The following is a 144,179-nucleotide window of genomic DNA, read 5'->3' on the forward strand; positions in this document are numbered from 1 at the left end:
CAACCCCAACCCCGTCACATTTAACTCTCAGCTTTGTTCCACAAACTTCATTCCTGCTGAAGGGCTGATGTCTGAAACGTTGATTCTCCTGCTCCTAGGAGAACGTTGCTGCCTGACCTGCTGTGCATTTCCAGCAACACACTCCCGACAACACAATGATGTTTGTAAATAGAAGGTTTGGGAGAAACTGTTTTGTGTTGCAAGTAATAGTTATCAACAAAGTTAACACGACTGTCCGATGCAGTATAGAGAAACAATGGATGCAGTGCATTTGAGATTTTAGGAATATTTTTCATAAAGTCCCAAGCCTAGAGTGCAAAGTCAAACCGAGTGGTAATGTGACTAATACATGAACATGGTTTTAGAATGGGCGAGCTGACAGGAAGCAGTGTATCGGGATAAAGATATCATTTTATTAGTATCAGAAGCATCAGGGGATACTACAGACAGTGGTACTTCGGCCACAGCTATTGCCAGTACATCTCAAACATTTGATTGAGAGGAGCAAATGCAATATTTCCAAGTCTGCTGATGGCACTAATCGATGTTGGATGGTAGTGGGTGAGGAGGATGTAATAATGCTCCAAGGTGATTGAGACAAGTGAGTGACTGGGCAAATACGTGGCAGATGAAGAGTATTAAGTGTCGATCTGATGTTGTGGTCTTTGGTGGGAAAAATAGAATGGCAAAATACCATTTGAAAAGGCATTGGTGAAAGAATGTTGTTCGAATAAGGTGAATTATGATCAGTTTCCTGTTTCCTGCTGCAAACCCCTCCGAGGACCATGCAGGACAGTGAGTTCTGAAGCCAGAAGTCAATACTGGGAATGGCATTGGCACGCTGACCAGTGTATATAGATCCACATGGGTAGCTGTAGCACAGAAAAGGATCTGGATCTCTTTTCACTACAGTCAGCGAAAGCAACATTGCAGGAACAGAAAGCAGTTAAGAGAAATGTTGTGTTGCACTTCATTTCCAGGGGATTTGTGTCCAGCCGTGGTGGTAGCTCACTGCAACTGTACAGGGGCTTGATGATACCTCCTCTTGAACATTGTGGAGGATAGTGTGAAGTTTTGGACTACTTAACTAACAAACGACACCAGACATTGAGGGAGAGCAGCGAAGTAGAGCCGGACTGATCTCTGGGATGAAAGGATTGTGTAGGAGAAGAGTATGGGACGAATGAGCCTGTATTCCTTGGGGTTTAGGAAAATGAGTGGAGATCTCAGTGACATATATAATTCTTTCATAGGGTGAGACCGCTTGGAAGCAGGGATGATAATTCCCCTGGCTTGGACGTCTAAAACAAATGCCCAAAGGATTAGGTATAGACAGGTCACTCTGCATTGAGATGACAATAAATGTCTGCGCTCAGAGACTGGTTAACCTGAGGGACTCTCTCGCACATATGGCTGTGGAAGTCAAGGCACTGAATATAAATGAGGATTTCTATACACGAGAGGGAGAGAACAGGTGTATGTTGTGGAGATAGAGCATCAGCTATTATTTTTGGATTATGGTAGAAAACTCAATGAACCAAAGGGATTAATCAAATGTCTAATTTTATAGTTTTATACTAGTTAATAATATTAAGGAATATGCACATTGTGTGGGTAAAGTGTATTGATGGGATATTCTCAAATGAACTAGAATGGGTGGAGGCTCAATGTGTTGGATGGCCTACTCCTTTCCCGATGCTTCTGTGCAGTCTGTGGGAAATCTCGGTAAATGTTGTCACAAGCAGCCACGTGTTCGCAAGGAGGGCTCTGAAGGTCGAAAGGACTGTGTATTCGGATGTTTTTTTTTCTAATTCTGAGCCTGGTGATGGGTGTTCTATCCGGTGTATCCTTGAAGACCTAAGAGCAATGTGATACAATTGATGTTCTTGCTTGGCCCTTTCAGAGACTATTGAAGAGTTCAGCATATGGCTGTGTGTCTGACGTCATGTTTAGGCCAGACCAGGAAAGCAAGCGAGATTTGCGTCCTGAAAGTACATTGGGGAATAAAGTGGTGCTTCCAGTCGACGCTGAATTCAGGGTCACTGTTACTGACACTAGACTTTAGATCTCAGTATTTTAATAATTGTTTTTAACTTCCATCAGCTGTCAGAGGATTAGCCTGACCTGGATTAGTAATCCAATGACATTTCCACAACAGCACCATCTCAACATGGGAACCTATCAGAAACCACACTGAGCAGGTTATTTCTGAGCTGCTTGACAGCTCTGTCAAAAAGAACTCCCACCAATGTTATTGTCTTGATGGGACTGAAGCGGTGGTATTGGTCAAATTGTAATTACCCTCCTCTTAGGGGATGGCACACTGCTAAATAATTTTCCACGTTGTTAGGGAGCTGTGAGAGTTGGAGCTGGAATGAAACAGTTTCCCCAGAGACAACATGCAACAGAAGTTTTCAGTCCTATTCCAGGAATGGTGTCACGGCCCATTGTCTTTGTTATACCTATTATGTTCAGCTGTTTCTTCACGTCAGGTGCAGTGAATCAAATTGGTTGAAGACAGAAATCTGTGATTCTGTAGGTATCATGGCGAGGGTGAGGTGGATCATCGACTGAACACTTCTGGCTGATGATAGTTCAAATACTGCATGCTTTGCTTTTATCCTGATGCGCAGGGCTATTCCATTCCTAATAATAGGATATTTTGGAGGCATCTCCTCCAGTAAGCTGTTTATTTTTCCCTCACCATTTACGAATGGATGGGGCAGGACTGAAGAGTTTCGATCTGATCTGTTGGTCTTGAAAGCATTTCACCTTCTCTTTCAGATGTTAGTTCTGCTGGTTGGAATGTAACCAGTCCAGTTCAGTAACATTAACAGATTGTGATCAGGTTTCAGTCCACACGTTTCTAACTTGCATGTGCAACACACTCATCGCTGAATCATAGTTCGGCTCGTTGGTAATGGTAGACTGAGGGAGTATACCGGGCAAAAGGCTTCAGGTCGTGGTTCAATATCATTTTGCTGCTGCTGCTGCTGTGGCTTGCGGTACTACATCAATGTTAAGAGTGTTATTATCAAAGTAAGAGGAGCACGATCTTTGAAGTGGATATTTGTCCTAGAAATGAGCTGAGAACAGCAAAGCATTGGTGTAGAAAGAGATTTATAATGTCATAGGGTCTTAGATTCACACAATATGCAAAGAGACCCTTCTGCCCAACGTGGCCATGCTCACCAGGTTTCTTAACGTGAACTAATCCTATTTGTCTGCATCTGGCATATAGCCTTCCAAACCTTTCCTACTCATGTATCCATTGAATTGTATTTTAAATGTTGTAATTGTATTTCCCTGTACTGCCTTCTCTGGCAGCTTATTGCATATACATAGCAGTCTGTGCGAAACAACTAACTCTTCGATCTGTTTTACGTCTCTCCCCTCTTCCCTTAAACGTGTACTTTTGATTTTGGACACCTCTTCTCTGGGGAAAAGACCTTGGCTATTCACCCTATCCATGTCCATCATTACAATAACACTTTGCAAGTTCACCACTCAGCCTGCCATGCAAAAGGGAAAAAATTCCCAGACTATGAAAGGCACTGATCTCGGGATTACTACCGGTACCACATGCTAGCCAGCATACAAATGAAAGAATAGGCAGGATGAACTCGTGGCTTGGGGGATGGTGTAGGAGGTTCAGGTTTGTTGGACATTTGAACTGGTTCTGGGGAAAGTTGGATGGTCTCCACCTGAACCAGACTGGAACTAACGTCCTTAGGGGAGCTTTGCTACTGCTGTTGGGCAGGATTTTAACTAATGTGACAGGGGGCTGGAAACCAGAATTGCAGAGAAGAAGACAACAAGGTGGAAACTGGAGACGATAAGAATCATGAAGTTAACATTAATAAGGGGAAGCGTAGGCAGAGAGCAGATGAACGCAAAGAAATGGTGGCCTCAAGTGCATATACTTTCATGTGAGGAGTATAGTGGGGAAGGCAGATGAATGTAGGGCTTGGGTTGGCGCCTGGAATTATGTCGTTATTACAGTCACAGAGACTTGGTTGAAAGAAGGGCCTGATTATCTACAAAATGTTCCAGAATATAAACGCTTCAGACAGGGCAGGGAGAGACGTAAAAAGGGTGGGGAGGAGTTGCATTGCTGGTCAGGGATGATATCACGATTCTGCAAAAGGTGGGAATTATGGTGGGCTTTAACAGTGAAGCATTATGGGTGGAACTGAGAAATAAGAAGGGTGCAGTTACATTGTTGGGGCTGTATTACAGGCCTCCCAACAGTGAGTGTGAGGTAGAAGGACAAATAGGTGAACAGATTATGGTAAGGTGTCGAGCCAACAGTGTCATGGTGGTAAGACATTTTAATTTTCCCAAAATTGACTGGCAGACAATTAGTGTCTGAGGTCTGGATAGGATAGAATTTATAAGAAGCGGCTAGGAGAGTTTTCTGGAGCAGTATGTTAATAGTCAAACGGGGGAAGAGGCCATATTGGACCTGGTGTTGGGGAATGATCCAGGCGAAGCGGTAGAAGTAGCGTTGGAGGATATTTTGGGAACAGTGACCACAATTATGGAGGTTTTAGTATACTCAAAGCCAAAGATAAAGATTAGAGTGGTCTTAAGGGAAGAGTACTAAACTGGGCCAAGGCCAATTGTATCAAAATTAGGCAGGAGCTGGGAAATGCGGATTGGGACCAGCTATTTGAAGGGAAGTCCACATTTCATATGTGGAAGGCTTTCAAAGATAGTGCAAAGATAGTGCAGGATAGGCATGCTCCTGTTCCTTGGATGCTGCCTGACCTGCTGCGCTTTTCCAGCAACACATTTTCATACCCTGTTGAAAGCAAAGGATAGGAAAGGCAAGATTCGTGAACCGTGGATGACAGGAGTAATGGAACGAGTAGCCAAGAGGAATAGGGAAGTGTACATAACGTCCAGGTAGCTAAGAATAGAACGGGCCCTGATGGAATATCGGGAGAGTAGGACCATTCTTAAACGAGGAATTAAGCGGACTAATAAGATTGAAGAATTCATTGGCGCCTACGCCTCCTGGGAATACTCGGATTTTTACCCAATCGTGGGGTCCCGGACGAGCCCCCAAGTTTACAGTCGTGGAAATTAAATTGACCCGAATCAAATTCTAGCAAGAGCAAAGAGAATGCTTTGTTGTAACTTCTGCAGGGGGCTCAATACATTTGGCAATTGCCGTATGTGAGGGGCTGCACAACTTTCACATATTCTTTTTGTACTATTCTTTTTGTACTACATTTCGTTCATCCTTCTCGAGGACAGGAACTGGGAACATTCGGCTGTTGATATGAAGTTTATGTTTTCCCTGACTATTGCGGATTCTGACAGTTTTGCAAGACTTGTAAGGGCAAATAGTTCCAGCAAAATTTGGTTGTCTACTTAAAATTTTAGCAAAGTGTTAGATTTAGCAAAGTAATCTCTTTCGGATTACACAGCAAATGTTAATTTTGTTAATTATCTATTATACATGCTTCCTGTGTTTGCAAGTAACAGCGCTCCCACCCCCATAAACTAGGCTTGTCCCCCCATCAGACAATGTTGTGTTCAGTTGAGGTGATTGTGCGCTTCCCTATGCAGCCAGAAATGTAGTAATGTCCTCAGGAGCTCAAATCAAATCCTGTTCATGGGTTCAGTTTTGTGTGGCGGTGTGGCCGAGACATGTAAGGTGCTGTTTGTAAGCTTCACTGTGAAAGTCGCTGAGGGCTTGAATCCCATCACTGCCATTTGTACTAATTGCGTGTTATGCTGAATCTTGGTGTGAGTGAGAAACGTTTAAATTGAATATGTCAAAAATGTAATCTGTTTCTTGCAAAGTGATCTATGATGAGGGACAACGCAGAGCCTTCAGGAAGTCAGCGGCCACACTGTGATTCTGTAAAGTGGGAGTTGTTACATTCACCTCCCGTGGGAAAAGACCCAAGATAGAAACAAGTGTGTGATGCTCCTTTATTATGTAGGCAAGCTCTAACACCGACAGAATGTAGCTCAGTCGTTAGCACTGCTGCCTCTCAGCGCTAAAGACCCGTGTTCAATTCCCGCCTCAGTTAACTCTCTATGCGGGGTTTGCACATTCTCCCCGTGTCTGTCAAAGGTTTCCATTGATATTCCAGCTTTGACGCACAGTCCCAAAATTTGAAGACTAAGTGGCTTTGCTATGCTAAATTAACCAGGATGTCCGAGAATGTGCAGGTTCGATACACTAATCATGGAAAGTGCAGGGTTTTAGGGAATGTTTGAACGAGAGCAGTGTTTCAGATTGGGATGTGTTGGTCTCCTGAGGTTCAATGCGGAGTCCATGAGTCAAATAACCAGCTTCCACACTATAGAGATTCTATGATTAAAATCTTCACCGTGGAAATAAGTTAAGGGAACAATCTCTTGGTTAATTCAAATATCCTTTACTCAGTGTGGAGTTTAAATCTGTACACGCTACTCCAGGTATGATCACACTAAGATACTGTACAGCAGCAGCAACATTTTACCTGCCTGCTGTAAGGTTCCCACCAAGGTTAGAGCGGTGTCAGTTGTCTGGGGAAATGCACAGCATTGTTGAAATAATTTGCTCTTCTCTACTTCACGAGCATAACGGGAGAATTGGTGAAAATGTCAGATGACACTTGTGAAGAACGTGTGGGATGCGGCGAGATAATATCAATGTTCAAACATGCCTTGGCCAAACATTTCGCTGAATCGGCTATTAATTTTCCTCGATCCCACGTCGCTCAGATTCCACAGAATCTGCTAAAGTGGAGTTTAGAAACAGCAAGGATAATCAAATATTGATGGGAGGTATTTATCAATGTTAATGTTGTGACATAAATGGTGCATATGTTACAAAATAGGAAAATAGAAATACAAGATTTTGGGTACAGCAGTAATTATGGAGAAATTAAAATCGCATCTAAACAATGTGAATCAAAGTTAATGTTAATGCTGGGAAAATTGGTTTCATGAGTGTGTACGAGCTGCTTTCCTTGAACAATATGTTGAACAGTGAACTCGAGATCAGGCTGTTTAGAAGTTGTTGTGTGATCAGAAGACCTATTTGAAAACCATGCAGAAAATGAGCCTTTGGAAATAACCATCTTAATATATTAAATTTTAAATGACGTTTGAATACAAACTTTTTTAAAATTAAAATGTGTGTATCTGACTGGAGTCATGAATGCAAGAGCAGCAAGGTGGCAATTTTAAAAGTGCGTCATAAAGATACACTGGAAGACAGGCTCTTTCTGTTGATTAGATTCCCTACAGTGTGGAAACAGGCTCTTCGGCCCAACAAGTCCACACCAACCCACCCAGCCCCATTCCTCTACACCTAACACTATGGACAATTTAGAATGACCAATTCACTTAACCTTCACACATTTAGACAGTGGGAGGAAACCGGAGCACCTGGAGGAAACTCACGCAGACACGGGGTGAATGTGCAAACTCCACACAGACAGTTGCCCGAGGCGGGAATTGTACCCGGGTTCCTGGTGCTGTGAGGCAGCAGTGATTACCACTGAGCTACCGTGCCGCCCTTTATTTATCGAAACACTATCAGTTGCACAGTATACATATATCCTCAAGGCGCATATGGCAAAAGGATAAGGTGACTCAACCATGATTAACAGACAAAGTTAAAAATTGTATTATATCAAGGAAAGTCGATCAGAAAAATGGAAGACGGTATGGATTCATTGGAACAAAGGAGGAGTAAGAAATTGATAAGGGCATTACAAAGACATCAAGAATGCAAAATAAAAAAGAAACGTAAGGACTAATGAAAAGCTTCTGACAATATTTGAAAGGAAATTTTAAATCCACTTGAAATGTTAAGCAGTGGGGAACAAATATGGATCGGATAATTTATTGCTGATAAAAGAGAAATTGCAGGGAAACGAACTCGTTATATTGTGTCTGGCTTCGTGGAGGAATACATAACATCTCCCAGAAATACAAAGTGACCCTGAGACTTGTGTAACTAAAGACTAAAATCGTTCATATGAGTAACGAGGCGTGTTTGAAAACATAGCCGGGTTAGTGATTGATAAGTCTGACAGAACAAATGTACTTCATAATGAAATTTCAGAGAGAGAGCCAATGCACAGATTGATTGCATTGGGTAACACATTACTTCTCCTGTGCAATTTGGAAGATTATAAATGCATTCCACGATCCAAAAAGGGAAGAAGAGGACAAGTGGAGAAGTATAGACCAAGTAACTTGTCATGCACAGGAGGGAATCTGTTTAAATCTGTTATAACAAATGTGGTATTGGTCATTTAGAAAGTAATAGCAAACTTCAAGAGAATGCATATATGAAAGGGAAGTTGCAATTTTCAGACATTTTTTCTTGAAGATATCGCTTGCAGATATATACAATGGAGACCAACAGATATGATATAATTGTATATTCAGGAGGATTTCTTTTAAAGAAATGCCACAGCATGCTATTAGAACGAAAATGAAGAAATGTGTATTGGAGAAACATGTGGAAACATGAAGATAGATTTTCGGTTTACCTTTATTTAATGGGAATCAGAATGTAGATAACGAACAGTCATCCAGACTGGAAGCATTAATTTGCTCTCTCTCCGTTGGTGCTGTCTGAACAGCTGTGGTCTTCTGCATTTCTTGTTTTCAGTACTGATTCCAGCATCTACAGTAATTTACTTTTATTAAAGGTAAATGTGTCTTCCCTCGCTTACACCGAGTGTTGCTGAGACTGTGCCTTTAATACTGCATAACGTTGCGGTGTCCTGATCTAGGGAAAAATATACTGGCAACATATACTGAAAGGACATTCTCCAGATTAATCCCACAGATGGCAAGATTGTCTGGCGAGGGAACTCGGCCTGTGTTACCGAGAGTTTCAACGATTGAAAAGCAATCTTAATGAAAACGAGAAAGTTCACACAGAAAGGGCTGAATAAAACAGGGACTTGGAGAATTGGTAGCAGGCAAGATTGGGGAGAGTCCTAAGATTTTCCACAAGGACATCAAGCAGAATAATATTACAAGCGAACAGTGAGAACCCATTAGAAACCATCTGTGTGTGAAGGAGGAGGCATGGACAGAATTTTAGAAGATGGAGTGGGAAGCTATTTAGCAAATTCATATAAGATGTGAATTGATTGATGGTTGATTGATGGTTTTAGCTGGTCTAAAAATTGGATAAAAATGATCCGGATGCGTTTTATCCCAGGCTGCTGTTGGAGATAAGGAAGAAAAGACCTGACCAATTTTTTTATGTATATATAGAATCTGGTGACAGGAGAGAGAGGCTAGAGGATGGATGTGGTTACACCGTACTGGAAGGGTGGTGCAGAAAGACCAGGGCACAGTAGATCAGTGAGTATCAGATCACTTTCAGGGAAGCTATTGGAGAATAAAAAGAATGATAAAATGGATCTCCATTTGAGAGGCAATATTTCATCAAGGACAGTCACCATGGCTTTATCAGAGGGAAGTCATGCCTAATGATTTTTATTGGAATTTTTCAAGTTGTTCTTTTAATGGTTTTCTCACCAAATCCATTGTCAAAGCCCCACATGGGAAACTAATAAAGTTATTATAATCTTATTGTATCAAGGTTAACTAGCAAGTTATATCCAAAACTATCTCAGAGGAAGGAGAAGGAGGGTGGTGGCAGAAGGCTGTTTGTGTGACTGGGATCGTGTAACACAAGGATCAGTGCTGTGTCACTTCCTATTTGGGGTACTCTAAAATATTGGAGTTGTGGATGTTGAGGGTGGTGAGGGAATGTGGTTAATAAGTGTTTGACGGTGAGGAGGAAGGTCTTATGTAACAGGAACATGTAGATGGAATGGCCAGATCAATGACAAATGCAATGTAACACTGATAAATACGAGGTGATTCACCTCAGAAGTAAAAACGCAGACAGGGGAGTACTCAATGAAGGGCAGCAAACCAGGAAGTCCAGAGGGGGCTTCTGCACTGATCCCTGAGTGTGAGAACACTTTTTTGGGGGTGGACATATCGTGGTGTGTGACAGGAATTGGGCCTTGGGCCTCAGGTATTCCCAGTATACCTCAAACGTAGGGTTGTCGGACCCAAGTGCAATATTTCCAAGCCTGCTGACAGCACTAAACGGTGTCTGACTGTGAGTGGGTAAGAAGGATATCAAAATGCTTCAAGGTGACTGAGACAATGGCGTGAATGGACAAGTACATGGCAGATGAAGACCAATATGTGTAAATGTGATGTTATGTACTTTGGTGGGAACAATAGGACAGTAGCCTGCTATTTGAAAAGGGATAGGTTAAAAATATTGTTTTTTATGGAACTTATGCAGATTTTCTTGTTTTCATCTGCACAGACCCTCGGGGTTCATCCACAGCTGTGAGTTCTGGCGTCAGAGATCAGTACTGGGAATGGCATTGACACAGTGACTAGTGTACATATACCCACTAAGTGGTTAGCTGTAATATTGGAAATAATCTGGATCTTCTTGTACACTCGTCACTGAAAGCAACTTTTAGGTAGTAAATGGTGTATTGACCATCATTTCAAGGGAATTTGAAAAGAGGAGTAAGGGTGTCTTACTGCAGCTGCAATTTGGTGAGAACCCTTGTCTAACATTGTGCAACATTATGTGCAGTTTTGATTTCTGTCCCTAATAACGAACAAAACTGACCTTCAGGGAGTGCAGTGAAGGATCTCTGGGAAATCAGGCTTGTTGTGGGAACATACTTTGTGTGAACTGAGCCTGTATTCCAAGGGGTTTAGGAAAATGAGTGGAGATCTGAGTAAATAATATGGACCTGTGACGGTGAGACAGATTCGAAACAAGGATGATAATTCCCCTGGCTGGGATGTCTGAAATAAGAGGCCACATTATGAGGTACAGCCAGGACACTCTGCATTGAGACGAGAATAAATATCTGCACCCAGAGACTGTTGAACTTGGGGAATTCTGTCCCACTCAAGCCTGTGAGATCAAACGCACTGAATATGCATAGACACTAAATAGGAAGAGATAGCGCAGGACCATGGTTTGAAGACAAAGGATCAGACATCATTACATTGAATGGGGGTACAAAACGATGGATCGAAGGGACTGCTGAAGTTAATGTTTAATATTTTTCCATTGGTTGATAACATTGAGGGATGCATACATTTTGGGGGAGAAGTGCATGAGGGAGATGTTCAAGAACTGGAATGGGGGATGCTTAACGTGTTGAATGGCTTACTCGTTTCCCGATGATTCTGTGCAGTCTATGGGAAAGCTCTGTAAATGTTTGTTACAAGCTGTCAGATGTTAGGAAGAAGGCCTCGACAGAGTCGGTAGGACCGTACTTCCCCTTCCTTTTTCCGATAGGGAGGCTGTATCCGGGGGTAAAAGCAAAAACTCCAAAAGTACAAAACTCGATGACGGAGCAGTGCTCCAACAGCAAGTGCTTCCAATTAAAACTGTTGGACTATAAGCTGGTGTTTTGTGATTTTTAACTTTGTGCACCCCAGTCCAATACCGGCATCTCCAAATCATGAATTCCATCTGGGTCTATCCTTTCGACCTCGGAGCAAGTTGATACAATTGATCACCTTGCTTGGCCATTTCTGTGCTGTCAACCACGATCTGCAATGTTTTCTTCTGGGGATAATCCCTCAATCTGCCATTAATACCGAGGCGATCTATGGTTCGGTGATAAGTGTGGGTGAACATTCCGGACAGAACCATGTGTACCTAAACCTGATGGCAAACCTTTAACCTACGCACTTACTGCTTACATTCCAAACAGTTGGACTGACATCTGACAGAGCGGGCACAATAATCCCAAGACCAACAGACCAACAGTCAACAGACAGCTGTCAAGAAGAACTTCCACGAATTTCACTGTCGTGATGAGTCTGAGGGTATGGTACATGTTCTTATTGAATTATTGCCCTCTTGGAGAATAGGACATAGTTGAGTAATTTTCCACATTGCCAGGGAGAAAGCAGATTTGGAGCTGGAATGAAACAGCTTCCCCAGTGACATTGCAGGAATGATGTCAGGGCCCATTGACTTTGTCAGGTTACTGTGTTCTGTCGTTTCTTCACGTCACGTGCAGAAAATCGAATTGATTTAAGACTGGCATTTGTGATGCTGTGGGCATCATGCGAGGGTTAGGTAGATCAATGATTAAACACTTCTGGCTGGGGATGCTGCAGATACTACATCCTTGTCTTTTACACTGAGCTACAGAGCTGTTCCATTATTTTGGATGGGGATATTTGTGAGCCATCTCCTCCAATGAGTTGTTTAACTGTCCATCACCACTTATGACTGAATGTGGTCGGACTGTTGGTCTGTTGGTCTTGGGATTATTGTGCCCGCTCTGTCAGATGTCAGTCCAACTGTTTGGAATGTAAGCAGTAAGTGCATAGGTTAAAGGTTTGCCATCAGGTTGAGGTACACATGGTTCTGTCCGGAATGTTCACCCACACTTATCACCGAACCATAGATCGCCTCGGTATTAATGGCAGATTGAGGGATTATCCCCAGAAGAAAACATTGCAGATCGTGGTTGAATATAAGTATGCTTCTGCTGCTGCTGAGGTCTGTAGCACAACATCAGCATCAGGAATTCTCTCTATCATGTTTCTTAAATGGAACTTGTTCCATTTTTTCTGCTTTTGGCACATACTCGGCCAAATTTTTCCTGTACATGTACCCATCCAATTGCCTTTTAAATGTTGTAATTGTACTCAACAATACCAGTTCCTCTGATAGCTGCCTACATATACATACAACCCTCTGTGAGAAACAGCTGCCCCTTAGATCCCTTTTAAATATCTTCCCTCTCACCTTAAACCTATCCTCTCTGGTTTCAGATACACTTACTGTGGGGAAAAGGCCTTGGCCGTGCATCCTATCTGTGCCCCTTATGATTTTATAAACCTCTGTAGGGTAACCTCACATCCTACGGAAAGGGAACAAAATCACAGACTTGCCATATATCTCAAAACCTCCATCTCCGCCACATCATTTAAAATATTTTTCTCCTTTCCAGTTTATAACATCCTTCCCATTGAAGGGCGACAAGAATTGTACTCAGTACACCAAATGTGTCCTAACCATTCTCTTGCATAGTCACAACATGATGTCCCAATTCCTATACTCAATGATGTGTCAGTTGAAGGTAAGCATGTATAATAAACTCTTCCCTACCCTGTCTACCTGCGACTCCACTTTCAAAGAACGATGTGCCGGCAACCTGGGTTTCTCTGTTGGAATACACTGCCCAGGGCCCAACCGTTAACTGTGTAAATCCTGCGTTGGTTTGTCGAACAAAATGCAACATTGTTGTCGCTCTGTTCGCCGAGCTGGGAATTTGTTTTGCAGACGTTTCGCCCCCTGTCGATGGGCTTCCTCAGTGCTTGGGTACCTCCTGTGAAGCGCTTCTGTGATGTTTCCTCGGGACTTAAAGTGATTTGTCTCTGCCGCTTCCGGTTGTCGGTTCTAGCTGTCCGCTGCAGTGGCCGGTATATTGGATCCAGGTCAATGTGTTCGTTGATAGAATCTGTGGATGAGTGCCATGCCTCTCGGAATTCCCTGGCTGTTCTCTGTTTGGCTTGTCCTATAATAGTAGTTTTATCGGACTACTTTTATAGGACAAGCCAAACAGAGAACAGCCAGGGAATTCCTTGAGGCATGGCACTCATCCACAGATTCTATCAACAAACACATCGACCTGGATCCAATATACCAGCCACTGCAGCGGACAGCTAGAACTGACAACTGGAAGCGGCAGGGACAAATCACTTTAAGTGCCAAGGAAACAACACAGAAGCGCTTCACAGGAGGTGCCCAAGCACTGAGGAAGCCCATTGACAGGGGACGAAATGTCTGCAAAACAAATTCCCAGCTCGGCGAAAAGTACCACAACAACGAGCACCCGAGCTACAAATCTTCTCACAAACTTTGAAAATGCAAAGTTTTCACATTTAACAGAAAGAAGCTCCATCTGCCATTCCTCAGGCCATTGGCCCAGTAGATCAAGATTAGGTTACCTATGGTGTGGAAACAGGACCTTCTGCCCAACAAGTCCACACCGAACCTCCGAAGTTAACCCAACCCAATCCATTTCCCTCTGATTAATGCTCCTAACTTATGGGCAATTTGGCATGGCTAATTCATCTGACCTGCACATCTTTGGATTGTGGGTGGAAACCAGAGCACCCGTAAGAAAGCCAGGCAGACACGGGGAGAATGCGTGAAATCCACACAGAAAGTTGCCCGAGGCTGGCATCGAACCTGCGATTTTGGTGCATTGAGGCAACAATACGAACCACTGAACCATTGTTCTTTTCCGGAAGCTTTTTCACTAGCCACTATAACAAATAATTTTGGGGGGTTTCATCGTCAAAATTACGTTCCAAGGTTCCTACATTCCCATCCAAATCATTTACAAAAACAATGAAAAGAAGCATCCTGCTCCTTGTGACCACACCACTGGTCACCCGCGAGCAGTAGAAACAACAAATCTCTCCCAGCACCTTCTGCTTCCGACTGTTAAGACATTGCTGTATCAAATTGGCTAGCTCTCCCAAATGTTGGGGCTTGCTAAGGTCCACTTAGACAATGTATGCTGATTGCCCTTCATCTATCTTCTTGGTCACCTATGTAAGTTATGTTTGAGACCACAAAAAGCCATGCTGACTATCTCTAATCAGTCCTTGTTTTTCCCAATGCATGTAAATCCTGTCTCTAAGAAGCTCCTATACACATTTAGCCACATCTGACGTCAGAGTCACTGGTCTGCAGTTCCTGGCAGCCTTTTTAAAAATAATGTTGCCACATTAGATGCCTTCAAGTACTCACCCGTGGCTATCAATGATACAAATAAAAAAAAATTGAAAGGACTGCAGATTCTGTAAATCAGTAAGAAAGACAGAAGGTTATGGGAAAGTTCAACAGGTCTGGCAACATCTGTGCAGAGAAGTCGGAATTAACGATCCAGTAACCCTTCACCAGAATTCGAAGGAATGATACAAACATCTCAGCCCGTGTGAGCACAGTTCCCTCCCCAGCTTCCTGCAGTGATTCCGGGATACATTTCATCATGTCCCGGGTTTTTAACCTATGGTTATGCATTTTAAGACCGTCAGCTCTTCCGCTACTGTAATGTGGTCTCGTTTCAAAGATCACTTATTTTTATTTTTGTGACTTTCCTCTCTTCCGCATTTTCCTTTCGAGTAAATACCGACATGAAGTTTTTGCGTGGGACCTCACCCTTCGAGCAGAAACAGGCGATAAGGCAGCAGAGTGGGGGAGGTCGAGTCCCCCCCTGATGTAAAGTGTGAATTCAGCATGGCCAGACGCTTATGGACTCTGTTGTTGAACAATGTACTGATTTTCTGTGTTTTTCCACTACTGCAGGAAATGCCGTAATGTTTTACACTTAATTTTATATTCTTTATTTTTCTGATTTCTACCAAGATTTTGTATCTTGGAGGAGGGAGGGGGGGGGGTGTGGGAGGGAGGGGGGAGGGACAGGAAGCTTTGTATCTAAGATTGTGTCACATGTGGCGACTTGTAAACTTTTCACTGTCCTCACGAGAGTGCATGTGACAATAGACCTAATAAACCTCATTCATCTTCTCTCCTGTGGAGCCAAACATTAGATGGCTGATTGATTTTTATGGGGCCCTAATGTCTCTCCAGTTTCTCTTTTGTCGAATCTCTTTCAAATCTCCTTCACCTCATCAGCCAAAGCTACCTCATGCACCCATTCTGCCCTCCTGATTTCCCTGGTAAGTGTTCTCCTATACTCCATATAAGCAAGGGATTCCTTTGATAGCATGTGCCTGTACCTGACGTAAGCCTTCTTTTTCCCTTGTCCAAAGCCTCAATATCCCCTGACATGTCCTGCGCCCTACTCCTGTTCGCATTTCCCTTCACACTGACGGGAACATGTCATTCCTGAAGTCTCACTATCTCACTTTTGAATGACTCCCACTTCCCTGAAATCCTTTCACCTTCAACAGCTTCCTCCAATCATCTTTTGAAATTTTTTGTCCAATTCCTTCACAATTACTCTTGCACAAATTGTAACATAATCTTGTGGAGGAGGTATATCCTTTTTCAGGACTATTATCAAACTAATAGAATTATGTTCACCGGTCCAAAATGCCCTCATTCTCACGCGTGGAGATAAAGGTGCGGCCATGTTCAGATCAGCCATGGAATGTCAAGGCACGCATGAAGGGCTAAATATCTCCATGTGTCTACGCGAATACGGTGTGTGTGTGTGTGTGAGTGTGTGTGTGTGCACGCGTGCGTGCTTCAGCATCTCTGAGCATTTGGGTCTCTGTTCTTTGGGAGTAAATCCATTGAAATGGGAACCAAAATGTCCCCCCCTCCCCTCACTCTCTCGCTGTCTGTCTCTCCCTCTTGTGTTTAAAATAAAGTCATAAAATTCTCTCCGGAAGCCCCATGTCACTGCACAAGCAGCAGGTGTGTTTGGAAGGAGCATCAAAGACAGTGACTCTCTCACATTTGAATTGAATTGGCTTCATTGTCACGTGCAGTTTAATGATTGCAGTGGAATGTTTGCAATGACTTCACTTACGCGCCATTATAGGTACAAGAAATCTAGATGTAGATTCTTAGGTATTTGGTACAAACTTGAAAGAATAATAAAGGAAAGTCCAGCAGAAGAATAAAAATGAAAGAAAGAACTGACTCGAATTACAATCCAGTCTGTGCCAGCAACAAGTATCCAGACAGCACTGGGCCCAGTCTCCAGACTGCACCAGGCCCAGTATCCAGACTGCAACATGTCTAGTCTCCAGGCTGCACCGGGCTGACACTCATAGAACATAGAAAGTTACAGCAGAGAAAAGGCCCTTCGGCACTCAATGCCACCAAACGGTGAAAATAATCTGATTCACGTTTAACCTACACCGTTCCATTATTATCGATATGTCTATCTGTGGCCCATTTAAATGCGCTTAATGTCGGCGACTCTACTACTGTTTCATGCAGGTCATTCCTGGCCCCTATTGCACTCTGAGTGAAGAAACTACACCTGATATCAATCCTATGTCTATCACCCCTCAATTTAAAGCTTTGCCTCCTCGTGTTTGCCTTCACCATCTGAGGGTAAAAGGCTCTCACTGTCCATTCTATCCAACCTTCTGATGATCTTGTACGTCTCGGTGAAGTCACCTCTAAACATTCTTCTCTCCAACAGATACAGTGTAAGTCCTCATTCACCCTTTCCTCGTAAGACCTTCCTTCCATGACAGGCAACATTCTCATAAATCTCATCTGGAACCTGCCCAAAGCTTCCACATCGTTCATATAATGCACTGAACAGAACTGCAGGCAATAATCCAGGCGCGGCCTTACCAGTGTCTTGCTCAGTTGATCCTTGCCCTGTTGGCTCCGAAACTCAGTTCCCCCTACAAATAAACGTCAACACAACATATGCCTTCTTAACGACCCTATAAACCTGAGTGGCAACTTTCAGGTATGTATGCACCTGGACAACGAGATCTCTCTGTTCATCTAAAATTCCAAGACTTTTACCATTAGCTCAATAATCTGCATTATTGTCATTTCTTCCGAATTGAACTACCTCAAACTTGCCTGCATTAAACTCCAATTGCCACTTCTCAGTCTAGTGCTGCATCTTATGTATTCATCAGAACGATCCACGACTTTGCCTCCCATCGTGTCGCCCTCAAATGTACTAACCAATCCATCCTCGTCCACATCCAGATCATTTATAAAATGACAAGCCGCAGTGGTCCCAAAACAGGTCCTTGTAGCACATCACGAGTAACTCACCTCCCGGATGAGTATTTTCCACGAACCACCACCCTCTGTCTTCTTTCGGATAGCCAATATCTGATCTAAACCGCTGAATCACCTTGAATCCTAAAACTCCGTATTTTGTGCAATACTCTATCGTGTGGAATCTTATCAAATGTTTTACTGAAGTCCTTGTACACCACATCAACCACTTTACCTTCACCCACCTGTTTTCTCACCTTATCGAAGAACCCAAAGGTTGGTGAGGCACGATCTACGTTTCACAAAACTATGTTGACTATCTCTAATCAAATTATTCCTTTTCAGATAATTACAAATCTTATCTCTCACAAAATTTTCCCACGTCTTACTCACAACTGATATAAGGCGCACTGCCCTTTAGTTACCAGGGTTGTCCCGATACCCCTTCTTAAGCAAGAGAAAAACTTTTGATATCCTCCAGTCTTCTGGCACTACTCCTGTCGACAATGATGACAGATATTTTTAAGTCAAAGACTCTGTAATGCCTCCCTGGCTTTCCAGAGAACCCGAGAATAAATCCAGCTGGCCCAGGGTTAATACCTATATTCAGATCTTCCAAAATTGTGAACACCACCCCTTTGTCAACATTCCCATCTAATCTTGTAGCCTGTATCTCCGTATTCTGAATGACATTGCCATTTTCCAATGAGAATACTGACGAAAAATGATAACGAAGTGCTTCCCCATGTCCTCAGATTCAACTAACACTTCCCACTACTATCTTCCATTGGACCAAATATCACTAGCAACATTATACAATATCTAGTCTCGAGACTGTAGATCACACCAGGTTCAGTCGGCAGACCGCACCAGGCTCAGTCTCAAGGCCGTACGGGGCCCAGGCTCCAGACTATACCAGGGCCAGTGTCCAAAGCACACTGTGTCCAAGTGACAAGGCCGCAGCAGACCCAGTCTCTGGGACACACTGGGCCAGACTGCAGATCATTCCGGGACCAGTCTCCAAACTGCATCGGGCCGAATGTCCATGCGACACCGGGCCAATTCGCCAGGCCACACTTGGCCCAGTCTATAGACTGCACCAGAAACAGTCTCCAAACTGTCTGGGGCCCAGTATCCAAACCGCTCTTGGACATGTCTCCAAGCAGAACTGTTCTTTAACCCTTGAAGCCTTGATTCCCCTCACGATCCTCTGATCTGGGACTCACTCCCTCCTTTCCCAAAGGAGTCACGTTAAAAATATAATAGTTTGGCAACAAAATACTCTCCAGAATATAGAATAAATAAGAAAGAATCAAAGTGTCGGCGGAGCATAGGTGTTCAAACTGGAACATTCTGAACCCTGCCACCATCTTTACGACATTCCACGCTGTTTCCTTCTTCAAAGAATACCTTTGAAGACTCAGAGCAGTTTTCTACCATTCCTTGCAACGTTGTCCTTGAGATAATAACAGAAAGAGACAGACATGCCCTTTGGTGGTCCATATGCTGTCATTGGGGTTGTTTCACGACTTTACAATCTATTCTCACTATACTTTTGAAGTGTATTTCCAAAAAAAATTTAAAGTTGGAGAAAGTGAACTAAAATTAAACTCAACCTCTCCTAAATTACTTCACTCAGGGTGACCTCAATGCAATTTAACAGCTGTGGTCTGCATAATTCCCCGTGTTGTACAGATATCGAGTCCACGTGTGTCGGTAAATGCACTGCTATGGTCTGCATAGATTCTGGTGCTGAACAGATAAATTGTACAGGTCTATAGATCAATTTACTGCGGTGGTCTGCGTATCTCCCCATGCTGGATAGATATCTTTTTTAGGTTTATAGATCACTGCAGTGTTGCGGTCTCCCTAGCTCCCAGTGCTAGACAGAGACCAATCAGAAAGTGAGGACTCAGATGCTTGAAAACAGAGTCGTGAGTGTGCTTCTGGGAATGTACAGCAGACCAGTCAATAACCAAGGAGAAGGAGAATCAAAGTTTCTGGCATAATCCCTTCATCAGGAATCTGATCAGGCCTTATGCCCGAAACTCTGATTCTCTTGCTCTTTGCATGCTGCCTGGCCTGATGTGCGTTCCCAGCAGCACACCGTGGACAGATATCTATTCTGGGTTTATAGGTCAATGCACTGCTGCGTTCTGCATAGGTCCGCGTTCTGGACTGATTTTCATTTCGGCTTCGTAGATCAATGCACTGCTGCGGTCTGCATAGTTCCCGGTGCTGGCAAGACATCTAATCAGGATTTGTAGATTTGTGCTCTGCATAGCTCGGTGTACTAGACTGATATTTAGACTGTGTTTAAAAATCAATGCACTGCTGTGTTTTTCATAGCTCCCAGTGATGAACATACATCTAGTCCGAGCTTAAAGATCGAAGCAATTCTGTGGTCTGCTCAACTCCCTGTGCTGGACAGATGTCTAGTTTAGAGTAATGCACTGCTGTGGTCTGCACAGTTTTCTGCACTCGGCAGATTGCTGGGCTGGACTGAGCAGATCTTGGTCGACACAGTATTGTGTGCTGGTGAGATAAATCCTCTGATTTAATGCTTCTCTGTTATGGATTGAAAATGTATTGGACCTATCAATTTCAGCTGATCTGTAATGCCTTTAATTCTCATTTTGTGATAGGACCCTCCGTCTCTCACTCCATTAATGTTGCAGCGTGATTATGTACAGGACATCATTTTGGTGAATACCCACTGTCCTGGCAGTAACCACAGCTTCTTCATTCAGAAGCAGTCAGCTATTCCTATTGTCTTCAGGTATCTACGTAGCCAGAAATGATAGCCATCAGAATAAAGGCCATCCCCTTGGAACACGGCTTAAAACACAGTACCTCTCACTACTCCACACCGCCAACCAACCACTACAAAATATTCTGTGTGTAAGGAGAGCTGTGGGGCCACTGGGAACATTAGGGAGCAGACCATCAGAGAGATGGAGCAACACTTCCCATGTCTGAAAAGGTCAGACTGAATGCAGCAGGACACACTGTGTCTATAAGTCCTGTTATCCCTCTACATTTATTTAACATACAGCCTGTTATTCTTGCTGATAAATATCATAGTTTTCATATACCCATGTTACATTCCATCTGCCAAGCCGCTGTCCATTGCTTATCCAATTAGAGATTCTCTACCTCTTCTTGATAAATTAATTTTCTGACGATCTAAGTTAGAATACATCTGTTGCATTTCTCTAAAACCTTGCAAATCGTTGAGATCCCAGTACTGGTCACCGTGTCACTGCAGTCGTTAATTTGTGTTGAACTGATAAAGACACATTTATCCCTAACTTATACCTTCTCCCGGCTCAATAACCAGTCCTCCCATATTCCTGTGTGGCTGTTTTGAAAGGATGAATGTTCCCTGCAATTTCCAATGGACCAGGAATGAGATATTAAAAGATCAGCTTCAAAAGCTGAAAAGCTCGAATAGCTGAATAGCCTCATTCTGTTCCTGTTTAAAACACTTGATGGGCTGAATAGCCTGCTTCAGCATAGGTGTAGTTATGAATATTACTGAACATTTTGGAACCATGGCTGAACAGTCCACTTCTGATTTTATGATGGAGGGAACGCCATTGATGCTGCAGCTGCTGATAGCCCATGATGCCTCATGGAGGACCAGTTTCCATTTACTTGGTCCTTTCGAAGTATGTCCTACTTCACAGGAGGGAATGCCACATAACAGTATGGGCAGGACCTTCAATATGAGGCGGCTGAGGCATTCCCCCCTCCAGAACTGTGTGCTGGCTGCTCCAACAGATACTGTTAAGGACTGACCCATCCGGAAAAAGGAGTTTGGTGAGAATGTTTCCTTCTTATTGGTTCCCCCATCACTTGCCCCTGTCTGGTTTTTGTGTATCTGATCAGTCAGTGGTGGACCTGTGGAGACACAATTGGTGATGGCCATGAAGTCCCAGACCCAGAGTATGTTCTATGTCCTTCTCACCCGTAGTGCTTCCTTTGATTTGTTTTCAAAGTCAAGGGGAACTGAGTTACCACAGAGAGGTTGGGTGGAGGGGGGCAGGATATATCCATCCTCAGGCGATTTCCTTGACCATCTTTGACCTGTTAGCATGAGATTTCCCGGGTCCTGAAATCAATATTGGTGAATTGCAGGGTAACCCCTTCCTTAAGTGTACTCCAGGGAACCCCCATTACTTTTGGGTCTGTCCTGCCGATGGGTAAAGATATACCCAGGGATGGCGACAGTGCTTCATGAAACATTAACCATCAGGCCTGAATCTTTGAGTAAGATGGTGTCAGACTGATTTCTAACTGGGAATGTAATGCTCGAAAAACAGCATCCGAGGAGAAGGGGAATCAACTTTTCGAACATCAGCCTTTCCTCAGGAATGAGCCTTCTGGGCTGGGTGGCTGAGAAACAAATGGAAAGGGGTTGGCCTGAGGGCAAGGTAGCTGAGAATGTGATAGACAGGTGGAGGGGGGGGGGGTAGAAAGTGATAGGTCAGAGAGGAGAGCGGACCAGAAAAAGGGAAATATGAAGGAAAGGTCAAGGATGTGGTGGGGAGGTGGAGCCTTCGGATTGTGATAACGTAGGGGGAGAGGAAATGCGGAAAATAATGAAATCTACATTGACCCTGTTCAGTTGCAATGTCCCACGGCGGAATATGAGGCGTCTTCCTCAAGGTTTCGGCTGGTTATTGTTTGTAGATGAAGAGGCCAGGTCCTGCATGTCATTGACGGAGTGGGAGGCGGAGTTGAAGTGTTCAACATGGGGCGGTGGTGGTGATTGCTGCGGGTGCCCCAGAGATGTAGTCTGAAATGATCTGCAAGATGGCATTCAGTATCCCCGATATAAAGGTGACCAAATTGGGTGCAAAGGATATTGTAGGTAACATTGGCATAGGTACAGATAAATTTCTGTCAGATGCGAAAGGATCCTTTGTGACTGTAGATGGATATGAGGTAGGAGGTTTGGGCACATATTTTGCAGGTCTTGTGATGGCCGGGAAAGTGTTGGGTGTGGGATGAGGGATGGTGGAGGGTGTCAATCTGATGAGGAAGTTGCGAAGGGAATGGCCTCTGATCAGGGTAAGGAGGGAACTATATTCCAAGTTGTGGGGTCCGTTTGTAGGTGGCATAAATGGCAAAGTATGATTCGATGTATGCAGAAGTTGGTGGGGTGGAAGATGAAGGGTTTCTGTCCTTGTTGCGTTGGGAGCACTGGGGTTGGATGGCGCATGTACAGGAAGTGGACGAGATGCGCTGGACGGCATTATCAAACATGTGAGAAGGTAAATTGTAATCTGTGAAGAAGGCGGCTGGGTTTTGTATGCGGTGTAATTGGTCCTCCGAGGAGCAGGTAGGACGGAGATCAAGCAATTGTGAATAAGGAATCGCGTTTGTACAAGAGGCAGGGTAGAAGGAGGTGTAGTATCTACGTAGGTCACTGCGATTGTAGGAAATGTCCATTGTTAATTGGTCGCCAGAAATGGAGATGACGAGGTGTCAGAAGGGATTAGGTGCCCAAAATGGTCCAGGTGAAATTGAGGTTGACTAGATTATATTTGTGAAGGTGATGAGCTGTTCAACCTCCTCGTGTGAGCACAAGATAACTCCAATACAGTCGCCAATGTAGTGGAGGAAAATATGGGGAATGGTGCCAAAGCAGCTGTGGAAGATTTCCCTGAATATTCTGTACCCAATATTTTATAACGGACAGTCCCTGAATATTCTATCCCGGAGACTATTTGTGAATGGTCGGACGTTAATGAATTGCACAAATGGTCAGATGCCAAGGGAAAGGATCCCTTTCCAGGGAAAAAGAGATTGCTCCGAAGTCCCTCAGGCAGTGAAAGTGTTGAGTACGTTTTCCCTGCGTTTACATTCCTTTACGACACAGGATCGACCACAACTTAGACTAAAAACCAGAAATTTCGAAACTCCGTTTCTCTTCAAGGAACTGGGAATGAATCCTTCGGAACAGCAAATTTTTCACCCTCCGTATTAGGATCTGGAAAGAAGTGACCTGTGCATGCTCTCGAGTGATCAAGTGTGTGGGAATGTTTCAGGAACCATCTGTCCTTATGGACGTGTCTCTGTGTGTTTGGGGAGGGAGGGTTTCTTGTGGCTTGTGACATTTTTGTCAGTAATTCAGAATTTCCCATTTGTTATTGCAGCTCCAATTCTTTCAGTAATAAATCCCTATGTACAGTGACACATTCGATAATCTCACTGGGTCCTCAGTTAGATGAGGAAATTTGCGTCCAGTCTGATGGATAATCTGCTTGTTTTCCTTCCTCACAGTGAACGCACTGACAATCTACGTCCTGCGTGAGAAAGATTGTGGATTGTCTCCATGTGTGAGACGTTACCTGGTGGCCATGGCAGCGGTCATTACTTTCGAACTGATACTGAGAAGGATTCCCGTTGTTTATGAAGAGTTGTTTTATTTTTACACGTCCATCCCCATGTGTAATATCCACGCCGTCCTGGTTTATGCATCCATTGACTGTTCTGTCTGGTTCACCGTCACTTTCACCTTTGATCGGTTTGTGGCCATTTGTTGCCAGAAGCTGAAAAGTAAATATTGCGGTGAGAAAACGGCGGCTGTGGTTCTGGGAGCAGTGACTGTGCTGAGCTGTTTAAAGAACATTTCCTGGTATTTTATGCTCACAACTCAGTATGTGATGATAAACCGCCACTGGGTTTGTTATGCAAAAGATGGTGTTCAGTCCTCCTATGTCTGGGTCACAATCCAGTCCATCCATTACACTATAACCCCGGCTCTCCCATTTCTCCTGATTCTGCTGCTCAATGGTCTCACCGCCACACACATTATCGTGACCAGCAGAGCCCGCAGGAGACTCCTAGCTGCCAACAATGGGGATGCTCAGTCCGACCCAGAAATGAAAAATCGAATTAAATCTATAATTTTACTGTTTTTGATCTCAGCTAATTTCATCCTGCTGTGGTCAATATTTATGCTGTATTCTATGTGGGCCCGGTTTCAGGACATTGGGAATACCCCTATATATCTCCATCCTTATCTGCGGGAATTGGGCTTCATGCTGCAGCTCCTCAGTTGCTGCACAAACACCGCGATTTATGCAGTGACACAGAATAAGTTCAGAAAGCTTCTGAAGAATGCGCTGAAATATCCATTTACCTAAATTCATCACTCAACCCTATTCAGTCGTTAATCAGTCCATCCAGGATTTCCTCACATCAGTTCAGAATTTCAGAGATGAAGTAGTCTGTCTCGATGTTAACAGACTGAGGGTAGCTATTGTCTGTCCAACATTACCCCAAAGTGGCGTTACAGGGACAAATGAGAATGTTTCTCACAACGTAGGGGCCAATGAGCAACAGCAACATCTCACTGACTGTACTCCACCACTTCCATTTGTAAACAACAAATAATGTTCATTAAATAGCGCCAAGCAGCAGAGTGAATGGTATTGTTGTTTGCTTTTGCTTTGAAGAAGCTGGGCTGGAGAGAGACAGACTCAGCCCAAGTTCTGGTCCACAGGAAGGGGAGGGAATGGGCCTGAACTCAGCAGGTGCGTTTAAGTCACTCTGTCTTTGCTTTCACCTCTGCGTCTCCCCACTTGGACCTGGACGTCTGCACAATTCATCTCTCTGCCTTTTTCCCCTCTCCATCCATATCTCCCTCCCATGCTTACACTGTTCCTCTGTGTCTCTCACTCCATCTTCCATTTACAATCTATTTCACTTTACCTCCATTCCCCACTCTCCTGAGCTCTCTGCGTTCTGCACTCATTATCTCCCAAACTCCCACTCTCCAATTCTCTTTTCCTCAAATCCTCTCTTTACATTCCGTTGCTGGGGGGAAAGGAAGAGAGGTGTGGATATTCAGGCCGATGCTGGGGCAGGAAAGATGAATGAGGCGTGACAGGCTGTTGCTCACTTAATACCTGGAGCTTGGGACAAACGTCTTTGCTCGGTGAATGTGAGAGCATTAGTCGTAAGAAGGAGGTAATAATGGGGGAGGCATAATCGGCTGTGGCAGGGGCAAAAGGGTGGGTATTGAAGAATAGGCTGCTTTACAGGAGGAGACTGTGTGGAACACATTGTTGATGCTCACTGATCTGAGTGGGAATGTGATCAAAGGCCAGTTCGAGAGAATGAACTAGGGACGGGTACATGACCAATGCTTAGCGTAGGGAGTGAGCGTAATGGAGAGGGAGAATCCAGGCGGATGAGCGTGACGGTGTGGACTGCGCAGTCGTGTAGGTGTGTGGGTGCTGGAGTGTACAAGGAGTGAACATGATGGTAGGAGACTGTGCGGGGAGAGTGAGTGGGACCGTGGGGTAGTGTGAGGGAGACTGAGTGTGATGGTGGCGAAGTATTCTGGGGAGTGAACATGAGTGTGTGGGCGTTTGTAGGGGAGAGAGCGTGATGAGGTATGAGTGTGTGGGGAGGGAGAGTGATGGCCGGGGAGTGTGTGGGGAAGTGAGATTGACGATGATGGTTCATGATGGTGGGGAAATGTGCATACGAGTAAGGGCTATGGTGTTGACGTGGGAAAGGTAGAGCGTGTCACAGTGGAGTAGAGTGTAGGGGAAGTAAATGTGATGATGAGGGAGTGTGTGGGGGAGTGAGTGTGATGGTGGGGAGTGTGCAGCATGGTCGGCGTTATGGTGATGAAGTGAACGAGAATTGAGCATTAGTTGGGGAACTGCGCGGGGGAGTGAGCATTGTAATGTGGGCATGTGGGAGGAGAGAGCATAATGTTGAGGGGTGAGGGTGGGTGAGTGCGGGGAGTGAGCATGACGGTGACAGAGTTTGCGGGGAAGTTAGCTTGACAGTGGGAGAGTGTGCAGGAGTGTGAACATAATGGTTTGGGCGTGTGCGGGGAAGAGAGGGTGACAGTGAAGAAGAGTGTAGAGGGAGCGAGTGTGATGGTGAGGGAGTGTGCAGTGAAGTGGCGATGATGGTGCAGTCGTATGCAGGGGAGTGAGTGTGACGATGATGGAGTATTTGTGGAATGAGTGTGATGGAAGCAAGTTTGCTGGCGAGATGGTATGACAGTGGGAGAGAGATCTGAGGAATGAGTGTGTCAGCGGGGTTGTGCATGGAAGAGTGAGCGGGACAGTGGGAAGGAGTGCAGGGGAATGTGTGTGATGGTAGGACAGTGTGCGGGGTATTGAGCATTACGTTGTGGCGGTGTGTAGGGAAGTGAGCATTCGATGGGGGCGTATGCTTGGTCATGAGTGTGATATTGGGAGCGTATGCAGGGGAGTAAATGTGACCATGGCGAATTGTGTAGGGGAGTGAATGTGACTGTGGAGAGCATTCAGGGGAGTGCTCATGATGGTGGAGAGTGTGTGAGTGAGTGAGGGTAATGGTGGGCATATGTGTGGGGAGTAGGCTTGTTGGTGGGGCAGTGTGTTGTGGAGCGAGCATGATAATGGGGGAGTGTATGGGGGTGTGAACATGATGGTGGAGAGATTTGGGGCTGTGAGTTAGATGGTGGGCAAACATGTGGGGAATAATTGCAATGGTAGTGGAGTGTGTGAGGGTGTGAGTTTGACAGTGTAGGAGCTTGTGGGAGAGCAAGCCTGATGATGTGGGTGTGCAGGTGGAGTGAAAGTGACCTTGGCATATTTGTGCATTTGAGCGAGCCTGTCCATCGGGGAAGAGTGTAGCAGAGTAAGTGTGACAGTGGGGGAGTGAATGGGTCCATGCATGACATTGGCAGAGAGTGGGAGGGACTGAGCGGAATTTTGGGTCAATATGTAAGAGAGTGAGTGTGATGGTCGGGGAGTGTGCGGGTGAGTGAGTATGATGGTGGGTGCATGTGTAGAGGAGTGAAAGTGAAGGTGGAGAAGTGTGTGCGAGGAGAACATTACAGTGAGGGAGAGGAAAGAGGAATGAGCGTGATGGGTTTTGGAATGTGCAGTGAAGAGACAGTGATGGTGGGGTAGAGTACGTGAGAGTGAGTGTACAGTGCGGGAGCGTGTCGAAGTGAGTGTGAAAGTGGGGACGTGTGCAAGGCATTGAAGGTGATTGTGGGTGATTGTGAGCATAACAGTGGGCAAATATGTGGGGTGGTGAATGAGAATGTGCAGTAACATTGGAGTGAGTGTAATGTTGGAGTGATTGCGGGAGTATATGTGACCATGGGACAGAGCGCAGGGAGTGAACATGATGATATTGGAGTAAGCAGGGGAGTGAGTATGATGTTGATGGAGACTCCTACTGAGTGAGTGCGACATCGCAGGAGTGTGAGGCAGTGAGTGTGACCATGGGGGAGTGTGTCGGGGAGTAAGCATGATAGTGCAGGAGTGTGCGGGGGAGTAGTGTGACGGTGGGAGCATATGCTAGTGAGTAAGTGTGACATTGGGGGTGTGCATGGCGAGTGAGCGTGATGATGGAATAGTGTTTGGGAAGGGAGTGTGACAGTGGCAGAATGCATTGGGGAATGAGTGAAATGTTGGTGGAGTTTGTGGGGAGTCGGCATGATGATGGGAAAGTGCGTATGATGGAGAGGAATATATGGGTGAGACTGACGGTGGGGGAGTGCGCGGGGGAGTGGGCATAACAGTCGGGAAGCAAGAGGGCCTGAGTATGATTGTGGGAGATTGTGTGACGGATTAATTCTGACAGTGTTGGTGTGGGCGGAGTACTGAGCGTGATGGTGAGGGAGTGTGCAGCAAGTAGGCATGACGGTTGAGGAGTGTGTCAGGGTGGGAAGTGTGTGAGGAGTGAACATGAACGTGAGTGAATGTTTAGGGTAGTGACAGTGGGAGAGTGTGCAACTGCGGGAGTCTCATGGTGGGAGTATACATGGGGAGAGAGAGTGACGTTGGAGAAGTGTGTGGGGGCGTAAGTGTGATGATGCTAAAGTTTGCAGGTGAGTGAGTATGACGGTGGGGGAGAGTGCAGGAAAGGGAATGTGATGGTGGTGGAATGTTCGGGGAATGATCGTAACGCAGAGTAGTGTGCAGGTCAGTGAGTGTGATGGTGGGGAAGTGTACATGGTCATGAACGTTCTGTAGTCGTGTGTGTGGGAGGGGAGTGAGCGTAACGGTGGGGCAGTGTGCAGGGGAGTGTGTCTGATTGGGGAGTGAGCATGACCGTGGGGAAGGATCTTGGACACTGATTATGGGGACCATGCAGAGGAGTAGGTGTGATGGTAGGGGTGTGCAGGGAGGTGAGAGTGACTGGGTAGTGTCTGATGGGGAGTGAGCATGATAGTGGCAGTGTGCACGGAGACGTGAGTGTGATGGTGGCATGTGCGCGGTGGAATGAAAGCAACACTGGGGCAGTGTGCTGGGAGTATGAAAATAACAGTGAGAGAGCGTGCAAGGGTGTGAGCATGACATTGTGGTGTATGTGGGGGGAGTGAGAGGGACTGTGGGGGAGTGTGTGGTGAAGTGAGCAGGATGTTTGGACATGAAGTGCGGGAGTGAGCTGAACGGAAGTAGACTGTGCGGGTGACTGAGTGTGATGTTGGGTGAGCGTGTGGGGAAGTGTGCATGATGGTGGGGAGTGTGCAGACAAGAATGTATGAGGGTGGATGTGTGTGTGCAGGAGTCAGTGGGATGATGCGTGAGTCTGTAGTGGTGTGAGTGCAATCGTGGAGGAGTATGCCGGGGAATGGATGCAAAGGAAGTGGTGCATGGGGGGAGGGAGTGTGATGGTAGGAGAGTGCGTGGGGGCGTTTGTGTAATGGCGCAAAAGTGGGAGTGACTGTGACGGTGGGTGAGTATGGTGTTAATGGAGTGTGACATTGAGGCGGTGTGTGGGAGAGTGAACTTCATTGTGTGGGAGTGTGTGCGAGAGTGAGCGTGAGGGTGGGAGAGTGTGCACGGTTCAGGAGTGTGGGGGTAAATGAAAATGACATTGCGTGAGATTGCAGAAGAGTGAGTGTGAAGCTGGGGGATTTTGTGCGAGAATGAGCACGTTGCTGTGGGTGTGTGTGGCGCGGTGAGCATAATGTTAGGGGCGTGTGTGTGTGTGGGTGCAATGGTAGGGGCGTGTGGGCAAGTGCGCGCTACGGTGGGGTTGTAAGAGTGTGAGGGTGAGGGAGAGTGTGGTGGAATGAGCATGACTGTGGGTCAGTATGCAGGGTAGTAAGCGTGACAGTGTGGAAAGTGTGGGTGAGTGAGTTTGATAGTGGGTGAGTGTGTAATACAGTGAGTGTGACATGGATGAGATTGTGGGGAAGTTAGCTTGATGTTGGGGCGAATGAGGCAGTTGCTCGGGGAGTGTGCAGCAGAGCGATGGTGATGGAGGCGGACTGTGCATTGGAGTGAGCATTGTGTTGGGGAGTGTGCGGTGAAGTAAGTGATGGTCGACGAATGTGCAAACATATGACCATAACGCTGGAGGTGTGTGCAGGGAAGTGAGCATGACGATGGGGGAGTGTACAGGGAGTAATCGTGATGGTTGGGGTGTGTGCTAGAAAGAGAGTATGATGGCAGGGCAACACTTGCATGAGTGAGAGAAAAGGCTGGGGAGCAAACAGAGAAGTGATCTTGATGGTGAGGAATTGTGCAGGTGAGTGACTACGACTCTGGGTGCATGTACAGGAAAGTGAGTGTTATGGTGGAGCAGTGTGCAGGGAAATGAGTAGGAATGTAGGAGAGCGTGTCAGGGGATGACTTTAGTGCTAAGTAAGTGTGCAGGAGAGCGAGCGTGAGCTTGGGGAAGTGTGACGGTGAGTGAGCTTTACAGTGGGGGTATGTGCACGGGAGTGAGCGGCACATTGGTTGAAGCATGAGATTGAGGGTGACATTCGGAGATCATTTGGGGTACTGGTGAGGGAGCACAGTAGTGAGTGTAATAGTGGGGGATTGAGTGAGGAAATGAGTGTGATGGTGCAGGGGCATGAGGGCAGTTGGGTCAGGGTTCTTATAACTGAGTGAGTTTGAGGGGTTCATGGTGACAGTGACGCAGCGAGTGTGAGTTGGCCAGGGTGACAACGTGAGTCTGAGTTGGCAGGATGACTTTGAGGGTTTGACTGGGAGGGAGCCAGGATGGCGGGGCGGACTGTGTGTGATTGGGTTTGTGTGACAGAGTGAATGTGTGTGGTCAGGGTGATGGTGACGAAGTGAGTGTGAGGTAATCAAGGATACAGTGATGGAGTGAATGTGAAATTGTCGGGTGACAGTGAGGGATGGAGTATGAAGTGGTCAGGATGAGGGGAATGGAGTGAGTGTTCGGTGTCAGGGTGACGGAGGGAGTCTGATGGGGACAGGCTGAGTGTGACAGACTGAGTGTAAGGAGGTCAGGATGAAACTGATAGAGTGCATGTGAGTGGGTCAGGTTGGCAGTTACAGAATGTGTGTTCGTCTGACGGGGTCAGGGTGATGGAGACAGAGTGAGAGTCAGCGAGTGAGGGTGAAAGTGACTGAGTAAGTGTAATCTGTTTAGATGACGATGACAGAGTGAGAGAGAGGCGTTCGGGGTAATGGTAACAGAGTGAGACTGAGGGGTTCAGGGTGACAGTGATGGAGTGTGACTGAGGTCGTCAGCGTCATGGTGATGGAGTGAGTGTGATGGCGTGAGGGCAATGGTGATGGAGTGAGTGTGAGGTGGTCAGGGTGATGGTGATGGAGAGATTGAGGGTGACAATTTTACTGTGATGGAATGAGACTGAAGGGTTCAAAGTGACCGTGATGGACTGAGTGTGAGGGACTCGGGCTGATGGTTACAGAGTGAGTGTAAGTGGGTCAGGGTGACAGTGATAGAGTGAGAACGAGGGGGTCAGTATGATAGTAATAGAGTGAGTGTGAGTGGCTCAGGTTACACTGATGGAGTGAGCGTGAGCGGGTTAGGGTGACAGTAATGTAGTGAGTGTGAGTGGCTCAGGTTACAGTGATGGAGTGAGTATAAGGAGAAATTTGTGCTGGAACGGACTCAGTGTGATTGGGTCAAGGTCACAGTGACAGAGAGGGTATCAGTGTGTGCGTGCACCAGTGAAAGACTGAGTGTAAGGTGGTAAGTATGACGGGGGAGGAGTAATAGTTAGTGGGTCAAGGCAACGGAGTGAGTGTGAGGGGGTCAGGGTTGCAGTGATGATGCGAATGTGATCAGAACAGGGTGAGGGCCGTGGAGTGAGAGTGAGGTAGGTAAGAGTGATAGTGACAGAGTGTGTATGAGTGGGTCAGGGTGATGTTGACAGGGTAAGTGTGAGAGGGTCAGACTGACAACAACAGAGAAAGTGGGAGGCGGTCACGATGACAGAGTGTGAGGGGGTCAGGGTGACAGAGAGAATGTGATGGGTGATAGTGACGGTTATGGAGTGAGTATGTGAACATTAGGGTAAAAAATTGAATATCAGGGTTTCGGGGTGATGGTGAAAGAATGAATGTTGGTGAGTCAGGGAGACAAAGGTCGAGTGAGTGCGAGAGAGTCAGTGTCTCAGTGACGAAATAAGTGTGAGGGTCAGTCTGATGGTGATGGAGTGGGTGTGTGGAGATTAGGGTGACAGAGAAGGAGTTATTGTGACAAGGTCTAGGTGACTATGATGGTTTTAGTGTGAGTGTGTCAGGGTGACGGAGTGAGTATGAGGGGGTCATGGAGAAGGTGATGGAGTAGATTGAAGGTGCCAGGGTGACACTGATGGATTGAGTGTGAGAGGGTCTTGGTGACAGTGACGGAGTGAGTGTGAGGGGATCCCAGTGACGAAGGCGGAGTGGTTATGAGGAAATCGTGTTGATGCAGTGAATATGATGTGGCAAGGATGACAAAGATGGAGTAGGTGTGATATGGCCAGGGTGACGTCAATGGAGTGAGTCTGACGGGTCATGGTAATAGTTCCAGAGTGAGTGTGGGAGAGGGGAGTCAGGGTGACATTGACCAAGTGCCTGTGAGTGGGTCTGAGTGACAGTGACAGAGTGACCCTGAGGTGGCCAGGGTGACATTGACGGAGTGAGTGTGAGTGGTCAGGGTGATAGTTTCGGAGTGAGTTTGAGGGTGTTAGGGTGACAATGATGGAGTGAGCATGAGGTGGATTGGTTGATAGTGATGGAATGAGTGTGTCAGTTTCAAGGTGACTTTGGTGGAGTAAGTGTGAAGTGGTCAGAGTTACAGAGATGGAGTGAGAGTGTGTGAGTAGCCAGGGAAACATCGATACTGTGAGTGTGAGGGTCAGGGTGGTAGTTCCAGAGTGAGTGTGATGGGTTCACGGGGATGGTGAAGGAGGGTTCTGATAAGGTCAGGTTGATAGAGATGGAGTGAATGCGAGAGATACACTGTTATGGCGAAGATGTGATTCTGAGGGGGTCAGGGTGACGGTGAGGAAAAGAGTGTGAGCGGGTTAGGGTGACTGTGCGAGTATGACAGTGGGCAGGGTAGGGATAATGAAGTGATCAGCGGGGGGGACAGGGTGCCAGTGAGGGCGTCAAGGTGACTGACGAAGTGTGAGGGAGCCAGGGAAGAAGTGATGGAGGATATGTGATCATGTCAGGGTGAGGGTGACGGAGTGCGTGTGAGGCGGGTCAGTGTGATGATGAGCTAGTGACTGTGAAGTAGTCAACGTGACAGCGACAGAATCAATGTAAATGGTCAGGGTTACAGTAACAGGGTAGTGTGGAAGGGGATCAGGGTGACAGTGATGGAGGGAGTGTGAGCGGTTCAGGGTAACGGTGACTAATTGGGAGGAAGTGGGTCAAGGTTACCTGTGACAAATTGAGTGTGAGGGGGTCGGGGTGACAATGGCGGACTGAGTCTAATGGAGTTAGTGTGACTTGACAAGGTGAGCGTCAGAGAGTTGAGGGTGACAGTGACTGAGTGAGTGTGGAGGTATAGTGTGATGGACATTGTGTTAGTGCGAGGGGTCAGGGTGACAGTGAGGGAATGAGTGTGATGGGGACACAGTGACAGTGACTGAGTGTTTATGAGGGGGTCAGGTTGCCTGTGACTGCGTGAGTTTGAGGGGATCATAGTGACAGTGACTGTGAGTGTGAGGGGGCCTGGGTGACAATGACAGGGTGTTTATGAGGGTGGTCAGTGTGATGGAGTGAGTGAGAAGGCTGCGGGTGACAGTGACAGAGGAAGTGTGAGGCATATAGGGGGATCCTTGGGGATTGAGTGTGAGGGAGTCAGCGTGACACTGACGGAATGATTTTGAGGGTTCAGGGTGATAGGGAGGGTGCATCTGTGTGACCGAGTCAGAATAATGGCGTGAGAGTGAACGATTCAGACTGTTGGTGATGGAGTGAGTGTGATGGGTTCAAGATGACTGTGATTGCGGGAGTCTGATGGGGTCACGGTGACGGGGACAGAGTGAGTCAGCAAGTGAGTGTGACAGAAACAGAGTAAGTCTGACGGTGACCAATGAGAAATGGGCGTTCATGGTGACGGTAACTGAGTGAGTGTAAGGGGGTCAGGATGTCGGTGATGGAGTGAGGGTGAACGGGTGTCCGGCTGGTGGTGAAGAAGTGAGTGCGAGGGTGTCAGAATGACGATGACAGATTGAGTGTGAGGGTGTTAGTGTGACAGTGACAGAGTGAGTGTAAGGGGATCAGTGTGTTGGTGATGGAGTATGTGTGTAAGGTGTTAGTGTGACAGTGATGGAGCCAGTTTGAGGGTACCAACGTTACTGTGATGAAGTGAGATTGACGGCGTCAGTATGAAACTGATGGAATGAGAGTGAGGGCTTCAGTGTGATGGTGACAAAATGTGCGTTAGAGGGTCAGGGTGATAACATGGAGTGAATGTAAGGGGTTTCAGGGTGATGGAGGGAGTGTGAATTCATGAGGGTGACGGAAAGAATGTGAGGGGGTACGGGTGACAATGACAGAGTGAGTGTGAGGGGGTCAGGGTGATGGTGTCAGAGTGTGTGTGAGTGGGTCAGGATGACAGTGGTATAGTGAGTGTGAGGGGATCAGGGTGACAGAATGTAATGGCTGTGAGGCTGCGAAGCGGAACAATTACAGAGAGAGTGTGAGATGTTCAGGGTGACAGTGACTGACTATGTGCGAGGGGGTAAGACGATTGCTGAAAGACTGATTGTGATGGAGTCAGGATGACGGTGATTGACTGAGTGAGGGGGGCCAGGGTGGCAGGGAGGACTGAATATGATTGGGTCTGGGTGTCAAAGTGAATGTAATGAGGTCAGGCTGACAATGACGGAGTGAGTGTGCAGGGGTCATGGTGACAGAGGCGGAGAAGTGTGAGGTGGCCCGCGGGGAGAGTAAGTTTGAGATGGTCAGGATGGCACATTGAGGATTTGAGTGTGACAGGGTCAGGGTGGCGGGATGCACTGAGTGTAATTGGGTCTGGGTGATAATGATGGAGTGAGTGTTAGGGGGTCAGGATGAAGGAGTGAGTGCGAGGAGGTCAGGGTGACAGTGAAGGAGTGTGTGTTTGAGGGGGTCAGGGTGACAGTGAGTGAGCGAATATGAGGGGGTGATGTTGATTGAGTCCAAGTGAGTGTGAGGTATCAGGCTGATGGTGATGGAATGCGTGTGAGGGGATCAGGGAAACGGTGACAGGGTGAATGTGAGGAGTATACGCTGATTGTGACTCAGTGACTGTGAGGGGTCAGAGTGCCTATGACTGTGACTACAGGGTTACTTTGAGGGACTGAATGTGATGGGCTCAGCATAACAGAGACAGAGTGAGTGTGAGAGTGTTAGGGTAACGGTGAGGGAGAGAGTCTGATGGGATCAGTGTGGCGGTACCAATGTTCAGTTTCGGAGTGAGGATGACAGTGACAGAGCGATGGTAGGGGGATTAGATTGAAGGTGATGGAGTTAGTGCGAGTGGGTCAGGGTGACAGTACCTGAGTGTGTGTGAGGAGGACAGGATGACAGTGATTGAGTGAGTGTGAAGGGGTCAAGGTGCCTGTGACTGAGTTTGAGAGCATCAGGGTGACCGTGACAAAGTGAAGGTGAGTGTGTTCTAGGTTAAGGTGATGGAGTGAATGTAAGAAGGTAAGGATAACAGTGATGGATGAGTGTGAGGAGGTCAGGTTGAGAGGGATGGAATGAGTGTGAGAGTGTCAAGGTGACCCTGATGTAGTGTGTGTGAGATGATCAGGGTGAAAGTGTTGGAGTGAGTGTGAGGGGATCAGGGTGATAGTGATAGAGTGAGTGAGTGGGGCTCAGGATGAAGTAGTTATTGCGAGGAGCTCAAGGTGACAGCGAAGGAGTGTGTGTGAGAGGGTCAGGGTGACAGTGAATGAGTGAATGCGAGGGGGTGAGGTTGATTGTGTCCCAGTGAGTGTGACGTATCAGGGTGACAGTGATGGAATGAGTGTGAGGGGTTCAAGGAAACGGTGACAGGGTGAATGTGAGGAGTATACGTTGATTGTGACTCAGTGACTGTGAGGGGTCAGAGTGCCCATGACTGTGACTACAGAGTTACTTTGAGGGACTGAATGTGATGGGCTCAGCATAACAGAGACAGAGTGAGTGTGAGAGTGTTAGGGTAACGGTGAGGGAGTGATTGTCATAGGATCAGTGTGACGGTACCAATGTGAGTTCCTGAGTGAGTGTGACAGTGAAAGAGCGAGGGTCGGGGGATTAGCTAGAAGGTGATGGAATTAGTGCGAGTGGGTCAGGGTGACAGTACCTGAGTGTGTGCGAGGAGGACAGGATGACAGTGATTGAGTGAATGTGAAGGGGTCAAGGTGCCTGTGACTGAGCTTGAGAGCATCAGGGTGACCGTGACAAAGTGAATGTGAGTGTGTTCTAGGTTAAGGTGATGGAATGAATGTGAGAAGGTAAGGATGACAGTAACGGATGAGTGTGGGGAGGTCAGGGTGAGGGAGATGGGGTGAGTGTGAGAGTGTCACGGTGACCCTGATAGAATGTGTGTGAGATGATCACGGTGACAGTGACGGAGTGAGTGTGTGGGGCTCAGGATGAAGCAGTGATTGCGAGGAGGTCAGGGTGACAGTGAAGGAGTGTGTGTGTGAGGGGGTCAGGGTGACAGCGAGTGAGTGAATATGAGGGGGTGAGGTTGATTGTGTTCGAGTGAGTGTGAGGTATCAGGCTGATGGTGATGGAATGAGTGTGAGGGGATCAGGGAAACGGTGACAGGGTGAATGTGAGGGGGACACGGTGATTATGACTCAGTGAGTATGAGGGGTCTGGGTGCCTATCATTGTGACAACAGGTTTACTTTGACGGACTGAGTGTTATTGGGCTCAGCGTGACAGAGACAGAGTGAGTGTGAGGGTGTCAGGGTGACAATGAGGGAGTGGGTCTGATGGAATTAGGTTGATGGTACCAATGTGAGTTTCGGAGTGAGGGTGACAGTGACAGAGCAAGGGTAGGGGGAATAGCATGATAATGATGGTGTTATTGGGAGTGGGTCAGTGAGGCATTACTGAGTGTGTGTGAGGAGGACAGGATGACAGTGACTGAGTGCGTATGAAGGGGTCAAGGTGCCTGTGACTGAGTTTGAGAGCGTCAGGGTGACAGTGAAGGAGATATTCTGAGGGTTTCAGGGTAATACTAACGGAGTGAGTGTGAGGGTGTCATAGGTTATGGTGATTGAGTAAATGTGAGAAGGTAAGGTTGACAGTGACAGATGAGTGTGAGGGAATCAGGGTGATGGTGATGGAGTAAGTGTGAGAGGCTGAGGTAACAGTGATGTTGTGAGTTAAGGAGAAAAGCGCGATGGAACCTACTCAGTGTGACTGGGTCAGGGTGACAGTAAGAGAGTGCATGTCACGGTTTGCATGGGCCAGTGACATTCTGAGTATAAGGTGGTAATTGTGATGGCGGTTGAGTGATTATTAGTCAGTCAGGGCAACAGAGTGAGCATAGTTAGCAGTGATGGAGTGAATGTGATCAGATCAGGGTGAGGTGATGGCCTGAGTGTAAGGGTGTTAGGCTGATGGTAACGGTGACAGATTGCGTGTCAGAGTGTGACAGTGACGGAGAAAGAATAAGGGGGTCTGAGTGTCTGCGATGTAGGGAGTGTGAGGGGGAGTGTGAGGGTGTCAGGTGACATTGAAGGTATGAGTGTGTTGCATTCATTGTGACGGTGATGGGGTGAGTGCGAGTGGGTCATTGTGACGGTCGCAGAGTGAATGTGAGGGTGCCAATGCTACTGTGATGGAGTGAGTGTGAGGGTATCATAGATTACAGTGATGGAGTGAATGGACGGAGGTAAGGCTAACAGTGACGGGTGAGTGTGGGGAGATCATGGTGAGGGGTTTGCAGTGAGTGTGAGGGGATCCAGATGACCCTGATGGAGTGAATGTGCGGGTGTCAGTATGACTGTGTGAGTGCCTCCGCGTGACAAGGACAGAGAGACTGTGAGTGCCTCAGCGTGACGGGGATGGAGTGAGTGTATGTTTCCATCAGGCTGACATTCATACATTGTGTGTGAGCGTTTCAGGGTGATGGTGACTGAGTGTGTGTGACCTGTCAGGGAAACAATGGCGGAGTGAGTATTAGGGGGACGGTGTGATAGTGACTGGGTGAATGTGAGGGTGTCTGGGTGTCAGTAACTAAGTGAATGCGAGAGTGCCAGGGTGACAATGACGGAGTGAGTGTGAGTGCATCAGGGTGACAGTAACAGAGTGAGTGTGATGGTGCCAGGGTGCCAGTGACTGAGTGAATGTGTCAGTGGCAGGGTGACAATCATGCTGAGTGCGAGGGTGCCAGGCTGACAGAGACGGAGTGAGTGTAAGAGGGTCAGAGCAATAATAACGGCATGAGTGTGAGGGCATCAAGGTGACAGTGATGTAGTGAGTGTGAGAAGTTCAGGGAGACAGTGCCAGAGTGAGTGTGAGGGTGTCAGGGTGACCGTGACGAAGTGTGTGTGACGGTATTGGAACAATGTTAATGAGATGATGGTGATGCACTGAGTGTGAGGTGGTCAGGGTGACAGCGAAGGAGTGAGTGTGAGGTGGTCAGGGTGGAGTGAGCGTGACGGGGTCACGTTGATGGTGACCGAATGAATTAGAGGGGTTCCGGGTGGTGGTGATGGAGTGTGTGCGAATGGGTCAGGGATATGGTGATGGAGTGAATGCGAGTGGGTCAGCGTGATGGTGATGGTGTGGGTCTGATGGGTTCAGGGTGACCCTGATGGAGTGAGTGCAATGGGACCAATGCGACAGTGTGAGAGATGGTGGCGATGGTGATGGAGTGAGTGTGAGGTGGGCAGCGTAACAGAGCCAGAGTGAGTGTGTCGGCATCAGTGTGGCAAAGATGAAGTGAGTGTGAGGGGGTGACGGTGACAGGGACAAAGACAGTGTGAGGGTCTCAGGGTGACAGGGACAGGCAGATTGTGAGGGGCACAGGGTGAACGTGACAGAGTTACTGTGAGCGCCTCAGCATGGCAGGGACAGAATGTGCGTTTGTGCGCCAGGTAAACAGTGACAGAATAAGTGCGACGGTGTCAGCGTGACGGGGACATGGAGAATGCGAGGGGTTCAGAGTGATGGTGAATACTTCAGCATATCAGGATCAGAGTGCATGTATGTTTGTCAGGTTGGAACTGATGCAGTGACTGCGAGGGTTTTAAGGTGATGGTGACTTAGTGATTGTGACCCTTTCCAAGGAACAGTGACGGAGTGAGCGTCAGGGGGTCATGGAAACAATGGCGGAGTGAGTGTGAGTGGGTCAGGGAAAGGGTGACTGAGTGAGCGTAAGGGTTTCAGGGAGACAATTACGGAGTGAGTATGAGGGGTTCAGGGAAACGGTGACGGAATGAGTGTGAGGGGATCCAGGTGTCAGTGACTGACTGTGGGGTATGCAGGTGTCAGTGACTGAGTGAATGTGAGCATGTCAGGGTGACTGACAGAGTGAGTGTTGGGGTGTCAGTGTGACAGTGATGGAGTGAGTGTGAGGGAGTAAGGCTGATGGTGACGGAGTGAGTGTGAGAAGGTCATAGTGATGATGATGGAGTCAATGTCAGGGTGTGAGTGTGACAATGATGTTGTGAATGTGAATGGCTCAGGGTGACAGTGACAGAGTGACTGTGAGGAGGTCAGGGAGGGAGTGAGTGTGACGGGGTCAGTTTGATGGTATCAGGGTTATTGTGATGGAGTCAGTGTGAGCGGGTCAGTGTGATGGTGTGAGAGTGAGTGTGTGGGAGACAGTGCGACAGTGACGGATAAGTGCGAGGCAACAAGGAGATGGTGACAGAAAAAGTGTGAGGGGTGATTGGTATGGTGATGGGGGAGTGTGACGGTGATAGGACGACTGTCATTGCAGGGAGTGTGTCAGGGTCTGAGTGCAGCAGAGAGTGGCAGTAGCTGGGAGGAAGTGAAGTCAGAGCACAGAGGCTATTTGGGAAGTTGAGCGACTGTTATTTAAGTAGGTGTGTTATAAGTCCCAGGTCCTATGGTGACATGGTGGTTCGCACTGTTGCCTCCCAGCGCCAGAGACCCGGGTTAAGTTCCCGCCTTGGGCGACTGCCCATGTGGAGTTTGCACATTCTCCCCATGTTTGCGTAGGTGTCCTTGACTGCGAAGCTGGTTCAGTGGGCTGTGTGCATGATGTTGGAGGTCAAGTACTCTGGTGTATCTGGCTCATATAACTGTGGAAAGAGTGTACACGTTCAGCTTCTGACACAGCATATTGAAACACTGATAAAGAACTCGATGACCTCATGCTCATCCAAGTGAACGAGATCTTTCTGGACATTACCTTCAGCGTGGTGATTACACCGAGCATACCAGAAGGGAAAAGACGGTGAGGAAGGCAGAGAGGAGACAAGTGCTAGAGGCCCTAGTCAAAACATCTGTTAGGAACAGGTTGAATCTTTTGGAAACAGGAGAGACAGATGACACTGCCAGTCCGCGAGGCGGTCAGGTCTGCCAATCAAAAGTTGGCGTAGGAGGCAGACCCGAGGAGTCAGACATCAAAGAGAGCCGTGGTAATAGGGGACTCCATAGTGAGAGGAACTGAACGGGGTTTCTGTGGCAACAGGCGGGATTTCAGGATAGTGTGTTGCCTTCCTGGTGCAGGATAAAGGATGTCGCAGACAGAGTGTTCAAGGGCGAAGGTGATGGTACATGTCGGCACAAATGATGTCAGGAAGAGGAGGAGGGACATTCTACAGCGGGAATTCGGACAACTCAGAAGAAAGCTGAAAAGCCGCACGTCTCGTGTGGTTATCTCTGGTTTGCTTCCAGTTCCTCGGGTTGGAGAGGACAGGAACAGGGATATAATTGATTTGAATGTGTGGCTGGGGAACTGGTTCAGGAAGCAAGGATTTAAATTCTTGGATCACTGGGGTATGTTTTGCGGTAAGGATAAATTATACAAGAGAGACGGCTTACGGCTTAATAGATGGGAGACCAGCATTCTGCCAGGCAGGTTTGTCACTGCAGTACAGTTGTGTTTAAACTAAATAGCGTGGGCGGGGGGACAAACTGGAAGTTTAAGAAGGAAATTGAAGGGAAAGTTAGAACAAGAGAAGTCAAGAAAGACAACGGAATCAATGGAGCAGAAAACTCACAAAGGGATCATGCCGTAAGGTTAAGTGAAATAGGGATTGATAGGAAGGGTGAGGGCAGTAACAAATTAAAAACATTATATTTGAATGCACAAAACATTAGAAATAAGATGGATGAGCTTGCGGCTCATTTGGAAATTGGCAATTACGATGTTTTGGGGATAATGGAGACGGGGCTTCAAGTGGACAGGGACTGGGAAATGAATATTCAAGGCTATACGTGCTATCGTAAGGACAGACTGACGGGGAAAGGAGGTGGGGTGGCCCTGTTGGTCAGGAATGGTATTCAGTCCCTTGCGAAGGAGGACATTGTTGGCAGAGGATGTGGAGTCAGTATGGAGAGAGCTGAGAAATTCTTAGGGTAGAAAGACCCTCGTGGGAGTTATCTACAGGTCCCCAAACAGTAGTCTGGATGTAGAGTGTAAGTTGAATAAGGAGCTGAAATTGGCCTGTCGCAAAGATATTACTACAAAAATATGTCGCAAAGATATGGTGGATTTCAACATGCAGGTATACTGGGAGAATCAGGATGGTACTGGAACACAAGAAATGGAGCTTGAGGAGTGCCTCAGAGATGGATTCTTAGGACAGTTGGTGCTGCAGCCTAACAGGGAGAAGGCAATTCTGGATCTGGTGTTGTGCAATGAACCGGATTGGATCAGGGACGTCAAAGTGAAGGAGCCATTAGGAGGTAGTGACCATTCAAAGTTTGGGAGAAGATTTGTAGCTCGGGTGCTCGTTGTTGTGGTTCTGTTTGCCGAGCTGGGAATTTGTCTTGCAAACGTTTCGTCCTCTGTCTAGGTGACATCCTCAGTGCTTAGGAGCCTCCTGTGAAGTGCTTCTGTGATGTTTACTCCAGCATTTATAGTGGCCTGTCTCTGCCACTTCTGGTTGTCAGTTCCAGCTGTCCTCTGTAGTGGCCGGTATATTGGGTCCAGGTCGATGTGTTTGTTGATAGAGTCTGTGGATGAGTGCCATGCCTCTAGGAATTCCCTGGCTGTTCTCTGTTTGGCTTTCCCTATAATGTAGTGTTGTCCCAGTCGAATTCATGTTGCTTGTCATCTGTGTGTGTGGCTACTAAGGATAGCTGGTCGAGTCGTTTCGTGGCTAGATGGTGTTCGTGTATACAGATCGTTAGCTGTCTTCCTGTTTGTCCGATGTAGTGTTTTGTGCAGTCCTTGCATGGGATTTTGTACACTACATTGGTTTTGCTCATGCTGGGTATCGGGTCCTTCGTTCTGGTGAGTTGTGAATGTGGAACCTGAAAGGGTTCAGAAGAAATGACCAAAGATGTTGCCAGGGTTGGAGGGTTTGTGCTTCAGGGAAAAGCCTGAATAGGCTGGGGCTGTTTTCACTTGAACATGGGAGGCTGAGGAGTTAACCGATAAAAGGGGTTTAAAATCATGGTGGGCATCGACAGGGTCAATAGACAAGGTCATTTCCCCAGGCGAGGGAAACTTTTCAAAGGGGTCTAAAGGACAATGGTCTCCCGCAGAGTGGATGGAATAAGCTGCCAGAGGAAATAGTGAAGTCTGATAGAAATACATTTAAAAGGCATATGGATGGGTGGATGAGTAGGAAGGGTTCAGAGGGATATTGGCAAAATTGTGGCAAATGTGACTGGAAACGTCATCCAGGAGTTGGTCCGAAGGGCCTGTTTCCGTGCTGTACATCTCTATGACTCAATGTCTTGAAATGAGTCCACATTATAGAAAAGGAGGTGCTGGAGGTTTTAAAACACAAAGGTAGATAAATCCCCAGGACCTGATCAAATGGATCTCAGGACATTGTGGGAAGCTGGTGAAGAAATTGTAGGGCCCCTAGGAGAGATATTTGTACCATAGAGAGCTATGTGTGATAGGCAGGTAGACTGGAGGGTGGCATTGTGGAGCGTGAAGATGGTTTTCTGAGATTACAAAGGGATCCTGATGAAATGTGTGAATGGCTGAAAAACTGTAGATGAGGTTCAATCTGAATAAATGCGAGGTAATGCATTTGGAACAACAAACACGGGCAGGGATTATACAATTAATGGCAAGACCTTCAGTGGTGTTGTAGAACAGAGGGAACTCATGGTTCAGCTACATAATTCTTTGAAGTTTGCAACATGGAAAGACAGGATAGTTTAAACAAAGGTGCTTGCCTCACTTGCTTTCATTGCTCAGTCCTTTGGATATAGGAGTTGGGAAGTCGCATTGAGATTATACAGGCCATTGGTGAGTCCTCTTCTGGAATACTGTGTCCAGTTCTGGTCGCCCAGTTATAGGAAGGATATTATTCAGCTGGAAAGGGTTGGGAGGAGATTTACTGGGATGTGGCTGGGTACGAAAGGCTTCAGTATAAAGAAAGGCTGAATAGGTTGGTATTTTTCACTGAAACCTGAATGTTGACAGATGACCTCATAGAAGTTTATAAAATCATGAGGGGGATAGATAGAGTTAATGGGAGTTGTCTTTTCCCATGGACAGGGTAGTTTCAAGACAAGGCACTACATTTTTAAGTTTAGAGGAGAGACATAAAAAAAAGACATGAGGCACATTGTTACACAGAGGGTGGGTTGTGTGTGGAATGACCTTCCCAAGGAAGGGGTGAACATGAGGACAATTACAATGTTCAAAAGACATTCGGATTCGTACAGGAATAGGAAAGGTTTGAAGGGATATGATCCAGGAACAGGCAGGTGGGATGAGATCCGTTTTAGAGAATGGTTAGGTTTAACCAAGCAGTGCGGTATGACTCTCTGACTATGATTATAATGTTGTGTCATTAATTAAGAAAGGCTGCAAGAGAAAGCCAGGGAACTACAGACTGATGAGCGAGACATCAGGGTGGGTCAGTTGTTGGAGGTCATTCTGAGAGGTAGGCCGTCCATGCATTTGGAAAGATAAGGCCTGATTACGGACAGCCAGCATGGCTTTGTGCGTGGGAAAACATGTCCCACAAACTGGACTGGAGTTTGCTCAAGATGTGACCAAAAAGATAGACGAAGGCAGAGCAACAGACGTTGTTTCTGGCTTCCGCAAACCCTTGTTCAGGGTATAGCATGATACATTGGTTAGTAAGGGTAGATCACAAGGGATCAGGGAGAGCTAGCCAACTGGATACAAAATGAGGTGTCAGTGGGAGACAGAGGGTGGTGGGAGAGGGTTGTTGTTCAGACTGGGGCCTCTGACCAGCAGTGTGCTTTAAGGATTGGTGCTGGGACCACTGTTGTGCGCCATTTACATAAACAATATGAGTGCAAAGATAGCAGTCCCTGTTAGTATGTTTATGGATACCAAGATTAGTGGAGGAGTGGGCAGGGAATATAATTATCGAAGGGGATGGTAATCAACTGGGCCAGTGGGCCAAGGAATGAAAGATGGAATTTAGTTCAGGTGTTGGATTTAGTTCAGACAAACCAGGGAGGACTAACACAGTTAATGGTCGGGCCTTGGGCAGTGTTGTAGAAAAGAGAGAGACCAAGGGGTGCAGCTACATTGTTCCTTGGACTGGCATCACAGGGCGACAGGGTGTTGAAAGCGGCAACTGGCACACTTGTCTTCATTGGTCAGAGCATTGAGTACATGAGTTGGAGATATTGGTAACACTATCGTCAATATTTCTCCTGGGCAGAGGAGGCCACGGGGTGACCTTATAAAGGTTTATGAAACCATGTAGGGTCTAAGTAAGGTGAATATCCAAGGGTAGGTGAGTCCATAGCAGGAGGCATAAACATGAGGTGTGAGAGCAAGGATTTAAAGAGGGAGCTGGGGGGCAACATTATCCACAGAGGATGGTGCATAGACGGAATGGACTGCCAGAGAAAATGGTAAAAACAAGTACAATTACAACATGGAAAAGACTCTCGTGGAGGTACATGGAGAGGAGAAGATTTGAAGGGGTATGAGCCAAACACAGGCAAACGCAAATCATTCCATTTAGGGAACCTCGGCTGAATGGTCATGCAGCACAGAAACAGACCCCATATCTCCAGTTATTGGAGGAGGAGACTATCAAGACAAGGCATGTTGTAGAGACTGAAGCAAGTTACAACGATACGGATGGTCATCTGGACTAGAGGTTTCAAATATGTGAAATAATTGGTGAGAGGGGAGGGGATGACAGAGATAGGAACTGTTATAGGAGTTAGAATGATTGAATACACTGGTCCTCAATATAAGCCATAGATACAGTGTTGGAGAGGGAATAGGGAACAGAAAGATCCCAGGCAGCATTACCACACTCTCGGGGGAGGCCTGCTTTCCCCTCAGTTGTTCTGATGCTCCCTAAGAAAGCACAGGCCTGGACTGATACCTGGGAACTCCCGATGCTGTCTCATTACAACAAAACTTGCAGCAGGCGTGGTGATTGAGCCTGGGGTGGGTCTGTACTGTGCTCCCCCTCCAGCATTTTCTCTATGTCATGTCTTGTTAGCTGATGTTTGGATCCCCCTTATTACTTTCTGCTCTGTGCACTGGAATGATCTTACCTGGCAGCAGGATTTATTGAAGACTCCCGAACTCCCTGACTTTGTCTTTCTGGCTGACCAACCATCGTCCCAACCAGTGGTTGGCAAGTCTATTGAGTCAGGAACTCCATGAGTGCCTGTAGAGGACACAGAAATAGGCAGAATGGGAAATTAGACTAATGCTTTGAGGGCTACACTTAGAATGGCACTGAGCCCCACAGAGATCTGGAAAATCCCAGTCTCCATTCCTGACCTGTGCTGCCTCATCTCTCTGGAGTGGAGAACTCTGTTGGCTCATGATTTGGAGTAGCTTCAAAAGTGAGAGACGCTGACAGAGGCAGCAATTAGACCCACACAGTGAGGGATACCACATGGACAGGTACTGAGTCACATCACCAGAGTGCTGGGTCAAACAATTGTGCAGGAAGAAAGGGTTTTGATTCATGTTGTACTGGGATATACAAACTGTGAGCAGGCGAAGTGATGGCCTAGTGGCATTAATGTGTGACAATTTATGCAGAAACTTAGCAAGTGTTCTCTGGACACAAATTCAAATCCCACCATTGCAAATGATTGAATGTGAAGTAAATGCTTCAAAAACGATGTAATTAAAAACCTGTAAGTGAGTATTAAACAATTGCTGATGTTAAGAAAAATCTAGCGGATGCATTCCTGCCTTTAGTGAAGTAATCTAAGATGGGACTGGGATATCACAGGTATTACAGAAACAACAGCTGAGGGAGGGACAGGACAGGCAGCTCAATGTTCCAGGGGACAGATGCTGCAGGAAGGACAGAAGGGGAGCTGAGAGAGGAGGAGAGCTGCTGGTTCTGATTGGGTGAAACATCCCAGCAGGACTGAGAGAGGATATTCCTGCAGGATCGCCCAGTGAAGCTGTGTTCGTGGAATTAATCAATAACAATGGGGCTTCCCTTTCCTCTGATTGTTCTACAGACCCCGACAGCCCCGCCCTCCTGAACCTTGACCTTCTGAAGATGGCGGCCCTCAGGCCCGCGCTCCCTCTTCCCTCAAACAAATGGCGGCCGTGACTCTGGGCCCCTTCCCTGATCAGAGACCGCCATCTCCTTACCCGGGCCTGGAGGGTCTTTTTCAGGATTTTTTTTAACCTTTATCCGGGACTTGTGAATTCTCTCCTCTCCTTTCTCCCAGCGAGGCTCCCGCACACCGGCTCTGAGCACCGCTCTCTGAAATCAATCGCAGCCGCTGCCGGAGAAAGCAGCTCCATGTCTCTCTCTCTCCTGACCAATGTGACACTGCGCATGCTCTGCATAGAAACCAAACCGCGCGTGCGCCAAATGCTATCAGTGAGTTCATAGAGAATATCCATATCTGCACAGACTGATGGGTAAAATATTAGTCATTAACATTTGCTTTGTCGAGTTACAGTCATAGAGATGTCTAGCATCCAAATAGATTGTCCGGTCCAAATCATCCATAATGGCCAAGTATGTAAATTACTAATCGTTCTGGGAGGTTGGAAAGAAGTTTCTTACTCGAGTTATGCAAATCTATTTGAAATATGTACGTTATCAGATTTACATTTCAACTACAGGATTTCTTAAAATCTCACATTGATTTATGAGAGAGGTTTAATGCTCCACTATGTAGTGAGAATGATCAATCCTGCAAAATTGTTTGCTCTCTGACCAATCTTGAAGCGTTCACTCCCCGAGAATACTTTGGCCCCGCTCCTCACTCACTCTGGTTGGAGGACCGGCCGCTACTCGATCCTCCTGTTCCGCCCCTTCCTCCCAATTGCAGAGTTGATTCAGGCGAGACTTCGCAGGCAAGGGACAAAGGAAGTTCGAGTCGATGTTTTGTGACGCGGTGAAAATATCCTGAATCTTGGACCAAGAGGCTTGGGTTCAATTCACAGCTTGTGCAGGTGTGTGTAACAACAACTTTTAGCAGGTTATTTAGGAAAAACAAGGGAAGTCAGGAACAGAGAGAAAACAATAGAAAATGCATGCAACGTGGTGGGGCTCTCAATGCTCAGATGATTTGACTCTTTACGAAGCGTTTCAGGGTCCCAGTACAGACTGTTGCACTCCTCTTAGTGCACAGCCAGATACCACGATTGTGGGGGCAAAATGTTGTGGTGGGATATAGAGGTGCTTTTCTGGAAGGCGCTCGGTTTTTGTGGTGAAAAAAGTTGAGAAGGAGTGGGGTTTTGTATGGAGCTACCTGTCCCCCTCCTGTTGCAGCATCTTATTATTGCCCTGACTCTACCTAGGACATGGAGAAAGTGAGGACTGCAGATGCTGGAGATCAGAGCTGAAAAATGAGTTGCTGGAAAAGCTCAGCAGGTCAGGCAGCATTCGCTACCTCGTACATGTTTGGTTGAGATCAGTGACACTTCGTAAGCTCACAATACAAGATCCATCACTCTGTTTAAGACAGTAAAAATCTCTTGTAGCACAATAGCCAGAGAACAACACAGCGCAGAACAGGCCCTTCAGTCCTTGATGTTGCGCCAACCTATGAACTATTCTCAGCTCATCCCCCTACACTATCCTGAAACCACCCATGTGCATGTCTAAAGGACTGTTTAAATCTCATTAACGTGGCTGAGTTAACTACATTAGTAGGTAGTGGATTCCACGCCCTAACCAGTCTCTGAGTAAAGAACCTGCCTCTGACATCTGTCTTAAATCTATCACCCCTCAATTTGTAGTTATGCCCCCTCATACACACTGATGTCATCATCCTAGGAAAAAGACTTTCACTGTCTACCCTATTTAAGCCTCTGATCATCTTTTATGTCTCTATCAAATCCTCTCTTAGCCGCCTTCTTGCCAATGAGAACACGTTCAAATTGCTCAATCTTTCCTCATAAGACCTTCCCTCCAGACCACACAATATCCTGGTAAATCTCCTCTGCACCTCTTCCAATGCTTCCACATCCTTCCCGAAATATGGGCACCAGAACTGCACATAATATTCCAAATATGGCCGCACCAGTTTTTTGTATAGTTGCAGCATGATATTGTGGTTCCAGAACTCAATCCATCTACGAATGAAACCTAACACACTGTATGACACCTTAACAGTACTGTACACCTGGGTGGCAACTTTCAGGCATCTATGTACGTGGACTCCAACATCCCTCTGCACATCTACATTACCAAGAATGTTTCCATTGACCCAGTACTCTGCCTTCCTGTTATTCTTCACAAAGTGCATCGCCTAACATTTAGCTGCATTGAACTCCATTTGCCACCCTTCAGCCCAATTCTGCAGTTTATCCAAGTCCACCTGCAACCTGTAATATTCTTCCACACTGTCCACTACTCCACTGACTTTCGTGTCATCTGCAAATTTACCAATCCATCCTCCTATGCCTGCATCTAAGACTTTTATAACAAATTACAAACAGCAGTGGTCCCAAAACAGACCCTTGTGGCACACCACTAATAACTGCACTGGAGGCTGATTATTTTCCATCATCCACCACTTGCTGCCTTCTTTCAGAAAGCCAGTTTCTAATCCAAACTGCTAAATCACACTCAATTCCATGTCGCTGCATTTTATCTAAGAGCCTACCATTTGGAACCTTATCAAAGGCATTCCTGAAGTCCATGTATACCACGTCAACTGCCCTACCCTCATCTATATGCTTGGTCACCATCTCGAAAATACTCAATGAAGTTTGTGAGACACGACCTGCCCTTGACGAAACCATATTGATGATCTGAAATCATATTGTTTGCCAGATGATTACAAATAGTGTCTCTTATAATCCTTTCCAAAACCTTTCCTACAACAGAAGTAAGGCTCACTGGTATATAATTACCTGGGTCATCTCTACTGCCCCTCTTGATCAAGGGCATAACATTTGCAATCATCCAGTCCCCTGGTACTGAACTTGTAGGCAATGACGACTCAATATCAAAGCCGAAGTATTTGCTATCTTCTCCCTAGCTTCCCAGAAAATCCACGGATAAATCCCATCCAGCCCAGGGGAATTGTCTACTTTCAATCCTTCTAAAATTGATAACACCTGTTCGTAACTAACCTCGATCCTTTCTCGTCTAACATCTTCTACCTCATTATTGTCTGCAATATTCTCATTTTCCTGAGTGAAAACCAATGAGAAATATTCGTTTAGCACCTCTCCAATTTCCACAGTGTCCACACTCAACTTCCCACTTCTGTCTTTGATTGGCCCGATTCCTACCCTATCGTTTATTCCTCACATACCTATAGAAAGCTTTAGGGTTCTCCTTTATTCTACTCGCTAAAGACTGCTTGTGTCCTCTCTTTGCTCTTCTTAACTCTCTTTAAATCCTTCCTAGCTGATCTGTAAGTCTCCATCGCCTCATCTGTACCATTTGCCTCATCAACACATAAGCCTCCTACTTCTTCTTAAGAAGAGATGCAATTTCTGTGCTAAACCACAGTTCCCTTACCTTATCACTTCCTCCTGCCTGACAGGGACATACCTATCAAGGACATGCAATATCTGTTCCTTAAACCAGCTCCACATTTCCATTGTCTGCATCCACTGCATTTCACTGCCCCATTCTATGCATCCTAATTCTTACAGAATCGCATTATAATTGCCACTGCCCCATTGATCAGTCTTCACCTGTGGCATGTATCTATCCCTTTTCATTGCTAAACTAAACATAACTGAATTATGATCACTCTCTCCAAAGTGCACACCTACACCTAAATCAAACACCTAGTCCGGTTCATGACCAAGCACCAGATCCAATGTGGCCTCCCCTCTTGTCGGCCCTTCGACATACTGTGTCAGGAAACCCTCCTGTACACATTGGACAAAAACTGATCCATCCGATATACTAGAGTTATAGCATTTTCAGTCAATGTTTGGGAAGTTAAAGTCCCCCATAATGACCACAATGTTACTTTCACTCCTACCCAGAGTAATTTTGCTAATCCTCTCTTCCCCCTCCCTGGAACTCTGCAGCAGCCTACAAAAAAATCCAAGCAATGTGACCTCCCCTCTCCTGTTTCTAACCTCAGCCCACACTACTTCAGTACAGAAGTCCTCATCAAAAGTTCCCTCAGCCACCGTTATACTATTCTTGACTAATATGACATCCATGGGCCCATTGCGGTGCTTCAAACGCCATGAAGCAGCCATACTGTCTATGACAGACAGACTCAGTCCAGAACCTCCTCTGTCCTTAAGACCTTATGCACTGCCTGTGCTCCTCGTTTTCCGCTTTGCACGTTCCCTTTCCAACCCACCCCACCTGCATCTCTCCACAATTGGAGCTGCCAAGGACAGAAGTCTGTGGAATACCCTCCCTAACCTTCTCTATCCTCCGTTAATTGTATTTTAAAATCATTCTCTTTATTCAATGTTTTGATCATCCATGAAGCACCTTAGGAGATTTGCTATTGTGAAAGATTCCATACAATGCAAGTAGTTGTTTTTATTGCCATACATTAGGAGAAACAGGAATGATGCTTTCAAAATGTTAACAAGAAAGTCACTGATAGGCGCAGTGTGTAGGCCAAATAATAACGTCACGTTGGGATGGGCAATACACAAAGAAATAACTAAAGCCTGTAAAAATGGCATGTCTATTACCATGGGTGATTTGAATCTACATGTAGATTGGTCAAACCAGCTCAGTCAGGGTAGCCGTGAGGAGTTCATTAAGTGTATCCATGATAGTTTTTTTGAACAGTATGAAACGGAACTGACAAGGAGCAAGCTATCCAAGATCTGGCCCCTGTGCAATGAGACAGGAATAATTAATGACCTCAGAGTTAGGGATCCTCTTGGAAGAAGTGATCACTGTAAGGTTGAAGTTAGAACACATATGGAGAGTGTAAAGATAAAATCTAATACCTTGGTCCTGTGCTTGAACATGGGGAACTAAAATAGAATGAGGGAGAACCTGGATAAAGTAGACTGGAAACAAAGATTTTATGGTGGGACAGTTGATGAGCAGTGAAAGATTTTCAAAGACATTTTAGGAAGTGTTCAGCAAAGGCATATTCCAGTGAAAAGGAAGGACTGTAAGAAAAGGCGGTGGACAAAAGATAGGGAATTCTACACCAGTTTGTTTATTCTCTGTAGTTGGAAAGATGCTTTGGTCTATTATCAAGGAAGAAATAGCAGGGAATCTCGATAGAAATTGTCCCATTGTGCAGACAGAGCATGGATTCATGAAGGGCAGGTCATGCTTGACAAATCGTTTGGAATTCTAAGAAGACATTTGGAATTCTAAGAAGACCAACGTGGACAATGGGGACCCAGAGAATGCGGCATGTCTGGATTTCCAAAAGGCCTTCAACAAGGTGCCACGCAAGTGGCTGTTGCATTATATAAGGGTGCATGGGATAGAGTATTAGCATGGATAGAAGATTGGTTGACTAACAGGAAGCAAAGAGTGGGGATAAATAAGCCTTAATCTGGCTGGCAATCAGTAACTAGTAGCGTGCCTCTAGGATCAGTGTTGGGACTGCAATTATTTAGAATTGATACAGATGATGTGGAGTTGGGGACCACATGTAGGGTGTCAAAGTTTGCATATGAGACTAAGATGAGTAGCAGAACAAAGTGTGTGGAGGACTGGGAAACTTTGCAGAGGAACAGAGATACATTGAGTGAGTGGGCAATGGTTTGGCAAGTGGAATATTATGTTCATAAATGTAAAGTCATACTCTTTGGTTGGAGTAATATTAGTAAAAAGATTATTACTTGAATTTTAAAAAAATGCATTATTTGCTATGCAGAGGCACCTGAACATCCTTCTGTAGGAGGGTTGGTCACCAGGTACAACAATCAATTCAGAAGTCAAATGGAATATTGTCCTTCATTGCTGAAGAGATTGTGTTTAAAAGCAGAGGTGGGCTATAGTGGGTGCTGGTGATCCCACACCTGGAGTACTGCATGTAGTTTTTTATCTCCTTTCTTGCTCAAGGGTGTACTGGCACTAGAGGGGGTGCAGAGGAGGTTAACTATGTTGACTCCGGAGGTGAGGGGTTTGGTTTAACAGAGACTGAGTAGATTGGGATTATATTCATTGGAATTCAGAAGAATGGAAAGATATAAAATAATGAATGGAATGGATAAAAAAGAAGTAGAGAGGATGTTTCCACTGGCTAGAAACGAAGCTAGGACAAGAGGGCATCGCCTCAAGATTAGAGGCAGCAAATTTAGGACTGAATTGAGAAGGAACTTCTTGACCTCTATGGAATGCATTGCCCAGGGAAATAGTTGATGCTAGTTCAGTAAACGTTTTTAAAGCTAAGTTAGTTTTTTTTAAAAAAGAAATAATTAATTAAGGAATACGGTAAGAACGTGGGTAAATGGTTCTGCGTCCACAAAATGATCAGCCATGATCTTATTGAATGGTAGAGCAGGCTCGAAGGGCAGGACGGCCTTCTCATTTTCCAAGATCTTTTGTTCTTATATTTTGCATGCCTCCATCACTCGTGACTTGGAGGGGCTGGTGTTGGATTAGGATGGACAAAATTAAAATTCACAGAACACCAGGTTATAGTCCAACAGGTTTATTTGGAAGCCCTACTTTGCTGGTCCTTCATCAGGTGGGTGTGTGATTTTTAACTTTGTCCCTCACTCTTGTGACTGAGAAACAGCAACAAAAGCCACGAAGCAGTGCGCAAGCTCCAGCCAACAGTTGGTATTGTGGACAATGAAGAAGGTTATCTCAGAATACAATGGGATATTGATCAGATGGGCCAATGGGCTGAGGACAGGCAGATAGGATTTAATTTAGATAGATTAGGTAGGGATATCTGGTTGTCATAGACAGGTTGGACAGAAGAAGTGATTGATGTCAGCGGCGGACCAATGGAAAGGCAGGGGCGGAGCTGGAGGACCTGGCGGGGCAGTTGGTCCTCCGGCCAATCAGTGAATGAGGGCGGGACTAGACTTTCTTGGGGCGCGGATGTTCGGAGTGTGCGCGCGGAGATCTGTCGGTAAGGAAAGAAATAAACAGCAGGAAGCGGGAGGGAAATGGTGTTGGTATGGTCTGAGAGGTTTTGCAATCATTTAGTACACATCGGAAAATACAAATCTGAAACTTTTGCAGCAAACGGGAAAATGCCTCGTTGAGTAATCGGCCCGAGTGAGCGCCGCCATCTTTATTCGGGGCAATGATTCACTGGACACGTGGGCGGCCGCCAGCTTTGTAGGGGGCAAAGTTCAGAGGGATGTATGTGCAGCCTTCCCTGGTAAAAAGAGTCATAGTGCAGGATTTACACAGAGCACATTCAAACCCAGAGAAATGGACTTTTTTCTGGATTTGTTTCGTCATTCATTTAAATGATTTGGATGTGAATAGAGGCCGTATAGTTAGTAAGTTTGCAGGTGACGACAAAATTGGAGGTATTGTGGACAATGAAGGAGGTTATCTCAGAGGACAGTGGGATATTGATCAGATGGGCCAATGGGCTGAGGAGTGGCAAATAGGATTTAATTTAGATAGATTAAGCTAGGATATCTGGTTGGCATAGGTTGGACCGAAGAAGCCTGTTTCTGTGCTAGACATCTTTGACTGTGGGATCATAAAAGTGAGTTCTGCTCTGGTTCACCTCTGGGTTCTCTGATGTCCACTTGTTCATTATCTAGCTTCCTCAGTCTCTCATGGGTGTATTTTTGCTCTGTATAGTATTTTACTATTACTTTCACAGCTGTTTTGTAAATGATTTGAAAAATATAGAGCTGGAAAAACACAGCAGGCCAGGCAGCACCCGAGGAGCAGGAGAATGAATGTTTTGGGCATAAACCCTTCTTCAGGAATGTAAATGAATTGTCCACTGCTGCCCGGCTCGTGACCATAAGCTGTTCCATTATCAGGTTATTTTTTCCACAATATCTTTGACAGTCAAAAATTCTTTTGTCCAATAAGCGAGTGCGTTTTCCTTCCATTTCTGACAGTCAAATTGTGCATCATTTTCATTCCCTGTAATTCATATTGCACTCCCTGAAACATCAACTGTGTATTTCTCCGTCCAAGAAACCAGTGATCAATGCCAAAGCCTTGTTGCCTGTGGAGAGGGTGATGTTTGACTTCCTTGTACTGCTGCAGTTTGTATGGTGAAGGTGGTTGGGTAAGTGACATTACAGATTATTCACTCAGCGATATTGAAGAGTAGAAGATATCTGTGCAAATCATCATGGTTTTAATTTCACAAAAATATTATTGAGAACTTTTGACATAAGGCTACAGATGGAGAATATTGTGTCCAGTGACCACAACCATTGCCAAATAAGCAGTTTTTCAAGAATGCCTTAAAGGAAGAAAGTAGATCTTAGTGGGGATTCCAGACCATGTTCCCTTGCAGTCTATAGAAACAGTCACACAGGTGAACTCAAAATTAAACACATGATTGAGAGTCTGAACTAAAATGAGTTATTGAGATATGAAAGGGTGTGTGGTGCTGGGAGATAGGAATAATTACAGCCAGGAATTAATTCAAAGGTGCGAAAGTAAATTGTTGTCGCTTATAAATGGGAGTCTTTTGATTGATCGGCAAGTTTTGGTACAAGTGAGCACTTCGGCAGTAGAGTTTTTAATATTCTTGAGATTATCGGGAAGGTGAATGTGGGATGCTGGTTTAGATAATGAAATCTAGAGTTAACAAAAGGAATGAATGAGAGTTTCAGCAAATGAGCTGAGACGGTGGCGAGGTCAGGTGATATCACTGATGTCGAAATAGTGGACTTGGAGGGGGTCTGGCCTGTCATCCTCACCTCATTCAGCTGTTTGTCCGTTTGTGAATCAAGTCTGTAACATGCTCAGGAACTGAGTGGCCCTGGCAGAACCCAAACTGGGCATCGCTGAGCAGGTTATTGCTGAGCAGTTGCTTGACAGCACTGTTGATGACACCTTCCATCACTTCACTGCTGAGCGAGTGTGGACTGATGGAGGGGAATTGGCTGAGTTGGATCTGCCCTGTGTTTTTGTGTTGGAACATCCCTGAGCAATGTTCCACAAAGTCAGTAGGTGCCAGTGCTGGAGCAGTACTTGCCTTGGTGGGCAGCAGGTGCAGGAGCACAGCCAACAGTATTATTGCCAGAATATTGGCAGGGTCCATTACCTTTACACTACTTCTCCATTTCTTGATCTGATTTGAAATGAGTTTTAAACCATTTCGATCCATATCTGTGATGTCAGGGACCAATGGAGAAGGCTCATCCACTTGGCACTGCTGGCTGAAAATCGCTGCTAATGCTGTCCTCTTATCTGTGGAATGGATGTGTGAGACCCCTCCATCAGGAAGGGTGGGGATATCTGTGATGCTTCCTCCAGTGAGTTGTTTAATTGTCCATCACTCTTCTTGACTTGGTGTGGCAGAACTGCAGAGCTCAGATCTAATCTATTGGCTATGGGATCACTTAGTTCTATTTGGTGTTGCTTGTACTGTTTGGCATGCAGGTTTGGTATCTGCACCAGGTTGGCACCTCATTTTTAGGTAGGCCTGGTACTGGTCCTGGCATGCCCTCCTGCATTCACCATTGAACCAGCGTTGATTCCCCTGGCTTGATGTTAATGGTTGAGTGGGGGATATCAGGCGATGAGATTTCAGACTGGGCTGGAGTACAGTTATGCTGCTGTTGTTGGCCCACAGTGAGACAGAAGTTGCAGGGTCAAGAGGGCTGATTGTGTGGTTGTATTTTCCAGTGCATTGGTAGATGTAATGTGGTCCATCCAATTTCATTCCTTTGTTGAGACTGTGCAGTGATTAATACAATGAGTGATTTGATGGCCTTCTGTCGGGTTTCTTTCCCTCAAGGGCATTGTCAATGGCAGAAAAACATCCCCAATGGTTCCATGGCAAACAGTAGATTCTTCATTCCAGTTATTTTTTTCTTGACTTCAGAGCCACCCTCTACCGATTTGGGATTCAAACCTGAACTTCAGTTGTATATTTTAATATTCTTGATAAATGATAAATATGACAGGTTTGTTCACTTATTTTTAGAATCACTATCACAGGTTTTGTTTATTGTTTTGGAGATAAAAACACTGTCCATTATCCTGTCTCCTACATCCTCCCCTCCAACAACAAGAGTGAGGAGCACATGGAGTTTCTCTGTCCATAAAATTGAGACAATCCAATCAGCTGCCTCTGCTTCTTTCCTCCCTCTCCACTAGCCCACCGAGCCAAACTGCCTCACAAGGGTGCTCCTCATTTTAGTCCTTAACTTGCATTTCCTAGAGTCTCTTGTCAAACCTTATCTGAGGTCATCTTGACCATTTACCCTAGTGTAGCTAAATGATGGACATTCCAAGTCTCTGTCTCATCCTCCCGCTTGTCACCGCTCTCTCCCCCCCCCACCCCCCCACCCATCCACCCCCATTGCAATTCACAGATATTGTTCCATGATCTGTCTGTCTGTTTTTTCTGGTTATGTCCTTCTTTCCCATTCGGCTAAAACCTAATATTTGACCTCACCATCATTGGAAAATCCTGCTCCATCTCCACTCTCCCTTTCCTTTCTGAGTTCATTGTATTTGGTGTCCCTCCAGGATCTATCCTTGGCCCGTCCTGTTTCTCACCTACATACTGCCAGGAGGTATCATCGCCCAAAAGCACCGTGTTAGGTTTCACATGTACACTGGCAATGCCCAGCTCTCCCTCCCCATCATCCCTCTCCATTACTCCACTATTACTCAGTTATCAAATTGCTCACCACGCTTCAATTAGCTGCAATTCACTCCAATGAAACACTGTAATTGTTAAACCCATTGCCTTCAGTTGCTATTCCAAATTCATTTCCCTTACTGCTGTGTCCCTCCCTCTCACTGGGAAGTGTCTGAGGCAGAACTACATTCTTCACAATCTTGCTTTCATATCTGACCCCAAGGTGACCTTCTGATCAGACATTTACACAATCACAAATACCAGGAATTCCAATCTCTAAAACGTTGCTTGTCTCCTTCTCGCGCCAGCTCCATTGCTACTGAAACCCTAACCTGTGTCGGTGTTGCCTTTAACTTGACAAATCTGAAACAGAATCCTTGATTCCGCGACTGATCCAGAATCTGGTTCAAGATTCACCCGTAATGGGACACATCGTCTCCGTATTTACCCTGTCAAACCTTGACAGAATCCTGTATGTTTCAAAGAGATCACCTCTCATTCTTCCAAAGTCCAGTGAGTAGATTCCCAATTTATTCAGCCTTTGCTTACCGGATAATCCCTTCAAAACGGGGATCATCCCAATGGATCTTCTCTGAAATGCTCGATTTGGATAACTAAAGTGACCAAATCTGTTCACGTTACTCCAGATGTGGTCTCACTTGCCATTTGTTTAGTTTCCCTAAGGTATATACTCCAAACTTTTATATTGCAAACTCTTTGAAATAAGGGACAGCATTCCATTCCCTTTCCTGATTCTATGTTGTAACTGTGTGCTAGCTTTGTGTGTTTCCTGCTCATTTTCCCCCAGTCCCTTTGTGGTGCACCTTTCTATAGTTTATCCCAAGTTATACTCCATTTGCCAACTTGTTGCCCACGTTTCCTGTGAATATCTCTCTGTAAACTGTTTATAATCCTTTTGGAACTTTCCTGTTATGCCTTTTCTAGGAGATTTAGATTAGATTAGATTAGATTATTTACAGTGTGGAAACAGGCCCTTCGGCCCAACAAGTCCACACCGCTCCGCCGAAGCGCACCCCAGCCATACCCCTACATCTACCCCTTACCTAACACTACGGGTAATTTCGCATGGCCAATTCACCTGACCTGCACATCTTTGGACTGTGGGAGGAAACTGGAGCACCCGGAGGAAACCCACGCAGACACGGGGAGAACATGCAAACTCCACACAGTTAGTCGCCTGAGTCGGGAATTGAACCCGGATCTCTGGCGCTGTGAGGCAGCAGTGCTAACCACTGTGCCACCGTGCCATCCACTCATTATTCGAACCATGTACTGGGAGCACTGGGCAGTGGGAAGCAGTTGCTATCTTTCAGGGATACTCTGTTTCATGACTGGGAGGAGCTTGCTGCCCATTGGTCAGAATGGAGACATCTTGCCCATCAAGGTGCATGAGCCTTTCACACCCCATGTCTTATTGTGGAGGCACAGCGGCATCACGAAAGGAAAGAAAAGGAAGCAAATCCTGCTCTCCATATCTCACTGAATCTTGGGATATTCTGTCCCATGTTCAGTCACATGAAGTCCCAATGTGGAAACTCACAGAAACCCACATAGATTTGCCCTTGAAGTGCCTGCTAACCTCCACCAGGGGTAATGTGTACAGTCGTCCTGGGCCAGGAGGAGGGGATTGTATGATTTTCAAACTTGAACTGACAGTGACGGATTTTATAAACTTGTATTACAGGCAGATATTCAGATGGTAATCTCAGTCATTGTAACGCCAAACTCTGACAGAATTACTCCATTCGTCAGGACATGGATATTCATATTGTGTGAGAGTATTGTGTTCCAGATCAATACCATTTGCTGAATAAAAGTTCTCCTTTGAATCAAACCATCCTTTCAATAGATCTTCCCAAATCTTCAACCTGTGTTCTGTAATCCTTGTATATAGAGCTGATGGGTCTAAGGTTTATTATTACAACGTGTAACTTTTGTAAACCGCTTTGTCACAGCTTCCCAAATTTCCTTTGCTACAAGGAGAACAATCTCAGTTTTTCCAAACCGCTGATTCCCCAATGTCTGTTTGCTCTCTATAAGGTACACATCAGGGTTGTGTTGGAACATTCTCCACTTGCCTGCATCAATGCACCCCCCCCCGCCCCCCCCCCAACAATATTAAAGAAAGTGAACATCCTCCAGGATAAAGCACTGTACCTGAGTAGTTTCCCATCCACCACCTTCAGCATTCCCTCGAGGCACAGTGGCATCACTGTGTAAAAGATCAAGTCAGCATTGTCCTACCTGACCATAGGACTGCTCTCTCATTAGAGAGAGATGTCTGGTAGTGGTTAACATGAATATTACCACAGCGCAGGCAAGGGGAGAGGTTGAAAAGGAGAGTCCATTAAGTGTGGATGATTATTCTTGATGTGTATTAGCAACACACATGTCACGTGAACAATTAATGTTAAAAATGCCCCACAAATTCTGCAACTAAAATCCCCCATTCCGTGAACCATCCTGGTAAATCTCCTGTGCCCCTCTCAGGGACCCTGCCATCCTTCACAATGTGTGGGCGATCTGTGGTTCGCACAGACCCAGCTCCTCTGAACCCTGTGGGTGATAGCATAGAGCAACAGTTGCATTAAACTCACTGTCTGGAAGAGAGCGAGAGACAGAAATCCGGATGGCATTTAAAATCTATTTAGGAACACACTTGCAAGGCCAAGGCTGACAGTATGGGCTCTGTGCTGGAAAATGGGATTAAAATAATTAGCTGGGAGATTTCTTTCCAGCGTAAACCCAATGGACCACAAAACCGTTTTCCGTCATGTAGACCACAAACGCGTAATATAGGAATATGACAAGCCACAATAGAAACCAGGTCAGAGAAGGTGATATGAGAGTAGATGATACGTGATTGATTAATGTTTTTTGGAGGAAAATGTGACAGAGGTTAAGCGGGACATTGTGGAGCTCTGGGTGCAGGAATCTGAAATAAAAATGGGTTATCTTGAAGGCTGGAATTAAAGAAAGGCACATCACAGAGATTTGAGAGGATGGACAAGATTAAAGATAGAGAGGATGTTGAGACTGGAGGAGATTAGAGGTTGGAGGATGTTGCAGAGATTTTGAGATGTCTTTGATGCAGAGATAGTGATAGTTCTGAGGCTAGAGAGGAATTATAGAGATAAGGATGGTTGTTAGCTTTCCCAACAATACCTCTTTACTGATAATGATTGTTTCTCTGTCCTCATCTGCCATTGCCTCCATTGGCCTGCGACAATGAGAGTACGCAGATAGTATGTTCCCGTTAAGGCCAAGGCTGGGAGGCGTCGAGATTGCTGCATGACCTGCGAAATTGAGGCTCTGGTCAAGAAAATGAAGGAAGGATATGGCAGGTACAGACCACTGTGTTTGAGTGAGTCCCTGGGGGACTATAAGGGCAGAAGGAGTATACTCGCGGAAAACCAGGAGGCAAAAAAAGGACATGAGATAGCTTTGGGAAATAGGTTTAAGGAGAATCCAAAGAGATTCTACAAATACACTAAAGACAAAAGAATAACTAGGCAGAGAATAGCGACCCTCAAAGATCAACAAGACTGTCTAGGGAACAGCAGGAGGTGGGAGAGATTCTGTAAGTATTTCATGTCAGTTTTTACTGAAAGGGGATATGGAAGTTAGAGAAGTTGGAGAAATAAATAGTGATAACTTGGCAAGTGTACATATTACAGAGGAGGTGGTACTGGATGTCTTAAAATGCATAAAGGTGGATAAATCCCTGAATCTGATCAGGTGTATCCCAGAACTTTGTGGGTAAATAGGGAAGCTTTTGCTGGGCCCCTCGCTGCGATATTTGTATCATCAATTGCCACAGGTGAAGTGCTGGAAGATGGGTGCCATTATTTGAGAAAGGTGGTAAGGAAAAGCCAGGGAACTGTAGACCGGTGAGCCTGAAGTCAGTGGCAGAGAAGTTGTTGGAAGGGATTCTCCGGGACAGGATTTACATGTCATTGGAAAGGCAAGAAATTATTAGGGAGAGTCAGTATAGCTTTGTGCATTGAAATCATTAACCTGGACTGGAGAAAGACACAAGGTTTCACATAACACACTGGTTAGCAGGTTCAATACCATAGAATTCTGGCAGAACTAGCTGTTTGGATACGGAATTGGCTGGAAGGTCAAAGAGTCATAGAGGGACAGCACAGAAACAGAGACCCGTCGGTCCAACCAGTACATGCTGATCAGATATCCCAATGCAATCTAGTCCCACCTGTCAGCACCCGGCCCATATCCTTCCTATTCATAGACACATGGAGATGCCTTTTAAATGTTGCAATCTTAATGGCCTCCACCACTTCCTCTGGCAGCTCATTCCATAAACGTACCACCCTCTGTGTGAAAACATTGTCTCTCAAGTCTCTTTAAAGTCTTTCCCCTCATACCATAAACCTATATCCTCTCGTGCTGGGATCCCCCACGCCAGGGAAAAGACGTTGTCTATTTATCCTATCCATGCACCTCATGTTTTTATATACATAGATAAGATCACCTCTCAGCCTCCGACGCTGCAGGGAAAACTGCCCAGTCTATTCAACCTCTATACAACCCCCAGCCTAGCTCAAATCCTCCAACCCTGGCAACGTTCTTGTAAATCTTTTCTGAACCCTTTCAAGTTTCACAACATCCTTCCAATAGGAGGGAGACCAGATTTGTACGCAACGTTCCAAAAGTGGCCTAACCAATGTCCTGTACAGCTGTAACATGATCTCATAACTCCTGTACTCAATACATTGTCCGATAAAGGCAAGCATACCAAATGCTGCCTTCACTATCCTATCTACCTGCACTCCAAGGTCTCTTTGTTCATAACCTTCCTCAGGACCTTACCATTAAGTGTATAAATCCTGCTAAGATTTGTTTTCCCAAAATACCACTCCTCAGCCATTCACCCATCTGACCGAGATCCCATTGTACTCTGAGGTAATCTTTTTCACTGTCCATTACACCTCCAGTTTTGGTGTCATCTCACTAACTATACCTCCTATGTTCACATCTAAGTCATTGATATAAATGACGAAAGGTGATCCTTGTAACACTCCACTAGTCACAGGCCTCCAGTCTGAAAAGCGACCCTCCATCACCACCCTCTGTTTTCTGCCTTTGAGCCAGTTCTGTATCCAAATGGTTAGATCTCCCTGTATGCCATGAGCTCTAACCTTGCTGAGCAGTCAGTGTCATAGTGGAGGGTGCTTTTTGGACTAGAAGCCTGTGATGAGCAATATGTTGTCAGGCTGGGTGCTGGGTCCACTGCTTTTTGCCATTGATATAAATGATTTCTATGTGAATATAGGAGCTATGGTTAGTAGGTTTACAATAGACACCAAAATTGGAGGTGCAATGGATAACAAAATGATGTACCTCAAAGTACAATGAGACTCCGATCAAATGGGCTGAGGAGTGGCAGATGAAGTTGAATTTAGATATATGTGAGTTTCTGCATTTTGGAAAAGCAAATCAGGGCAGGACGTCTCCACTTAATGGGAGTGTTGCTGAACAAAGAGATCTTGGAGTGCAGGTTCATAATTCCTTGAAAGTGGAATCATAGATAGAAAGGGTAGTGAAGAAAGTGTTTGGTGTACTTGCCTTTATTGGTCAGTGCATTGAGTACAGGTGTTGTGACGTCATTTTGCGGCTGTACAGGACATTCATTCAGCCACGTCTGGAATTCTGCTTTCAGTCCTGGTCTCCCTGCTATTGGAATGATATTGTGAAAATTGAAAGGATTCAGAAAAGAGGCAAAGATGTTGCCAGGGTTGAGGGATTGAGCTACAGGGAGAGGCTGAATAGACTGAGGCTGTTTTCACTGGAGAATCGGATGCTGAGAGGTGACCATAGAGGTTGATAAAATCGTTAGGGGCATGGATAGGGTAAACAGCCAGGGTCTTATTCCTGTTTAGGTGAGTCCAAAACAAGAAAGCACAGGCATGCGGGAAAAGATTGAAAAGGGATATTAGGGGCAAAGTTTCAAGCTGAACGTAGTATGTGTATGGAATGAGCTGCCAGAGAAAGTGTGGAGGCTGGTACAGTTACAACATTTAAAAGGCATCTCACTGGATATGTGATTGGGAAAGGTTTAGAAGGCTATGGGCCAAGGGCTGGATTATGGGACGAGATTAATTTAGGATATCTGGTCGGCATGGACAAGTTGAACTGAAGGGTCTGTTTCTGTGCTGTACATCTCTATGGCACTAATAAATTAAAATTAAGATAGGTTTCTCTTTTATGGAGACTTAGCAGAAGGTCAGATAATTCTCCTTGGAGCTGAGAAGGTTAAGCAGTGATTTCGACCAGGAGTTGATTTGTTTCCAGAGTATTTCATTTACAGAGAGACAGAGTGAGAAATTTTTAACATCACAATTTTTAGTAACTATTTTCAGGTAACTGGCAAATAATGCAAAGAAAAATGTGAAGATTATTTTACTCAGTAAGTTCTGAGCATCTGGAACACTTTGACCGACAGCTGGATGCAGATTCAGTAGTTATTGTCAAAACAAATTTGAAATTTAACATTTTTAAGGAAGGATTTGGAGGGCTATGTCCAAATGGGAGGTGAGTTGGGACTGACTGGCACCATCTCCAGAGGGAGAGAGTACAGCCCCAATGGGCTGAATAGCCTCCAGTCCCTGTGCTCTGTCATACTGACCCATTCACTGTGAATGATGAAGCTCATCACAGGGCAGAGCCGTAGAGATGTACAGCATGAAAATAAACCCTTTGGTTAAACTGGTCCACGCTGACCAGACATCCCAACCTAATCTAGACCCATTTGCCAACACTTGGCCCATATCACTCTACACCCTTCCTATTGATATACCCATCCAGATGGGATAATTGTATATATTGGTATATAATGGTATAATGGTATAATTGTACCAACATCCTCCACTTCCCGACAGAAGATTCCATACACGCACCAGTGTCAGTGGGGAAAAAAATTGCTCCTCAGATCCATTTTAAATTCTTCCCCTCTCATTCTGGACTCCCCGACCCCAGGGAAATGACCTTGTCTATTTATCCTACCCAGGCCCCTCATGGTTTTATAAACCTCTATGAGGTCATCCCTCAGCCTCTGATGCACCTGGGAGGATCCCACCACTCAGGTCACAATGGGCCCTGGCTGATTGACACAGCTTCAGACCAATAGGAGAGTTAGCATGATCCTCCAGCCAATGGGAGTGAATGAGGGGTGGGTCCAGCAGGCCAACACATGACCATCAGCTTTGCAGGCGCAGTGTCACTGTGAGGGGGGACTGAATGTGAAGGAGTGGGAGAGAGAGCAAATACTGGGAGAGAGATGGAGTTAGTGTGGACTGGGAAGGTTGATAAACACTGTTTCAGTCTGCTGGACCTGAATTAGATACTCCGGGTAAATTAGAACCAAAAGAACTTCGGATGCTGTAAATCTCACACAACAACCAGAAGGTGCTGGAAAAGCTCAGCAGATCAGGCAGCATCTGTGAAAAGAAATCAGTTCGTATTTTCGATCCAGTGACGCTTCCTCAGGAACTGATGTTACTGAGAAAAAAAAGTCTGTTTTAATGCAGAAGGTAGGGGTTAAGGAGTAAATGATAGGTGGGGATAGAGTCCAAAGAGAGAGATAAGAGCAGTTGGACACAGGAGTGGATAATGATCTGACGGGGGGGAGGGTGAAGAGCTGTTTATGGGGACTGTTAGTGGCTAACCATAGGTAATGTGTAATGGTAGACTACGGAATAACAAGGCCTGGTATGTGGGGTAGGGGGCAAAGACACTAGGACGTGGGAGAGTTCAGGACCTAAAATTATTGAATTTGATGTTGAAGCCAGAGGGTTGCAGGGTCCCCGAGTGGGAGATGAGGTGTTGTTCTTCCAGTTTGTGTTAAAGTGTGGCGCTGGAAAAGCACAGCAGGTCAGGCAGCATCCAAGGAGCAGGAGAATTGATGTATTGGGCATGTCAGCACTTCATCAGAAATGTGGGTGGTAGAATACGGCTGAGAGATAAATAGGGAGGGGTGTTTGGGGTTGGGGGAAGGGAGCTAGGGAGGCAATAGGTGGTTGTAGATGGAATGTCGTGGTGAGAGGGTGGAATGGATAATTGGAAAGGAAGATGGGCAGGTGGGACTGTTCAAGAGGCCAGTGCCGAGTTGGAGGGTTGAATCTGAGATAGGTTGGGGGAGGGGAGATGAGGAAACCTTGATGCTGTGTGGTTGAAAGTTCCCAAGGTGGAAGGTGAGGTGTTCTTCCTCCAGGTGTCGGGTGGCTCGGATTTGGGATGGGGTTCTTGCATGTCCTTGGCAGCGTGGTGGCGGAGGGGGTGGGGGGTAGCTGAAGTGGTCGGCCACAGGGCGGTGGGGTTGGTTGGTGCATGTGTCCCAGAAATGTTCCCTGAAATATTCCACAATTTGGCGTCCTGAGAGCAAGGGACACAATAGGTGAGGTGTTTGGGTGGGCAGGGAAATCTCTGCTGGATGTAGGAGGATCCAATGGTGCCTTGGATGGAGGTGAGGGGAAGGTGTGGGCACAGGTTTTCCACCTCTTGCAGTGGCAAGCGAAGGTGCTTGGAGTGGAGGGTGGGTTGGTGGGGACCGTGGATCTAACGTGGAAGTCACAGAAGGTATGGTCTCTGTGGAATGCTGAAAGGGGTGGGGAGGGAAATATATCTCAGGTGGTTGGATCTGATGGTGGAAAGAGCAGAGGATGATGGGTTGTATCTGGGTGGAAGGTGAGGATGGTGGGATTCCATCTTTGTTGCATTTGGAGGGATGGGGTTCAAAGGCAGTGGTGTGGGAAGTGGAGGAGATACACTGGAGGGCATTGTTGACCACATGTGAGGGGAAATTGCAGTCTTTGAAATAGGAAGCCATTTGGGTATGTTCTGAAGTGTTCTTCCAGCTTGCATCAAGCTTCACTGGAACACTGCAGTAAGCGTGAGACAGAGATGTTGGACAGGGAACAGTCTTGTGTGTTAAAGAGCAGGCAACTGGAAGCTCAGGGTCTTTTTTGCAGGCACAATGTAGATCATCAGCCACCATTTCCACCACCGCCACTGAGATTCTAGAAGGTTCCTGTCTCCTCCATTAACAGCTTTCCACCTTCCCACTCCTTTATCTTTCCAAATGTTCCTGTGTCCCTTTGGGCTCTGTCCCCACCTATTATTTACTCTTTAACCCCTATCTCCTGTAGTCCAAAGATCTGTAGGTTCGGTGAATTGGCCCAGCTAAGGTTCCCGTAGTGTTCAGGGATGTGCATTAGTTCGGGGGAAATGGAGAGTAATAGAATAGGAGAATGGGTCTGGGTGGGATAAACTTCGGAGGGTGGGTGTGGAATTGTTGGGCCAAAGGGCCTGTTTCGTGAAGGGATTCTAATTTTCCCAGCTGTCATCGGTTCTGAGGAAGGGTCACTGGACCCGCGATAACCCATGGTGTGTGCAGGAGGCGGAAAGGGGAGAGTGGCAGCAGAAACCAGATGAAATGTATCAGTGTAGACTGGGAGGGTTTAGTTACACTCTGGGCAGGTAGTTAGTCTGAATTAGAAACTCTTGGTCCCATGTTTGCAGCAAAGGGGAAGATGGATTGGGCTTCAGGCAGTGAGAGGTCCTGGGTTATGGCCACCATCTTTATTTGGGGCAAGGTACAGCAAGGAGCATGAACGTGTCCTCTTCCTGGGTGGGGGCGGGGTGATTTGAAGAGGAGCATTTACACATCAAACACATACCGAGAGAAGTGTTTACCTTCACTATTCATCTTGCACTGACTGTGAGCTTTGTTTTGTGAATTCATTTTATAGGATATTAATTGAGAATAATTGAGACAGGGATCTCAATAAACAAGTTTCTACAGTCAGCGGAGTCATCAGGATCTGAATATCATTGGCATTTAACTGTGGAACAAGAAAGGTTTGTCTGTTCCGTCTGTGGGAAAATATCTTCAATATTTTTGTCTAGCCAAAAGCAGAAAGATGTTCAAGTCCACGGTTGGATCACCTTTGGGGTATGTGTTCAAATCTTGGCCCTGTAGCTGTGGAAGGAGGTATTGGCCTGAGAGGGAGCACAGATTTATCCAAATTACACCTCGTCTTTTTGCAGGAACTGTCAGATTTAGTCTCAATCATCCACTTTATAATGTTAATCTGTAAACTCCCTACTTCCAATTCTCTGCAAATTTTTCGTGGACTCAAATTCCAGCACCATTTCAGGTGGAACGTTCCAGATTCTGACAACTGTCTGTTCATTCAGAAACTGTTGAAGTCCATTTTGACTCTGGGGTTACAAAGGGCTGAATTGAAAGATGCAATGCTGGTCCTGAGCTCCCATTGAGGTGCATTGGAACAGTACAGTGTAGGTGTGAGCAGACAATGAAAATGACAGGGCTGCACTGTGAGGGCTGCTTGGCTCAATGAGAGTGTTTTGGAGTTGGGTGTAAATAGTGAGGTGAGACAGGGAGAAGGTGAAGCTGAAACTCCGTTTTAGTTCAGGCCTTTCAGAAATTCACAGTCCCAATGGGAATAGCCAATTTGTCAGTGATACCTGTGGAGTATTGAAGTTTTTAAAGTATGACATATCAGCTTAAGTAAAGATCTTTTTTGTTATTGTAATGGACATGTTTGAAGTGAAGGAAGGTTACTCACTCATTTAAATTCTCTTAATGGGAGTGACTAGATGAATGTAGAGAGACGTTGTGACAGGAGCCCTCAGACCCGTGGTGTGCTCCTCTTGCACAATGTGGGAAATAAGGGCCGCTTCCAGTGTCCCTGACGGCTATTTGTGCAGCAAGGGTTCCCATCTGCAGCTACTGGGAAACTGCTTTTCAGAGCTGGAGCTGGGAGTGGACTCACTGTGGAGTATCTGCAATACTGAGAATGTTATGGACAGCACGTTTAGTGAGTTAGTCACACTGCAGGTGAGGGTTACACAGGCAGAAAGGGAATGGGTGAACATCAGATCTAGTAAAAGGCTCAGGAAGTGAGTACAGGAGTCCCCCATTGTTATCCCCTTTTCATACAGATACTGTCTACCACTTGGGATTCTGTAAGGGCGGGAATGGGTGGGGTGGCTTCTCGGGAAATCAGCCTCAGCCATGTTCATGACACCACAGAGAGCTCTGCTGATCAGAACAAGAGGAATGAGAGTGGCAGGGCTATAGTGACAGGGGATTCAATAATCAGGGGTACAGCCTGGCACTTCTGTGCCCACAGACATGAATCCAGGATGGTATGTAATCTCCCTGGTGCCAAGATCCATGATATCATGGAGTGGCTGCAGGACATTCTGGAGCTGGAGGGTAAACAGGCCGTGGTCGTGCAACACACAGATACCAAGGACATCGCTAAACAGAGGGATGAGGGCGTGAAAGCTGGACACAGGGAGAGCTGAGAGGCATTAAAATGTAGCTCCTGAAATGTAATAATGTCAGACTTCCTCCCAGTGCCATGTGCTCATGAGAGCAGGAATGAGAAGGTAGATCAGCTGGATGTGTGGCTGGGGAAATGGTGTACCAGAGAAGGGTTTTGATTCTTCAGGCACTGGGACTGTTTCTGGGTTAGGTGGGACCTATACCAGCCTGACCGGTTACCCCGGGCAGAGCTGAGACAAATCTGGTGGGGGCTTTTGCCAGTTCTGTTGGTGAGTTTGTAACTAGTCTGGCAGGGGGATGGGAACGAAGGTGTAGGCTTATATGGGTCAGATTCAGGACAGAGAATGGGAGGTAGAATATTAGTGGTGTAGTTAGCGGCTCAGAAAGCCAAAGGTAAGGAGGATTAAACGAAGATTGAGTCCCTGTTCAGCCATCAGTCCTGACATCCCAGGAATGTGAGTCAACAAAATCTGGAGCTGTTTACATGTCTATGACTCTGTGCTTCAGGAAAATGGTGGAAACCTGCAATAAAAACAAAAAGCGCTGGAGATCCTCAGCGGGTCGGGCAGCATCTGAAATGGTGACAGATGCAGGAAACATTGCAGCCTTAAAGAAGTGTTTAGATGATCACACCAGGCACTACAATATCGGTTCCACGCTGAGTACCAGAACGTGGGACTAGAATAAATAGGTGCTTGATGACCAGCATGAATACGATGGGGCTGGAAAGGTGAAGTTTCGGGTCAGGGCTATTTATCAAGACTGACAAAGGGTCCTGACCCAAAACGTCAACCTTCCTGCTCCTCTGATGCTGCCTGACCTGCTGCACCTCCCCAGGTCCACATTGTACAGACTCTGACTTCCGGCATCTGCAGTCCTTAACGATCTTCACATCCCAGGACTCATCTGGTGATCCTCCTTTACACTCTCTCAATAACCAGGAGAGCCTTCCTTGGAAAAGGGGAACAAAGGTGTAAACAGTACTCCAGGTGTGGTCTCACCAAGGCCCTTCCAGAAATGATCCCTATCCCCATCTTATCCATAATGGTCATCAAGCACACATGCCTGGTGTGATCATCTAAACACTTCTTCAACGCTGCAATGTTTCCTGCATCTGTCACCATTTCAGATACTGCCAGACCTGCTGAGGATCTCCAGCACTTTCTGTTTTCTCTGTTATAGCATATTGAGAAATTCAAATTGAACTTCATGTTACTGGATCCGTGCTGATCTGAATATCATTGACCTTTTCATCTGGATGGAAAGGTGGTGCATTCTGTCCGTGGACGAATATTTCAAATGTCCGAGTGACTGGAAAAAAGTACTGAGACAGTGAAGTCCATGTTAGTGTGGGGACTGTGGAGAGAGATTTCATTGGTTTTTAAAAGTCTAAACAATCATGGCACATTTCCCAGGAACAGTCAAGCCACAGATTGATTTTGTATGAGGACAATTAACCATGAAACCAGAAAGACAAAAGGATTCCTGCATCATGGAAAAAGTTATGATAATGGGATTGTTGTAATGGAGTGAATTATCGATCATTGATTGTAATCCATTGGTGTTTTCACATCGGTTCCAGCGCCGTGGGGAAACACTGGAAATTTGATGAGTGCAGTGTAGGTTTCAGTTATTCAACAGGAAAGGTGAAGAAGAAATTTACAAGGATGATGCCAGGTCTCAGGGGTCTGAGGTACAGGGAGAGGTTGGACAAGTGAGGACGATTTTGTTTAGAGCAGAGGAAACTGCGGGGGAATATTTTGTAGAAGTGTATAAGACCATGAGAGGCATGGGTAAGGTGAATGCACTCGGTCTTTTTCGCAGGGACTCAAGGATTGGAAGGCATCAGGTTAAAGTTAGAGGAGAAAGAATAGATGGGAACCTGAGGGGCAACTGTTCTCCACAAATGTGGTATGTATATGGAATGAGCTGCCAGTGGAAGTGGTTGAGGTGGGTATATTAACAACAAGTAAAAGACATTTGGACAAATACATGGATAGGAAAGTTTCAGAAGCAGATGGGCCAAGTGCAGGAAAATGGGGTTAGTGTGGATGGACATTCTGATTGGCTTGGGCCAGTTTGGGCCAAAGGGCCTGTCTCTGCTGCAGGACGCGATAACTCTAAGTGCATTTGCTATTTCTCCCCCTAACTCTGTTGGTATCCTGGGATGTATTCCATCGGGGCAAGGAGACTTGTTTACCTTTAGCTCCATTAGCTTGCCCAGCTCTAACATTTCGTGATAATGTTTGTTTCTTGGTCCTCACCTTCCTCCATCTCCTTATCAATTACTGGCATGTTCTTCGTGTCTGGATTAGTGGTGCTGGAAGAGCACAGCAGTTCAGGCAGCATCCAAGTAGCTTCAAAATCGACGTTTCGGGCAAAAGCCCTTCATCAGGATGTTCTTTGTGTCCTCCACTGTGAAGACTGCTGTTTACTCATATTCCTGAACTCTGCTGGATAGGAATAACTAGGCACAGAACTCTGAGAGGTCTTCTTTGAGTCTTTATTGATGAGACACGGCAGCTCCCTGGATGGTGTACATGCAAAACGCCTTCAGACAGCATCAGGTAACTCCCCGCCTGTCCGATGTATGGCTCCCCTTCTTATACCTTTTGTGGTTTGTGACTTTGAATACAGACTGTCTCGCAATATTATCTCCATGGCAACGGCAGTTCAAAAGTCTAGTTCAGTTCAGCACTTTGTGGTTAAACCACACACCCCTCCCCCCGCCCACCCCCGTGGCTCCCTCAAGTACCTGACAGGCACTTCAGTTTCAGTGGGGCTGTCTGTCAGGATTCTGATGTGCAGGAGCCGGGGTTGGGGTGGGGTGGACAAAGTTAAAAACCACACATCACCAGGTTATAATCCAACAGGATTATTTGGAAGTACAAGCTTTTGGAGTGTGCTGTGATTTTTAACTTGATCAGGATTATCTCTATGGTAACAGTTAGGTGCTTCAACAATTACAGAGGCCATATGTTCCCCACACAATAGGTTTCCCTCTAGCAGTGTAAACTGCTATTCTGTCCCTGGGGATAGTTACTCATCACTTTTTATCCCCAATTCCATCATGCTTTCTGTTGATCTTTGAAGTTTTTCCAATCTCCGAATTTCTCCTTGGTCTTTGCCAATTTGTATGCCTTCTACTTCAATTTGATAGACTCCCTTATTTCCTTAGACATGGCAGATTACTCCTTTTCCTACAGTCCTTCCTTTTCCCTGATATATACTTTTGCTGAGAAATTTGAAAAGTTACTTTGATATTCCTCCACTGTCTGTCAACTGTCCCACAGTAAAGTCTTTACTTGCAATCTGCATTAGCCAACTCCTGCCTCATCCTATTGTAGTCTCCTTTGTTTAAGCACAGTATCTTGGGATTGGATTTAATCTTCCTGCTTTCCATCTGTGCTCTAAATTCAACCAGACTTATGACGAGTCTTTTTATCAGATTACGAGGGGAGGCAATGTTTCCTGGGTGTTTTGGATTTCATTGTCAGTGACCTTGGCTTTGTAATAAAGTACAGGATAGATATTCACAACAGAGTATTCTGGACGGTGTGAATGTACTACAGTCTAAAACCATAAATCACTGTCACCCCTCAGTTTAAAATTGCAAAATCATTATCTCCTACACCCTTCCTCACTACCTAAGTTTGGAACGCTAATCCACCTGACTATCCTGCTGTTTCTGCAAATCTCCTTTGGTGAAGTTGGTGATTTTTGGATTCATCTTTCTGGTTATTACTGTAAGAAGATAAGCCCTGGGCACAGGAGAGGCAATGCAGCCCTTCGAACCAGCTCCACCATTTAATACGGTGATGATTGAGCTCACCTCAGTCTCAGCTGGATTTTCCCACCTGCTCTCTCTCACCCTTCAACTCATTGCAAATTAAAAATCTGTATCTCTTCATTAAATTTGCTCATGTCTTGGCATCCACCGCATTTTGAAATTCCACAGATTCACAACACATTGAGATAGGTACATTCTTCATGAGAATAGAATAGAGTCCCTATCGTGCAGAAACAGGGTATTCATCCATCGATTCCACACCAACTCTATGATGAGCATCCCATTCAGACCCACCCATTCCCTGTAACCCTCCATTTCCCATGGCTAATTGCCTAACCAGCACATGCATGGACCCTGTGAGCAATTTGCCATGACCAATTCACCCAACCTGCACGTCTTTGGACTGTGGGAGGAAACTGGAGCACCGAACAAAACCATGCAGACATGGGGAGAATGTGTAAATTCCACATAGTTGTCGAATGTTGGAATCAAACCCGGGTCCCTGACACTGTGAGGCAGCAGTGCTAGCCACTGAGCCACCTCTGCTTAAAATCTGCTGCCCATTATTAACCTCCCCACCCCGCAATTGGCCGACTGTATATTCCTTACGTCAGAAGTCCGGGTGTCTAAGCGGATGTCTCAGTAAATCCCAGTGACAGCCCACATGTCCTGTGTATCTGAATAGATATCCTATACACAACACCCTCCAGCCCACACTTTCTTTCACTTTCCAGGGACAGGTCTCCAGAGGCTTCATGGGGACTACAACTCCCACAGTCCCTGAGGCAGGGACCACACGTGTGTGGGGAAACACACCACTGAACATGTACAGAATGTGGGCGGGTTTTGGAGCATGTTTTTTAGGGTAACTAGCGGAAAGCATTTCACACTGTGATTGGCAGGAGAAGGGACGCATCTGCCTATAGTATTGATCAGTTGGGGGGGCGGGGGGGGGGTCGAAGTGTCACTACGCCTAGATGGGACCAAGTTCCATTTGCAACTTGTCATAACACTGGGAATTGACCAATGGGAAACAAGGAAGAATCTGACCCATTCTCCCAGACTGAAGGTTCCTGTTCTGTCCAGGATCTGCCACCTCCCTTTCTGTTTCCTTTTGTTTCATTCTGCTGTTACATTATTGACTTGCAGCAACTGAAGGGAAAGGAAGTGAACCCAGAAAAGGTGCAGAGTCTAACCAGGCACGGGAAGTGGTGGAATAGACCTGTTTATCAGTAATGCTATGAGAATGGGGAGGGTGTACATTAGGGAGTAGCAGAGTCAGAATGGTTGGAGAGAGTAAGTGGGCTGGAGGGTTACAGCTTTGGAGGAAGAAAGGGGAACAGGGTATTCCAGAGAAACTAGAATTGTCTGTTCTGAATTTCTAATCTGTACATATTCCTTTATACAGGGTGCTAGATGGTGAAGATTTGCAGACTGAACTCTCAAAATCACATGCAGATAGTGATTAAGTTAAACAACATTTGATGAACCAAAGATGGAGAATCACTCGGCTAAAATCCTGCAACACTCTCCCTCCCAGCATTGTCGGTCTCTCTGCGTCAAATGGACTGTGAATGGTACAAGACAGCAGCTCACTACCATCTTCTGAAGGGTAACTAGAGATGGGGTATAAATGCTGGCTGAGCTAGTGATGCCCATATCCTGGAAACGGTTTCTATCTCTCGTTACTGAAACCCAATTGATGTTACTGCAGGATGATGAGGGAGGCAGCACCATCACATTACCCCTGTCTACACCCACACAGTTACACAGCAACGTCACTGGAACAAAAGGCAGTGAAACCAAAGGAGGACTTAGATATAGTTCTTCAAGGTAAAGTCACGAAAGGGGATTGGAACACTGCAGGAACTGGAGACTGAGCTGGATGGTCAGCTGTTTCCCATTGAATGGTGGAGCAGGATTGAAAGGCTGAATGGTCTCCTGCTGCTATCTCCCAGGTATGTATATAGCTATGGAGCCCGGGTCGGAAGAAGTAGGCAGGGATTCTCCAGGAGATTGCACTTTCACAACAGTTTTCAGTGAGGGATGGTTTGATGGATTTTATTTAACATTTATCTTTAACACAAGGTTTGTAAATTTTGGCTTTAAAATGTGGTAAAAGCTTTTTGCACCACAAATAAAATTAAAGAAAATAAATTGAACTGTCTGAATATAACAGTTTTAAAGCTTTCAACCTTTGTAAAACAAAATCCTGTCTATTCCAAGACCGCCATCACTTTCCAACTACTCAAACTCCAGGGAAATATTCCCTCCTTGTCTGAACCTTTGGTTTGATTTAATAGCTTTTCAGTTCTCGTTCTGTTCGCTGTGAAGCGTTCTTTTTCCCCATTTTTCTGACCCAGAAATGTGAGCACAGCAACGTTCCCACCATCAAAATCATCATTATGCCATTTTGCGTTTAGTTAACATATAATCACCAGCAGTGCAAAAGTGAGGACTGCAGATGCTGGAAACCAGAGCCTAGATTAGAGGGGTGCTGGAAAAGGCCTCTCGCCAAAACGTTGATTTTCCAGACCCTCTGATCCTGCCTGACCTGCTGTGCTTTTCCAGTACCACTCTAATCTTGACATATCACCAGCAGTAAACCAATTGAATATTTCCAAACAAACCATTGCAAGTGACAGAGTGAGAAGGACTAAATCAAAGTTGAGTTGTGGGGAGGGGGTCTGCGGTGGAGATAAAGTACTGTATCCCCTACGGTGCCCACCTCTACCTAAAGGCATCGAGAGCGTTGATCCATACTAGATGCTCCTTCTCCAAGGATACCCTGCTGTGTAGCCTTTATCCTCAATCAGAGAATAAAATCCCTACAGTGTGGAAGGAGAGCATTGGCCCATCAAACCCCACCGACCATCTGAAGGGACATCACGCCCAGAACACTCTATCACTGTAACACTGCATTTCCCATGGCTGATCCACCTAGTCTGCACAATCCTGGATACTGTGGATAAGTTAGCAGGACTGATCCACCTAACCTGCACATCTTTGGACTATGGGAGGAAACCAGAGCACCTGGAGGGGACCCACACTATCCTGGGGAGAATGTGGGAACTTCACACAGGCCGTTGACCAAGGCTGGACTCCAACCTTGTGCCTGATGCTGTGAAGCAGCTGTGCTAGTCACAATTTAAATCAAAGCAGATGATCCCTGCTCATTGTCACAGTGCTGTTTGTGGAGACTTACTGCCCAGAGAGACATCCTGAGGTTCAGAAAGTGGCAATGTAAGTTCAGTCAACTCCAGCCCAATTAATGTGGTTAACAACCACAACAATTCTCCAACAATGTCATCATGTACAAGGTGCAGTCCTGTCTCTGATGAACAGTAACTACAGAATCTGAGTCCTATAGTGATGTGTGAACTCTGCCCCACACGGAGCAGGGGGATGACCACTTCCCTGTGTGCACTCACTGGTCTCTCAATTGTGTTGAGGATGCAGCAAATCCCTTGTCACACAGAGGGGTGAACAGCTCCTACCCAGAGTGAACCTGCTGGAGTCTCGGAGGCAGGATGAATCACTGAATCCCTTCTCCCACACTAAGCACCTAAATGGCCTCTCCCCTGTGTGGGCTCCTTGAGGTCTCAGCAAGAGGGATGAATCACTGAATCCCTTCTCCCACACTGACCATTTGAATGTCCTCTCCCCCTGTGTGGGCTCACTGGGGACTCCGCAGGTGCTGCAATTGAGTGAATCTCCCTCCACACTGGGAACAAGTGAATGATCTTTTCCCCAGAGTGAGCTCGCTGGTGTTTCAGCAGGTCAGAGGACTGAGTGATTCCTTGCCCACACACTGAGCAGGTGAATGGCCTCTCCCCGGTGGGAATGCACTAATGTCTCCGCTGGTGAGAGATTTGAATGAATCCATTCTCACACATGGAGCAGGTGAAGGGTCTAAATCCACTGTGCCATCTCTGGTGCCTCAGGAGATTGTAAGATCGAGTAAATCCCTTCCCATACGTGGGGCAGGTGAACGGCCACTCTGCAGTGTGACTGTGTCGGTGACTGTCCCGCTGGGAGGGGTAAGTGAATTCCTAATTCTGACTGAGTATGTCCTCCTGTTTTCTCAGTTATTATTGACAATCTCATTCCCCTTGCAGCAGAACCTATTCCAGTGTTACAGAAACAGCAGAATGGTCAGCTGCAACTGGTCCCCTGACTGATCACTGGACACGAATGGTTCACTCTCCACAGATGCTGCCAGACCTACTGAATTTTTCCAGCAATTTCTGATTTTGTTTCTGATGTCCCAGCATTTGCAGATGTTTAGTTTTCCAATACTCATCTTGTCTGTTGCAGAGGAGTTTATTGATGAAATTAGAGAGGTTTGAAAGTTGTACGTTAGGTCACACATCAGCTATGATCATCATGAATGGCAGAGCAGAGTTGAGGGGCTGAAAGGCCTCCTCCTGTTCCAATGAAAGTTATCCATCTGCAGCTTGTGGTAACATTTCCCCTCACTGCTCACTTCACCTCCATGTCGAACACACTGTTACTGACTGAACAAACCTCCTGTGTTTGAACTAAACCTGCTCATGTTCAATGGCTCCCTCTACTGCCACCCGGGTTTAACTCTCATCATGGAATGCTGTCTTGTATTACTGTGGGAATGCCCACAAGGACTAATCCCTGGAGTCTGTATCCCCTGGGATCCACAATCACCATTTATTTCCTTCTTCCTCTTTCATTCTGACATTGAACTCTCGGTTTCAATCCATTCTCCTGTCATGCTCTTCAATGTGCCCGTGTGGGTGGACTAGAGGCAACTGGGATTTAATGAAGGGAAGTGGGGATTAGGCGGAAACACGAGGAGAGCTGACAGCAAAGACAGTTCTCATTGTAACGGCAGAGTTTCTCCGTTACCCAGTGAGTGGCGAGACATCTGAGTTTGTAGGGGAAGACATTCAATCAGGGATTTGGTAAGACACACAGATATTGACCTGTCCATCTGATTGTTAACTCAGATAGATAGAAAGAAAGATGCACATTTGGATAGCACCTTTGATTATCTAGTGCAATGAAACATGCTTCCAACCCAATGATTTCAACCACAAATCTCTGACAACACAGACTCAAAGCTTTCTACTTGTACCAGGCTGTTTCTGAGCCACCTCTTTTCTTGAGAAAAGCGTTTTGAGCTATTCAGCCTTTCCTGGTGATTATAACCGCTATGTTCCTGTAAGATTTGTGACGGAACCTTTACTTTCCTGTTCCTTGTGAGTAATGAAAGGAGCAGAAACAGCTCCTGACGTGTGAGGGGTTTTGTTTGGAGTATTTATATTTACAAATCCATTCCCACCCTCACATACAGTGTGAAATTGATGTAAAACTGAAGGAAATGAGTGAGTGAGCACCCACAGAATCATATGTGTGAGTTGAATGAATCTGGCATTAGGAAAATGGGACAACACTCGTTAGAATCACAGAATCCAGTGGGTGAGAAAGAGTCTATTCAGCCCATCATGTCTGCAATGACCTGCTCACCCACCCTACCCCCATAACCCCAGATTAACCATGGCTAGCCCAACCCACATAAATTGCACACTGCAGCCATGTTAGCATGGCCAATCCAGTAACGTTACACATCTGTGGGAGGGTCACAAATTACATCCAAATACTCGGAATTGTGGATGAAGTTTCACAAATACTTGACTCTGACACAAATGCTCTGCTTTTCAAAATAAAATCAGGGGGAAACTGCAACCAGAAAGATTTCTGATTATCTCAGGAGGAAGAGAATTCCAAACTCGTACCATTGACCCAGGGGGCGCAGTGATAGTTACAGAGGTCTGGGACCCATCAGAAATGTAACAGGTTGTGAGCAAGGTGGGGGTGAGACAAGGACATAAAGACAGTCTGTCACACTGGGGAAGGCAGGGGAGATTAAATAGCAGAAATGGTCGCCCCCCAAGGTCACAGGGGATAGAATTAGGACTGGGAAAGAAACAAGGAAACAAGGTGTGCAGCTGTCAAAGAAATATGTTAAAAACAGATTATAAAAGCATAGAGGGCAGAGTACAGTCTGAAATTGTTGCTCTCAATGGTGAGTACAAAAAGCTGTAAAGCCTGGGGAGTTTACAGCCAACACATACTCAGGATTGGCCAAGTGGCCTCCAACTGTGCTGTAACTTTCTGATAATTTTTTTTCTGACATTTGTAGTTAAAGTCTGATGATGCTAGTAACTTTTAAAATTGGACTGGAGTTTAATATTCTGGAGGAGTGTCAAATAAATCACATTGACCATATTCTGCAGATCTTAGTCCATTACCCTGCATGCTCCAGCATTTCAGTTACATCCATGACCCCTGCCGGTGGGACAGGACGTACAGGGATAGTGACGATGGTGTCTAGGACATTGTAAGCTATGATTCTGTGCGTATGATTGTGTCAGCTTGTTGCTTCACTAGTCTGCGTTCCAGCTCACCCAATAAGATGTTAGCAGGGTGAGACACTACAGTTGGAGCTCCTCTTCTCGCCAGTTCCTTTCATTTCTCCTTTTTAAAAATTCCTTTCTCTCTCACTGTCCACTTTTCAGACTCTGACAGAAGTGTCTCAACATTGAATCATGACAATTTTTTTTAAAAGAACATGTCTCTACAAGAAAACCAATGGAGGAATATATATTATTCTTGCATCAACTGCATTTTTAAACAAAAGCAATCCTGTTCAATAAACACTGTCTCATATTTTCCTTCAATTCTATCAAGCAAGCTATTATATTTGATCCCTCAGTTTACCGATCTTAATAAATATCCAATCAATTTCAGAACAACATTCTGACAAAGTATTGAACCAATTTATCTGTTTAGGCTTTAGCATTAGTTATTAAGTCATTATCATTACAATAATTGCATAATAATTGGTCTGGGTAACAAGTATACTGAGGTTCACAATTTAATTTATTGACTGTTTGAAAAATGGTACAGTATATCCTTTTTTCAGGATTCTAACAGTAATTATTAAAGAATTTGCATGACAATAATTATTATATGTTTTAGTTTATCTTGCTAACAACTACAGTGAAGTTTATATTTGAATTTAATCCAATCTTCCCTAGTACCTATACAGAAATATAATAAATCATTTTATTTCCAATCAACACACTTACAAAAGAATTCATTATTTCTGATGCAACACGCACTGTTAAAAATATGACTTTTGCTCATTTGAATGATCTGTGTAATCCCAGACTTATAAATTTAGAAAAACCTAATTACTTTTCCGTGCAACAGTTCCTGTTCATTTTTGCAGATAGCACAGTCAAATAGCAAGATGAAATTTATCATTATTTGTAAGTATGCTAATACAATTTTGCAAATCTATATGCTGCTAATATAGAAATGTTCATTTCCATCCATAGAATATAGAACAGTACAGCACAGTATGGGCCCTTTGGCCACGATGTTGTTCCGACCTTTTATCCTACTCTAACATCATACTAACCAACCTGCCCTTCATTTACTATCATTCATGTGCCTATCCAAGAATTGCTTAGATGTCCCTGATGGATCTGAATCTACTACCATCACTGGCAGTGTATTCCACGCACCCACCACTATCTATAAAGAAACTATCTCTGACATCTCCCCACAACTTCCCCCATTCACCTTAAAATTATGCCATTTTGTGGGGAAAAGTTTTTCATTATCCATTCTATCTATGCCTCTCATCATCTTACACAAAGCTATCAAATAAACTCTCATCCTCTTTCACTGCAATGACCAAAGCCCCAGCTCCCTCAACCTTTCTTCATAAGACATGCCTTCCAGTCCAGGCAACATCTTGATAAATCTCATCTACACCTTCTCTAAAGCATCCGCATCCAATGTGTAATGAGGTGATCAGAACCGAACACAATATTCCAAGAGTAGTCTCACCAGGGATCCATAGAGTTGCAACATAACCTCGTGGCTCTTAAACTCAATCTCCCTGTTAATGAAAGCCAACACACCATGCACCATTTTAAAAACCCTATCATCTTGGATGTCAGGTATGAGGGATCTATGGACGTGGACCCCACGATCCCACTGTTCCTCCATATTGTAAAGAATCCTGCATTTAATCTGAAAATATGCATTCAAATTTGAAATTCCAAAATGAATAACTTCACATTTTCCCAGGTTGAACTCCATCTGCCACTTCTCAGCCCAGCTCTGCATCCTGTCAATGTCCTCTAGCAACCGACAAAAGCCCTCCACACTATCCACAACTCCACCAACCCTCGTGTCATTGGCAAACCTCCTAACTCACCCTTCCACTTCATCATCCAAGTCATTTGTAAAAATCACAAAGAGCAGAGGTCCCAGAACTAATTCCTTCAGAACACCATTGGTCACCGTGCTCCAAGCTGAAAACTATCTATGTAATCTCACCCTGTCTTCTATGGACCAGCAAATATATTATCTTACCAGGCAGGTTTCCCTCTATCCCATGCCTCATTACTTTCTAAATGAGCCTACCATGGGGAACCTTATCAAACACCTTGCTAAAATCCTTATACACCACATCCACTACTCTGTCCTCACCAATGTGCTTGTCCCATCCTCAAATAATTCAATAAGGCTTGTGAGGCATAACCTGCCACTCACAAAGCCATGCTGACCATCTCTAATCAATCTATACTTTTCCAAATAATCATCAATCCTGTCTCTCAGAATCGTCTCCAATAATTTGCCCACAACTGATGTAAGACTGACTCATCGATGATTCCCAGGATTATCTCAATTGCCTTTCTTGAATAAGCGAATAACTTTTGCCACCCTCCAATCATCTGGTATGACTCCAGTGGACAGTGAGGATGCAAAGATCATTGCCAAAACACAGTAATCTCTTGCCTCCCTTCCCATAACAACCTAAGTTATATCCTTTCTGAACCAAGGACTTATCTATCCCCATGACTTTTCAATATTTTCAGCACATTCTCAGAGTTAACATCAACCTGTTCGACCATATCAGCCTGTTTCATGCTGTCCTCACAAAAACAACGTCCCACTCACTCGTGAATACTGAAGCAAAGTACTCATTAAAGACCTCCCCTACCCCCTCTGACTCCTGGCACAAGTTTGCTTCACTATAAGGGGTATAAATGTGGAATTATGTCTCAGCACTGAATTAATGTAAAGATATTGCAGTGTACAGTCACTCGATTACTTTGAATATTGAACTGTATTTTAACTGAGAAAACACAGTTGAATTGATTTGATTATATTTCACTTCATGCTAACGTTTATTGTATTTCGAACCACAATAACAGTTTCCTTTTTACCTATATGAAACTTACTTAAAATTCATCGCACATTTATGTACAGAAAATAGAATCTGCTTGTTCCTTCCTTTTTCAATGACTGTTCACTTTGAAATTGTGAAAGTTGTACATTGTTAAAAGGAAGGGAAATTGTCTTCAGCTGAATATTCACATTGAATGACTGATGCATTTTTAAATCAAAGTACAATGATCACTCGGTTTTGTCAATTTGTCTTTCAAAGAATTGTCATGAGATTCCTGTTTATTTAAGACTCTCATTCATTTATTCTATTGTTATTGTAAAATATTGTTTAATTTCCAGTCCATTACACACAGAAATGACATAATTAATTCCCATTCAAATCATTGCAATAAACAGCTGATTAATTTTCATTTGAGAAACCACATTAAACATAATAGTCCTGCCGTCCTGAGTGCGAACATTATGAAAGGAGCTTGTGGAGCTGTGGCAGTGTCTCTATTACTAGACCCGAGGGAAGGTTTCAAATTACACCTTCAATAGAAATATATTAAGAGCTGCTCTGAATGTTGATTGTCTCAGTACCTAACCACAGACTGAGTTGCTTTTCAATCCAACATTAGATCTGCTTTTATCTATTATATCAATAATCACAAAATCTGATACTTATCTGAGTCAGGTTACCAAGCAATATGTGTTGGAAAATTCGCTTTAGCCACTTAGCTTTTATATCTGTCTCTGTTTTCTCTAACTGAAAGAAATCTGAAGAGGATTTTCACTTTTACGAAAAAAGGGGAGATGTTTCCCACATGAATTAATGCTTCTTCGATTTACGCCTTTTCAACTTATGAAAAGTTTCATAATCATGCTTTACTTTCGGATAGTGGGGATACCTTTACCTAATTTTGTCGTTATAAGTTCCTGGAGAATATTTGAAAATGTTGCAGAATTAAAGATTACGATGTCTAAGTAATGAGATTGATCTTTTTTGTTGCAAAGGGGCAAGTCCAAACAATTGAAACACATTTAACATTATTATATCATACTATAAATTTGAAATAAAGTTGATATCTTCTTCAGTAAACTAACAAATGCTACCACCTATTACTTGTCAGTCAGCTGATTACATACTTTGTAACTAAATGTTGTGATTCATCTAAATATTACTCTGTTCTTTGATCAAAGTGAACTTGTAATTGTTGTTCAGTTTATGAATTGTCAGAAACTTGATTTTATTTTTCAATTCACCTGTTCATTTTGACCGTAAGATTGAAATGCTTTGGAAATATTGGAGTTTGTTCATTTAAAAATAAGGTTTGCATATCTCTCACATATCTCATTTCTATATTATGATTCAAGAATGTTGTCTGGTGGAATTCTAGTAAATATCAAACATTTGTTCACTTCAAATAAGGTCTTTAACACCCAGTTATCAATCTGTTGTTAATGTTTCAGCTGTTACATTGACATTGATTAGGTACTCATTCAGAGAGATCAACTGACAATTATAAACTATTTGCAGGATTATTGAATTGAAAGAGAGATACAGACGGGCAAACATTTTTTGGAAGGAATTGCTTTTTCATTTGAATGTGTAGACTGTTCAAGAATTCTATATCGCCTTCCTATGGTTTTCTTGTCGAGAATGCAAATTTAAAGTTCATGTGAATTTTAATGTGTTCTGTAATTTGAGATTTGTGCCAGATTTAAGAAGAAAAAGAGAAGCAATTAACATGAAAGCTTTAGTGAATAGAAAGCCAAGTAAAATAAATTGACAGAGGCAACTTTTAGTATAATCTCTGAACATTCAGTCAAATATTTCTAATGTCAAGAGTGTGGCACTGGAAAAGCACAGCAGGTCAGGCAGCATTCGAGGAGAAGCAGAATCAAAGTTTTGGGCATAAGCCCTTCATCAGGAACTTTTTCTGATGACGGCCTAATGTCCGGAAGGTCGATACTCCTGCTCTTTGGATGTGCCTGCCCTTTTCTATTACCACATTCTTGGCTCTGATCTTCAGCTTCAGATTTCCTCACTTTCTCCAAATATGTTTAATGAACGTGAACTGAAAAGGTTAGAATCAGGAGTTGAGCAAAACCAAATTAACACATTTTTTGCAATATTTATAGTGAAAACCTATTTGAGAACATGCAACAAATCAGATCGAATAACATCTCTTGCTGTTAGAACCCTTGGCCATTCATAATAAAAAAAAAACCATGCTTTGAACAACCAGTATGGTGTATAACTACTGAACTGAAATACCAGAGGGACAACGATTGCATTTATTGGAAGAAATGTTAACTAGATCCTTACTGTGATAGTGGGGATTGATCTCAGGAACAATAAGATATTTACTGTGATTATTCCACTGAACAGTAATTAGATGGTCATGAAGATCTTTGTTTGGCTTTATGTGCAGTGTTTTGTTTAAACATTGATTTCAGTAACATTGAGATATTTTACAAGATTGACAATTGACTGTTAAAGATAAGTTTTAAATGCAACATTTTTTAAAAATTGTCAGTTTTGTTTAGCGAAACACAATTCAAATTATATGGAATCCCTACTGTGTGGAATCAGGCCATTTGACCCAACAAGTCTGCACTGACGTTCCAAAGAATAATCCACTCAGCACCATTCTGCTCTCAGATTACTGGACAATTACCCCTGACTAATGCACATAACCGACACATCCCTGAACAGATCGTGCAGCTTTGCATGGCCAATTTACCTAATCTGCACATTTTTTGAATTGTGGGAGAAAACCAGAACATGCAAACTCCGCACAAACATGTGGCCGAGGATGGAATCAAACCCAAGTGCATAACTCTGTAAGACACAAGTGCTATCCACTGATCCTCTGTTCTCAATGCCCAGGCCCCATGCAAATAAGTGAGAAACGTGCAAAACAAAAAGTAAAAATCCCTAACAATAATTAGAAAATTAATATGATCAAAGGACACAACAATATTCAGGTGAATTGCATTGTTTAATAACAAATTTGGGAATGAGCTAACTAAGAATAATGGGAAGTGACATTTGTTTCTTTCACTGATGAAGAAATTGATTTGCTTTTCATCTTTGCAACACTGCAGAATAACGATTTATGTGCCTGAAATGTTTGAATTAAGCTCTTTCCAATAACAAAATCAGTACAATCTCATCGACTTCTTCATCCTTAAAACTCAAACATTCTTAATTACTTTCCAGGAATTTAGAACCAGCAGGATTAGTTAATTTGGTTTCTTTGGAACTCAAAGAGAATAAACAGCAGATTCTTTGAATTAGTCATTCAATGCGATTATTCATCTGAAGACAACATCCCTTCTTTGCAAAAATGCTCAATTTCGAAAAATTCAAAATGCATTGTCATTGTTTAATGAGACAATACAGAGCTGTTAATTCTTTTTCATTGGACTTAACAAAACACAGGAATTTTACATGATTTTGTTGCAGGAAAAATACTTAAATCTTATTGTGATTAGAAATACAATAAATGTTCGCATCGAAGTGAAATATATTTAAATGAATTCAACTATGTTTCCGCGGGTAAAATAAGAATTAATATTAACAATGATTGAGAGATTGTACACGACAATCTATTTAATTATTCATGTAAAGAGCCATAATTCCACATTTATGGCAAATACTGGATTGAATAATTATTAAGTATGAGCAACAACTGAATATAAAATGTGATCAATGAATTTAGGAATAATGAGAAATCTCGTTTTGCTATGTGACTGAGGAATATGTGCAAACAAACAGGAATTATTGCAGTGAAAAGTAATTGCAGGTCTGTGAATTTAATGTCTGTGATTATGGAGATCATTCAAATCAGCAAACATTAGACATTCACAATTAATGTTGGATGGGAAGTCCTTGGATCCATTGTGGGATACTTGACGTGAAAATAAAGCTTCATATTGCAGTGTTGGTACTCAGAAACAATTGGTTAAATTAAAATGTGAATCTCACTTGTTCAAAAGATTTTCTTAAATAATTGTGTAATTATTATCATGGCAATGACTTGATAATTAATGTTGTACTATGAGCAATGAAAATGATTCAATATTTCAAAAACACTTTGCTGTGATGTTGATTGGATATTTATTAAAATTGGTAAATTGTGGAATAAAATATGAATTGAAGAACAAATGAGCCAATCAGTGATTATAGAACATTTTTTTCTTTCCTTATTAAAAAATGCAGGTAACACAAGAAATATGAATTTCTATCACTTGGTTTCCTCATAGAGACACGTTATTTCAACTTAGATGATTAATTTTATGATCAGAGTACAGACATTTGTGTCAGAATTTGAAAGAAATTTGATAGATAATGAAAGTGAGCATGAAAGTGAACAAACGATGCAGTCAATGACATTTGGTACATAAAAGAATTATAATAATTGTCATTATTGTACAATGACGAATAATGTTGGAATAGAAAAGACAAAAAGAATCATCATGTTCAAAGCAGTTCTTTTCTTACAATTAACTGAAACCAATAATCATTTTGCAGAACACGTGATTTGAAAAAAAAGTCATTTAATGCGTTATATAAACTGAAGACTACTTCCATTTTGCAAAAATGGAGACTTTCACAAATTCAAAATTTAGGTTTGCTGAATTATACAACAAAAATGGTTGTAATTTGAAATATCGTTTGCACACAAATTTAAAATAAGTAAACTTAAAGAATATTAGAATGACAAAACGTTTGTTGTTTGCATGATTGTATTACAGTCAATATCCGTGATAAAGTAGGAGCATTGTTTTAAGCAACATAAATCATCTTTAACTACTACTGAACTGAAATAGAAGATATCAATTGCACTTGTTGCATGGATTAGTAAATAAATGCTTACTGTTTCTGGATTAGTGGTGCTGGAGGAGCACAGCAGTTCAGGCAGCATCAAAAGAGCTTCGAAATCGATGTTTCGGACAAAAGCCAAAAAAATCAGTAAACATCGATGAAACATCGGGCTTTTGCCTGAAACATCGATTTCAAAGCTCTTTGGATGCTACCTGAACTGCTGTGCTCTTCCAGCACCACTAATCCAGAATCTGGTTTCCAGCATCTGCAGTCATTGTTTTACCTCGATGTTGACTGTTGTCATTGGTTTCAGGAGCAATAAGGTACTTACTCAGGTTATTCAACTGAACAATAATCAGATAGTGATGAAAGTCTTTGTGTTGCTTTATGTGTATTGTTTAGTGTGAACATTGGGTTCGCTAAAATTGAGATATTTGCATGAATTAGGAACAGAGCGATAATTGGGTGCGAATGATCTGATTTAAAATCAGGCAGTTTTTCATATTTACGAGGATTGTTGAGTGAAACATTCTTAAACCATCATGCAATCAATGGGATAAGTGAGAGATATGCAAATCCAACTTTCAAATGAACACACCCTGATATTTTCACACCATTTCAATGTCACATTCAATACAAATAGGTGACTGGAAAGCTAAAAACAAATCTCACACAATTCATAAACTGACCAGTAATTAAAAATTGATAAATAATAGCAAGTGACATTTGTTTAGTTTACTGAAGAAGTAATTGATCTTTTCTCATATTTATAGCACTGGAACATAAAATTCTATGTGCTATTTTAACTAAGATCTACAGAACAAGAGAAAATTAAAGACTATCATACTTCGTATATTTCAGTTTTATGACTGCAACATTCTCAAATATTTTCCAAGGAATATTGATTGAGTGGAATTAGATACGTCTTGCTATTTGTGACCAGAAGAAAGTATATAGCAGTTACTGTTATTATTGGAATGGACGATGATACCTTCAAATAATCTACTGATATTGTGATTGGATATACAGTAAGTGTCAGCATCGAAGTAAATTCTAATCAAATCAATTCAAAAATATTTTCAAGTTAAAAGTAAATACAATATTCACAATGACTGAGTGATTGTACATTGCAATGTCCTTGCAGTATTTATTGTATGGAAGAATAATTCCATATTTATATCCCTTACTGGATTGCACAATTATTGTATATAATATATATTAGCAACAAAGGGATTTTAAAAATCATATTCATTAAATTGAGAATAATGAGATATCGCATCTTGATATTAGACTGAGTAATATGTAGAAATGAAGAGTAATATTGCAGGGAAAAGGAATTGTAGCTCTCTGAATTTCAACGACTGAGATCATTATTATCATTCAAATGAGCAAAAATCAGATACTTACAAAGAATTTTGCAAGGGATATTATTGGTCGTTTTGTATTTGCAATGGCCTGAACAAATTGGTATTCATATAGTTGCATTGACAATGAGAAATAATGAATGAAATTTTGAAAACACTGCATTTTTACAATGTCTAAGTTAAATTGCTGTGTAATTATTGTAATTCATAATTGCTTTTGGAATCCTGACAGATAAGTTGACTTAATATTTTGAAAGCACTTTGTTCTGATGTTGATTGGATATTCATTAAGATTAAGAAACTGAAAATTAAAGCATAAAACTTAGCTGTATGATCCGAAAAGAATCATTCAGCTACAATTGTTAAAATTGATTTTGTTCAAAAATGCAGGCAACGTAAGAGTTACATGCTTTCTTCCTGCAGTTTTCTTGAAGAGTCATGTCAATTTTATTAATGTAACTTTTATCACAATAAATGCTTCGACATTTATTTCAGAATTAGGAGGAAACGAAATAGGCCATGGAAGTGACTATTACTGTGAACAAAAGGTCAATGACATTTCGTCCGGAAAGGAATTCTCATCATTGGGTGAGCATTTGTCATTGACGACTAACATGATAGGAAAAGGAAAATTGTCCACATCTCCAAGCAATGTTTTTCTTAAAATGAAATAAAAATGAAAAATCATTTTGGAGGACACATGATTGGAAAAAAAAGGAAACAATCATTTAATGTGACATTTGAGCTGAATACTAGTTCCCGTTTCCCCATTGTAGTCTTTACCATAATTTAAAATTTAGTGTAAGTACAACTAAAGAGCAAATGGATATTCCCCCATTGTTTTCTTGTCTACTAAAAAAAATGCAAATGTAAAGCAATTTTATCATGAAAATAACATTGCTCAAAATGTAATCAGTTCACACACGATAAATGTTTGTATTGAATTGAAATGTCATCACAGCTGCAGAAGTGTTTTTTCCCTGACAGGGAATGAAGACTCAGGAGGCAGGCTGAGCTCAGACATGTGGAAGATGTTTACTCATGCAACAATCAGTTAATGAAGGGATCGTCCCCGAGGCCAATCTCGGAAGGGAGATCCATGACACACTGTAACATGTACAGTAAAAAGCTGCATTTTTATGCACATATATTGTGACAGCCCTCTCCTCCTCATCCAGACACTCAAACCAAACACATAATCTCAGATGGGCATCCTAATAGACAGTCCCAGAGTCTTATCATCTCATGTTGTTTAACAGGTAATATAATCTCCAGGCCTTGGGATCTTTCCACGCATCTCATTCATTCAGATTCCAAAGTTATTGCAGCACTCCCTCGGGCCTCTGAGGATGCCTTATCTGGTGTGACATTTTGAATTCTACTATTTATTATATTTTACTTTACCAAAGTCAATTACTCCTCATATTGTTCACTGCCCTAATTATTTATGTACAAAGAAATACAAACGACAGTTAGTTTTAACTTACTTGCTTTAAGATTAGTAATATGACTTGTGTTATAAAATTCGTTATATTGTGTAAAATTAAACAGCTACTCTTACTGTCAGGACTTTATAATTAATAGGCAGTGAACATCATATCTTGAAGCTAATTCCTAAAACTAGCTAACTGCACATCTAAGTCTGAATACTTTTCTCTAATGCTTTTTAACAGACATTGGTTACATGTACCTAACTTATGTTGCAAATTACCCCTATGATTCTCAAGAATCTGCAATTAGAACCTTTGTTTAATGTTCTGAGTAACTTTAAAATAATAACTATTTCTGACAAACAAACTCTTCTGTTGTCGTGATAGCTGCTTAGTGAGTTAACTGGGCTGCACCCTGCAGCTGCTGGTTATTCATTTACTGGGACAACTATCCTTTCATTTATGAAGATCAGGATTGGTCATTTGTCTGTATGCTATCTGGAATTCTGTCGTCCTGGTGTTGGAGTAGGTCCATTGGTAGTGTTTTTTTTAAATTAAAGGCTGGAAGAGACTGTTAATCTTGTTTATCACACCTCTGACACCTTGTGTTTTTGTTTGAAGGTAGGCTGCCTCTTTTTGATTGTCAGGCATTTTGTATGAGCCAATATGGACCATTCTGTTCTCGATGGGGACAGGCCGCACCCACAACAGAAAATCAACAAAGACTCAAGTATTATAATAAAAATCACCATTCGCTACCAATGGTATCTAGAAAGTGCAATACGTTTACATCACTGAGCCTTAATTTCACACTTAAAGCTGGATATAATGGATTTGATCAATTATTAAATATTAGATATAAGCAACAATTAGTCTTAAAAATTATTTCATAGAAAACTTAAAAATGATTAGAAATCTCATACAGCTGCCAGTAATGTGTAAAAATGAACAGTATTTATTGGAGTGCAAAACAATCAGATGTCTGTTAATATGTAAGACGGAATATTAATCCAATGATTTCTGTGAACATTCAAAGGAGAAAAAACAGATATTATCTGTGAGTGTTGAATGGGGAATCATTAGTTAGTTTGTGGCTGTGCTGACCTGGAATAAGAGAACTATTATTCTTTGTAATATTGGCACTAAGACATAATGGGTTAAATTAAAATGGGAATTTGATGATGTTTGTTATGAAACCTAAACTGAATTGCTGTGTGATTTTTGGAGAGACAATAAATTATTAATTAATTTTAGAATTCTGGCAAGTTAAATGAATCAATATTTCCAAATGCGTTTGCTCTGATGTTGATTAATAATTTATTAAGATCAATCAAGTGAGAATTATAATGCTGGCATGATGGTTTGAAAACACATTAGACATTCAGTGAACATTGGTCAGAACTGGTTTGTCATTCAAAATTCTCAGATCTTCAAGAATTCTACAATTGGTGTCTCTGCTTTCCTTCTGGAGAAATATAATACATAATACGAACAAGTTATGTATTATATTTAATTCATGCAATTTTTCGTATCATCAATATTTAGACATTTGATTCAGAATTACAAAGAAAATAAGACAATAAGGAACTTTTTCACAGAAACACACAGTCAACAGCTTTTGTCAAGGTATTTGTTTCAATATTGTCTCTGAACAAACAGGTGAATAATTTAATGGGGATCTGTTCACAATGTAATGAACCACAATTGTATTTTTTTATCAGAACTATTGGATTGGAAACCTTTCCGAAAACTTGCCTGTCGTCAGGACTTATAGACAATAGACAATAGGTGTAGGAGTAGGCCATTCAGCCCTTTGGGCCTGCACCACCGTTCAATATGATCATGGCTGATCATTCCTAATCAATATCCTCTTCCTGCTTTATCTCCATAACCCTTGATTCCACTATCTTTGAGAGCTCTATCCAACTCTTTCTTAAATCAATCCAGAGCCTGGGCCTCCACTGCCCTCTGGGGCAGAGCATTCCACACAGCCACCACTCTCTGGGTGAAGAAGCTTCTCCTCATCTCTGTCCTAAATGGTCTACCCTGTATTTTTAAGCTGAGTCCTCTGGTTCAGCACTCACCCATCAGCGGAAACATGTTTCCTGCTGCCAGAGTGTCCAATCCTTTCATAATCCTATATGTCTCAATCAGATCCCCTCTCAGTCTTCTAAACTCAAGTGTGTACAAGCCCAGTCACTTCAGTCTTTCAGTGTAAAGTAATCCCGCCATTCCAAGAATTGACCTCGTGAACCTACGCTGCACTCCCTCAATAGCCAGAATGTCTTTCCTCAAATTTGGAGACCAGAACTGCACACAGTACTCCAGGTGTGGTCTCACCAGGGCCCTGTCCAGCTGCAGAAGCACCTCTTTGCTTCTATACTCAATTCCTCTTGTTATGAAGGCCAGCATGCTATTAGCCTTCTTCGCTACCTGCTGTACCTGCATGCTTGCCTTCATTGACTGGTGTACAAGAACACCAAGATCTCTCTGTACTGCCCCTTTACCGAAATGGATTCCATTGAGGTAGTAATCTGCCTTCCTGTTCTTGCCACCAAAGCGGATAACCAAACATTTATCCACATTAAACTGCATCTGCCATACAACTGCCCACTCACTTAATTTGTCCAGGTCTCTAACATCCTCATCACATTTCACATTGCCACCCAGCTTTGTATCAACAGCAAATTTGCTAATGTTATTGCTGATACCATCTTCTATATCATTAACATATATTGTAAAAAGCTGCCGTCCCAGCACGGATCCCTGAGGTACCCCACTGGTCACTGCCTGCCATTCCGAAATGGAGCCGTTTATCACTACCCTGTGTTTCCTATCAGCCAACCAATTTTCAATCCAATCTAGTACTTTGCCCCCAATACCATGCGCCCTAATTTTACTCACTAACCTCCTGTGTGGGATTTTATCAAAAGCTTTCTGAAAGTACAGGTACACTACATCTACTGGATCTCCCTCGTCCATCTTCAGAGTTACTTCTTCAAAAAATTCAAGAAGATTCGTCAAGCATGATTTCCCCTTCATAAATCCATGCTGACTCTGTCCGATCGTGTTACAACTATCCAGATGTGCCGTAATTTCATCCTTTATAATAGACTCCAGCATCTTTCCCACCACTGAGGTCAGACTAACTGGTCTATAATTACCTGCTTTCTCTCTCCCACCTTTCTAAAAAAGTGGTATAACATTAGCCACCCTCCAATCCTCAGGAACCGACCCTGAATCTATCGAACTCTGGAAAATAATCACCAATTCGTCCACGATTTCCCGAGCCACCTCCTTCAGTACCCTTTCCCGAGCCACCTCCTTCAGTACCCTTCATCTCAATACATGTTAAGATTAGCATCTTCAGCCATAAGTCATAAACTGTCATCATTGGTCTGGGAAAGATATAGTGTGTAAATTATAATAAGGTGTCTCGTACATATGTTTGGATCTGATGAGAGCATGATGATTGCTGTGATAATTGATCCTGAGAACAATAAGGTACTTACAAAGAGGTTTTCACCGAACAGTAATTAGGTGGCTTTGAAGACCATTACGAGTACTTCGATTTCAATAATGTTAAGCTGATTTCCATGATTTGGGAAATGTTTCATAACATTTTACCAGACTTCTGGGTTCACTCTTAGAAACGCATTTTATAAAAGAGAGTTTGTTTTTGAGCCTGTTGGATTTGATTTATTGGTGTGAATATAAAAGGCAGAATAGATAAGGGTGTGGGGGTGATTGTACGGTAGATATGGTTTATTTGAATTTTCAGAAGCCTTTGTGCAAGCTTCAATACGGGATAAAGAATAACTTGGTAAAGAGTAGGGTCACTTAGAGATCAATAAGGTCACCAAAGTGTGGAACCAGAGGAGATGGGTGAGATTTTAAACAAATAAAATGTCTTGTCAGTATTTACTCTGGAGAAAGACATGGAAGCTCGGGAACTTTGGGAAATAAGTTGCGATATATTAGAAAGAATCCTCAACAGAGAAGAGAAACTGCTGAAATATGAAGGTCGATCAACTCTCAGTAGCTCATTAGGTCGATCCAAGGTTATTATGGGAAGCAAGGGAAGCGATTGCAGTATCCCTCGCAGAGATATTTGTATTATCAACACACACAGTGAGGTATCGGAAGGCTGGAGGGCGGCTTATGTTGTTACAACAATTAAGGGCTGAAGGGAAAGCCAGGAAATTACAGCCCCGTGAGCCCAGTGATTGGGAATTTGTTGGAGGAGATTCTGAGAGAAAGGAGCTACATATATTTGGAAAGGCAAAGGCTGATTAGAGATAGTCAGCATGGCTTTGTGAGTGGAAAGCCATGCTTCAGAAACCGGGTTGACTCTCCGAGGAGGTGGCAAGGAGATAGATGAGGGCAGAACACTCAACGTTGTCCACATGGACTTCAGCAAAGCATTTGACAAGGTTCCAAGGGATGTGGAACATCTAGTCAAGAGAAAGAACGACGCTTACATAAGATTGAGGACGCAAGGATCGTTAGACCTCTATAGGGTTATATGGGGGCTCCACGATGGCTCAGTGGTTAGCACGGCTGCCTTATAGCACCAGGGAACCGATTTCGATGTCAGTCCCGGACACCTCTCTGTGTGGAGTTTACACGTTCTCCCCATGTCTGCGTGGGGTTCCTCCAGGTGCTCCCGTTTCCACCCCCGTCCAAAGATGTGCAGATTAGGTGAATCAGCCATGCTAAATTACCCACAGTGTTCAGGGATGTGTAGGATTGACACGTTAGTCAGGGTAAATAGAGAGTAATATTTGGGGGAATAGTATTGGGAGGAATGCTTTTCAGAGTGTCCGTATGGACTGTCTGAAGAACATCCTGCCAAAATCTATTCCCCCAGCTATGTAGTTGTTGGGCCAAATGACCTGTTTCCACACTCTGGGGACTCACTGAATATAGCCAGGAAGGAACTGAAGAATGGACTTCAGACAGCTAGAATGGGACATGAAAAAACTTTGTTGGGAAGGATTAAGGAAAGCCATAAGGCACTCTCCACTTATGGGACGAACAAGAGGATGGTCAGAGTGAGGGTAGGGCCGATCTGGGATAGTGGAGGGAACTTATGCCTGGAGTCACAGGAGGTAGTGGAAGTCCTTAATGCATACTGTGCTTCAGTATTCACTACTGAGAGGGACCTTTTTATTTGTGAGCACAGCCTGAAAAGGATTGATTTATGTGAACAGGTTGATGTTAAGAAGGAGGATGTGCGGAGAATTGTGTAAAACATAAAGATAGATAAGTCTATTGGACCAAACGGGATATGCCCAAAGTTACTTCATGAAGAGAAGGAACGGACTGCTGCGCCTTTGGCGATGACCTTTGCACCCGCATTGTCCACCGGGGTCGTACCAGATGATTGGAGGGTAGCAAATGTTACTCCCTTGTTCAAGAAAGGGAATAGGGATAATACTGGGAATTACAGACCTCACTTTCTTATGTCTGTGGTGTGCAGATAATTGGAGAGGACTCTGAGAGAGCGGATTTATGACTCTGTAGAAAACCATAGTTTGATTAGAGATAGTCAGAATGGCTTTGTAAGGGACAGGTCATGCCTCACAAAATTTATTGAATCCTTCGAGAATGAGACAAAATACCTTTATGTCTCATTCAAAAAGTACAGAGGCATGGGATACAGGGAAACCTGTCTGTCTGGATACAGAATTCCTGGCTCATAGAAGACAGAGGGTGATGATAGATGGGAAGAATTCAACATGGAGCTTGGTGACCAGTGGTGTTCTGCAGGGATCGGTTGCAGGACCTTTGCTCTTGGTGAGTTTTTTTATAAACGACTTGGATGTGGTTGTGGAAGAATGGGTTAGTAATTTTGCCAATACATGGAGATTGCTGGAGTGGTGGATAGAGTGGAGGTCGGTTATAGGTTGCAGCAGGATACTGACAGGATGTGGAGATGGGCTGAGAAGTGGCAGATGGAGTTCAATCTGGAAAAGTATGAAATGATTCATTTTGGAAGGTCAAACATGAATGCAGAATACAGGGTTAATGACAGAATAATTGGTAGTGTTGTGGAACAGAGATCGTGGGTTCCACGTCCATCGATACGACAACGTTGCCACCCAAGCTGATAGGTTTGTTGAGAAGGAATATGTTGTGTTGGCTTTCAATTGCTGGGGGATTGGGTTTTGAAGCCGTGAGGTTATGCTGTGTGGAACAGAGAGATCTTGGGTTCCACGTCCATCTATCGCTCAAAGTTGCCACCAAAGCTGAGAGAGTTGTTAACAAGGAATATGTTGTGTTGGCTTTTACTTGCAGGGGGATTCGGTTTTCAAGCCGTGACTTTATGCTGCAGCTCTATAGAGCCATGGTTAGAACCCACTTGGGATATTGTGTTCAGTTCTAGTCCCCTCATTACAGGAAGGCAGTGGAAGCTTTAGGGGGTAAATTGGAGATTTACCAGAATTCTGCCTCTGCTGGAGAGCATGTCTTATGAAGAAAGGTTAAGGGAGGTAAGGCTGTTCTAATTGGAGTGAAGAAGGGTGAGGGGCGACTTGGTAACGCTGAACAAGATGATGTGAGGCATAGAGTGAATAGTGAGATACTTCGTTATAATATGGCATAAGTGGCTATTATGAGTGTGCATAAATAATTTTTAGGTGATTTTCTGGATGGTTAACGAGATTTCAGCGATAGGTTCTTTGCACAGAGAGAGGTGGGTAGGTGAAATGCACTGCCAGCGGTGGTAGGAGAGTCAGATACATGAGGGACATTTAATAGACTCTTGGATAGACACATGGATGGCAGTAAAATGAATGGTATGTTGGATAGTTTGATCTTACAGTCGGATAAAAGATTGGCATTGCATCATGGCTGTGGGGTCTTGTGTTCTACGTTCCGTATGGTGAACTGGGTTATAAGATCAGATCAGAGTAAAAGGATAAGACATTCAGGAGGAGCTAGTCAACTGGATACAAACTTGGCATGATGGTCGGAGATAGAGGGTGATGGGAGACATGTTGTTTTTCTGACTGGGTGCATGTGACCAGCGGTGTTGTGGGTGCACAGTTGTTTGTCATTTGGATAAACGGTTTGGATGGGAATATTGGTTTCCTGGTATGTCTGTTTTTTTTGGGTGACACTGAAATTGGTGGTAAAGTGGACAGTGCAGAAGGTTATCTATGATACAACAGGATGAACAGTACTGCTGGGATAATGGGCTGAAGAATAGCAGTTGGAGTTTAATTAGATAAATGTGAAGTGTTCCATTTTGGTGAAACAACCCAGGGCGGGACTTATACAGTTAATGTTCGGGCCCTGGGTAGTGTTTTCAATCAGTGACCCAGGGATGCAGGTACACAGTTCTTTGAAAGTGGTGTCACAGGTAGACAGGCTTTGAAGCAGGCATTTGGGATGGTTATCTTCATTGGGCAGAGCAATGAGAGTAGGAGTTGGGATGTTATGTTGTGTCTGCACAAGGCATTGGTGCGTCCACCATGAAACCATTGTTGATCAGTCGGAAGAACTGATCTGGTTCGCTTACCTCCTTTTGGGAAGAATATCAAATATTCTAACCAGGTCTGGCTAATATGTGAAGACAGACCCACAGCAATATGGCTGACTCTGAGCTGCCCTCTGAGTAATTAGCAGTGGGGACAAAGAATGCTGGTCCAGGCAGTGACACCCACATCCCTTGAATGAATAAATAAAAATACATATATCCCTCCCTCCCTCTGCAAACTCCTCCAACGGCATCAATCCATAATGGCTTTGTAAGCCCGTTCAGGTCCTGACCACTCTCTGCAACATTCTCATCACCTCTAGTACCTTCACGTCTCCCTGTTCCTTTTGTGACATTAAACTCTGATAGTGATTCCCCTTCCCACTGCCCTCCCCCTGCTAGCAGACACTTTGCAATCCCTTTAAAATGTACACCTAAAACACTCTCTCACATCAGGATTTTAAGTAATTTTTGGTGATCTTCTCAGCCTGATAATGTAATATAATCCATTTCTTCCCGAGTGAGGGACGGGTGAGAATTCCTTGCTGAGGTTTTGTCTGTTTCAATGGAGTATACTTTTGTTGAGTGAATTACACTGTTCCTTCAAATGTTTTCCACTGTTCATTTACAGACACATATTTCAGTTTGTTTAGCCTGTTTACTTTGGTCAGTTCTCCTCTCACACTCATGTAATTGGCTATTTTCGTTTCTGGTTGTAACTTGCTCTTTCAGTGATTCACTTTAAAGCTTTATATTTAGTTAAACTGCACTTTACCAAATTTCCCAGAGGATCTCTCCAGGTGACATTACTCTTTCACTAAAGTTCATCACACAACGATCGCTCTAAGATAATTCCATCCCTCGCCAGTTGCACATTGTGTTATTCAAAGAAACACTGAAAAAGATCTTTCAGAACTTCTCTTCCAATATCACTGTTGTCAGTGTGACTCTCCCAGATTATGCGAATGTTGATGTTTCCCAAAATTAACAATACCTTTGTTTAAAAATGCCAATGAATTCCTGCTTAATGCAGTGATGAGCAATGAAATGCTGTTGGGTGGCTAAAACTATTCTGCTGCTTGTGTCCTTGGCAAGTAGTAGCCAGATTTTACATTCAGACTGACTCTACTTCATGATCTGAGGTCAAGTGCTTTCTCTGTAAGGCTTTTCTTTTCCATTATTGTTACCCATTTTGCCTGAGTTTTGGCAAGGTTGCAAATCATTGAATATTTATATCCCACCTTTTTTCACCCTGTAACCATGTCTCCCTGGTGTCTAAATCTCTTTTATCTCTGTGTCATAAGTCTATCTACCTTATTGATGAGACGTTGTCCATTCCAAAAAAACATAATTTATTCTTTTCCACAATTTCCTATCACAACCCTATTCGCTGATCGGCAGTTTTAATTAGAAACCATTCCTGTTCCTTTCTGCTGGTCTTCAGCCACATTCCAATGCTGTTCCAATGCTTCACCTTTTCTCTTTGGAAAGCTCCTTTGACCTGAACCCAATCCCTGCATCCTCTCTGTCAGTTTTAAGCTATGTCCATAAACCTACCGACAGGATTGGACAGGACATTGGTCCCAGCAGTTTTCCAGTGGGATCATCCTAATGGATTATATTTTGAATCAGGTATGGGATGTGGGTGTCTTTGGCTAACCAGCCTTTCTTGCCCAGCCCTAGCTGCCATTGAGCTGAGTAACTTGCTCGGCCATTTTAGAGGGTAACTGAGAGGCAAACACTTCAATAGACAATAAGTGCAGGAGTAGGCCATTCTGCCCTTCGAGCCTGCACTACCAATCGTTATGATCATGGCTGATCATCCTCAATCAGTTTCCTGTTCCTGCCATATCTCCATAACCCTTGATTCCTCTATCCTTGACAGCTCCATCCAACACTTTCTTAAACGAATCCAGAGACTGGGCCTCCATTGCCTTCTGGGGTAGAACATTCCACACACCCACCACTCTCTGGATTTCTCCTCATTTCTATCCTAAATGACGTACCCCTTATTTTTAAGCTGCGTCCTCTGGTTCGCTGTGGGGATGTCGTGCAGACCACGTGAGTATGGGCAAGTATCCTTATCGAAAGGACATGTGTTTGGGTATTTTGTACATCAGCAGTGGTCTCATAATTATTTATGGATTGATATTCAATATTTTTTAAAAAAGATTGCAAATTCCTCCATTTCTGATGGTGGGGTTCAAACCTGTCTCCCCTGAACATTACCTAGGTTTGGGATACATGTTCGAGCAATAGTACCATTAGGGCATCATTTCACCTGCTCACTGGTTGCTCATCCCTGACCACTGAAACAGTGCATCATGAAACCAAACCCATTTTCCCAACATGATTGTGTGATCCTGGCACCTTCCAGCACTCTGGTGATATCACTCAGTATCTCTCCATGTGGTATCCCTCACTGTGTGGGTCTAATTGCTGCCTCTGTCAGAACCCCTCGCTCTTATAGTTTCTCCAGATCCTGAGCTAACAAAAATCTCCACTCCAGAGAGACGAGGCAGCACAGGCCAGGGAAGAAGTTTGGGATTTTCCAGATATCTGTGGGACTGATTGCAATTCTCCCTGTGTAACCGTCACTGCATGAGTTTAATTTCCGTTGCTGTCTATTTCTCTGTCTCCTGCAGGTACGCAGGACGTTCCTGACTTAATAAACCGACCAAGTGCTGGGTGTCTCGTCCATCACCACATTGAAGATGGTTGGTCAGCCAGAGAGACAAAGGGAAGGGAGATCTGGAGCCTTCATTAATTCCTACAGTGATTTAAGATCACTCACAGTGCGCAGATCAGAGAGCAATGAGAGTGCTCCAAATATCGGAGAAGAAGACATGATACAGATATAGTGCTGGAGGGGGAGCACGGTGCAGACACACCCCTGGCTCAATCACAACGTCTACTTTAACTTGCGTTGTACTGAGACAGCATCGGGAGTTCAGAGTTATCAATCCAGGCCTGTGATGTAGTCGTGAGCATCAGTACAACAGAGGTTAAAGCAGGCCTCTGACGAGAGGTTGGGAATGCTGCCTGTGATCTTTCTGTTCATTGTTCTCCCTTCAACACTGTACTAATCCTCATTACTCTGCAACACTGTACCTATGGCATTGCTTGTGCACCAGTGTCTTCAATAAATTTTAACACCTATGACAGTTCCTGTCGCTGTAACCTCCTCCCTGCCCGATACTCCCTCCACATATTTGAATCGTACTGCTTTCCCGATTACCATCCGTATTGCTGTATACACACAGCACAGCATGGAAGCATGGAAACAGAACCTGTGTTCCAACCATTAATGCTGCCCATGTTTCCTATACTGAACGAGTCTCATTTACCTGTGTTTGACCCTTACCTCTTCAAACCTTCTCCTCTACATGTACCTGTCCATCTAACTGCCCAAATGTCTGCTCCATGTTGTAATTGTTCTTGTTTTGCCCATGTACACCTGGCAGTCCGTTCTGTCTGTGCACCATCTTCTGTGGATAATGTTGCCCCTCAGCTCCCTCTTTAAACCTTTGCTGTCTCACCTCTCGTTTATGCCTCTCGTTTTGGACTCCCATACCCTTGGCCATTCACCATTCTGGCGCCTTGCATGGTTTTGTAAAACTTTATAAAGTCACCTGTAGCCTCCTCTGCCCAAGACAAATATTTAGGACAATGTTAAAAATATCTCCAACTTATTTAACAAAGCGCTGGCCAGTGAGGGCCAGTGTGTCAAATGCCACTTTCACCACCCTGTCCACCTGTAATACCACTTCCAAGGAACAATGTAACTGCACTCCTTGCGCTCTCTCTCTCTCTCTCTCTCTCTCTCTCTCTCTCTCTCTCTCTGTTCAACAAAACTGCCCAGGGCCCTCCCATTAACTGTGATAGTCCTCCATGGTTTGTCTTAACAAAATCCAACACCATACTTCAACTCCATCTTTATTCCTTGGTTCACTGGCCCAGTTGGTCAAGATCCCCTTTAATAACCGTGTTAACTGCCCACTACAAAATTAATTTGATAATCTACAAACTTAATAACAATGACTCCTACATTCTCGACCAAATCGTTTATGTAGATGATGCACATCAGTAGACTCAGCACCGATCCTTATAGCACACCACTGGTCACAGGCTTCCATTCTGAACAACAACCCTCTGTCTCCTACTGTCAAGCCAATTTTGTATCCAGTTGGTTAGCTCTAATCTTATGACCAGTATACCATGCTAAATCCTGCCAAAGGCCATGATGATGGTAGTGTAGGCAATGTATGGTCACCACTTCAACAAAAGCCATCAAGTTAGTAAGACCTGACTTTGTACGCACAAAACCATGCTGACTATCTTTCAGCAATCCTTGCTTTTCCAAATGAATGTGACTCCTGTCTGGCAGAATCATTTTCACAATTTACCCACCACTGGTATCTCGAAGAATGTGGTTTTATTCTATTAATTAAGAAAGGCTGTGATGGAAAGCGAGGGAACTAATTGGTCTTTAGTTCCCTCGCTTTCCATCACAGCCTTTCTTAATTAATAGAATAAAACCACATTCTTGTGATAGTTGTACAGCATGGAAACCTTCTTTTGGTATCAAACTAAAATATTCCCAGCTGCCTGTTGCTGGCCCATATTCCTCTAATTCTACCCTATTCCCGGAGTTATCCAAATGTCATTGAAACGTTGTAATTGTACCCACATTCACCCCTTCCTCAGGACGTTCATTCCACAATCAAACCACCCTCTGTATAACAATTTGCCCTGCATGTCTTCTTTCTGAACATCTCTCTCCACTAACCTGAGGAAAATGCAACTGTAATTTACTCTATCCATATCCCTCATTATTTTTCATAAACCTCAATCAGGTCACCTCTCAACTTCCAGGCTCCAGTGACAAAGGACTAACCAGCCATTTTTCAGAACTCAAACCTTCCATATCTAGCAACGTACAGGTAAATCTCTTCTGAACTCCAAGCAGCTTAATAATATCCTCCCTATAACTGGGCGACCAGAACTGGACAGAGTATTGCAGAACAGGCCTAACCAGTGTCTGTACAATCTCAACATGACGTCTCAAATCCTCCACTCAATGGACTGAGCAATAGTCAGGCATGCAAAGCACTTTCTTATGCATCCTGTGATGCAAGCTTCAAGAATTATGTACCTGAACCCGGAGGTCCCTCTGCTCTAAAACACTAACCGAAGCCCTAACATTAATTGTAAAACCTCTACCCCATTGTTCGTTTTGCCAAATGCATTACCTCTCATTTATTCAGATTGAGTTCCATCTACATTTTTTCAGCCCGTTCCCCCATTTAACAAAGTTTACTTTGTAATCTTAGCAAATCTCCTTCACTGTCCACGATGCCACCTTCCATGACCGTCAATGGTACGAACATCATTGCTAGGGGTTCCACAATTTCTTCCTCAGCATCCCATAGTGTGCTGGCGCTTAACCAGGGTCCTGGAGCTCTCCATACCTGTGTGTTTTAAAACCTCCAGCACCTTCTGGTTATAGGAGACTCTCTAGTTAGAGGGACGGACAGGCGGTTCTGAGGACATGGGCGAGACTCTCGGATGGTTTGTTGCCTCCCGGGTGCCAGGGTCCGAGACGTCTCGGACCGTGTCTTCAGAATCCTTAAGGGGGAGGGTGTGCAGCCAGAAGTAGTGGTAAACATTGGCACCAATGACATAGGTAGGAAGAGGGGTGGGGAGGTCATTCAAGAGCTCAAGGAGTTAGGCTGGAAGCTAAAAGCTAGGACAGACAGAGTCGTCATCTCTGTGTTGTTGCCTGTGCCACGTGACAGTGAGGCAAGGAAGAGGGAGAGAGTGCAGTTGAACACGTGGCTGCAAGGATGGTGTAGGAGAGAGGGCTTCAGGTATTTGGACAATTGGACTGCATTCTGGGGAAGGTGGGACCTGTACAAACAGGACGGGTTGCACCTAAACCACAAGGGCACCAATATCCTGGGGGGTAGGTTTGCTAGCACTCTTCGGAGGGGTTTAAACTAATTTGGCGGGGGATGGGATCCGGACTTGTAGCCCAGCAAGTAATCTAGCTGTGTGTCAGGATGTCCAAGACTGTAGAGAGGCTGTGGAGAAGGTAGCACTGACAGGGATTACTTGCAGACACAGAGATGGGCTCAAGTGCATATACTTCAACGCAAGGAGTATCAGAAATAAGGTGGGTGAACTTAAGGCGTGGATTGGTACCTGGGACTACGATGTTGTGGCCATCACGGAAACGTGGATAGATGAGGGACAGGAATGGCTGTTGGAGGTTCCTGGTTACAGATGTTTCAGTAAGATTAGGGAGGGTGGTAAAAAAGGAGGGGGGTGGGCATTGCTAATTAGAAATGGTATAACGGCTGCAGAAAGGAAGTTTGAGGGGGATCTGCCTTTGGAGGGAGTATGGGCTGAAGTCAGAAATAGGAAAGGTGCAGTCACCTTGTTGGGTGTTTACTATAGGCCCCCCATTAGCAGCAGAGATGTGGAGAAACAGATTGGGAAACAGATTTTGGAAAGGTGCAGAAGCCACAGGGTCGTAGTCATGGGCGACTTCAACTTCCCAAATATTGATTGGAAGCTCTTTAGATCAAGTAGATTGGATGGGGCGGTGTTTGTGCAGTGTGTCCAGGAAGCTTTTCTAACGCAGTATGTAGATTGTCCAACCAGAGGGGAGGCCATATTGGATTTGGTACTCGGTAATCAACCAGAACAAGTGATGGGCTTGTTAGTGGGTGAACATTTTGGTGATGGTGACCACAATTCTGTGACTTTCACCTTGGTCATGGAGAGAGATAGGTGCGCACAACAAGGTAGATTTTACAATTGGGGGAAGGGAAATTACGATGCTGTAAGACAGGATTTGAGGAGCATAAGTTGGGAGCATAGGCTGTCAGGGAAGGATGTGGTGGAAATGTGGAACTTTTTCAAGGAGCAGATACGACATGTCCTTGATACGTATGTACCTATCAGGCAGGAAAGAAATGGTCGTGTGAGGGAGCCTTGGTTGACGAGGGAGGTTGACTGTCTAGTAAAGAGGAAGAAGGAGGCTTACATAAGGTTGAGGAAACAGGGTTCAGACAGAGCAGTGGAGGGATACAGGATAGCCAGAAGGGACCTGAAGAAAGGGATTAGGAGAGCTAAGAGAGGGCTTGAAAATCCTTGGTGGATAGGATCAAGGATAACCCCAAGGCATTTTATGCGTATGTGAGAAACTTGAGAATGACGAGAACGAGGGTACGTCCGATCAAGGACAGTATTGGGAGATTGTGTATTGAGTCGGAAGAGATAGGAGAGGTCTTGAACAAGTACTTCTCTTCAGTATTTACGAACAAGAGGGACCGTATTGTTGAAGAGGAGAGTGTGAAACGGACTGGTAAGCTAGAAGAGATACTTGTTAGGAAGGAAGATGTGTTGGACATTTTGAACAACTTGAGGATAGACAAGTCCCCCTGGCCTGAATTGCAGTACCGTTGGCAATGATCTTCTCGTCTTCACTGTCAACGGGGGTGGTACTAGGGGACTGGAGAGTAGCGAATGTTGTGCCCCTGTTCAAAAAAGGGAATAGGGATAACCCCAGGAATTACAGGCCAGTTAGTCTTACTTCTGTGGTAGGCAAAGCAATGGAAAGGGTACTGAGGGAGAGGATTTATGAGTATCTGGAAAGACACTGCTTGATTAGGGACAGCCAGCACGGATTTGTCAAGGGTAGGTCTTGCCTTACAAGTCTTATTGAATTCTTCGAGGAGGTGACCAAGCATGTGGTTGAGGGTAGAGCAGTGGATGTAGTGTACATGAATTTTAGTAAGGCATTTGATAAGATTCCCCATGGTAGGCTTATGCGGAAAGTCAGGAGGCATGGGATAGAGGGAAATTTGGCCAATTGTATAGAAAACTGGCGAACCGGTCGAAGTCAGAGAGTGGTGGTAGATGGTAAATATTCAGCCTGGAGCCCAGTTACAAGTGGAGTTCCGCAGGGATCAGTTTTGGGTCCTCTGCTGTTTGTAATTTTTATTAATGACTTAGATGAGGGAGTCGAAGGGTGGGTCAGTAAATTTACAGATGATACGAAGATAGGTGGAGTTGTGGACAGTGAGGAGGGCATTTGTCGTTTGCAAAGGGACTTAGATATGATGCAGAGCTGGGCTGAGGAGTGGCAGATGGAGTTCAACCCTGCCAAGTGTGAGGTTGTCCATTTTGGAAGAACAAATAAGAATGCGGAATACAGGGTTAATGGTAGGGTTCTTAGTCAGGTGGAGGAACAGAGGGATCTTGGGGTCTATGTTCATCGATCTTTGAAAGTTGCCACTCAGGTGGATAGAGTTTGTAAGAAGGCCTATGGTGTATTATCGTTCATTAGCAGAGAGACTGAATTCAAGAGTCGTGAAGTGATGTTGCAGCTGTACAGGACTTTGGTTAGGCCACAGTTGGAGTACTGTGTGCAGTTCTGGTCGCCTCACTTGAAAGATGTGGAAGCTTTGGAGAGGGTGCAGAGAAGATTTACCAGGATGTTGCCTGGAATGGAGAATAGGTCGTACAAGGATAGGTTGAGAGTTCTTGGCCTTTTCTCCTTGGAACGGCGAAGGATGAGGGGTGACTTGATAGAGGTTTATCAGATGATCAGGGGAATAGATAGAATAGACAGTCAGAAACTTTTTCCCCGGGTACAACAGAGTGTTACAAGGGGACATAATTTAAGGTGAAGGGTGGAAGGTATAGGGAAGATGTCAGGGGTGGGTTCTTTACCCAGAGAGTGGTGGGGGCATGGAATGCGCTGCCCGTGGGAGTGGTAGAGTCAGAATCATTGGCGACCTTTAAGCGACATTTGGTAGGTACATAGATGGGTGCTTAATCTAGGACAGAGGTTCGGCACAACATTGTGGGCCGAAGGGCCTGTTCTGTGCTGTATTGTTCTATGTTGTATGTTCTATGTTCTATCTCTTCTGCAATATGCACTTTTTTTCAAGTCATAGAGACGTACATCTTAGAAACAGACCCTTCCGTCCAACTAATCCACGCTGACCAGAAGATCAAAATAAAACCACCCCACTTACCATCATTTGGCTCATGTACCTCTAAACCCTTACTATTCATATACCCATCCAGACACCTTTTAAATGTTGTCATAGTATCAATCTCTGTCACTTTCTCTCTCTTAGCTCATTCCATGCACATATCACCATGTGCATGAAAAAGCTATCCCTTCTGTCCCTCTAACCTTAATCCTATGCCATCTCGTTTTGGAGTCCCCAATCCCTGGGAACGAACTTGAATGTTACCCAATCCATAACCCTCATGTTTATATAAACCTCTGTAAGGTCACCCCTCAGTCTCCGATGCTCCACGGAAAATAACCCCAGCGTATTCAGCAACAAACCTGGCAAAATCTTGTAAATCTTTTCTGAGCACTGTCAAGTTTCACAACATCCTTCTTATAGCAGGGAACTGGAATTGCAGAGTACGCCAATTGTGGCCTAACGTATTACCCTTGTTCCCTGAGTTCCCCAGTCTTTGCCCATAGTAAGGTCTGGAGTGAAAACATTGTTTAGGGTCTTAGCCATATCTTCCAGTTCCACACATCAATGGCCTCAGTGATCTTTAACGGACCCTGTTTTGTCTCGAGTTACTCGTTTACTCCTAATATATTTATACAATCAGTTTTGGATTCTCCTGATCCTTCTCTGCAAAGGCTATTTTAGTACTCATTGCGCATTCCTGATTTCCATCCAAAGTGTATTCCAACAGCCCCTGTGCTCCTCAGGGATTCCCTTGATCCAGCTGGCTATACCTGACATGTGCCCCCTTTTCTCTGACCAGACCCTCAATAGACAGCCAGTGTTTCCGAATGCTGTCAGCATTGAACTGCACACAAACAGGAATATGTTGGCGCTGAACATTTAACTTGTCCCTCTTGCAAAATATTCTCATTTGCCAGACTTCCCTTTCTCTGCAAATAGACTCCCCAGTCACTTGTTAAAAGTTCGTGGCTGATAGGATCAAGATTGGTTTTGCCTCATTTTATAACTTGAACTTGTGGACCAGGCCTGTCCTTTTCCATAGCTGTTTTCAAACTAATAGAACTGTAATCACATTGGCGAAATGATTTCCCACAAACACCTCCGTCCCTTTCCCGACCTTGTTTCCCAAGGGAAGGTCAGGTTTTACCCTTTTTTCTTTTCAGTCCATTTACATATTGATTGGAAGTTTCTGGAATGCAATTACCAAATTCCTCCCTTGCAAGTGCTGAACACTAGCAGTCCCAGACTCGGTTTTGAAATTTTGAGAACCCCAATCATAATAGCCCTATTATTATGATTGATATTTCAGATCTCCTGACATATTTGTTCCTCAGTCTGACACTGTTTATTCAGGATCAGTAGGACAATGGTATCAAAGTGATGACCCATACTTATTTCTCAGTTCCGATAACACAGCTTCACTGGGCGATCGCGCAGGAATATCCTCTCTAAGTACTGCTGTGATGATTCATGCAATCAAAGCCATCACCACACGCCCTCCCTTGCCTCCCCTGCGATGCTTCCTGTAGCATCTCCACATTGAAGCAATGAGCTGCCATCGCTGCCCCTCCCTCAGTAGTGTTTCTGTAATAACTATCATATCCTAGTCCCATGTTCCAATCCATGCCCTAAGTTCACCTTCCTTAGCTGTCAGGCTCCTTTCATTGAAATAAATGCAATTTAATGATCAGTTTTTCCCCATTCCCTGTTACGTTCTTGCCTGCCTTGTCTGTTGTAATTCCTCTCTTTAACTTGTGTTCCAGCCTCGATCTTCTTTCTGCCTTACGACTGTTTAATGTCCAACAACCTGCCAGACTAATTTGTATTCTCTCAAGCAGCTCTTGCAATTCTCTCCACCAGGATATTACCCCACCCCCCCACCCCCACTCCCCAGCGCCCTGTTCAGTTGTCTTTCCCACCCTGTCAACGTGTGCTGACACCTGCAAGGATCTATGCACTTATCCACCAATGTCCCTGTGTTCCTTGGTACTCCGCAAGGACCGACCATTCATTACATCTGTCCTTTGCTTATCATACCTCCCACAGGGTATGACCTCACTTCTATCACCAATAATCATTGTTCAGATTATCATCTGATTGATATTAGACTGTAGCTGGAGACCATCCTCCTCAATGTGAACAACACCCTCACCTTTCATGTCATCTGCAAACCGACTAATGATATCTTCTGCTTTCACTTCAGAGTTATTATTCCCCAGAATAACCAGCAATGGTTCCTGCCCAGATCCCTGCGGTACACCCGCTGGTGAAAGAATTTCAAACACGAAAAGGTCTATCCACCAATTTTGTTTCCAATTTGCCAAGTTGAATTGAATCCCTGGGGCTGTTTCCTTTTGGACCAGCCTTCCATGTGAAACCTTGTCAAAGGCCTTATTCAAGTCCATGTAACCCACATCATCTGTACTGCCCTAATCAATTTGCTTAGACACCTCTTCAAAAAACTCCACTGAATTCCTCAGACAATTTCTTCCTCTACCAAATCCGTGAAGACTCAGCCGAGTTGATCCCTGCCTTTGCAAGTGTTGATTCAACCTCAGAATTGTTCCCAATGTCCGTCTCCCTGCTGTCAGACTATCTGCTCTGTAATTACCTGGCCTATCCCTGCTGTCCTTCCTGAACAAAGGAACCACATTAGCGATCCTCCAGTCATTCAGCACTTCACCTGTGGCCAGCAAAGTATTATATATATCCACCAGGGCCCCAGCAGTCTCCTCCAATGCAGCCTGGGATACATTTCAATGGACACTGGGGATTTATCCACCTTTGTGCCTGTGAAAGCAATTTAATACCTCTTCCTGATTGATCTTACCATGCTCTAGAGTCTCACCATCCCAATTGAAATACCCAGCTACAATGCCTTTCTCCTGTGTGAATACAGATGGGAAGTATTAATTGAAGACCTCACCTACTTCCTCTGGCTCCATGCACAGATTGTCCCTTTTGGTTTCTAACAGGCCCCAAGCTTTAGCTCAGAATCCTCTTCCTCTAACTATACTCATAACATACCTTGTGACATTTCCTTAACAATATTTGAACGAGGATATTGCATGCCCATTCTTTGAACCTCATTTTAAGGTCCCTATTGCACTCTTGATACTTTTGAAGGGCTTCACCTGTTTCCATCGCACTGTACTTCCTTTGTCCAACTCACAGTATCGCTTGATCAGTATTCGCTGTGGTTACTGCCTTTGTCATTCACTCTTCAGGGAGCACACTGGCCCGGAATTATCACTGTATCACTTTAACATTCTTTCTTTTTCTGAATATGAACCCGACTGCAAATAGTTCCTCTCAGTCTGTGTTTTCCAGATCCTGTCTCGTGATAGTGATAATGCCCAGTGACAGTGATATTCTAATGATTGGGGGTTTGGCCTCTTCACTTCTGCACTATCCTTTTTTCCAAAATGACTTTGAAACATAGTGTTATGACCACTATCGCCAAAACGCTACAGAAATCCTTATGTCTGTCATCTTGTCCAGCACCTACAGCCCACTCTGTCTGTAACATCCAGCCCTTACTGACCTCCCCATCAGTGTTCCTTCCTCCAGCCTCTCTAGCACATGATGTCGCTGTAGCCTTCTCCAGTCACCGCAGCACACCTCCATTCTGTTCCACAGCACCTCATTACCTCTAACCTTCCTCCATCCATTTCACCTCACTGTCTGTACAGAGTCCTCCAGTTCCTACAGCATTTCCTGCCAACCCTCACTTTCTGTAGCCACCTGAACGCTCCCGAGATCTGTAACCTTGCCCTCTCGATCTCTCTTCAATCTTCTCTGTCTCTGTGATTAACTCCCATCACTACAATGTTCCTTACCATCAGTCAGTTTTAGCCTTCCTAGCTCTTGAACATCCTGCAGCCACTAAAACAATCCATGTGTCTGAAATATCCTCTCAATTGTTGGAACAACTTTCATCCCAAAACTGCCTCTGTCTATAACCTCAGCCAGCCCATGGAATCCTTACTAACTCGGTAACCTCACCCAGTGTATACAACTCTGAGTATGACTAACTTCGTCCAGTCTCCCCAACCGTCCCTACCTCTAATTATCTAGAGAATCCAGAGCCCTCCCGATTGCATTTACCTCCTCCAGTCCCTCTCACCATCTAAGAAACCTTCTCCTGTTCCTGACTATGTTCTCCTCCTGTTCTAATAAACCCTTGTGAACTTTGGGTCCTGGTCAAATGTCTGCAGTGCTCTGTATAATCAGATGCAGTGTTGGCTCAGTGGCTAGCACTGAAGCCTCACAGTGACAGGGACCTGGCTTCAATTCCAGCCTTGGACAATTGTCTGTATGTTCTTTGTATGTTCTCCCCCCACCCCGACAGTGTGGGTTCTTCCGGGTGCTCTGGTTTCCTCCCACCATCCAACATTTGCACGATCAGTGATTGGCCATCATCAATTGACTGTAGTTTTCAGGAATGTGTGGTTTAAGTAAGTTCAGCATGAGAAATTAAGGCTTTACTGGCTAGGTAGAGGGGTGGGTCAGGGTAGGATGCTCTTCAGAGGATTGGAATGGACTGGTTGGGCCGAATGGCCTGGTTCCACACTGTGGAGATTCTATTCAGATCTTTGCCCAGTCCTGTCAAACATCCCCGTCTCTTACACCTTGCCTTATCCCCAATATTCTCGTTAACACCGTAATCTCCTCCAGACTCTAAAACACTCCTTGCCTATGTAACCTTCTCCAGTCCTTACAAAGATCGATATGACTGTCACCTCTTCCCGCTTTTAGAACCCTCCCTATAGCTATTACCATTTGGTATAGCACTCCCAATCATTGTTCCCTCTTGAAACTCCCATAAACATTTGTATCTCTGAAAACTCATCTGGACTGTCTCAATTTCCCTTTGACAGTTACGTGCTGAGACCTGCTCTATATCAGTGAAGTAATTAAGTCTTGGTAACACTCACTATTATCACCTCCCCACAGCCTTACAGCACTGAGGATCTGTAGAAGCTCTTTTCAACCCGACAGCCATCTCTGTGTCTGTAATCTCCTTCACTCTCCATAATATATTCTCTCTGAGCTCCTCTGTAGTCCATTAAACACTCCCTGTCTGTATCAGTGTAACCTTCTGCAAAAACAGAACCTTCGCTATCTGTGTAAATCTCTACACCGGTCCCTATCACTCTAAGCTCTGTCTAACAATACAACCTTCCACATCTGTGTATTTACCTTCAGTCTCTACATCTCTCACTATCTGTGTAACCTTCCCCATGCATTTTTGCTTCAGTCTCTTCAACCGCCCATATCAGTGACATATTTTCCAGATCCAAAAACTCCCCATCTCTTTAACTTACTAATGTCACACAGCTCTCACTATCTATAACGTATTTCTGACTGAGAAAAATCCTCCGTAAACTGCTCGAACTCTTCAACTCTCCATAAGCTCCTGTAGCTCTTACAGCCCTCCCTATCTACAAAACCTGCTCCAGTCCCTAAAACACCATCAGTCTGTGCAGACCCTACCACCATCCCTATCTGAGTTATCCTCTCAGGTCCCTGCAACACTCCCGAACTGTCGAATCCACTCCAATGCCTGTGCCTCTCCCGGTCTTGTTCCTACAAGACTCATTAACTATGTAACATTCTCCTGTCACTATCACCCACCGTGTTAATTTAAGCTTCTCCCGTATCTTCATCCTTTTACCCATCTCTATAATCTTCTCCAGCTCTTACACACCTATCTGTGTAAACATCACTCTCCACCACAACCCTTCCTAGAGCAGGAACTTCCTTCTGTTTGTGCTATGCTCCCTTATCTGTGAAACTGTCTCCAACCAAACTTGCTACTCCAATCTCTGAAGAAAGAATCCAGATTCCACAGCCTCCATGTCTAAATAACCCCAAGAACATCAGACTTCCTATATCTCTTAACATCTTCAGTCATAACTTCCCTCCATATCTCTGTTCCTCCAGCCGATGCAAACATCTTTATCTCTGTAATCTGCTTAGCTCCCTAAAACACTCCCTGTCAGTGTAATCCAGCCCTGTCCTACAAACATCCTTATTTCTGTAAACTTCTGCATCCCTCCCAACATTCCCAACTCCATGAACCCCTGTCAGTCCTACAGCTCTCCACATTTCTGTAACCTCCTGTGGGTCTATGGTCCTCCCTCCCTGTGAAACCACCTCCAGTCCCCACACCCCTCCCAATCTGGGTCCTTTGCTCCAGATCAGACCATTGCTGTCTCTGTAAACACCTCCATCTCTGGAAATTCTTCCCATTTGTGTTAGCTCATTCAGACCCCATACTCTCCAGCTTCCTGAATCCTCTTCCTGTCATTGCAACCCCTCCATGTTTATGTAAAATCCTCCAGTGCTTAAACCCATTCCAACTCACTAATCTCCTGCAATCCTAACAAAACACCTAAACTGTGAAACACCTCATTTCCTTACAATCCTCCCTCCCTCCCTCCTCAAATGCTTGCATCACCATGAAACCTTTCAATTACTAAAGCCTCATTTTAGCACTGCAAACCTCCTAATGTCTGAAAAATCCTCTCGCACTGTTATCCCTTCCTATCTCTGTAAGCCCCACCACCCTCCAGTGCCATTCTGGGAAACATGGCAGAAGAGGGAAGATTTGTCGAATCCGGTCCATGTTACAGAGTTAGAATCCTGGGAATTACAGATTTAATATTATGTCTGTGCTGTACAGATTACTGGAGAGGACACTGAGAGACAGGATTTATGACTCCTTGGAAAACCATAGTTAAATTAGAGACAGTCAGCATGGGTTATGAGGGACAGTCCATGCCTCACAAGCCTTATCAAATTATTTGAGGATATGACAGTATACGTTGGTGGTTCATTCAGAAAATGAGGAAGCATGGGAAACAGGGAAATCTGTCTGTCCGGATACAGGATCGGATGGCCCAGAGAAGACAGAGTATGGCAACAGATGGACAATATTGAGCCTGGAGCTCAGTGACCAGTGGTGTTGTATAGCAATCCGCTCTGGGACTCTGCTGTTTGTGATTTTTATAAATGACTTGGATGTGAATGTTGGAGAGTGGGTTAGTGAGTTTGCCAATAACATGAAGGTTGGTGGAGTGGTGGGGAATGTGGAGGGCTGTTGTAGGTTGCAATGGGACATTGACAGGACGCAGAGCTGGGCTGGAAGTGGCAGATGGAGTTCAATCTGGAAAAGTGTGAAGTGACTCATTCTGGATGGTCGAATTTGAATACAGAATACAGGGTGAAAGGCAGAATACTTGGCAGTGTGGAGGAACAGAGAGATAATGGGGTCCATGTCCATAGATCCCTCAAGTTGCCACACATGTTGATAGGGTTGTTAAAAAGGCATATGTCATGTTGGTTCCCTTGGCAGGGGGATCGATTTTAAGAGCCGTGAGGTTTTACTGCATCTTTCCCGGATCCTGGTGAGACCACACTTGGAATATTGTGTTCAGTTCTGGTGTTCTCTTTACAAGAAGTATGTGCAAGTTTTAGAGAGCGTGCACAGGAGATTTACCAGGATGTTGTTTGGAATGGAGAGCATTTCTTATGAAGAAGGGTTGAGGGAGCTAAGGCTTTCCAACTGGAGTGAAGAAGGGGACGGGGTGACTTGATAGAGGTGAAAAAGATGATGAGAGGCGCAGAGAGAGTAAATAGTGAGAGACTTTTCCTCCTATGGCACAAATGGCTATTACAAGGTGGCATAATTTTATGGTGACTGGAGGATGGATAAGAGGATAGAGAATGATAGGTGGTTGGATGGACTGCCATTGGTGGTAGTAAAATTAGATACATTAGGGATATTTAATAGACTCTTGGATAGGCATATGGATGATAGTAAAAAGAAGGGAATGTTGGTTAGTTTGATCTTACAGTCAGGTAAAAGGTTAGCATGGCATCATCGCTGAAAGGTCTTGTACTGTACTGTTGTGTGTTCTAAGTTCCGTATGGTAACCTGGGTAATACGATCAGATCAGTGTAAAAAGGATATGGCATTCAGGAAGAGCTAGTGAACTGGATACAAAATTGGCTTGATTGCAGGAGACAGAGGGTTATGGGAGACATGTTGTTTTTCTGACTGGAAGCATGTGACCAGCGGTGGAGTGGGTCCGCTGTTGTTTGTCATTTAGATAAATGGTTTGGATGGGAGTATTGGTTTCCTCGTAAGTAAGTTTGTTGAGTGACACTGAAATTGGTGGTAAAGTGGACAGTGAAGAATCTACGATACAACAGGATGAACAGTACTGCTGGGATAGTGGGCTGGAGAATGCCAGATGGAGTTTAATTAGATAAATGTGAAGTGTTCCATTTTGGTGAAACAATCCAGGGTGGGACTTGCACAGTTAATGTTCAGGCCCTGGGTAGTGTTATCAGTCAGAGTCCTAGGGATGCAGGTACACAGTTCTTTGAAAGTGGTGTCACAGGTAGACAGGCTGCTGAAGCAGGCATTTGGGATGTTTACCTTCATTGGACAGTGCATTGAGAGTAAGAGTTGGGATGTCATGTTGTGGCTGCACAAGACATTGGTAGGGCCACCATAAAAACATTGTTGATCAGTGGGAAGAACTCATCTGGTTCACTTACCCCCTTTAGGGAAGGACATCAAATATTCTAACCTGCTCTGGCTAACATGTGATTCCACACCTACAGCAATATGGCTGACTCTGAGCTACCCTTTGGGCAATTAGCAATGGGGCAAAGAATGCTGATCCATCCCATGAATAAATACATAAAAATACATATATCCCTCCCTACCTCTGCAAACAACTCCAGGTGCAACAATGCGTATTGGTTTTGTAACACCGTTCAGGTCCTGAGCACTCTCTGTAACACTCTCACCACCTCCAGCACCTTCACTTGTCCCTCTTCCTGCCGTGTCAATAAACCCTGACAATGATTCCCCTTCCCACTCCCATCGTCCTGCTAGCAGATCGTTTGCAATCTCTTTAAAACGTACTCTGAAAACACTCTCTCTTTTCAGGATTTTGAGTACTTTTTGGTGATTTTCTCAACCTCATAATCTAATACGATCCGTTTTGTACTGAGTGAGGGACTGATGTGAATTTCTTGTCTTTGTCAGTTTCAATGAGTGTTTTATACTGTTCTTTCAAAAGTTTTCAGTCTGTTTTGCCTCTTTACCTTGGTCAGTTCTTCCCTCAAGCTCATGTACTTGGCCATTTTTGTTTCTAGTTGTAGCTTGTCCTTTCTGTCATTCACTTTAAAACTTTATATTCCTTTAAACTGTACTTTATCAGAATTTCCCAGAGGAAAGTTTCATGACACAACTGTCGATCTGAGATAGTTACATCCCTAGCCTGTTCCACAATGTGTTATTCAAAGAGACACTGAAAAATAATTCTCCGAACTCCTCTTCCGATATCACAGTTGTCAGTGTGACTGTCCCAGATAATGAAAATATTGAAGGTTTCCAAAATTATCATAGTGCTTTTTAAAAAAAAATTCCAATGAGTTCCTGTTTAATGCAGTGATGAGCAATGAAATGCTGTTCAGTGGCTAAATCTGTTCTGCTGCTTGTTGCCTCGGCAAGTAGTAGCCAGAATTTACATTCAGACTGACTCTACTTCATAATCTGAGGCCAAATGCTTCCTCTGCAATGTCTTTGTGATCCATTATTGTTAGCGTTGTCCATTTTGCCTGAGTATCCGCAAGGCTGTTAACCATTTGTTCGCCCTGTAACCACGTCACCTTGGTGTCTAAATCACTTTTATCTCTGTGTCACAAATCCATCTACCTTATTGATGAGACGTTGTCATTTCCAAAAAAAAACATACTTTACTCTTTCCCACAATTTCCTTTCACAACCCTATTCGCTGATATGCAGTTTTAGTTAAACTCTATCCCTTCCTGTTCCTTTCCACTAGTCTTCAGCCACATTGCCATGGTGTTCCGATGCTTCACCTTTTCTCTTTGGAAAGCGCCTTTGACCTGAACCCTATCCCTGCATCCTCTCTGTCAGTTTAAAGCCCTGTTCATAAACCTACAGACATGATTTGCCAGGACCCTGATCCCAGCACGGTTCCAGTGAGACCATCCTAATGATTTTTTTAAAATCAGGTATGGGATGTGGGTGTCTCTGGCTGACCACCCTTTCTTTTTCAGCCCTAGCTGCCCATGAACTGAACAGCTTGCTCAGCCATTTCAGATGCTAATTGAGAGACAAACACTTTGTTGTGGGTATGTCATGGAAACCACGTGAGGATGGGCAGATGTCCTTCTTTAAAGAACAAGGACCTGTGATGCAAGCTTCAAGAATTACGTACCTGCACCCGGAAGTCCCTCTGCTCTAAAACAATAACCAAGGCCCCAGCATTAATTGTATAAGCTCTATCTTGTTCGTTTTACAAAATGCATTTATTCAGATTGAATTAAATCCACAGTTTTTCAGCCCATTCACCCATTTCATCAAGATCCCTTTGTAATCTTAGCATACCTCCTTCACTGTCCACTATTCCACCCTCCAGCCTCCCAGCCCATCACACATGGCTGTCAATGGTACAAGTACATTTGCTCGGGGCTCCACAATTTCTTCCCTAGCATCCCACAATGTCCTGTGATACACTTAATCAGGTTCTGGGACTTGACATAGCTTTGTGTTTTAAAACCTCCAGCACCACCTTTTCTATGACATGCACAGTTTTCAAGTCATACAGATGTACAGCATGGAAACAGACCTTTCAGTCCAACTCATTCATGCTGACCAGAAGATCTAAATAAATCCATTCCATTTACCAGCATTTGGCCCATGTATCTCGAGGCCCTTACTATCCATATACCCATCTAGATACCTTTTAAATGTTGTCATAGTATTGGTCTCCATTACTTTCTCTCTCAAATCGTTCCATGCACACATCACTGTGTGCCTGAAAAAGCTGTGCCTTCGATCCCTTTTAATCATGTTGTTTTTTTTCTGAGCCATTTCAAGTTACTGAAAATCCTTAATGTCAGGAGAAAATCAGATAAAGTTGCAAGTTTAGTGACTCTATATCAACACTGAAAGCAACCGAGATATAATATTATTTCTACCAGGGACGGCTGGATGAGTGAAGGGGATGTTATTTGAATGGATGGAGAAATGTCCAAAAAGAGAGAGAAAGAGAGAGGGAAAGAACTGAAAAGTAAACAAAGGGAAGGCTGATAATGAAGTAGAAGGAAAATAAATGGGTAGCTTCTTCTAACATAACCCCTTTTCCACTTATTCCTGAATATCACATCAATCTTGATATGCCCCTGTTTAAAGTGAATTATATTCCCTCTATCTCTCTTCTCGGAGTGTGATGATTAACTCCATTGTTAATACTGATGCTATCCTTATAGTTGCTGAGACACAGAGAAAAGTAATGTTATACTGTCAACTGCTTCTTCAGAGAAAGGGACTGTTACTGTGGGACTGTGCAGAGATGTAACGGCTTTTTCAGCCAGGGAGAGAAACATTTTCAACATGGAATGGGTGCACTGCGTGTGTGAGAGGTTTTAACTTGCGCCTGTAGTTAAACAATGAGGGGAGGTTCAGGAGATGCTTTCCTCTGGTTTGTGTATTATCAGCTGCTGCATTCATTCAAAGAGACCCGAGGGTCTGGTGACCCCTCTGGACACTGCATTTAGAGCGTTTTTGGGTCCATGGAAAACAAATGGAGCTGAGCCTGTACAGATGGTAAGCTCTGTACACGGGAAGGGCTGGGCATTGTATTATCCTCCCTGGGATTTCCAGGAATATTTTTCTGAGCTGAATCAATTCCAAACGTAAACTGTGAACATTTGAAAAAAGATGTGTTCACTGAGCTGTGTCCCCTCCATCAGTATAACCTATAAACTCACACCAGAGATGGACTGTGCTGACACTCACCATGAAGTGAACTGGGTTAATTCTGAAACATTACAGGCAGGAGTTGTTAACATTTTTATCATCTCTGAAGTGCAGTCCTCCGAAATATTCACTGCCTGTCAGAAATCATCTGCCAGCTAAGAGGAAGACATTGAGTCCTTCGCCGTGAGGAAGGTACAGAAGCAAACTTCCAGACACACTGGGGAACAGGAAGTCTGGTGAACATGCGGAACTGCACAAACTAGAATTAATGAAGAGTATGCTCTTTGAAAACCCATTCGAATTAAAGGTTGGTAAGGTGCTGCATCTAGAACATAGAACGTTACAGCGATGTACAGGTCCTTCGGCCCTCGATGTTGAGCCGCTCTGTCATACTAATCTGAAGCCCATCTAACCTACACTATTCGATGTACGTCCAAATGCCTGTCTAATGACGACTTAAATGCACTTAAACTTGGCGAATCTACTACCGATGCAGGCAAAGCATTCCATACCTTTACTACTCTCTGGGTAAAGAAAGTACCTCTGACATCTGTCTGGTACCTATCTCCCCTCACTTTAAAGTTGTGTCGCCTCGTGTTTGCCATCCCCATACTTGGAAAAAGGCTCTCCCTGTCCACCCTATCTAACCCTCTGATTATCTTGTATGTCTCTATTTAGTCACCTCTCAACCTTGTTATCTCTAACGAGAACAGCCTCAAGGTCCTCAGCCTTTCCTCATAAGACATTCCTTCCATACCAGGCAACATCCTAGTAAATCTCCTCTGTACCCTTTCCAAAGCTTCCACATCCTTCTTTTAATGCGGTGACCACAACTGTACACAATACTCCAAGTGTGGCTGTACCAGAGCTTTGTACTACTGCAGCACAACTCCTGGTTCCAGAACTCAATCCCTGTATTAATAAAGACCAAAACACTGTATATCTTCTTAACAACCCTGTCAATCTGGGTGGCAACTTTCAGGGATCTGTGTACATGGACACTGATATCTCTCTGCTCATCTGCACTCCCAAGAATCTTACCATTAGCCCAGTACTTTGCATTTCGATTACTCCATCCAACGTGTATCACCTCACACTTGTCCACATTAATCTCCATTTGCCACCTCACAGTCCAACTCTGCATCCTATCTATGTCTCTCTGCAATCAACTACTTCCTTCGTTACTATCCACAACTCCACCGACCTTAGTGTCTCCTCCTGGCTCTTCTGAGCTCTATTACTCTTAAGTTCCAAACCAGAGTATTGAGGAGGTGGCAACAGAGCCAGTGAAAGAATTACTAATTATTGTCGTCCGCAAATTTACCAACCCACCCTTCTAAGCCCTCATCCAGGTCATTTATAAAAATGACAAACAGGACCCAACACTGACACTTGCGATACGCCGCTAGTAACTGGACACCAAGATGAACATGTTCCATCAACTACAACCCTCTGTTATCTTTCAGAAAACTAATTACTGATCCAAACTGCTATGTCTCCCACAATCCCCTTCCTCTGCATTTTGTATAATAGCCTACTGTGGGGAACCTTATCGAACACCTTGGTGAAATCCATATACACCACATCAACCGGTTTACTCTCATCTACCTGTTCGATCACTTTGTCAAAAAACTCAATAAGATCCGTCAGGCACGATCTACCCTTCACAAAATGGTGCTGACTGTCCCTGATCAGATTATTCTTTTCTAGATGGTTATAAATCCTATCTCTTATAACCCTTTCCAACACTTTACCAACAACTAAAGTGAGACTCACTGGTCTGTAATTACCAGGCTTGAATCAAATACCCTTTTTAAACAAGGGAACCACATTTGCTACCCTCCAGCCCTCAGGCACTATTCCTGTAGTCAATGATGATTTGAAGATCAATGCCAAAAGCTCGGCGATCTCTTCCCTTGTTTCACAGAGTATCATAGGATAGACCCCCTCCGGCCCCGGGGACTTGCCTATTTTCACACTCTGCAGTATTTCTAATACCTCTTCCTTATGAACCTCAATCTCTTCTAGTCTAGATGCAAGTATCTCTGTATCTTCCTCGCTAACGTTTTCATTTTCTATAGTGAACACTGTCGAAATATAGCTATCTAGTGCTTCCCCTATCTCCTCTGACTCCACACACAACTTCCCACTATTATCCTTGATTGGCCCTAATTTAACTCGTCATTCTTTTATTCCTGACATACCTATCTGGGTTAACCCTGATTCTATCCGCCAACAACTTCTCGTGTCTCCTCCTGGCTCTTCTGAGCTCTATTACTCTTAAGTTCCAAACCAGAGTATTGAGGAGGTGGCAACAGAGCCAGTGAAAGAATTACTAATTATTCTTCAGAGCTGGTTTGATTCTGGAAAGGATCCTGCAGTCTGGAAAACATCTATTGTGAACATAAATATATAAAACAGGACGGAGAGGGAAAACATAAAACTAAATAGTTTGATGTTAGCTGTGAGAAAAACATTGTAGCCTTTTATAATAAATGTCACAACTAGACACTTGGCGAATAATGACATAATTTGATAGGTTTGACCTAGATTCAGTCATGGGTAATTATCTTTGCTAAACCGGCTGGAGTTTGTGGACTCTGTCCGTTTTGTCATTGACAATTGAGTACCAGTCGGAGTGGAGTAATTGAATTTTCAGAAGAAGTTTGACGTTGTTTATTGCAGGTGGGTGGAGAATATTAGGGTCCATGGTTAGGTAAGGGTGGAATACACCGAATGGATTAAAAATTGGATAATGGGCAAAATGAAGTGTAGTGTTTTTTTTCTCTGGCCTGAATGCTTGTGGGGTATCAGAAGGATCAGCTCTTGTGCAATAGCTGTGCACAAGGTATAAAAATGATTCAGATGTGAACAACAAATATCATCATACACATTTAAGTTTATTAAATGGTGAGAGGTTGGGAAGGGCTGTTGTTGAAAAGGACCTGGATGTCCTTGGTTATAAGTCACTAACAGAATTTGTATGGGTAGTATGTAATTCTAACTGTATACGATATGTGGTCCATCATGGAAAATTATTGAAGTACCAGAGTAAATATATCTTACTCAATGGTAGTGTTTTGTTGAGCCAGTATTTAGCCAGTATTGTGTACAGACAGAGTCTGCTTTATAAATAATGATCTTCATGTCATCGAGACAGTGCAAAGTATTTTCACCAGACTGAACCCAAGCATGATATTACCACAAGGAGACAGTGCAGTAGGTTTTTAATCAGCCATGCTGTGAGAGAATAAGAAGTTGAAACTTGATGGTTATGGATGGACCCTCATTATGTCTCAAGCAGCCATTGATAAGGTGAGAAATTCCATACTTTCCATAGGATGCTCGATTCCTGTGCATAGAACTCATTTCGATTGACAGAGAGGTACAGGATCTGAATGAACTCTGAACAGTTTCATGCATCCTTACTGTGTGGCCCTGCACTCAATGTTAGATTGTACCCAATCCTTTCAGAAGCCATAATACCTTCATTCTGAAACAGTTAGCCATTCCCCACCAGCTTCTTACTTCCAGAGAGAACATAGGTCTGCTCTCTCAGCGATGGAAGATGCCTTTGAAATTGGTTAAAAATTGGCTTCATTCCTACTCCCAGGATACCATGTTAAAGTAAAACGTATGTACTATGAATAATGATGCCACGTGGAATAAGGTGGAGCAGTTTAACTGTTAAGCCCCTGCTCCATTTGTTTGTGATACAGTAGCATCTCTGACATCATCCTGTGCCTGGTTACTGACTTGAGAAGCTAAATAACCTCTTCCTGGTCCTTTTTAATGACTCTGGGTATCGAATGGTCTCTTTCTGATCCTGTATAAGTGACGTGTGGGAGTGAGCAGACTCCTTTTCTTCCTGTGTAACAGGTAGGAGGGACTGAATGGGCTATTCCTATTTTTGCACGATAGTTTTGATAGGCTGAATGACTTTCCTACATTCTTGTGAAGCCAGATAAAAGTGTAAATGAACTCCTTCATTTACTGTCGAAATGTGCAGTGACTGGCATCGCTGTTCCATGAATGTTGCCGACACGTTAACTTGAATGTTGTCCAGGTCTTGTTGCACATGAGCACAGACTCCTTTAGGACCTGAGGGATAGCTAAGTGTTCTGAACATTGTGTAACCTACAGTGAATATCCTCACTTCTGTTCGGTGTGAACTCAATGGGCTGAATGGCCTGCTTCCACACTGCATGGATTCCCGCTGAAAAACTGGAGATGCCTGGGTGAAGGAAGGTACACTGAGGATCTCCTGCAGTGATGTTCCAGAGCTGAGATGATTGATGCACAATGATGATAAACATCTTCCCTTGTGGTGTGAATGACTCCAAACACTGGAGAGTTTTCAATGGATTCTCATGAAGTGCGACTTTGCTCAGGCTCCTTGATGTCATGCTCAGTTAAAAGCTGCCTTGATATCAGGGCCAGTCACTCTTAGCTCAGCCCTTGTATTCACCTCTATCGCTCATATCAATAGGTCATGGTGTATGAGCAGGCAATGTATTCTTCAAACAGAGAGTAGTGAATGTCAGGAATTCTCTATTCAGGAGAGTCAGGGGAGTTAGATCACTGAAAGGTCTCTGAATGGTCTTCCCAGTTTCTGTGCACCAGGATATAGCAGTAACTGGCCTCCAACTGCTCCTGTCTAGCAAGTTGGGGGGGGGCTGAATGGAACAAAGGAACATCGCACTCAGGAGCAGGATTAGGTCACTCGACACTATGAAACTTTGCCACCACGCATTAAGTTTGTGCATGATCAGGTTGTGGTCTCAGCACCACTTTCCTGTCTGTATCCCATTATCCATGACTCAATATCTGTCAAATATTTAATGAATTCAGTTTGAATAAATATGAACAAAGAGGCAACACATACCTATGGGGAAGAGGATTCCCACTCAAGTGGCCCTTTTAGAATTACTCCTCATCTGTCTTACAATGTCGTACAGAAGGGAACCCTGTTCACATAAACCAGACATCCCAATCTGATCTCAAGTCATTTGCCAACATTGGGCCCATAGCTTTCTAAATCCTTCCTATTAATATGCACATCCTGATGCCTTTCAAATGTTGTAACTTTAGCAGCTTGCATCATTTTCTCTGACAGCGTATTCCATACATACACCACAGTCTGCATAAAACCTTTGTCCCTTTAATGTCTTTCCCCTCTCACCTTTAGCTTTTGTCCGATAGTTTTGGACTCACCGATCCTGTGGAAAAGACCTTGGGTATTCAGCTTATCCATGTTCCTCATGATTTTATAAGCCTCTATAACGTTACACCTCAGCCTCCGATGCTCCAGAGTAAACAATCCCCAGTCTGTCCTACCTTCCCTTGTAGCACAATCCCTCCAATGCCGGGCAATATCCTTGTAAATCTTTTCTGCACCCTCTCAGGTTTAACAATATCTTTCCTATAGCAGTGAGAACCAAATTAGACATAATATTCTAAACGTCACCTCATCAACATCCTGCCCAATTGCAATATGATCTCCCAACTCGCATACTCAACGTACTGACCAAGAAAGGCAAGCACACCAAACCCCTTCTTCACCACGCTGTCTACCTGCAACTCCACTTTTAAGGAACAATTATCCTGCAGCCTTTTGTTCAACAACACTACTCAGAACTTCCCCATTAATTGTATATGTCCTGCCGTATTTTATCTTTCCAAAATGCAGCACTTCACATTTATCTAAATTTAATTCCATCTGTCACTCCTTGGCCCATTGCCCCATCTGATCGAGGTCCCATTGTACTCCAAGGAAATTCTTGCTGGCCACTGCACCTCCAATTTTGATGTCATCCGTAAACCTAATAAACAGGCAAATATTCACATCCAATTCATTTATATAAATGACAAAAGCAGTGGACTCAGCACCTTGTGTTATACCATTGCTCACAGGGTTCCAGTCTGAACAACAGTCGTCTACCACCCTCTGTCTCCTACATTCACTCTAATTTTGTAGTAGAGTGGCGAGCTTATCTTGGATACATTTATGATCCAAACTTACTAACGTGTCTGTTATGTGGAATCCTGTCGAATGCCTTGCTGAAGATTGTATGGACAGCGTCGACCACGCTGCCTTCATTAAACTTGTTTGACATCTCTTCAAAAAACTTAATCAATTTTGTTAGAAATGATTTCCCGTGCAAAACACCATGTCGACTATCCCTAATCAGTAGTTGCATCTGCAATTGCATGTAAATCCTATCCCTCGGGTGTAGGTTTGCTCGCTGAACTGTAGATTTGATATCCAGACGTTTCATTACCTGGCTAGTTATCATCATCAGTGGCGACCTCCAAGTGAAGCGAAGCTTTTGTCTCCTACTTTCAATTTCTTTCTTTCTCCTGGATGGGGTTCCAGGGGATTGTGGTAATGTCATTTCCTGTTTGTTTTCTGAGGGGTTGACCGATAGCATCTCGATCTATGTGTTTGTTTATGGCGTTGTGGTTGGAGTGCCAGGCCTCTGCTATGTCTTTGCTTAGCCTGTCCCAGGATAGATGTGTTGTCCCAGTCGAAATGGAGTTTTTTATTCATCCGTGTGTAGGGCTACGAGAGAGAGAGGGTCGTGTCTTTTTGTGGCTACTGATGTTTATGTATCCTGGTGGCTAACTTTCTTCCTGTTTGTCCTACGGAGTGTTTGTGGCAGTCCTTGCATGGAATTTTGCAGATGACGTTGGTTTTGTCCACGGGTTTTACTAGGTCTTTTAAATTTGTTAGTTTTTGTTTGAGAGTATTGGTGGGTTTGTGTGCTACTAGGCTTCTGTGGGGTCTCAGTAGTCTGTTGTTATTTCTGAAACTTCTTTGATGTACGGGAAGGTAGTTAGGGTTTCTGGCTGTGTTTGGTCTGCTTGTCATAGTTTGTTCTTGAGGAATCTGCGCACTGTATTTTTTTGAGTGTCTGTTTTTTCTTGAATATGTCAAATAGGTGGTTCTCCTCAGTTTTCCGAAGTTCGTCTGTGCTGCAGCGTGTGGTGTCTCGTTGGAATAGTGTTCTGATGCATCTTCCTGTGTGTGTGTTGGGATGGTTACTGGTGTAGTTAAGTATTTGGTCGGTGTTTGTCGGTTTTCTGTATACGCAGGTTTGTAATTCTCCATTGTCCTTGCTTTCGACTGTGACGTCCAGGAATGCGAGTTTGTTGTCGGTTTCTTCCTCCTTGGTGATCCTTATGCCTGTGAGGGCTTGTTGATGATGTTAAAAGTTTCTTTTATCTTGTTTCGTTTTGTGATGACAAATGTGTCATCTATGCAGCTGACTCAGATTTTTGGTTTGATGATTGCTAGGGCTGTTTGTTCTAGCCTTTGCATTACCACTTCTTCTATGAATCCTGATAGCGGAGATCCCATGGGTGTGCCTTTGGTTTGTTTGTAGATTATGTTGTTGAAAGTGAAGTGGGTGGTGAGGCACAGGGCCACTAGCTTCATGATGTTTTCGTTGGTAATGTGAGTGATGGTGATAGGTGCGTGTGTAATGGTCTCTTCTAAAAGCGTGGTAAGTGTTTCCTTTGTGAGTTCGATGTTGATAGAGGTGAACAGTGCTGTTACTTTGAATGAGATCATTGCTTCATCTTCCTCTATTTTGGTGTTTTTGATGATTTTTAGGTATTCCTGGTTGGAGTGGATGGAGTGCTGTGACTCTTCTACGAGATATTTCAGTCTTTCGTGTAGTTCTTTGGCCAGTATGTAAGTTGGTGTTCTGGGTGGTGAGACTATTGGTCTGAGGGGGACTCCTGGTTTATGGATTTTTGGCAGTCCATAGAATCGTGGGGTGTTGGTCCTGTCGGGTTCCATTTTCTGGAATTCTGTCTTGTTTAATTGTCCGGAATTGTGTAATGTTCTTTGGAGATATGTAATTTTGTTTCCTAGTTGTGTGGTCGGGTCTAGCGCCGCTGGTTGGTAGGTGTTGGTGTCTGTGAGTACTGCATTGGCTTTCTCGATGTCGTCCCTTCTGTTCAGGATGACAGTGAGCCGACCTTTGTCTGAAGGTAATATAACGATGTTCTTGTCTTTTTTGAGATTTTCTAGGGCTTTCTTTTCTTGTGTGTTCAATTTGTTTCCTTCCTTCTTTCGGCTCAGAGTAGATGCAACTGTCTGTCTGATCGTTTGTTGTGTTTTTTTTTCGTGAGATTTTTGCCCTTCAATGTAGTTTCTAATGCCGCTAGGAAATCCTTCTTGTCAGCGACTTGGTAATTGAAATTTAATCCTTTCACGAGTACCGCTTTTTCTGTGTCTGATAGGGTCCGGTCTGATAAGTTCTTTACCCATGCCCCTGTATTATCGGTTTTGTCTTTTTTTGTGAGGTTGTCAAGTTTTTTCTTCAGGTCCCGATTTTTCTTTATCTCTGTTTGTCTTTGTTTGGTGTTTATGGCTCGTTCTACCGCGTCTGTCTATTCTTGATTTGTTGCTTGTTTGAATAACGGTTTTTGGCGCGTAATTTCCCGGTTGTATTTTTGGAGTCTGCGGTGGGCGTCGTGGATTAATTCTCGGAGCATTCTGTGGCCGTTTTATTCTGGTAAACTTCTGGCTTGAGGTGTTTTTATCGGCGGTTTATACGGGAGACATTTTGGCAGTACCTGTTTTCTTAAACATTCATGCAGGAAGTACATCTCATATGGATGCTGTGCAGTAAGTTGGTGTGGACATGTTAAGCCGAATGGCCTACTTCCCCACATCAGGAATCTATAATGCTAATGTTTGTAAGCTTGGCAGATGAACAAATTGAGAGTAGCATTCAGTTGCTGATGAGTCGCGTGGCTTTTTCAGATCTCAGTATAGTGTCTTGTTTAATTTTGCCATCAGCAAATACTCTCTTTCTTATCAATTAGAAAATAAAATGCACAAAATTCAGCTCTGCCAAATCGTGAACAGGAATTTTGCCAGGGAAGCCAGTTCATGTCAGAAATGTTTCCTTTCTGTTATCCTCAAAGTTATAAATCTGTTTTTCAAATTCGTTCTCGTGCTTCGACAAAATCGAAATACTGGTTTGGATAATGTATTTATGAAGCTTTTTATTTAAAAAATGCATCTGGAAACAGTGATGTGCTTGATAATTCAATTTAGTCAATGGTTCTCTCAAATAGTTAATCACAGCATTGTTGAGCAACCAGATTGAATTTGAAATAATAGTGACTGACTGTGTGAAATTTCAATGAGTAATTTTGAATCACAGAATTGTTAAGGTACAGAGGAGGTCATTCAACCCTTTGGGTTAACACAATTCTTCAAATATGCTTTCTGATTTTGCGTCATTTCCCTGACTTCTCCCACGGTAATCCTGTATTTTTCCCTATAAAGTAATATTTTAATGTCCTTGCCTGAAAAAAGCCAAACCACAGATCCGTAAAAAAATCCACATCACTCTACTCGCTGTGTGAAGTTTATTTCTTGCATCCCATTTTCTCCTCTTGTAATTTTTAAATTCTCCACTCTTACTCTCAAAGTTTTTCCGAGGGGGAACACTTTCTCACCATCAATTTTGTATGGTACCCTCATGATATTGAAAAGTTGTTTTGAATTTCCTGTCCACCTTTAGGCTGCCAGTCTAAAACCAAACGGTGTTTGCCTGATTGTAAGTCGGGAGCTTACTGAAATATGTCAATATACAATAGCTGGACCCTGAGAAACACATCTTATACAAGATAATTTGCTTTTGAGCCTGTTTGATTTTATTTGTTGGTGTAAATATAAATGGCAGAATAGATAAGTTTGTAGGAGAAGTGTACTGGTACGTACAATATGGTTTATTTGAATTTTCAGAAGCCTTTATGCAAGTTTTAGTAAAGGCCAAGGAGTAACTTGGGAGAGAATAGGGCGTCTTAAATATCAGTAAGGTCGCCTATGTGCGGAACCAGAGGAGACGGGTGAGGTATTAAACAAAATAGTCTTGTTAGTATTAACTGTGGAGAAAGACATTGAAGCTTGGGGACTTGGGGAAATAAATAGCAATGTCTTGGAAAGAATCCTCAAGAGAGAAGAGAAAGTGCTGGAATCTTAAAGCAAATAAAGGTACATCAATCCTTAGTAGCTGACTAGATCTGTCCTAGAATATTGTGGGAAGCTAGGGAAGAGATTGTAGTGTCCCGAACATATATATATATATACATGTGAGTTGCCGGAAGACTAGAGGGCGGCTAATGCTGTTCCATCACTTAAGGGCGGCAGGGACAAGCCAGGAAATTACAGCCCAGTGAGCGCAGTGATGGGGAAGTTGTTGGAGGAGATTCTGAGAGAAAGGAGCTACGTATATTTGGAAAGGCAAGGGCTGATTACAGATGGTCAGCATGGCTTTGTGAGTGGAAAACATTGTTTCACAAACTGGATTGATTCTTTGAGGAAGTGACCAAGAGATAGACAAAGGCAGAACATTCAACACTGTCTAAGTGGACTTCAGCAAACATTTGACAAGATTCCAAGGGATGCAGACGTCTCGTCAAGCCGAAGAAGGAAGCTTACGTAAGGTTGAGGACGCGAGGAGCGTTCGACCTCTATAGGGTTATATGAGGACGGCGCAGTGGCTCAGTGGTTGCAACTGCTGCCTTATAGCATCAGGGACCCGATTTCGATTCGATTCCCGGACGACTGTCTGTGTGTATTTTGCATGTTCTCCCCATGTCTGCGTGTGGTTACTCCAGGTGGTCCAGTTTCCATCCACCGTCCAAAGATGTGCAGGTTGGGTGAATCAGCCGCGGTAAATTACCAATTGTTTTCAGGGATGTGCAGGATTGACACATTAGATTCGATTAGATTACATTACTTCCAGTGTGGAAACAGGACCTTCGGCCCAACAAGTCTACACCGACCTGCCTAGGCGCGGCCCACCCAGACCCATTCCCCTACATTTACCCCTTCACCTAATACTACGGACGATTTAGCATGGCCAAGTCACCTAACCTGCACATTTGGATTGTGGGAGGAAACTGGAGCACCCAGAGGAAACGGACGCAGTCACGGGGAGAATGTGCAAACTTCACACAGAGAGTCGCCTGAGGCGGGAATCGAACCCGGGTCTCTGATGCTGTGAGGCACCGTGCCTCACTGTGCCACTGTGCCGCCCATTAGTTAGAGTAAATGCAGAGAAATAGGGTGGTGGAATGGTTCTGGGTGTGATACTCTTCAGAGGGTCGGGATGGAGTTGTTGGGCCTGTTTCCACACTCCGGGGGACTCTCTGATGGTAGTCAGGAAGTTACCGAGGAATGGACTCTGGACAATTAGAAGGGGGCATGAAAAAGATTTGTTGGGAAGGATTAGGGAAAACCGTAAGACCTTCTCCACTTATGTGAGGAACAAGAGGATGGTCAGAGTGAGGGTAGGGCCGATCAGCGATAGTGGAGGGAAATTGTGCCTGGAGTCGGAGGAGGTAGGGGAGGTCCTTAATGCATACTGTGCCTCAGTATTCACTACTGAGAGGGACCTTGTCATTTGTGAGGGTAGTGTGAATAGGACTGATATATGTAAACAGGTTGATGTTAAGAAGGAAGATGTGCTGAATATTTTGTACAACATATGGATAGATAAGTCTATTAGCCCAGACAGGATATGCCCAATGTTACTACACGAAGCGATGGAAGGGATTGCTGCACCTTTTGCGATGACATTTGCACCCTTACTGTCCACTGGAGTCATAAAGATAACTGGAGGGTGGCAAATGTTACTCCCTTGTGCAAGAAACGGAATAGGGATAATCCTGGGAATATAGACCTTACTTTCTTATGTCTGTGATGTGCAGATTATTGGAGAGGACTCGGAGAGATAGGATTTATGACTCCGTGGAAAACCATAGTTTGATTAGAGATAGTCAGCATTGCTTTTAGGGACATATCATGCCTCACAAATCTTATTGAATTTTTCAAGAATGTGACAAAACACATTTATGGTTCATTCAGAAAGTACAGAGGCATGTGCTACAGTAAACCTGTCTGTCTGGATACAGAATTCCTGGCTCATAGAAGTCAGAGGGGGGTGACAGATGGGAAGCATTCAGCATGGAGCTCGGTGACCAGTGGTGTTCTGCAAGGATCATTTGCAGGAACTCTGCTCTTTGTGTTTTTTTTTAATAAACGAATTGGATTTGGTTGTGGAAGAATGGGTTAGTAATTTTGCCACTGACATGGAAGTTGGTGGAGCGGTGGGTAGTGTGAAGGTCTGTTGTATTTTGCAACATGATATTGACTGGATGCACAGCTGGGATGAGAAGTGGCAGATGGAGTTCATTCTGGAAAAGTGTGAAATGATTCATTTTGGAAGGTCGCACTTGAAGGCAAAATACAGGGTTAAAGGCAGAATAATTGGTAGTGTTGTAGAACAGAGGGATCTTAGGTTCCACATTCATCGATCCCTCAAAGTTGCCACCCAAGCTGATAGGGATGTTATAAGCAATGCGTTGTGTGGTCTTTCAGTTGCTGGGAGATTGAGATTTAAAGCAGTGAAGTTATTCTGCAGCTCTATAGAGCCCGGGTTAGACCCTACCTGGGATAATGTGTTCAGTCTGGTCCCCTCGTTACAGGAAGGCAGTGGAAGCTTAGCGAGGGTAAATTGGAGGTTGACCAGAATGTTGCCTGTGCGGGAGGGCGTACCTTATGAAAAAAAGTTGAGGAAGGTTCGGCTTTTCTCATCGGAGTGAAGAAGGGTGAGGGGAGAATTAGTAGAGGTGAACAAGATGATGTGAGGCACAGAGAGAGTGAATAGTGAGATACTTCTTTATATTATGGCATACGTGGCTGTTCTGAACGGGCATAGTTTTAAGGTGAATTGGTGGATAGTTAAGGAGAGAATTCAGATGCAGGTCTTTACACAAAGTATGTGTGGGGGTGTGTGGAATGCACTGCCAGCTGTGGTAGGAGAGTCAGATACATTAGGAACATTTAATACACTCGTGGATATACACATGGATGGCAGTAAAATGAAAGGTATGTAGGTTACTTTGATCTTACAGTCGGATAAAAGGTTGGCATCGCATCATGGCCGAAGGGTCTTGTGCTGTACTGTTCTGTGTTCTACGTTCCATCTGGTAAACTGGGTAATAAGCTCAGATCAATGTAAAAGGGTATGGCATTCAGGAGGAGCTAGTGAACTGGTTACAAAATTGGCTTGATGGTAGGAGACAAAGGGTGATGGGAGACATGTTGTTTTTATGACTGGAGGCATGTGACCAGTGGTGTAGTGGGTCCACTGTTGTTTGTCATTTGGATAAATGGTTTGGATGGGAATATTGTTTTTGTGGTAAGTAAGTTTTTTGGGTGACACTGAAATTGGTGGTAAAGTGGACAGTGATGAAGGTTATCTATGATACAACAGGATGAGTAATACTACTGGGATAGTGGGCTGAAGAATAGCAGATGGAGTTTAATTAGATAAATGTGAAGTGTTCCATTTTGGTGAAACAAACCAGTGTGGGACTTGTACAGTTAATGTTCGAGCCCTGGGTAGTGTTGTCAGTCAGAGATCCAGTGACCCAGGTACACAGTTCTTTGAAAGTGGTGTCACAGGTAGACAGGCTGTTGAAGCAGGCGTTTGGGATGGTTACCTTTATTGTTTAGAACATTGAGAGTCGGAGTTCGGATGTCATGTTATCTGAACAAGACATTGGTGATGCCACCATAAAAGCATTGTTGATCACTCTGGAGAACTCATCAGGTTTACTTACCTCCTTTATTAAAGGACATCTGTCATTCTAACCTGCTCTGGCCGACATGTGAATCCAGATCCACAGCAATATGGCTGACTCTGAGCTACCCTCTGGGCAATTAGCAGTGGGTGCAAAGAATATTGGTCCAATCTGTGACCCCCACATCCCATGCATGATAAAAAAAAATGCGAATGTCCCTCCCTACCTCTGCAAACACCACCATCTGCAGCAATCCGTACTGACTTAGTAACACCGTTTAGGCCCTGACCACTCTCTGTAACACTCTCATCACCTCCAGCACCGTCATCTCCCCCTGTTCATATCGTGTCGTAAAGCCCTAACAATGTTTCCCCTTCCCACTGCCCTGCTTCTGCTAGCAGACCCTTCGCAATCCCTCTAATACTTACTTCTTAAACTCTCTCTCATTTCAGGATTTTAAGTACTTTGTGGTGATCTTCGAAGCCTCATAATCTAATATGGTGAGGGACGGGTGGGATTTTTTTCACTAAAGTTTTGTCTGTTTAAATGGAATGTCCTTTTGTTGAGTGTTTTACACTGTTCCTTCAAATGTTTTCCACTGTGCATTTATAGGCTCATGTTTCAGTCTGTTTAGCCTGTTTACCGTGGTCAGTTCTCCGCTCAAACTCATGTAATTAGCTGTATTTGTTTCTAGTTCCAGCTCGTCCTTTCTGTGATTCACTTTAAATCTTTATATTTCGTTAAACTGCACTTTATCACAATTTCCCGGAGGATCTCCCCAGGTGACATTACTCATTCACTAAGTTTTATCACACAACAGTTGGTTTGAGATAGTTACGTCCCTAGCCAGTTGCACAATGTGTTATTCAAAGAAACACTGCAAAATAATTCTACAATCTCCTTTTCGAATATCACTCTTGTCAGTGTGACTGTCAAGATTATATGAATGTTGAAGGTTCACTAAATTATCACAATACCTTTCTTAAAAGTTCCAGTGAGTTCCTGTATAATGCAGTCATGAACAATGAAATGTTGTTCAGTGGCTAAATCTCTTCTGCTGCTTGTGTCCTTGGCAAGTAGTAGCCAGTCTTTACATTCAGACTGACTCTACTTCATGATCTGAGACCAAATGCTTTCTCTGGAATGCCTTTGTTATCCATTATTCTTAGTGTTACCCGTTTTGCCTGAGTTTCTGCAAGTTTGTGAACTATTGAATGTTTATTTTCCATCTTTTGTTCGCTCTGTACCCACGTATCTCTGGTGTTTAAATCACTTTCACCTCTGTGTCTCAAATTCATCCACCTTATTGAAGATACTTTGTCCATTCCAAAAAATAAACATAATTTAATCTTTCCCACAATTTCCTGTCACAAATCGATTCGCTGATGTATAGTTGAACTCTGTCCCATCTTGTTCATTTCTGCTTGTCTATGGCCACATTCCCCATGCTGTTCTGATGCGTCACCTTTTCTCTTTGAATTTGTAAAGCTCCTCTCACCTGGACCCTGCATCCTCTCTGTCAGTTTGAAGCCCTGTCCATAAACCTACCGACATGATTGGCCAGGACACTGGTCCCAGCACAGTTCCAATAAGATCATCGGAATGGATTTTTTAAAAAAAACAAGTTTGGGATATGGATATCTCGGGCTGACCAAACTTTCTTGCCCAGCCCCTAGCTGCCGTTCAGCTGAGTAACTTGCTAGACCATTTCAGAGGGTAATTGAGAGGCAAACATTTGCTGTGGGTATGTCATGCAGACCACGTGAGGATGGGCAGATGTCTTTCTTGAAAAGAGAAGTGTTTGGATTTATTGTACATCAGTAATGGATGGATTGGCAATTACTATTCTAAAAATAATTTATTTCCAATTCCACCATTTCAGATGGTGGGGTTCACACCTTCCTCCCCTGAACATTTAGCTGAAGTTTTGGATACATGCTCTAGCAATAACACCACGAGACCATCACTTCGCCTGCTCACTGGCTATTCATCCCTGAACACTGATACCAGTGCATCCTGGAGACAAACCTGTTTTTCCTTCATGATTGTTTGATCCTGATGCCTTCCAACACTCTGGTGATATCACTCAGTATCTCTCTATGTGGTATTCCTCATTGTGTGAGTCCAATTTCTGCTTCTGTCAGTGTCTCTCACTCTTACAGCTACACCAGATCCTGAGCCAAAAGAATTCTCCACTCCAGAGAGACACCACAGCACAGGCCAGGGATGGGATTTTCCAGACTGTGGGACTCACTGCCATTCTCCATGTGTAATCCTCACTATATCAGACTAATTTTCCATCCTGTCTATTTCTCTGTCTCCTGCAGGTAATCAGGAAGTTCCTGGCTCAATCAACTTCCCAACTACTGGATGTCTCGTCCATCACCACATTGAAGATGTTTGGTCAGCCAGAGATACAAAGGGAAGGGAGATCTGGAAACTTCAATAAATCCTGCAGTGTGGTAAGATCACTCAAAGTAAACAGAGCAGAGAGCAATGAGAGGGATCCAAGCATTGGCTAACAAGACATGACTTACATACAGTGTGGGAGGGGGAGCACAGTACAGGCTCACCCCAGGTCAATCACCACCCCTACTCAAAGTTTTGTTGTACTGAGACAGCATCGGGAGTGTCACAGTTATCAATCCAAGCTTGTGATGTCTTAGTGAACATCAGTATCACAGAGGGGAAAGCAGGCTTCCCATGAGTGTGTGGGAATGCTGAATGGGATCTTTCTGTTCTGTGTTCCCACTCCAACTCTGTACATATACCATGTCTCGTGGACCAGTGTCTTCAACAATTTTTAACTTCTATAACAGTTCCTGTCCCTGTAACCTCCTCCCTTCCCGATAGTCCCTCCACAGATTTGAAATATACTGCATTCCAGACCACCATCTCTATCGCTGTAACTTGCTTCAGTGCTTATAGTGTGCCTTATCTCAGTAGTGTCCTCCTCCACTAAGTGGAGAAAGAGCCATGAAGACAGAAACGGTTCCTACGATCCAACTAGTCCATGCTGACCACAGTTCTGAGAACAAGTCGCATTTGCCTGCATTTGGTCCATATCCCGTCAAACCTTCTCCTCTCCATGTACCTGCCCAAATGCCTCTTCCGTGATGTAATTGTACTTTTCTCTACCACTTAAGCGGCAGCTCATTCAATATGTGCACCATTCTCTGTGTGGAAGTGTTCTCCTCTGGTCGCTTTTAAGTATTTCCTCTCCCACCTCATATTTATGCCCTCTTGTTATGGATTCCCCTACCCTGCGGTAGAGACCTTCACTATTCACCCTACGTCTACCCCTTATATTTTTATAAACCTTTATAAGGTCACCCGTCAGCCACCTGCTCCCAATGGAAATACGAAGGATAATGATACTAATATCTCTGCCATGGTCCCCATTGCCACAATGTTCTGGGATACACTTGTTCAGGACCTCGGGCTTTCCCTACCTTTGTGTGCTAAGACCTCCAGCACCACTTCTTCCGTAATGGGACTCTTTTCAAGACATCACTTTTTCTTTCCTTTTGTTTCTTGAAGTATAAGAAATAAGGTAGGTGAGCTTGCAGCATGGGTTGGTACCTGGGACTTCGATGTTGTGGCCATTACAGAGACGTGGGTAGAACAGGGACAGGAATGGCTGTTGCTGGTTCCAGGGTTTAAATGTTTTAGTAGGGTCAGAGAAGGGGGTAAAAGAGGGGGAGGTGTGGCATTGCATGTCAAGGATAGTATTACAACAGTAAAAAGGGTGATGGAGGAAGACTTGCCATCTGAGGTAGTGTGGGCAGAGGTTAGAAATAGGAAAGGTGAGGTCACCCTGTTAGGAGTTTTCTACAGGCCTCCTAATAGTCCGAGATAAGTAGAGGAAAGTATTGCGAGGATGATTCAGGAGAAGAGTGAAAGTAGCAGGGTGGTTGTTATGGGGGACTTTAACTTCCCAGATATTGACTGGGAAAGCTATAGCTCGAGTTGGTTAGATGGGTCGGTGTTTATCCAATGTGTGCAGGAGGGTTTTCTGACACAATATGTAGACAGGCCAACAAGAGGTGAGGTTATACTGGATTTGGTTCTAGGTAATGAACCAGGCCAGGTGTTAGACTTGGAGGTAGGTGAGCACTTCGGGGGCAGTGACCACAACTCGGTGACTTTTACTCTTGTGATGGAGAGGGATAAGTGTGCACGGTAGGGCAACAGTTATAGCTGGGGGAAGGGAAATTATGAAGCGGTGAGGCATGACTTAGGATGCGTGGATTGGAAAAATCGGCTTCAAGGGAAGAACACAAATGATATGTGGAGATTGTTCAAGGAACAGCTAATGGGTGTCCTTGATAAGTATGTACCAGTCAGACAGGGAGTAAAGGGTCTTGTGAGGGAGCCGTGGTTTAATAAGGAATTGGAATCCCTTGTGAAAGGAAAGAGGGCGGCCTATGTAAAGATGAGGCGTGAAGGTTCATTTGGGGCGATTGAGAGTTGTAAGGTAAGCCAGGAAGAATCTAAAGAGTGAGCTAATAGCAGCGAGAAGGGGACATGAAAAGTCCTTAGTTGGTAGGATTAGGGAAAACCCTAAGGCCTTCTATAGGTATGTCAGGAATAAAAGAATGACTAGGATAGTCAAGGATAGTATTGGGAAGTTGTGTGTGGAGGCGGAGGAAATTGGTGAGACACTAAATCAATACTTTTCGTCTGTATTCACTCAGGAACAGTACACTGTTGCTGATGTGAATATTGAGTCACAAGTGATTAAAATGGATGGCCTTGAGGTACTTAGGGAAGAGGTCTGGGGAATACTGGAAAGGATGAAAATAGATAAGTCCCCTGGGCCTGATGGCATTTATCCTAGGATCCTCTGGGAAGCTAGGGAGGAGATAGCGGAGCCATTTGCCTTGATTTTTTAGGTCGTCGTTGTCTTTGGGAATAGTGCCAGAAGACTAGAGGATAGCGAATGTGGTTCCCTTGTTCAAGAAGGAGAGCAAGGATTGCCCGAGTAACTATAGGCCAGTCAGTCTCACTTCTGTTGTGGGAAAAGTCTTAGAGAGAATTGTAAGGGATAGGATTTATGAACATCTGGATAAGAAGAATGTGATAAAGGATAGTCAGCATGGTTTTGTGAAGGGCAGGTCGTGCCTCACAAACCTTATTGAATTATTTGAGAAGGTGACCAAGGAAGTGGACGAGGGTAAAGCAGTAGATGTGGTGTATATGGATTTTAGCAAGGCGTTCGATAAGGTACCCCATGGCAGGCTAATGCAAAAACTACTGAGGTATGGCATTGAGGGTGCATTAGAGGTTTGGATTAGGAATTGGCTGGCTGGAAGGAGACAGAGGGTAGTAGTTGATGGTATAGGTTCATCTTGGAGCGCCGTTACTAGCGGTGTTCCACAAGGATCTGTTTTGGGACCATTGCTGTTTGTCATTTTTATAAATGACCTGGAGGAGGGGCTTGAAGGCTGGGTGAGCAAGTTTGCGGATGACACGAAAGTCGGTGGAGTTGTGGACAGTGAAGAAGGATGTGGCAGATTACAGCGGGATATAGAGAAGCTGCAGAGCTGGGCAGTAAGGTGGCAAATTGAATTCAATGTAGCTAAGTGTGAAGTCATTCACTTTGGTAGGAGTAACAAGAAGATGGATTACTGGGCTAATGGTAGACTACTTGGTAGTGTCGATGAGCAGAGGGATCTTGGTGTCCATGTACACAGATCTCTGAAAGTTGCCACCCAGGTAAATAGTGCTGTGAAGAAGGCATATGGTGTACTGGGCTTTATTGGTAGAGGAATTGAGTTCCGGAGTCCTGAGGTCATGTTGCAGTTGTATAAGACTCTGGTGCGGCCTCATCTGGAGTATTGTGTGCAGTTTTGGTCGCCATACTATAGGAAGGATGTGGAGGCATTGGAACGAGTGCAGAGGAGGTTTACCAGGATGTTGCCAGGCATGGTAGGAAGATCGTATGAGGAAAGGCTTAGGCACTTGGGACTTTTCTCATTGGAGAAAAGAAGGTTTAGGGGAGATTTGATAGAGGTGTACAAGATGATTAGGGGTTTAGATAGGGTTGACAGTGAGAACCTTTTTCCGCGTATGGAGTCAGCTGTTACTAGGGGACACAGCTTTAAATTAAGGGGTGTTAGGTACAGGACAGTTGTTAGGGGTAGACATTTTACTCAGCGGGTTGTGAGTTCATGAAATGCCCTGCCAGTAGCAGTAGTGGACTCTCCCTCTTTATGGTCATTTAAGCGGGCATTGGACAAGCATATGGAGGTTATTGGGCTAGTGTAGGTTAGGTAGGCTTCGGTCGGCGCAACATCGAGTGCTGAAGGGCCTGTACTGCCCTGTATTTTTCTATGTTCTATGTTCTATGTTCTATGTTGCCTAGTCTTTGTCCACAGTACGTTCTGACATTAAATAGTCATTTCGGGTCACGCCCATCTCCTGTGATTCCAAGCATGGATGGCCTTATTGATCTTTGAGGGTCGCTGTTGCCTCTCTCATAGCTTTTTTGTACTTGTTTGCTGGAGAATCTTTTCGGATTTTCCTTCACCTTATCTGCCAAATCTATCTCATTCCCCCCATTTTTTTTCCAGCTTATCCAGCCTCTCTGTTTCTGTCAAACGCTCCAGTATCAGTAACATCTCCGTCAATCATTGATCCATTTACAGTTTCAGAATATGCTTCCTAAAGCAGGAGGATCAGAATTCTCCACAGTACTCCAACTGGGGACCCAGCAATGCCTTGTACAGCCGTATCATGATGTACCAACTCAGGTACTCAATGCTCTGCCCCATGATGGCAAGTGTGCCTAATGTCGCTTTAACCATCCTATCCACTGGTAATGCCACTTCCAAGGAACAATGTAACTGCATCTCACTTTTCTCACTGTTCGACAACACTGCCCAGCGCTCTGCCATTAATTGTATTAGTCATCCCTCTTTTATCTTCATAAAATCCAATACCTGAATTAAGCTCCATCTTTCATTTCTTGAACCACTGGCTCACTTGGTTAAGACCACCTTTGATAACTGTATTCACTGCCCACTATAGCACTTATTTTACTGTCCACAAGCTTACTTACATTAATTCTTATATGTTCTCATTTATGTCAATAATGCACAAGCGTGGACCAAGCACCAATCATTTTGGCATACTGCTGGTCAGAGGCCCCCAGTCTGCACAACAACCCTCTCCCACCATCCTCTGCCTACGACTATCAAGCCCATTTTGTGTCCATTTGTCTCGCTCTCCCTGATCCCATGTGATCTAACCTTACTAACCAGTGCACCACGCTAAACACTGTCAAAGGCCTTGCTGAAGTCAGGATAGACAACGTCTACTGCACTGCCTTCATCCATCTCCTTGGTTACCTCTTCAATAAACTCTATCAAGTTTGATAGACACGAATTTGTACGCACAAAGCTGTGCTGACTATCCCTAATCAATCATTGCCTTTCCAAATGCACGTAAGTCCTGCCCCGCGGAATTGCTTCCAACAACATTTGCAGCAATGACGTCAAGCTAATTGGTGTTTATGTTCCGAGCTTTCTGTCGCAGCCTTTCCTAAATACTAGCACAACATTAGACAACCTCCAGGCTCCGAGATCACCACCCCTGGCTGTCAGTGATAGAAATATCGTTGTTTCTTCCTTAACTTACCCCAATATCCTGGGATATACTTGATTAGTTCCCAGGGAGTAGTCTACTTTTAATGTGTCCCCCTCTCTGTCCACCCTCTCTGTCCACCCCTCTTTCTGACTCCCTCTCTCTGCCCCCTCTCTTTCTGTCGCCTTGGTCTTTCTGCCACCCTCTCTCTGTCTGCCCTCTCTTTCCCCCCTGACCACTCCTCTCCGTCCCCATTTCGCTGTCGCCCTCTCTCTGTTCCCCTCTCTCTCTCGCCCTTCTCTCTCTGCCCCCTGTCTCTGTCGGCCATCTCCCTGTTGCCTCTGTTTCTGTCCCCCTCTCTCTGCCCACTCTCTCTGTCCTCCACTCTCTATGATCCCCTCTCTCGGTCCCCCCTCTCTCTGTTCCCCCTCTTTCTGTCCCCTCTCTGCCCACCCTTTCTCTGACACACCTCTGTACCCCCCTCTCTGTTCCCCTCTCTGTACCCCATCTCCCCGTCCCCCTTTCTCTGTGCCTCCCTCTCTGTGCCCCCCTCTCTCTGTCTCTCCCTCTCTGACCCCCTCTCTCTGTCCTTGACATCTCTGTCCCCCTCTCTCTGTTCTTCCTCTCTCTCTCTCCCCCTCTCTCTGTCCCCTGACCTCCCTCTCTGTCTGCCTCTCTCTGTCCTTGATATCTCTGTCCACCTCTCTCTCACCCCCCCGTCCCTTCCCCTCCCCTACTCTCAATCACACCCTCTGTCGGTCCCCCCTCTCTCTGTCCCCCCTCTGTCCCCTTCTCTCTGACACCCCCTCTCTGTACAAACCGCTATGTCCCCCTCTCTGTCCCCCTCTCCCTGTTACAAATCTCTCAGTACCCCCTCTCTGTCCCCCCTCTTCCCCTCTCTCTGCACCCCCTCTCTGACCACCTCTTGCTGTCTCCATCTCTCTGTCCACCCTCTCTCTGTCCCCCTCTCTCTGTCCCCCCCTCTCTGTGACCCCCTCCCTGTTCCCCCCTCTCCCTGTCCCCCCTCTTCCTGTCCCCCTCCCTGTCCCCCCTCTCCCTGTCCCCCCTCTCCCTGTCCTCCCTCTTCGTGTACCACCCCTCCTTGTTCCCGCCTTCTCCCTGTCCCTACATCCCTGTTCCCCCCTCCCTGTCGCCCCATCCCATCTCCCTGTCCCCCTCCCTGTCGCCCCTCTCCCTGACCCCCCGCTCCCTCCGCCCCCTCTCCCTCCGCGCCCCCTCTCCCTCCGCCCCCTCTCTCCCTCCGCCCCCTCTCTCCCTCCGCCCCCTTTTCCTCCACCCCCTCTCTCTCCCTTCACCTTATTTCTCCCTTGCCCCCCCGCTCCTTCATTTTCTCTCCACCTTCTCTCACTCTCGACCCCCTACCTCGATCTCTCTTCATCCCCACTTCCCTCTGTTTCTCTCCGACTAAATCTCTCTCCCTTCTGCCCCTCCCTCTCTCTCTGACACACTCTGTCTGCCTGACCTGTCCCTCTCCCTCTGATCTTGGGAGTGGGGATGGGGGGTGGTTGGTGCTGTGGTTGCAGTTAGTTGGAAGGATGGTTGTGAGATGATAGAGTGAGATGGGAGGTGGGAGGGGGGGAAATGTGTGAGCGATGGAATTTCGGGAGGGAGACAGACGACAGGAGAGAGAGAGAGAGAGTGCAGGGGTGTAGGAGAGGAATGAGTGGAGGCAGGTGGAGAAACCAGGGTTGGGTGTGTGTGTAAGAGAGAGGGGTTGATGAAGGAGAGTGAAAGGGAGAGGTGGTGAGAAAGAGACAGTGTGCAGAAAGAGAGAGGGAGAGAAGTGATGAGAAAGAGTAGGGGAGAGGAAATGGAGAGGTGAGGCTGCAGTGGGGGGGTCAGAGGGAGTTAAACCCAGCTCCTGAGCTCAGGGCGTGTTGCCCTCCCCTTCCCTGAGGACCAGGACTTGGGGCTGAGTCTGTCTCTCTCCAGCTGAACTTCTCCAACACAAAGACACACAACAACATTTGTCACTCTGCTGCTCAGCACAATTTAATCAACATTTTTATTGTTTACAAATGGAAGTGATAGATACAGTCAGTGGGATGGTGCCTTTTCTCACTGGCCCCTGAGTTGTGAGAAACATTGAAATGTTTCCCTGTAACCCCCCCTGTGGAATAAGGATGGACAAACCAGCGCTACCCTCAGTCTGTTACCATAGTGACAGACTGCTCCATCACTGAAACACTGAACTGAAATGAGAAAATCCCGGATGGATTGATTAATGAGGGAATTTGATGGATGGATGGATTTGGGTGAAGGGATATTTCAGCACATTCTTCAGCTGCTGCCTGAACTTAGTCTGGGTCACGGCATAAATCGCAGTGTTTGTGCAGCAACTGAGGAGCTGCAGCATGAAGCCCGATTCCCGCACAAAGAGAGGGAGAGACACAGACCGATACCCAATATACCACATCCGCCTCCATATAGAATACAGCATTAACGCTGACCATAACAGGATGAAATTGGCCGAGATCACAAACAGTAAAATGACGGATTTTTTTCGGTTTCTCATTTCAGTGTCAGACTGAGCGTCCCCATTGGTGTGAGCGCGGAGTCTCCTGCGGGCTCTGCTGGTCACTATAATGTGTCTGACGGTGAGAACATTGAGCAGCAGAATCAGGAGAAATGGGACACACGTGGTTAGAATGTGGTGGAGGAACTCGATTGTGACCCAGACACTGGAGTAATAAACAGCGGCTGTTACATCACAAAACCAGGGGTCGTTCCACAGCCAATACCGAGCCGTGAGCATAAAATACCAGGAAATGTTCTTTAAACAGCTCAGTACAGTCACTGCTCCCAGAACCACAGCCGCCGTTTTCTCACTGCAATATTTACTTTTCAGCTTCTGGCAACAAATGGCCACAAACCGATCAAAGGTGAAAGTGACGGTGAACCAGACAGAGCAGTCAGTGGCTGCATAAACCAGGACAGCGTGGATATTACACACGGGGACGGAGTCCCTCAGGAAATGAAACTGTTCCCAATAAACAATGGGAATGTGTCTCAGGATCAGGTCGAGGATAATGACCAGGAGATCCGCCGCTGCCATGGCCCCCAGGTAACGTCTGACACATGGAGACAATCCACAATCTTTATAAAGCAGTACGAAGATGGTCACTACGTTAACTGTGAGGAAGGAAAACAAACCCATTATCCATCAGCCTGGAGGCAAAGGGACCCATTTGATCGGGGACCCAGTGAGAGTTTCAAATGTGTCCCTGTATTCAGGGATTTATTAAAATAATTGGAGCTGGAATAACAAATGGGAAGTTCGGAATTACTGAAAAAAATGTGACATCAACCACAAGAAACCCTCCATCCCCAAACACACAGAGACACATCCATAAGGACAGATGGTTTCTAGAACATTCCCACACAAATGATCACTCGAGAACAGACACAGGTCACTCCTTCCCAGTTCCTAATACGGAGGGTGGAAACATTACTGTCCTGCAGGATTCTCTCCCAGTTTCCTGAAGACAAACGGAGTTTGGGAATTTCTGTATTTTGGTCTAAATTGTGGTCGATCCTGTGTCGTGAGGAAATGTAAACGCAGGGTAAACGTATTCACCCCTTTAACTGCCCGAGCGGCCTTCGGAACAGTGTCTCCTTCTCCCTGGAACAGGATCTCTTCCCTCGAGATCTTATCGTTTGTTCAATTCACTGACGTCCGGCCGTTCACAAACAATGTCAGGGACAGAACGTTCCGGGGAATGTCAGTTATAGAATGTCAGGGACAGAATATTCCGGGGAATGTCAGTTATAGAATACTGGGGACAGAAAATTCCGGGTAATTCCTTGACCTGTCCATGACCTTACCCCCCTATCCACCCCACCAACGTGATGTACTGTGCAAAGGCTACATATCCATCCAGCGTGGGGAGCTGCACTGACCACATCATTGCATTCTCTATAAAACGCAGATAGTCTGACCAGCACAGCAGGATGTGCAGTGATCACCCGTGAATTAATCTGTAAACCAGGAGCAGTTACCCTCCCAGTATGTAGGACTGTGTACCCCACCCCAGTACATTGATATGTAAACCAGGAGCAGTTACCCTCCCAGCATGTAGGACTGTGTACACCACCCCAGTACATTGATCAGTAACCCAGGAGCAGTTACCCTCCAGCATTTAGGACTGTGTACCCCACCCCAGTACATTGATCTGTAACCCAGGAGCAGCTACCCTCCCAGCATGTAGGACTGTGTACCCCACCCCAGTACATTGATCTGTAACCCAGGAGCAGTTACCCTCCCAGCATGTAGGACTGTGTACCCCACCCCAGTGCAATGTTCAATAACACCGTATTAGATCCCTGCCCAGTGTGGGGAAACTTGCAGCCCGGGCTGGAAGTGACAGGATGTACAGCTCCAATCCATTTACAGCTCCATATCTCCATTGTTGCCCTGACAAGAGGGTGCTGTGGGTGTGAACCATCACTGCCAGAGAGAGATGGCGGGGGAATCAGTTTAAATATCACCACATGGGAGGGGTTTGGGAATAGACAGAGAGGGGGAGACTGAGAGACAGTGTCATGGAAGGATGTGTTCCCAGGTTGCAGAATGCTGAAATGTGGACACTTCGATAGCATCCTGTAACAAGAGCCTGTCTTCCCAGGAAAAATGGGAAAAAGGGAGATTGGTGCGAGCTCAGATGATGGAGAATTTTGGATGAGCATTTGTTCTCCAGCTTTGTAAATGGAGTCCTTCATGGCTGGAGGTACACACCATCACCCAGATGCCCCTGGATATTCCGTCATCCCTGATACTTACGTCATCTTTAAAAGCCCAATGGGCACACGATTGAGCTTTCTCAGCTTGGAGCTGCCCTGCACAGTTTACCTCGAGCATGGCAGATAAGGTACAATTACACCACGGTTTGTCAACAGGGGTACGGAGGTCTTGGTGGATGGGCTAGTACAGAGGGGGACCATTCTTTTCCCAAAAGGGGCGACACCACCAGACCCACCGAGCATGGTCTGAGCTCCCCACCCAGCTCAGTGCAGTATCTGCGGTCTGAAGAAATGCCCAGCAATACAGGACAAGCATCAATAACCTTCCCCACTCTGTCAGGATAACGGTCACCATATTCTCTCTGCTCCCTCACACTCACTGTATATCTGTTATAGCACCGACCCCGAACAAGCCTCATGCTCTACCACTCTCACTACTGCATACAGCACCTTCTCTCTCTGTCTCTGTCTCTCTGTCTCTCTCTATCTCCCCCTCTCTTTTCCTCCCTCCCTCCACTTCACCCCCACATTAATAACACTGCATGGATACAACACTGTGGACTGACTGCCTCCAGACCCCACACCATGACCCCCTCCCCACCTACACTAACACTAACAGCAGGACCACCCACTCCCACCCACTCCCTCCCTCCCCTTCTCCCTTTGCAGGAGAAACAGCCTGGAATAGGACAGAAATGGCCTATCCGGGTGGTGG

At 44.5% G+C, this 144,179-nt stretch overlaps 2 long non-coding RNA genes across 3 annotated transcripts; one reads left to right on the forward strand and one right to left on the reverse strand.

Annotated features, from left to right (window-relative positions):
* Window positions 1–21,636: 21,636 nt before the first annotated feature.
* Window positions 21,637–46,782, reverse strand: LOC140485498 (uncharacterized). The gene is made up of 3 exons (XR_011962361.1): window positions 46,660–46,782; window positions 45,591–45,706; window positions 21,637–24,294 (listed from the first exon to the last, which is right to left on the reverse strand). It is a non-coding gene; the product is annotated as an uncharacterized lncRNA (long non-coding RNA).
* Window positions 46,783–47,371: 589 nt separating this feature from the next.
* On the forward strand, window positions 47,372–73,767 carry LOC140485499 (uncharacterized). Of its 2 annotated transcripts, none has more exons than XR_011962363.1 (3): window positions 47,372–47,475; window positions 54,557–54,650; window positions 73,743–73,767. It is a non-coding gene; the product is annotated as an uncharacterized lncRNA (long non-coding RNA). The 2 variants fall into 2 exon arrangements; XR_011962362.1 differs by lacking the exon at window positions 73,743–73,767 and adding an exon at window positions 58,894–58,941.
* The last annotated feature ends 70,412 nt before the right edge of the window (window positions 73,768–144,179 follow it).

The sequence above is a fragment of the Chiloscyllium punctatum genome, chromosome 14, assembly GCF_047496795.1.
Source record: "Chiloscyllium punctatum isolate Juve2018m chromosome 14, sChiPun1.3, whole genome shotgun sequence".
Taxonomy (NCBI): Eukaryota; Metazoa; Chordata; class Chondrichthyes; order Orectolobiformes; family Hemiscylliidae; genus Chiloscyllium; species Chiloscyllium punctatum.